Source organism: Euprymna scolopes, chromosome 20, assembly GCF_053919585.1.
Source record: "Euprymna scolopes isolate OS-2025 chromosome 20, ASM5391958v1, whole genome shotgun sequence".
Taxonomy (NCBI): domain Eukaryota; kingdom Metazoa; phylum Mollusca; class Cephalopoda; order Sepiida; family Sepiolidae; genus Euprymna; species Euprymna scolopes.
The window spans coordinates 64794400-64938578 of NC_136501.1; the positions used below are offsets into that span (position 1 = coordinate 64794400).

The 144179-nt window shown below is 34.3% G+C and overlaps 2 protein-coding genes and 1 non-coding gene across 3 annotated transcripts in view; 1 reads left to right on the forward strand and 2 right to left on the reverse strand.

The window, feature by feature from the left end:
- LOC145241452 (mitogen-activated protein kinase kinase kinase 4-like) overlaps nt 1–8776 on the reverse strand; it is a 145847-nt gene extending 137071 nt beyond the window's left edge. The window contains exon 1 of the mRNA XM_080104428.1: nt 8716–8776. Coding sequence (XP_079960554.1) covers nt 8716–8762 — 47 coding nt within the window. The 5' untranslated portion in view covers nt 8763–8776. The remainder of the gene's footprint in view (nt 1–8715) is intronic.
- Nucleotides 8777–31784: 23008 nt separating this feature from the next.
- On the reverse strand, nt 31785–106753 carry LOC145241453 (dnaJ homolog subfamily B member 11-like). Its single transcript, XM_080104430.1, has 10 exons — nt 106628–106753; nt 73731–73887; nt 61905–61996; nt 59862–59976; nt 57892–58034; nt 46102–46184; nt 42948–43005; nt 40008–40119; nt 38683–38842; nt 31785–33095 (listed from the first exon to the last, which is right to left on the reverse strand). Exons 1-10 carry the CDS (start codon nt 106696–106698, stop codon nt 33031–33033), a joined length of 1056 nt encoding a protein of 351 aa, XP_079960556.1. The 5' UTR covers nt 106699–106753; the 3' UTR covers nt 31785–33030.
- Nucleotides 72375–72447, forward strand: Trnar-acg (transfer RNA arginine (anticodon ACG)). Its single transcript has one exon. It is a non-coding gene; the product is annotated as a tRNA-Arg (tRNA).
- Nucleotides 106754–144179: the final 37426 nt, after the last annotated feature.

Genomic DNA, 144179 nt, shown 5'->3' on the forward strand with positions numbered 1-144179 from the left:
AACATCCAAGCACACATTTTTCCATTTAGCAATCTTCAAATGTTCTGGAAGTGTGTCAACAAGGTGATGATTCTCACTGATCCCAGCGAGTTGATAAAGCTAGATTTTGTATACATAATCGACAATGTCAGCTCGCTGTAACTAAGGAATGCTGTTTCTCATAATCCTAGGTCAAGTTCATCACATCTCAGACATCTGATTAGGCACAACAATTCAAGGCTGCTTCCATAATGAATGCAAGCCATTCACAGTTCCAGCGACAGACCCTGTAAAGGTGAGGGCCCACAATCAGTTCAACATCCTGCTTCACTGTCTTGAGCCAGGTTTTCAGTTACAAATGTGATGCCTGGTAGTGGAACTGGATCGGTGACTTCACGGATGAAGTTATCAGGTGCCATTGAAGGGCATGTTTGAACCGATGGCATCTGGTAAGAAGAGATTTTTGGAAGGAATGGATTCTGCAGTGAGTGCGAATTTTACAGTTGGGGGCAAGCTGTTGCCAGCAGACATGGAGGAGGCAATGATGGCTGAATACTTCTAGTTTAGATAGGTCACTTGCCCACACACGTCAAGTCTCACAGTCATAAAGAGAATGGTGCGGATGAGGGCCTGGTAGATTCTGACTTTGGTGTTCAGTCTTATATCTTTTCAAGATCAGAGCCATGATCGAAATTGACAGAAGGCGGTGCGAGCTATGCTGATGCAACTCAGGATATCTTCCTCCCTTTGGCCTGTTGCAGTGATAATAGAACCAAGGTATTTGTACTTTTTTAAGAGTTTCTGTGTTGAGAATGACTGATTGTTCTTCGTTTAGTATTTAACAGAACACAGACATGTGTATGACAACAGCAGCAGCAGCTGTATGCAAATGACCGAGCCATGTGCGAAGAATAAGGAAAGAAAAAGATTATAAAAAAAACTCTGCTGGATAAAGACATAGTACCATGTGTTCAACATGGAAAAGATGCGTTGTAAACATCGCAGGACAAAGAGTACTATGTGTTTGACACGATAGAATCTTGTTAAGCACATTGGAGTACGAGAAGACTTTTGAACAAGAGACAAGGCGTTATTTTGAAAAGTACCTGTAAATAAATGTCTGTTGTTTCACTGAAAAAAAAAAAGAGTTGAATTTTTTCCTTGTCTTTGTTACCTTGCAATTGTTTGCATACAATGTGTGGGTTCTGAATGTTGACATGTAATTACTACATTACAGGAAGAAGGCCTACTCTCAGTAACTTTGTTGACATTTATCTTCATGTTGATCTTTGAGACATACAATTTCATCTTTTGAATGTCAGTGAAACTTTTATCCAATATGGCAATATCATCAGCGTCGAGATGTGATATTTGTTGACCACAATGTACTGTTACATTATGAAAGTTGGTCAGCACATTCGATGTGATCCAGATGATGGTGCAATTGAAGAGCATAGGCAAGAGAATGAATTTTTATCAGACGCTAGAGTGAATGTCAAAGAAGCATGACTCTTGATTATACACTCTGACTTTATCGCAGATGGAGAAATAGTAGGCTTTGATTCTGGTCATAACTAGAAAATAAGTTTGCTATGAGAAAGCATAACTACAATAAACATTTTTCTTTATTCATGTGTATATGTGTAATATTTTTTATAATAAAATAAAATTTATATATATATATATATATATATATATATATATATATATATATATGTAAGTGCTTATATGTGCTGGTCTTTTGTGCACTTTCCACTTCTTTTCATGAAGAAAGTAACACAAGGAGACGTTCGCTGAGAGTTTTCATAAATGGTTTTATTTGGAGAGAGAGGAAGAATAATATTGATACACTGTAAAGCATCTGAGGTAAATGATTGGAAAGTGTGGTACGAGAAATCAAACCTGGCTCGTGGGTTTTAGAATTACTGATACTAATTGGTAAAATAAATAAGAGTTAAACAGAAAAAAATAGAAAAAGTCAAAGTTTTGTAAACAGAAAATCATCACTAAAAATAGATCGGAGAAAACAATAGAAGAGTTGAACGGGTTGACATTTGATAAGTATGAATATAGTATTGAATGTCGGGCGAGCGACCCGATAATTGATCGGTTGAAACACTTGATATGTATGAATGGAAGATTAATATCTAACTCAATGCGTATCAGCCACCTCAGGTCAAAGGTTGTGTTGCGACGGGCTGGCCAAAGATATATAAAACAAGGTTTCATGAGCAAGGAAGTCAAGGGAGAGTCAGCCAGAGAGAGAGAGATAGATCAAACGACTTTGATGTAACAAGGAATTAGTGTTTTATTGTATCTTTTTTGCAATATACTTAGACTTATTATTTATAACAAGTCGTCTGTTTGTTTGTTTTTTCCTTTGTTTTATCTCCCTCGTTCTGTGACGTCATACCTGGTGACTGTGACCTAAGATAGACCCTGTGGTGAAAACGTCATAATGTCATAACTAGTTATTTACTTCTTAAACTTAACTTTCTAACATAAAAAAATGAGTGACATGCACGAACAGAGTCATTGAAGTAACATTCGCGGAGATTATCAGTTTTCTATACCATTGCTAGTAAATTGTTTGCATGGCTTTCAAGGCGAGACTGATATGAAAATCTTACTTTTTTCTTTGCTCAAAAATGTGACGTCATTCATCATCATCTCTGTTTTGTCTACAGTGTTTGACCTCTGCCTCCACTGCCTTAACTTTACGTCACTCATCTTTCATTCAAACCTGGAAACAATTTTGTTTCACAGATCTGAGTTATCATGCAGTCAGTGTGACCCTTGTCCAAATTAACACTAGCTAACTTAATTGTCACCAGCATAAGGTGCCTAATATGTAATATGTATACCAATACAAAGTAAAATTCTTTCATCTGAATAATTGTCCAGGATGTTATCAAACTTATCAAGAATATTGATGCCAACAAGGCAATCCGTCCCAACAACATTCCAGTCATAGTATTCAAGAAACTGCAACCAGAAATAACTCCTATCTTTACAAAGTTGTACAATCATTGCTTCAAGAAGAAATTTTTATTCATCATTTAGAAAACTTTGCTGGTTTGTTCAGTATTTAAAAATATTAGAGTTCAGTCCTCTGTATCTCAGTACAAACTTATCATTCTCGTGTGTGTCATGAGCAAGTTGTTTGAGTCTGTAATAAATCAAGAAACAATCTTAGTGACAAACAATATGGATTTCATCCTACAAGATCAACTGCTGACGTGCTGACTTTGATATCACAGAGAATCAGTGAATCTTTCAATGGAGCCTTCGTTTCTAATATGATATGATATATTTAAAAACCTTCCATATTGATTGGCACAAAGTTTTGCTTCACAAAGTTATTAACTATGAAATATCTGGCAATGTCTTCTCAAACATAAAATCTTTTCTTTCTGATAGGCGTATCAAAGTAGTTGTTGACAGGCAAAAGTTTGAAGCTTATAATATTAAGGCCAACGTACCTCAAGGATCAATTCTGGGTCTAACCTTCTTCCCGATCTTTATAAATGATCTTCCAGATCATATTCTGAGATCATAGACGATGCAACTTTAAAAATATTTTTTATTGCTTTTCCACCCCAAACAAGGCACAGCACCACTTGGATGATAAGGGGCTACTATTTGGGACACAATTTGCAGAGATACTATTTAGGGAGTTGAGCAGCAAGATGTTTGTTCACATAACACTTGAACTTCGGCATGTTAGTATAGTCGGGAAACAGGGACCCAGGAGGCAATTCTAAAGTTTAGCAATTTGAGAGAAGAAACTATTTGAATAGAAAGCTATCCGACACCTAGGGATCTCTACAGTGTAGGGGTGCAACTTTGCTACTTGTCAGGTTAGTCGGGAGTATTTACAAGAGAGTACAAGGGCTTGGAGTTCGTTAAAATACTTGTAAAATAGGCATAGGGATGCAACATTTCTGGGACAGAAGCTGGAGTTTAGCTAAAAGTGAGGGACTTATTAGTTTGGCGACTCTTTTTTGGACCCTATCTAGGAGTGAGAGACTAGTAGCAGATGCACTAACCAAAATGTGGCAACAATATCCCATGCATGGGCAACGATCTATGGCAGCATTTTGAAGAGCACTGATGACTCTCTCTCTCTCTCTCTCTCTCTCTCTCTCTCTCTCTCTCTTCCATCTTGGAGCACATAGTACAATGATGGTAGTGGTGAGAGTGATCTCTAAAACTAAGCTTTTCTTCCTTCACCACCATCACTTGGGCCCTCATTTTTTCCCCCAGTTCAAATGAATGGCTATCTCTTTTTTTTTTTTTTTTTTGGTGTTCTACAAAATCACTCTCCAAAGCTACATCAAAGGATAGGAGAAATGCATAACTCTGGCTAATCTGATATATAAAAGCCTATATTTCTGTCTGTCTGTTGGTTTGTTTGTGTCCATATTTTCAAACTCTATCTTCTCCGAAACTAAAAGTCGCAAAGCAGCATTAGGCGCCTCAAATGATTAGATTTTTTACAGGCTGTTCTTTTATAGGTTTTTAGCCGTTAAAATTGTTTTTTAAGGGATCAAAATGTTCTTTTATAGGTTTTTAGCCGTTAAAATTGTTTTTAAGGGATCAAAAATGTTCTTTTATGGGTTTTTAGCCGTTAAAATTGTTTTTAAGGGATCAAAAATGTTCTTTTATGGGTTTTTAGTCGTTAAAATTGTTTTTAAGGGATCAAAAATGTTCTTTTATGGGTTTTTAGTCGTTAAAATTGTTTTTAAGGGATCAAAAATGTTCTTTTATGGGTTTTTAGCCGTTAAAATTGTTTTTTTAGGGATCAAAAATGTTCTTTTATGGGTTTTTAGTCGTTAAAATTGTTTTTAAGGGATCAAAAATGTTCTTTTATGGGTTTTTAGTCGTTAAAATTGTTTTTAAGGGATCAAAAATGTTCTTTTATGGGTTTTTAGCCGTTAAAATTGTTTTTAAGGGATCAAAAATGTTCTTTTATGGGTTTTTAGCCGTTAAAATTGTTTTTTTAGGGATCAAAAATGTTCTTTTATGGGTTTTTAGCCGTTAAAATTGTTTTTAAGGGATCAAAAATGTTCTTTTATGGGTTTTTAGCCGTTAAAATTGTTTTTTTAGGGATCAAAAATGTTCTTTTATGGGTTTTTAGCCGTTAAAATTGTTTTTAAGGGATCAAAAATGTTCTTTTATGGGTTTTTAGCCGTTAAAATTGTTTTTTTAGGGATCAAAAATGGGTCAAAATTGAAAAAATCGTCATGAATTTTTTCCGTTCATCTTAGTTTATTTATAATTTTTAATCAGTTCATATGTGTGTTACGTTGGTAGAGTAGTAACATCACCAACTTTGAATGCTACAGTTTCAGATTCGATTCTAGTTGACGGCGCTTAAATACTTTTTTTTTTAGTTTTGAAATCACAATTCTATAGTAATATATATGCAATCTGGACAAATTAAAATATCATATTTAAGAGTATTTTATGCCAAGACAAAGCCCCCCTACCCACCCTTGCTAGTATCTAATAGATTACTAACTGTACCAAGTTTAGTTGCTCTATTGCTATAAGAAGTGGGTCAGAAGCAATCATTATTGAACGCCCCTCGTAAATATTTTAAAGTAAATTTCTAATAATTATATTTTAAAATAAGTGATGAAGTTTAAACTTAGTTTTCTTTTGATAGTAAACGACATATTTGATAATTGTTTTGTTTTTTCTTTTTTAATGTGGAGTTTTAAATCGATATTGATATTTCCAATATGAAGATACACTTTATTTTTTAACTTTTCCCTTTTTTAAATATTCTTTTATTTTAACATCCTTGATGCTGTAGATAAAAAGTAAATTGGAAAAGTTAACTGTATGATTTACAGATTTAATATTTGATACGTCAGCAGAATAGTGCCAAATTTGAGACAAATGCTTTCACATAAAACACTTTTACATACTTAAATATTATGTCAAAATTAGTATAAATTCCAAAACATGATCCAGTAGATGTGCTAGATCTAATTTTACAAGAAGAAGAAAAAAAAAAAATCATACATGTGACCGACCAATCCAATATTTTTTTTATTTTGAAATGACAGATTTTAATTGAAAGCAAGGAAAGAAAGGTAGATAAGTCAGTTTGTCCACATTAAAACATACAATGAAACTTTGATTTTGTTTTTCCTGTAATTGTTTTTCTACTGGATCATTTTTCATAATTTTTGGAATTTATACTAATTTCGACCTGACACATAAATATGTAATAGTGTTTTTATCTGAAATGTATTAATTTCAAATCCCACTATTCTGCAGAAGCACCCAATATTTCGGTAAATTTTTAGATTAGGTCCACCTCGGCAATTTTCTTTTAAATGACGACTTTTATAGGTTTTTGACTATGCTGAATACGGAAATCGCATTGAAATTTTGCAGAAATAAGTAGTTATCGATATATAAAAAATTGTTTTATACATTGCATTCTTTGGCAACCATCTTTGCTACGCGCGTACATTTGTGTATGACGCGCGTGCGCGTAAAAAGATGGCCGCCAAAGAAGACAATGCACAATACAACTTTTTATATCTCGATAACTACTTAGTTCTGCAAAATTTCAATGCGATTTCCGTATTCAGCATAGTCGAAAACCTATAAAAGTTGTCATTTAAAAGAAAATTGTGGAGGTGGACCTAATCTAAAAATTTACCAATATTTCTCCAAAACTGCCACCTTACCTTAAAAATGTAAGGTATGACAAAAAATGATAAATTATCTAAATAAAAGCATTTTACAGCAGGTGATAACAAGACGAAAAAAGTTGACAAAAAAAACAAAAAACAAATATATAAGAAATAAAGGCGCTTCTACATTATTGGGACGAAATTTCGGAAATCGTAAAACTGAATTTCGCATGAAATCAATGGTATCTACGTATTCCTTGTATTTTTAAGATGATTATATCCGAAAATTTCGAAAATCGGTAAGATAGAAAATTATTTATTAAAGCCAATAGAATTTGAAGAAAATTATCGTATTTGCTTATGTAAGACACAAAAGGGAGGTAATTTTCTGTTTCGATTTAAAACAAGATGGCCGCAATTTTTCAACTGCTAACATGATTAAAGTTGTTTTTTTTTTTTTGTTTTTTAATATTTCAGTAATATTCAGGTAATTTTGACTGCATAATTTGGAAGCTAACATTGTAATTTATTAGAATTGACAAAAATAAACAAGTAGAAGCCATTGTTTTTTTTATCTGAAAACTCCATTTATCAACTACAAAATTTCGTTTTGATAGTGTAGAAGCGCCGAAATAAATTATACAAAAGGCAAACTAAGTTACTCTTATACCGACCTGGATAGATTTATTATGTCACCGTGACATTTATTGGATAGATTTTGTTAACATGTTTTTTGATTACTTATGATGTATGACTCCAATCATTTTGACGATCGTTTTTATAACCACGGTTATGACAATCAACCAATCAGAAGCCTTCAAATGTTATAAAAAAAATATCGAATTTTGGATTCGATTCAGTTCGCTGTCAACCTTTGTCTCGAAACAACTGAATCATGACTACATTGATTCTTCGCCATCTTTGTTACTAAGAATTACTCAACACTCGAGATCGTGACTACATGGATTCTTCGCCGCTATCTTTGTTACTAAGAATTACTGAACACTTGAGATTGTGACTGCATTGATTCTTCGACGATTTGATTTACTGCTGCCATCTTTGTTCAACATAATGTCTCGGCACTTAACAGATTTCTATCAGTATTTTATTTTATTTTCGCGTTTTGAACGATTATCGAGACTCCAAAGATGACAGCCTCATACATGCCATCTTGTCATTCTAACTTAAGATTTGGCATTACTTGTGTTTCGAACTAAATAAGCGCTTTAAAATAAGTTAAAAGACACAAAAAAAAACTTATCCAGGTAGAAGAGTAACTTATCTTGTCTTTGGTAACGTTTGCTATATATTTGTTTCTTACTACTTTTTCGGTTTGCTGTCTATACTCAAGAATAAAAGTTTAAAAAGCTAATAAAGAGAGTTTTTTTTTTTTTTTTTTTTTTGAAAAATTATTTCCCACGTTTTGTTGGTGTCGTGATATCAAAAGATGCGAATTTTGTTCAATAACAAAATGTACAACAAAATAGAAATGTAAGTAAAAAAAAAAAAGAGGAAGATGGGAGGGGGGGGAAGTAAAATATTCAAATAGGTTCAGTAAGTACATATAAACATATTGACAGAATGTGACTTTCAGAAAAACAGTTGAAAACAAACAAAAATTAAAGCATGTGACCCCCCCTCTCGCCCCTGCGGCGATCACAAGTCAAAAAAAAAAAAAAAACTATAAACAAACTGAGCACACATTATAACAGATTTGAGATAAAAACTAGACATGGCCTTAACTTTAAAAATATATATATATATATTTAAACTCTACTACAAGTTAAAAAAAAAAACAAAAAAAAACTCATAGAATAAAAATAATGTAGTGGTGGTACAGTTTGTGACCCATGCTAAAGCTGACTTTTCATCAGTATTTTCCAGTTTTGTTTATGTAAACAACCGGAAGGTGACGAAGCAAGCACTTCGTCAATCAGATTGCAGGACATAAGGCGACAATGTTCAATTGTTAATTGAGCAAATTTGTAACATTTGTCTGCGTTATACAAAATCTGCAACATTTTGAAAAAAAAAAAAGAAAGAAAGAAAAAAGAAAGAAAGAAAAAAAAACAACCCTTACGCCACTTGTGTATTTAAGTTTTTAAGGTCAATTGGTTTTGTTTTCATTTTTGAAGATTTCCATTTGAAACAGGGGGAGAGAATTACAGAAGTTTTTATAGTTTTTCAAATGATTTATTCTGTTCAAAACTATTTATAAATTTTAATGATTATTTTTAGGTAAATGTGTAGTTTAGCGGCGTAAATTATTTGACAGACAAAAATTATTTAAAAAAAAAAGGCTGAAATAAAACCAGAAAAAAATCATTTTTTATTATTTTTTTCATCATTTTTTATTAGACTAAATAATACACGACATTCGAGGCCGTCATATTGCTTTTAAGATTTGGCCTTTTTAAGGTTTGGCAGTCTGGCCTTTTTAAGGCCAAATTTGGCCTTTTTTTTAACGATGTTTCATGGAACCATGTTTTTGGCCGCCATTTTTTTTTTTTTTTGTAAATGTGCACTTCAAGTGTGTAAATTATTGTTAAGACATTGGCAGCCATTTATTATTATTTTTTTTGGGGGGGAGGGGTTGTAAGCAGTTTAATTGAACCATGATTTTTTGTTCATGTTTTATTTATTTTTATTAGAATTCAATAAATTATTTGTTTTCATATTATTATTTTATTTTATTTATTTTTTTGTCTTTTGAAGTGTAGGGGTGCAGAAGTTTAAGTAAAATTAAATCCCTTTGCACCAAACAAAATAATAAAAAAAAGAATGAAACAAAATGACACCTCCTTCTGATTTAAAATGCACCGCATTTATTTTTTAACAAAAACAACAAGGTGATTAAACAAAGTTGTGATCGGTGAAAGTTCTTTCGAAGTCATTATGATTAAAATGTTAGATGAAAGTTCTTCGTGGAATCAAGGAGTTTAGAAGGTTAAAGTCCTGTGTGAAAATAATGAGATTATTTTAAAGTTTGTGTTTTATCTGGCGAAGTTCGCCTTACTTAAAAGTCCCATGAGGAAAGTAATTTGTGAGGAAAATAATTTGTTGTTATTAATTAGAAAATGTGCGGAATGGATGCGTGTGAGCATAAGTGTGATTTTTGAGTGTCCGCGTGGCATGTGTAATCATGGTGTTGAGGGCTTCGGCAGCGACGATGTTATGAAGATGACAGGCATGTTCTCGTGTGTCGTCGAAGTGAGAAGAAAGGAAAAATACTGAAGTGACTGAATGAACGAAATGAACTCAATTAATTGAATTAATTCTAGAAGACTGTTTGATGCGTTTTTATACATTTTGGGCTCCAAAAACAAAATTGCTACTGCTGATATTTTGTTTTTTTGGAAAAGCGTTAAAAAGACAATCTTCTGAATTTTCTTATTGGTCGCTTGTGTCACGTGATACTGTCGCCAACTACGTCCGCCAGAAATATGTTCATTTTACTTTTGCTGTTGTGAGAAAAGTGTGTGGGCGTATTTGAAATTGTGCCGTTGCTGGAAGAACTTATTTTTGTGCAAAATGCGCAAGGAAATTGAAATGAATAAAGGTTCGTTTATTTGTGCGTGTGTGTGTGTGTGTGTGTGTGTGCATGAGTGACTGCACAGAAGCAGGTTCAGTAGACCATGATTTTTTCCATTTTTTCAACAATCAACAAAAACGATTAAATTCAAATAATGAGATTCATCAATTTCAACGATCACTGGGTCTCCATTGGCATCTAAGCCACCAATTCAATCAGGATGGTCAGCTCTAACCAGGTTTTTCCCGAAGAAAGTGGCACCAGTCAACCAGTGTGTGTCTGCCCTCAATGTTGGTCTTGTACTGTGTCAAATAATTTACGCTGCTAAACTAAATATTTACACATTTTTATTTATTACGAAAGTTTGTGTAAAAGAAAAAAATTCGTTTTTTTTAGTATGCATTTTCAGATACTTATACAGAATAAGGACTGTACTATCATTAGAATTTTCCGGACAGTATACGTAAAACGCCAAAATGTGCTGAAGCACTGAGTCAATGAAATTACAACAACCAACGTCATTTAATAAAACATGTTTGCTATCATTGGTTTATTAAAAAAAAACTAAATATCTATCGTGATTTGGAAAAAAATCATAAAGAAAATTATTTGCTATCAATATTTTCTCATGAAACTTACCTTGCAATGAGTATTTTTTTTTTTTTTCATGATTTGGCATATTTGCTAAGGACAGGCAACAATGATATTTGCTCATAAAACTGCATTGTGGACTGGTTTGATTTTCACAGACCAAATCTTATATAGTTCTAGAACATTCCAGTTTGTCTGATGCATTACTACACGTGAAATGCAACATAGTTCCTGTATTGCGTGTGTACGTATGGGCAAATTATGACATTGTGTCTTTGTGTGTTTTGATATTTGTGGGAGTTGAAACAGAGATTGCTATGAAAATGTCTCTGCTGAAGATTTCTTCCGGCCATCTGTAGTGGATGCTACATGACTCTCCTCCTAGACGAAAAGTCGATCTAAGAAGAAAGAATAGAATTATTGCCTCAGTCTTTAAAAATTTCTCCGTCACGCAGTAACGATTATAATTTTTTTCAAGTTACAATATCAACAATTTCGATGGATAGAATTATTTGTGTTCCTATTTGTTTACTTTGCTTATGCAAAATTATGGTTACTTTTTAACTGTGTCATTAGACTTCAAATCTCTCGGACCCACACGCTGTCCAGCATCGCCACAAAGGAACAAACAGATAAAAAAGGAAAGAAACAAAAATATGACGCAGCTCTTTTTTCTGTTTTAACAAAAGTCATTTATTACCGTTACTTTCCAAACAATGCCTATTTCTTGATTTTTTTTTACTGTTCATTTCATCTTCTATGAGATTAACAAAACCCTGTCATCTCACCACCAGCTTAAAAGTCTCTCGCCGCCACCACGGACCAACACATCTTCTTTCTTCTCCGGCACACTCTTTGGTTTTCTTCTTGACGATGAGGTGTATTTTTCTCTCCTTTTTTTTGTTTTGCTAATATTTTCACAAGCCAGTTAACCTATAGCTGCTGCTGATTTTCTCACATACATTTATACACACGCTGATGCTTAATTTTTACAAAGATTTTCTACTTTTATGTTGTGTTAGAAATTTACAAATTTAAAAGAAAATGTCACTTGTAAGATTTAATTCAAACATTTTTGTATTTTTTTTTAGGCTTAAGATGAAATATCTTTAAAATATCAATATCTTTAGGTATCGACATAAAAAGATATTTGCCAAAATAAACTCTTTGCTGAAAGTTGTTAATAAATTCGTTTTATTTTTTTATTTCCATAATACTGGAAGTAATATTTACACTAATTTATGCTGACAGGCCCTGATCACTTGAAGACAGTTTTGCTCAAAGTTGCTTGAATATTAGCGAATATCAGAAGCAGCAATTAGTCGTACATTAGTTGTGCATAATTTTGTTGTGCATAATTTAGTTGTACATAATTTAGTTGTACATAATTTAGTTGTGCATAATTTAGTTGTACATAATTTAGTTGTGCATAATTTAGTTGTGCATAATTTAGTTGTACATAATTTAGTTGTGCATAATTTAGTTGTACATAATTTAATTGTACATAATTTAGTTGTACATAATTTAGTTGTACATAATTTAGTTGTACATAATTTAGTTGTGCATAACTTAGTTGTGCATAATTTTTAAAACCATTTGTTTGCTTTTACTTTCAGAGAAATTATTATAAAACCTTTAAGAACTTCTGGAATCATCTCCCTCTGTTGAGAATGGAAATTTTCAAAAATTTAAACCAAAAACTTGTTCTCATAAAGTACAAGTGCCACCTTACCCTAAAAAAAAAAAAAATACTCAAAGATTGGTGAAAACATTTTTATATTTTATTTATTTTAAGATATTGATTAAGGGGTCAAAGTTCAACGATTTGACCGTTGAGAATTTTACCAAACTCCTCCGCCAATTTTCGGGCTAAACACTTGAAAATTTAGATATAGATTCATTGGACATGGATCTAACTTAATAACTTGATTTGAGCCCGAAACAATGAATTTTAAGGGGTCATAATAGGGGTCAAAGTTTAAAAAATTTACCACTTTTTTTTTTTTTTTTTTGCTCAACATACCTCTCCAAATACCCAGGCAACGTCGGGCACCCATGCTAGTATATCTATAAAAGTGAAAGTGTCTGTCTGTGTGTGTGTCTGTCTGTGTACATTTTCCTACACAATAACTCTGTCAATTTTAAGTCTACAGACTCGAAATTTGATATACAGGGTACTGAGATTTGGGAAAATCGGTGTGATCGGATTTTGGGCAAAAATTTTGCGATTAAAGGCTTAAAATTCAGCGATTTGACCTTTGAGAACTCTACCAAACTCCTCTGACAATTTGAGGTCTAAACACTTGAAATTTTAGATATAGGTTGCTTGAACATGGATCTAACTTAATAATATGATTTGAGCCCAAAACAATAAATGTTAAGGGGTCATAATAGGGGTTTCATAATTGATTGTTTTTTGGTTTTTTTTGCTCAACATACATCTCCAAATACCCAGGCAACGCCGGGCACCCATGCTAGTGTTATATAAAAGTGAAAAAAAAATCAAATTTCCATTTTATAATTTTTGTTGTTGTTATTGTTAAATCTGACCCATGAGATACCATCAGGTATACTGCAGGAATCTGTGGTCAGCTTTCTGTTTGTTGCATATGTGGCGATTGAGCTGTGAAATGGTTTCTATGAATGTTAAAACACATATGGCTCCAATTGCTACACTCTTTTTCTCTGCTTTGTTGGAATTCGCTGTCTTTCTCACTCCCCAAAGCAAGGAAGTTTTCACAGGAACGTGTAAACTCAAAGTATTTTCAACCAATGAAAATTGTTCAAGCCCAAAAAGTAGCAAATCTATGTGAAAGCTAGTGCAAAATTTGAAAATCCTATAATAATAATATAATAATACCTGATCAAGAAATTTAGTTTTCCCAAGAATTCTCAATTTGGCTGCATCTTGTACAGAACTCCACATCATGACAGTGGTCACCAATATGTGGCATAGTTTTTGGCTTTGTAGGACCGTTTTGGACAACAATAGTATCTTTGAATAGCGCCAAGAACCACACTAACATTTACAGATGATTCATATCCAAAATAGCTTACTAATGGGATTATGTCACATATACTTGTGACCCCACATGGTCCACAAGTAGAAAAATGAAACAAAACACAGCACAATAAAAACACAGACGCCGATGCTTCACGTATATATTGGTTGGAATCTGTGGGTGTGAAACTGCCCTCTACACACTGAGGTTCACATTTTTATCCACTATCGAGGCTGTCTCCGTCAATTCATCTCTGTTCAAGGGCTCTCGATCTGGTCCAAACCATGATCCATCTTCAGTGGCGTTCAAACTTCAACTGTCCACTTTGGAATTCAAGTCTCAATTGACTGTGTCCAACTGACACCCTCGTCAAGTATCGTTTCTATTATTCGATTCTAAGTTCATTGTTCAGTCCTTTTGCTATCGCCATTCGTCATGCCTTAATTTAATCCTACCCTTTATTTCTCTGTTTGCATTAAGAACAAATATCTATCCATTGTGTATTGATAAGTTGTTTTATTACTCACTAAACCTACTTCTTTTCTTTTGTCATCTATCTTTTGTTTTTTTCCTACCTCTCCAGCACTTAATGATCTCAGTCGAATATAGTGTCACATACTAATGACATACATATTAACTAAAAGAATACCACAGTATTGAAAGATACAGATGACATTAAACTGTACCTTGAAATAAAATGGACAGGTCCTGCACCCATAAATTTTTTCTGCAATCAGAACTAAATTTATCCAGCAAAAGATCAGACTGGCAACTGAAGCTAGAAGTAGACAAATGTACGTTTTGGGAGGAAAAAATCCAGTTCCACATCCTTCCTTGACAGCACTACTATCAAGGTATTGTGTGAATGTAATTTGCATTGGGGAAAGCATATCTTTAAAATTGACAAAACTGAAAGTGTTTTGGTATCACCCAACAACTACTGAAAAATATTCATGGAGTTATTTGCTATATGCTCTGTGATTGGACGAAAAACAACCAATCACAAGCCACCTTTTAGAACCTCCACTGAACCTTACGGGAGCATTTCTTTTTTTTCCTTCCTTTTTTTACAAAGCTCCTTTCTCGTTTTTTTTTTTGTGAAATCCTCAAGATGTGCAGTTCAGCAGCTAATATATTCATTGACAACACAGTTATACAGGTAGCAGTATTTATCAACATCTCTAACATGTTAAAACAGTGCCACTTGCTTCTGAAAACGAACGAAATAAACTCACAGAATAAAAAGACTAAAAATTATTAAAAGGACAAATCTCCTGAGATAAATTCCGCAGATACCATTTATTTACTTACTTGTACTTTAATCAGCTATCACCGTGGATTAGTTGAGCCAACTCCACCTATTGTAGCCATGAGCATGAGCCATTCGCAGTTCCAGTGTCATAGACCGTAGAGGTGAGGGTCCAAAATCAAATCGGCCTCTTGTTTCACTGTCTTGATCCAGGACTTCAACTGTCTGCCAGGACATTTCTTCCAGTCCTGTGATGGGGTTGGGTCAATAGCTACATGGATGAAATCGTTTGGTTGTCAGCGAAAGGTGTGGTCAAACCATTAGAGGTGCCTCATGGGGATAAATTGAACACATGAGGATATTTATTTATTTGCAAGACATTTTATTCCCTTTAATTCCTTTCCCTTCCTTCTACAAAATACAGGCCTTTATTATACTTTCATTTGTGTCACGTTCCTTTTTTCACAATATATTTCATAGCACATTGTTAAATTGGGAAAAATCCCAATACGGCATCTTACTCTTCAGCCATTTATTTAAAACTATCATCTAAAGACACTTAGAAACTACATCATCAATCTGGAATCACCACCTTGCTCAGAACATTGACTGCCCTGAAACCGTACAGAAACTTGCAATAAAACAAAGGCATCAAGCATTCGGAACAATTCAACCACCATAAGTCAAATGGATAAAACTTCATAGCATCAAGACAACCTTGTAAGCGTGTAATAGCTACAGCTAAGAGTAGATATACTGAGATGACCAGAAAATGCATTAAATTGTAGAAATTTCTGGAAAATCTATAATAATTTGGTGAATCATGGTCAATCAACAATTTTTACACTATCTAATCAATATAATATCACTTGCAAAGCAACTGATCAGCTTGACTAGCAGTTTGCCTTATACTTCACAAACCACCCATTATCTAATGTTCCACTACAGACAGAGGACACACTTGATGATTTGATCATCATCCGTTTTCATGTCCTGGATATCATAAAAAAGCCTTACCCCCCCCCCCCCCGTAAAGCATATCGATTTGAACTTATCTATATAATAAAGTAGATTTTTCTATTCGTCAGTCATTATAACTATGTAAAAAAAAACAAAAAAACAATCGATATATACAGAATGCGGTTATGGTCACACTTTATGCTAAAGATTGATGTGCATCTTCTGAAAATATGCACCAGTTTTCTTCGATTTCAGTAATTTCTACAGGCTTGCTTAAAATAATACAGGGAGTAAGAGTAATTTTCACTCGCACATTTAAATCTACTTCCACTGCCACCAGTTTAAGACAGGGTGTATTCTTTATAGGATATTATTCCATTGTTATTTCAGTTTTTACTGTTATTACTTTTAGTAACTAAATATAGGTTGCTCCTTCCCATCTAAACTCTCCACTTTTAGGATAATTTGATTGGCTATAAATCCTATTCTATGACTAACCAAGTGGGATTTATTAACAAACATTGAAATTAAAACATGGCAGCTCATACTAATATAGCGTCTGCCTAACACTTACTTATATTTCAAACAACTTTTCCATTCAATAATAGCAATAATTACAACAAACTAAGCTGTTTTTTTGTTCAGCTGGTAATTTTGAATGTGAACATACCAGACCCCCCCCCCCTATTTTAAAAAAATATTTTCCTACATTTATTTTGCTTGCAATGTCTTTTTGCTTTTTTTTTTTTTTTTTTTTTCAGTTTCAGCTTTTTCCCTTTGAGCAGGACGGGGTTGGGGTTGGGTTGGATATACAAAACAAACTACTGTGTACTTTTCTATTCTAGAATAACAGAATGACATTTACAAACAAAAAAAAAGAATAGTTATAATTCAAACATGGCAACAAAGACTTTCTTCTTATTATAAGTAATAGTAATTTTTAAAATCATTTCTTTTATTACATTTTTCCATATCACCCTCTCGTTCTCTAGACATGGCTGCCAGCGATTATATAATTTCCTGACAATTATATCTTATACAGTTTTTGACACCCTAAATTAGAGTTTCATTAAGAAAGCATTTACATTGTGCATTAAACACAAAGCCTTCATCCGAAATATATACAACCCCAAAATTTGTTTTCCATTTCTAGTAGGATCTGTTCATTCTGGACACTTATAAGGAGCAAATAATTCAATATTTCAATGTTGGGCATGGATTTTTTTTTTAGTTAATCTGCTTTTCCAGGTAACACTGAGACATAGGTCAGCTAGTTCCTGCCATAAGAAATTGCTCTTCTGAATTGATCCGTTCTCTCCAATCTATATAACAAATGCCTTGTCAAATCTTGCTTTCCTGATACCTGGAAAATTGCCTCTGCGGTACCACTGCTCACAAAATTACTGTCCCGTAAGTCTCATTTGCTAAAATCGTTGAATGATTAGTAGGGCTATGACAACAGAATATTCTTTTCATCCAACACAGTTAGATACAGTTAATCAACCGAGAACCACATCACTCGATATAAAAGCATATAAGATATCAATGGATACACACATGAGAGTCAACACAATAAAAAGAATATGCTGTTGTCCTAGCCCTAATGATTAGTCAATTTAGTAGTGGTCAACCTGCTTGAATATTAAACTTCTTTCTGACCAAAAGTATGGATCTAGGTGAGCATGTTATACTGCAGATATCCTAACGGTCATCTCTGAACGTATATACCATACACAGGCTAAGATAAGTGAAGTGCGGGCAGTAGCACTTGATATATCTAAAATTTTTAACGATGCCTGGTATCAAAGCCTTACGAAAATTAATTTGTATGGTATTACTGTATGAACATTTAATACTAGCAGGGGAGGGGGTGTTATAAAATGTTTAAATATATTTTAATGCATTTTGTATTTATTATTCTCTATTGAATATTACGTTGTACATAATATATTATAGTGATTTCAAAAGTTTAAAAAAAAAAATGACCGTGGTGCCATCAGCTAGAATCAAAACCAAAATATTTAGCGCTCCATCTGTAAGATAGCACGGGCGGCTATATGCAAATGCATGCAAAATGATGTTACTGGTAAAGAAAAGCACTATGAAAAGGAGAAAGCGGACGATCACAAGAAAGACGTAAATGACACTCGAGAAGATGATCAGACTAGTGATGTCACGGTTATAACAATGAGGAAATAAATGTCGTTGTTATGAAAAGTGATTTGAAGTTCTTTTCTATTCTTTGTCTATTTTGCGATTGAAGCTACAACGTGTTGTGTAACATTACACATCCGTACCTTTGGCCTTCGGGACAAGATCAAAGTGTAGTTCAAAGTGTAGTTCAAAGTGTAGTATCTGTTCTTCAGATGCTGCACTTCTATTTCTTGTTCTCTTTCGGTGGAGGAGAAATCCTTCACGACTGAGACAATTTTTATTTTTGTACCTTTTCTCCACGTTAAAAAACGACCCTGGTGTCTAACTCTGTCCCGTGGGGAGGCATAATAAATAGGCACATCCGTACCTCCTATCAATGTAGCTACCGAGAGATAGGTAAGAAAGATTTAATATTAAATGACTTGGAAGAAATTAACTGAATTTGGAAAAGCATAGAAAGAAGTAAAAATATGTCAGCAAGTTAAAATGAACAGTTTGCATTTCAACTTGCCGATATATGCCAGTACTTGTTATCAATACATCCAAACAAAGATTTTACTCATTATAAACCATCCTTGGTGTATGATTACCATTTCCTGTTAATTTCAGTGTTATGTGACCAGTAATTTAGGAGTTTATCGATTAAACATTTAAAGACAGACAGACATATCTACTATTTTATTTATATAGATAATTGGATCCTTCTTAGCCAAAAGGATACATCTGAACAATATAATGTCAATGGGGGTGTCCCCTAGGAGCCAATCCTTGAACCTTTATTATTCTTGATTTTTAAAAACGACCTCTCTGATGCAATTGTATTAGATGCATATACTTGTCTGATGGCACCACACTTTATTCTTGACATGGATAAACAAACACACACATTGAAAGTAATGGCTGAATCCTTAAAAAATGACCTCCAGTCTGTACTAGAATGAGACCCAGAGATGGATGGTTACATTTAATGCTACTAAGACACAACTGCTTTCTTTTAACAATTATAAGAAACCTATCCAACCACTGATTGCCTGAAAGTTCAACATTCAAACTCCTCGGATAAACTTCTCAGATAACATAAATTGGAACAGATACATAGATGATTCGTCCAAGTTTACTACAAATGTGGAATTCCTTTACGCTGGCGGAGGGGGGGGAGCTAGAAAAATTCTTTCACCTGTGACAGTATCTTACATCTCTCCTCAAAGCCATACTTTGCCATATCTGGGATGATATACCAATTACTAGGCTTTTCTTCTTGGATAGGGTACCCAAAAAAAAAAAAAAAAAAAAAAAAAAAAGAAAGAAAAGTTATCTAATCTAATAAGTCCTCACACTGTCTATCACACTTTAGCTCTGTCTCATCACCGCAATGTTGCATCTTTTTTTTTTTTTTTTTATACGTAGGCTCCACCACATTATCAAGGCCCAGAGGCCACTCAAGGATAAGGGTTAAAGAGTGTACAGTAGAAATTGGACAATATAGTAATCATTAGTAATGAAAATTTGGTAAATTTGATAACTTATATGGAACGGCTCATCAAGAACTTATTTACTTTAGACTTGAACACAACCATATTGTAGTCAGCCGGAAAGCAGGAAAACAGAAGACAATTCCACAGGCGTGCAGTTCTAAGAAAGAAGCTTTGTTCATGGAATCTACGATTAGGTTTAGGCACAGATAAAGAGTGGGGGGAATTATTGATAGTGTTTACAGCTAGACGAGTGTTTCTTGTGAAAGTTTGGCGAGGGTTTTACAAATACTATAATAGAAAAACATAAATACCTCCAACAATCAGCTAAATCCCACTCCGTCACAGTAGAGATCTCCAAATGCTGGAAAGCTGTCTACTTTAATAGCTTCTTCTGTCGAATTGTTTGCCGTTGGAATTCTCTCCTGGCTCCCAACATGTAGAAATGTAAAGTGAACAGACATTTTGCTGCACAACTTCCCACTTAGCATGCCCCTATAAATCTGACCCCCAACTCATAGCAGCCTCTTATGCCTCAGTGGCAATGTGTATTGTTTGCAGTGAATATAAGTAATAAAATAGAGATGTTCTTTTCTCCTTCTCCAATCAAACATCACAGGACTGTAGACACAGGTGCTACACATCATTCCAATATCCAAAGTTTCCAGAAATTATTAATCAATTTCATTCAACTTCCTGATTTCCTACTTTAATTCCGCCTCAACTGACTCTTACAAAAAAGTCATAGTTTGAAAATGCAGCAGTAGATTTCACTATCAAAAAATCTACTGCTATTCTCCCATCGGTCACCAAGAAAGCTGCTTCATTATTTCTTTTTCTTTTCAGAAAAGACCATGGTTTCGTTTACACATTCGTGCTAATATACTTCATCGAATACGCCTATCCTCAATGCATAAATAAATATGCACCTCCCCCTTAGGCTTCCATTCTTATTTTCCGACCCATATGACTGATTGTTCAGAAACCTTTAACAAAAATATATTCGTAGTTGTAGAACATTTATTATACTCTGATTATGGTACAGCTGGAAATGTCTTCTCAATTACTAAATCATTTCTCTCTGATAGGTTCATAAAAGTAGTAGTTGATGCGCAGAAATCAGAAGCTCACAGTATTGATGATGGAGTCCCTTAAAGGTCCATCCTGAGCCCAAACTCTTCCTGATCTATATTAATGATCTTCCAAATCACATCCTTACATCATTCATAGACATTTATGCTGATGACACTACCATCTTTAATAACGCATCTAAGACCGTAAACGACCAAGTTCTCTCTGATTCTCTCTCTTCTGATCTTGAGTATGTAGTACAATGGGTAAAGAAGTGGCTGGTTACTTTTAATGCATCTAAAACCAAGCTTTTATCTTTACATCATCAACGCTCTGATCCCTATCTGGCATCAATTGAAATGAATGGCTCTCATCTCCTGATCTGAAATGGAACACATACATCAAATCCGTTGCCAAGGCTGCTGGAAAAAATTGTGGGATCTTTCTATCGATCCAGTAGATATCTCACTGCTGATGCAATTCTCTATCCATATAAGAGCCAGGTACGTCCAAGGATGGAGTACTGTTGCCACAATGCCACATCTGGGAAGGAGTTGCTAGAAGACTTCGTAGCCTCGTAGATGTCCTTTTCTCTTCCCTACAATCACTTTCTCACAGAAGAGATGTTGCGAGTTTGTTTTTGCTTTATCTTTATTTTCATGGCAAGTGCTTGACTGAGCTTCAATCTATGGTTCCCCCTCGCCAAACTTTCACAAGAAACACTTGTCTAGCTGAAAACACTATCAATAATTTCCCCCAGTCTTTATCTGTGCCTAAATCTGAACGTAGATTCCATGAACAAAGCTTCTTTCTTAAAACTGCACGCCTGTGTAATTGTCTTCGGTTTTCCTCCTTTCCAGCTGACTATATTATGGTTGTCTTTAAGTCCAACGTAAACAAGTTCTTGACGAGCTGTTCCACTTAAGTTAACAAATTTACCAAATTTCCATTACTAACGATTACTATATTGTCCCTTTGAATACTGTACACTCTTTAACCCTTATTCTCGAGTGGTCTCTGGGCCTTGATAAGTGGTGATGCCTATGTAAAAAAAAAAAAAAAAAAAAAAAAAAAAAGAAAAAGAAAAAAAAAAAAAGAATAGTGCCAGTTCATATTTACATGTAATTAATAACTCCTACAACAATAGGCAACTTGCAATTAACATCAAGTCCATGAATTGACAAAAGAATACACGTACTAATACTTTGCATCAATAATCAGGTCGAACAAATATTATTCCTTTATTCTAGGTTTACAACACAATAAAACAATTCTGCACGGTTGTACGAGGCTAAGTTCCCCATCACACCATTACCTGACCTGCAACTTCCTACAACAATACTCAACAGCTAATAAACGGTCACACTTTCTTAGCGACATAACCTTAAAGCATGTGGTCGTGTTTATTTTTGTATCGTTCAGAACTGGTTCTACTTTACCTATTTATCCTCTGTCCACCCATCCTTTTGCTGCTTCTTTTTTAGAAATACAATTATTTATTCCTTCAATAAAAAACATGAGGCAATTCCATGTCTTTTTATCCAGTTACAAGTTAGCTATTCATTTCTACTTATTCTTCCTCTGACTTACTTCATCTTCACCTTAGTATAACTTGTATCAGTAGTATTACTAATAGTATTACTAGTAGTAGTAATAATACTGCTAACTGGTGGACCATACTCAAGACTACTTAGAGTACTGATTTTATTATTATTACTAGTAGTAGTAGTAATATCATTAGGAATATTTGTTTGTTTTATCACTAACCATACAACATAATCATGTTGACACACCGATTATTGTTACTATTAGCATTATTATTAGTAGTAATCTATACAAGTCAAAAATGGCGCACACGTTTTTTGAAGTCCAGCAAAGGCTTTTTTTTGCCGAGGTTCTCGGGGCGGGGGTTACTATTTCTTAGAACTTTTTACATACATCCTAGATTATAATATCTACGATTTGTGAACGCATGCTGTATCTACATTTATTTACATCGATTTTTATAAAATTCACGCTATTCCTTCCTCTCGTGTGTTTGTTCGGCTTTTTCGTATAAAAGCAAAACTAATCGAAAGTGAAGGCAGCTTGATGGCTTTTCGTGCCGGGACATCCAGAAAGCAATTAGCTTTGATCAATGTAGGGGGGGGGAACCGCTCATATCAGACAATTGCTATTCATTTGGACACTCCCTTTTTATGGGGAGCTGGTTTTCTCCAGCATCATGGGGAACAAATGAATGAAACAGCGGAAAGCTGAACTGGCCTTCAGCCAACATTCATTTCTGTACCTGCGTATTCACTTAGCAAGTCAACATTTTGATTGACATCACTAAATTTGAATGCTTTTCACTTCCTATGGCCTCGTAGTGTAGTGGTAAGATGTCACGTTTTCTTTTACGCCTTCGTGTGACGGGTTTGAGCCTGCCTGACTACAAACATTTTTTTTTTTTTTTCACCTCTAAACACCCAGGTAACGCCGGGCACCCCCGCTAGTAATCTATAAAAATGAGAATGTGTGAGGACAACTCAACTTATATACTAAGGGAATTTTTGATCTACAGATTTGAAATTTGGTATATAGGATATTCAGGCATGTGGAAAACTTTTTAATCGGTTTTCATCTGGAAAAAAGGGCTGCTAAGGGGCCAAAATTGAAAAATTGGTACGTGGTGGTGGTGGAGGGGGTCATCGGATTTTTATCTGTTTGTTAACTGTTTCAAGAATGCGCATGCGCAAATCATTCACATGACAGTAGGTTTGAAAACCCTTTTTAAAAAGGTCCATGGCAAACTGGCCTAATGATTATCATGCTTGACTTGTTTTGGTTTCGATCTCAGCTCGAGTATTTTTTTTTTTAACTTACAAGAAGTGAACTGTTTAGAAAAAAAATATAATACTGTCATGCACAGTTTCTTTCTGTTTTGAAAGGAATTTAATGCCGGGACACGGGTCAGCTTGTATTCTTATAATACGTATACAGATGTATCCTTTTTCAGACTCTGGCCATACTTTGAATGCTTTGCTTCCCTGAGCTTTGATTCATTTAAGTTCAAATGTCTAGCAACTGACATAGTAAACACATACAAAAACTATTAATCATATCGTCAACCTTTTTGATCTTATAACACACAGACACGTCTACAAAGTCATAAAACAACATAGATCCCATGACGTCAGTTGTTGATCGCGGAGACATTGCATTCTTTAAAACCTTCATACATCCCCTAAATGACAAATAACACTTTATTTGAGAGCTCAACCTTCAAACTCCTCGGCTTAACATTTACAGGCATATTGAATTGGAACAAATACTTTGAGGACAATGCCAAGGCTGCTGCAAAGAAGGTGAGCTCCCTCTACTGTGCTAGAAAATTACTCACTAAAGAGAGTATCTTACATCTTTACAAAGCTACAAGTCACCCATGCATAGAGCATTGTTGCATCATTTGGGATGGTGCATCTACTACCAGTCTCTCACTTTTAGACAGGGTCCAAAAGTCTCAAATATAACAGGTCCCACACTATGAGCCACTCCAACATGTCCCATTGCTGCACCCCTGTACTTGTTTTACAAGTATATTAATGGAATGTGTTTTAATGACCTATAGCACTTCTGCCTCTTCAACATGCATATTTCCGAATAACCCAACCAGCAGCAAAATCCCATCCCTTCACTGCAGATGTCCCTGGATGCTAAAAAGCCTTCTATTCTTTTGGAATTTCCTCTCTGCTTCCCTGAGTGTAATAACATGCAGAAGTTTAAATGTAAGGTGAACAAACATCTTGTTACTTAACTTCTGTTTGACACAATGCAAAGTAGCACTGTTGCATGTCAGTAACGTGGTTAACATGGTAGTAGTTGAACGCAACTGGTTTGTGTTCTAAGTGCACAGAGATTGAGAGGTTAAGGCTGACAGCCTTCAAACCCATTGGCTATGCATGCTAGCAAGGAATCACAAGGCAGGTCAGTACATTTCGCGTGCAAGCGGGTTAATGGGGGTTACCAACCCACACATACACCTTAAAATAAATAGGGATGCTCATGTGACTTTAAACAGTCCAGTTTAGAGTTTGACAGAGTTCACGAGAGAATCTTAATTCAAAATGAAAAAAATCTGAATCGATTTAACGGTGTGAGGCCTTTTTTTTTTTACATGGAGGTCACCACTTATCAAGGCCCGGAAGCCACTTGGGGATAAGGGTTATTGCGTGTACAGTAATCAATGGGATAGTATCGTAGTAATCGTTAGTATTGGAGATTTGATAAAGTGTCTTACTTAAGGGGGCGGTTCATCAGGAATTTGTTTATGTTGGACTTGAAGACATCCAAGTTGCAGTCAGGTGGGAAACAGGCAAATGGAAGAGAGTTCCACAGTCGTGCACTTCTAGGAAAGAAACTTTGTTCATGGAATCTTTGCTTTGATTTAGGCAGAGATAAAGAGTGGGGAAAATTAATGACAGTGGTTTCAGCTAGACGGGTGTTTATCGTGAAAGATTAGCGAGGGGGGACCAGAGATTCGAGCTCAGACAATCACTTGCCATGGAAATAACGATAAAACTGTCCTGTCAACAGTGAAATCCAAATAAACATTTCTCCTAACAATAAAATCATGTCGTGTTTAGGGGAGCAGGCATGAATTGTTGCGAGGGGGCACCAACCAAGAATGAGAAAAAGGTATGTGTCTTGTGATCTTATATGCAATACACACAAACACACAGACACCCATGATTGCAGACACACACAGAAGACAGACGGTCACGGCCATGTCACAATTACATACACAATATATATACACCTGATGCTGATAATAGCAATACTGGGGTTAAAAATAGTAATAAAATACAAAATAAATAAAACCTACCCAAAGTAGATCTGACATACCTTTTCCATACACACATGTATATCATAATTCATATGCTGCTTATTTCTCTAAATAATATATATATATATATATAGAAAATAAAATAAAAAAATTTTTCTCATTTCTTTACCCTTTTTGTAAAAATCTATATAATTATAAAACTCAAATGACCTTGTAACGATGTATGTAACCCACTTTCCAGTTTACAACATCCGGTTGCGCATGACCTGCGCACTGAAATATTAATATTAATATTATTATTTCGAAATTATTATTTAACATGAGAAAACTGGGGTTTAAAATAACTTAAATGTAATACAGAAATGAATGATGTAAAAAAAAAAAAAAAAAAAGTTTTTTTTTAAAAAGCAGATATATCAAAATTTGAATTTAAGTATTATGGTATCTGTTCAGTGCACATTTACCTCTAAGTATGGCCAACCATTTATAATTCAGTAACTAAATTTTTTTTTCAAAAATAATCAATTATAATAAACAGAACGACTCATAGAAATCTATATTCTTTTTCCATTTTAATATACTTTCATAGAAATGTTTCTGTTATGTCAAAAAAAACCCCCCAAAAAAACCAAAAAAAAAACCTATTTTCTTTACGCCACAAGTGTCACGCTCATACATTAATTCTATAGCTAATATAACATACTGACCCAACAGGTCACGGGTAGCCTAATAAAAAGAGCAGATTTTTTTTTTTTTTTTTCAATTTATTCAAATTGAATGTAATGAAAATAAAATTAATTTTGATTTTGTGCATAAGAGCTGAAATTAGAAAATAAAATAAAAAATAAATAAAACCTGCCCAATGCACATCTGACATATTCCTTCCATACACACATGTATATCATAATTTATACGCTTATTTCTCTAAATAAATATATATATCTCTAATATAAAGCTGAATGTCTGTGTGTGTGTGTGTGTGTCTGGTCACGAATAGGCTCCTATATGGTTGACTATTTTAAAAAACTGATTACATATAATGATAGCAGATGTATCGAGACACAGGAATGGGTATGTTTGATCTGGCAGAACGGTGGTTCATTAAAATTGTGGGGTCTACGTTCGTGCCTGGTTCACAAAGTATGGAAATAAAAAATTAAAAAAAAAAAAACGTTTACAAGTGTTTTTGATATAGATGTACATAAGAATACTTTGATAAGTATGTTTTAACTTAAACAGACCCCACAATTTTATCATAAATTGTGGGGTCTGTGTTCGCGCCTGGTCTCCATAGAATGGAAATAGGTACAAATTTTAATAAAGACTTTTCATATCTATCTGCATAATTTATATCGTCAACCTTTTTGATCTTATAACACACAGACACGTCTACAAAGTCATAAAACAACATAGATCCCATGACGTCAGTTGTTGGTCGCTTTGATAATTATGTTTCAGTTTGAAGAAATATGGTATGATAAAATTATGGGGTGTTCGTTTGAGCCTGACCTCAATAGAATGGAAATATGCCACAAAGTTTAACAAGGTTTTTTAATATAGATCCACAGAATATTGTGATAAGTGTTTCAGTGTGAACAGGTATGGTATAATAAATTATGGGGTTTATCTACTTTATTTTTACTTTCATCATATTTTGCTTTGGTTTTGATACCCCCAAATTCAACCCAAATTTACAACCCTTCCTTTTCATAACCTATCATACTTTCATAAATCAGAGTCCATTTTCTGTAGGCTGTTTTTGAACCCAGTCAACGACGGGTACTTTTGCTAGTATATATATATATTTTATTTTTTTTACTATGTACTTTGGGCAGGTTTTATTTATTTTTTTATTTTATTCATAAGTTGTGATACAATGAAACAGGACTGTATGTCGATGACTACAAATATATATATATATAAAATAAAAAATTTTTTTTAACCATTTCTTTACCCTTTTTGTAAAAATATCTAATAAAAAGAGCAGAATTTTTTTTTTCAATTTATTCAAATTGAATGTAATGAAAATAAAATAAATTCTGATTTTGTGCATAAGAGCTGAAATTAAAAAAAATGATTAGTTTTAAGTTACTACTATAAAAAAAAAAAAACAAAAGATGAGTATCTAAGATGATTTTTTTTGTTATAATTGAATAAATTTATTTTTTTTTTACATAAATTTTAGTCCTTCTCCATTAGAGAAAATCTTTAAATAAATATGATGTATACGTGGTTTTGAATTTCTTATAAAAGGCTCAATAATACCATGTACCTGTTTTTTGTCATACCTACATGAAGAGGAATGAATATAGTTTATATCTTTTCAAAAAATTGCACACCCTACCCCATATCAAATCAAAACACCTCTCCCCTATATCTAACTCGGTCTTCTGCATTTGATGGTTATATTTCATGCAAAATTTTGAAAAATTAATCCATTTTTTTCCTTAAATCAGCAGACAAAACCAGTCTTTTTTGATTTTTACAGAATTGATAACTGAAACAGAAAAGTTTTAAATAATATAAACTAGAAAATTTAATTAAAAAAATGTTATAAGAAAAAAAAAATCTAATTAAAATAAAAGTACAAAAAAATTTTCATGATGTATGTACCTATTACTAAACAATGACATATTCCAAAAATCATAAATTGATCAAGTAGTTTTTTTTAATATAGAAAATCTTTTTTTAAAATTTAGCACTGATTTTGATCTCTGTAGTAGAATGGAGTTATCTCCCTTTATTTAGTAACTATGGCAAAGCAGGGTAAACCATCCTCGTTTTCTGATAAAATTTGATTTTTCTTTTGTAAAAAATACTTGAATTTATATGATTTTTGGAATATGACATTTTCGTTTCATAACATATGTACAAAGATTTTTCTGCATTTTTTTATTCTTAAATTGCATCATTGAATTCTAGACAAAAAAAAGACAGATGCTTAATGATTTGTCTGTTTTACAATAAATCAATTCTTTTGGTATTAAGGCCGAAACAACTATTGAAAATAATTCAGAGACGTATACGTTTCCCAAAAGGTAACAGTGCATAAATAACCACAAATACTTCGATGATGTTGATGGACCAAAACCATGTGATAGATCGCCTAAGATATAGAGGAGATTAGTTTATAACAACCTGATCCTGGCAAGCAGCACAAACGAAATGGCAACAGACGAGTTGGAAGTCACTCATGAAATGTTTAACATCGAGCCTGAGATAAGATGAAAAATTCAAATAGATTTTTGGCCAGGAGCATAGTGTAATATCTGTTCCAATATCACATTTTCTTCTGCGTTTGGTTGAAGAAAAAACGAGTGCCTCTTTTGTAAATAGAGTTGGACTTTCCCAAAATTAAAAATCGACCTTGTGTTTAACTATGCTCATCATGGGAAGAGAGAGACAAATCGGGATCAGAGTAGATCGACCAGGAAATAAAGTTGGTATAACCAATTCCATAGTCTGTGATTTATCAATTGGTATAATCACATGCACGCCCATAGAAAAATGCATATAGCCTGTCTTTAAGAGTAACATTATATACTCATTTTACCAGTGTCATAATTTCTCTCCATGGAACACACAGTCTCAAACTTTAATAACGAAATTTCATTTCCATATATCTTCGTGCTGGCTAAACATGACCGATAGACTTTTCCTTTTATTAACAGTGGTTTGGTTTGAAAAAATAAATTAAAAAAAAAAAAAAAAAAAAAAAAAAAAAAAAAGAAGTAAAATCTTAAATTAAAAAAAAAAAAGAAATCTTAAATTGAAAAAAAAAAAAAAAAAAAGAAATCTTAAATAAAAAAAGACATCTTAAATTGAAAAAGAAAAAAAAACTGAATTAAAAAATAAAAATCTTAATTTGAAAAAAAAAAAGAAAAAGAAAAAAAAGACAACTTTTGATTAAAAAATTCATTCACTGTGTTTTCACTGTACAAATAAATTCAATCTTTTTTTAAATGATGAAAGAAAAACACATGAAAGCATCAGATATACTAATTTCATGGAAAATGGCAGATGTTCAAAAAGTATCGTAAATTTTAAAGCAACATGGACGAATTAAATGCTTTAAGTATGGATCATGATAAGAAAAATCTAGAAATCTGATTTAAACTAAAGATTCATTAAAAAAAAAATGTTCATAGCATATAAACTCAAAGTAGTCAACGATCCTTGTTTTTGTAAATATTAGTATTACAGCATATTTGTTGATAAAAATAAAATGTTATCTAACATATAAAGTTATCCTGTTTGATTTTCAGAGTCAAACCTAAATAACATTTAAGTTGACTATTGTTGTACATGTTATTTGCAATAACGGACTTTGCTACAATTAATTTTAAAAAAAATGTGCCAACAAAAATTAAAAACTAAAAGAACTTCACTGCATCCTGAACAACACTAGTTAGATACAGTTAGTTCATTATGTATTTAATAAGTGGTTAATAAGCAAAAATTTGAGATTGAATTCTATTAATTCAAAACGATCATGGTGGGTTCTGCTAAAGATACAAATCTATTTGTTTCCTGATAGACATCAATCCATTTTCGATTTTTAATTAATACTTAAGTACAATAGCTATTGTAAGCAATTGATGAAAAGTTGTTTTATCCAAAACTATGGGTTAATACCTTTTGTAGCAGTATTAATGCATGAATACGCTTACTGATACACTGTGGGTATCTTTGAAGTGAATCCCACACAAGCCAAATGCGTAGATTCTGTTTTGGTGGAATTAAAATGATTATAGCATACTGCTAAAAATTAATATTCTTTTCCATCTATAGAATTAAACAAAAAAATTTCCAAAGGTCAAACAATAAATTGAAATGAATCTAGCAAATATGTTTAATCAAAATAACATCATTGTGATAGAACTAAGATAGAAACACACACATATATATATATATATGAGAAAGAGAAGGGAGGGGGCAAAAAAGAAAGTGGGAACATGAGAAAGAGATATATAACAAGAGGGAAAGGAAAGAGATTATATATATATATATATATACACACACACACCCACACAGAGGAAGAGGGAGGAAAAGAGACAGACATATAAAGAGAGAAAGGGAGGAAGAGAGACATAAAAAGAGAAAAATATATATAAAAAGAGAAGAAAAGACAAATATAGAGAAGGAAAGATAGATATATAAAAAAGAGAAAAAGAAAGAGGGTATATAAAAAAGAGAAAAAGAAAGAGGGTATATAAAAAAGAGAGGGAAATATGGATATATAAAAAAAAGAGAGGGAAATATGGATATATATAAAAAAAAAGAGAGGGAAATATGCATATATATAAAAAAAAAAAGAGAGGGAAATATGGATATATAAAAAAAAAGAGAGGGAAATATGGATATATAAAAAAAAGAAGGAAATATGGATATATATATAAAAAAAGAGAGGGAAATATGGATGTATAAAAAAAGAGAGGGAAATATGGATATATAAAAAAAAAGAGAGGGAAATATGGATATATAAAAAAAAGGAGGAAATATGGATATATATATAAAAAAAGAGAGGGAAATATGGATGTATAAAAAAAGAGAGGGAAATATGGATGTATAAAAAAAGAGAGGGAAATATGGATATATATAAAAAAAGAGGGAAATATGGATATATATAAAAAAAGAGAGGGAAATATGCATATATATAAAAAAAGAGAGGGAAATATGGATATATAAAAAAAAGAAGGAAATATGGATATATATATAAAAAAAGAGAGGGAAATATGGATGTATAAAAAAAGAGAGGGAAATATGGATATATATAAAAAAAGAGAGGGAAATATGGATATATGAAAAAAAAGAGAGGGAAATATGGATATATAAAAAAAGAGAGAGGGAAAAATGGATATATAAAAAAAGAGAGAGGGAAAAATGGATATATAAAAAAAGAGAGAGGGAAAAATGGATATATATATATATATATATATATATATATATATATATATATATATATATATAAAGAGATAGAAAGATGAATATATAAAAAAGAGTTAAGGAAAGATTGTTATAAAAAAAAAAAAAAGAGTGGAAAGATGATTATATATATAAAAAAAAAAGAAAGGGGAAAGATGGATATATTTAAAAAAGAAAGATGGATATAGAAAATAGTCAGAGAGATGGAAAAAAGTCAAAAAGGGGGGGGGGAGAACTAGAGATAGATACATAAAGAGAGATGTGAAAATAGAGAAATATAATTATCTAGTTGACTAAGACGTCAGAAAATTTTACTTCTTAGGTAGACACATCCCAACACACAAGAAATAAAAACCCAAACAAAGAAAACAATTATAAAAGACAAATGTTTATGAATACAAATATATCATCTTGATGTAGAATTTTGTTTTTCTTTCTGAAAAATGTTTCTCCTTTCCAGGGTGACATTAACATTCTTTGAAATAGTGCAGCGTGATCAACGGAAGTCTTCCAAATATTCACACACTTCAAAGAAGTTAATGCTGTTTCCATTTCTCCTGCTTCTTTACAACCATACAGCCATGAAGACAAAAAAAAAAAAAAACCTCCCATTTTTCGAGTGATTGTACAGAATCTCTTTGCATTTCATTAAAAAGTAATTCAGGATTTTCTAAAATTTTACTTTTTACAGCAGCACAAAACGCTTATGCCTGTGTTTGTCGTCAACCCCATTTTCGATGCTTCGTGAACATAAGCGTCAAATATAAAGAATGTCTTGTGAAGTAGTAGTTCAAGAAAAAAAAAAAAAAAACAAAGCAAAAGAACAAGCAAAAATGGCAATACATGTAATCATATCTCGAATTAATAAAATTTTAAAGGAAATAAAAAAGGGAGGAGGGGGGGGGTCAATATTCCATATTATTTGGATTCTTCAGACTATTGTTCTCATCTTGAGCACTATTTTCACGTTTCAAGACGAGAATAGCAATCCAAAGTATTAAAATAATAAGGGTAATCAATCCTCAACTCAAAAATTCAAAAACGTTAAGAGGCAGCCATAGTTCAATAAAAACACAAACATGGCGATACATAATCATTATAATTTTAAAGGAAAAAAAGAGGGAGGGGGGGATAATTGTCACAAAATGCACAGAGATTCTATAAGGATGTATGATTATCATAATATCCAATACAAACATTAGCCTATTAAAAAAAAAAAAAAAAAATAGTAATAACAGTATGTCAAGGCAGTGTGATTGAAAGAAGTACTAAATTATCAGAAAAATTGAGGAAACAGAAATGATGTCATAGAAGAACACCCTCCCCCATCTCCATTTTTTTTTTTTTTTTTTTTTAAATATTCTCCCATTGTTAGTCTTGAGAAAGCCAGGAATTGGCACATTCCATTTTGCACATAGAAAATATGGAAAAAAAAAAAGAAAAAAAAAAAAAGAAAGATAAATGGAATGTGTTTTTTTTTTTTCTATGTGAAACTGTCCAATCTCTCGGGCCATTTTTTTCTGGTGTCTTTTTAGAGGCGGGCAAACAAGATTCAGTCAGAGTTTTAATATATTCCATCCCTACCCCCACCCAGTTGAAAAAAATACTTAAATTTTAATATCCTTGTAAACCATTATATACTTGTTGTTTTGAATCTTGCTCCAATATCTTTTTGATAACTGAAATAGAAAAAAAAAAAAATCATAAAGTTTTTATAAAAATTAGGCAATATTATATCATACAAACACAATGACTATAAAACTATAACAAAACAAACTGAACATGTATAAGTAATAAAACCATCACATATTTCAGACAGAACCCTCATAACTGAATAGTAAAACACTTGACTACAGACCATGTGGCTGTCGTTTCGAATCCGAACATAGTAAGCAATGCTTATGAGTTGCAGTAATGTCAGAACACATGTCTATGGATGACTTATATATTACAAACAAATGAAACACTTTAAAACTAGTGGTCGATGCTTATAAAAAGATGTTGGATTTTTTTTTTTTTTTTTTTACTAAACAAGGCACATTTTGACACTTGGATATAAAAGGCTACTATTTAAGACCAAAACTACAGGGATACTATGTAGGGAGTAAAGCAGTGAGATGTCTTAATATTACACTTCAACTTTTGTATGTTAGTACAGTCAGGGAAACAGGGACTCTGGAGAAAATTCCAAAATCTAGCAGTTTGAGGGAAGAATATTAGAGTAGAAGGCTTTCTGGCATCTAGGGACCACTAAAGTGAAGGAGTGGGACTTTGCTGCTTGTTGAGTTAGTCAAGGGTATCTACGTCGGGGGAGGGGGTAACAAGAGCTTTCAGTTTGTCAGAACTTTAAAGTACTTGTAAAACAAGAAACATTTTGTGATGGGACAGAGGTTGAAGTTTGACTGAGAGTGCGGGACCTATTAGGATGGAGACTCTTGTTTGGACCTTGACTAGAAGCGAGAGACTCGTGGCAGATGTACCAGCCCAGATGTGGCAACAATACTCCATCCATGGGTGAATAGTTGCTTTGTAGAGATATAGGATACTCTCAGATGCGAGTAGTTTTCTAGGATGGTGTAGAGGGCCCACCTTCTTCTCAGCAGCCTTAGCAATGTCTTCGATGTATTTGTTTCAACTCATGTTGCCTGTTAATGTTAGACCAAGGAGTTTGAACAAAGAACTTTCAGGTAATGTATTATTAGTCATGGTAATGAGTGGTTGAGAAAGTCTCTTGTAATTGTTAAATGAAAGAAACTCAGTCTTGGCAGCATCAAATGTTACCATTCATTTATGTCCCCATTCCACTACAGACTGAGAGCCTTCCTTTAAGGTTTCAGCCATTGCCTTAGATGTTTCTGAATTTTTGAGATGAGGATTGGTTAGTCGTATTATTTGGATTCATAGGACCACTGTTCTCATCTTGAGTATGATTTTCACGTTTCGATTGATGTAACCTCCGACCTTCTTTAGGTGTATCTTGTCGAACTTGGGAATGTTTCTGTCGAACTCTGGAATTTGGATGGTATTTTGAGCAGAACCTTTTATTTACTTCACGGGGGTAGCATGCTCTTGTTCCATCAGCCATGACTGGACAGAGGTCCTAAGTAATTCGCAATTGTATTTTTTGGTTGCTCACACTGAGGATTGAACCACTTTTTACAATTGATTTTTTCAAGTACTTGCAGAAGGACCTGGGGTGCAGTGGGTATTTATTTGCTCCCCCACCGAGCAAATTAGGCACAAGGCCAATTTTTAATGTGAGGAGTGAAGGGAGGGGGAAAGGAAAAAGGGGACCAGCTCCCGAGAGGTGGGAAATGGGAGCTGGTTAAAGGTCAGGTATGTGGGGTTACCCCCACATCTGGTCTTTGCTTGCAGCATCTGCCGGAATAGATACTACACTTTGATCTTGTCGCCCGGGCCCCGGAGGGCACGCGTTGGAAAAATCAAGCGTAAAAAGTGATATTCTCCTGAAGGTTGAAGGTTCAATCCTCAGTATGGGCGACGGAAAAATACAATTGCGAATCACTTAGGACCTCTATCCAGTCATGATGGACACTATTTTTCAAGGTCAAAGGTTAAGGTTGGGACTTTGCTGTACACTCGGGTACTCGCTCCATGGATACTCAAGTGTACAGCAAAGTGTGAGTATTTTTGCTAGTATCATATATATAACATATACATAAATATATATATATATATATATATATTATAAATATATATATATATAACATATATCTTTGAAATAAAGAAATGTTAAAGTTTTTTTTTTCATTCATTACACCTATATTACCATCAAAACAACTCACTGTGATTTAAATCAATAACAATTTTTTGAAATACTGTTAATATATAGCAAAGATACAAACACAGCTATTTGTATATTTAATTTGCGTAACTATATTTTAAACAGTTTATCATTCAAATATGGTAGTGTTTAAATATATGGTTAAGTGGCAGTGTTAGTCATTTAGTCATTTAAAACTGCTTTAAAGCTTCACCGCTCACTCATTTTTTGAACAAATTTCAAACAATTATTACAGTTTATAGATCACCTTCTCAGCTATATTGTGAAAAATATTTTTTTCAATTTTTTTTTCAGTAAAACAAAAGTTATGATGAATTTAGTGGTGTTCAAAATCATAAAAAAACGTAAGGAGGTAAGTGACGTTTTTTATGACTGGTTTCCATAGCAAGAACGTCGCTTCAGTGGCTAGTGTTGCTACTAATTCACAGCTGTTGCGAAAAGAGAAGTAACAAGTAAAACGGACAGAATGAAAGAGAGATAATGGGGGGATTTTACTGAAGCAGACGAGTGCGTACATTGTTATTATATGTTTATGGGGGCAAAAAATAAGACTAAAATTAAACAAAGAACAAGTGAATTTATTAGAAGCCTTACAATAGAAAAATGTGAGCATGAAAAGTAATATGGTTAACTTTAAACATGGAAAAGTAAAGAACTAGTTGTTAAAACTGGAAAAGAAAAGGACAAGATATTCTAGTAAAAAATATAAATTTATAACTTAAAATATTGCATTAAATTTTTTTTTAAAATTCAATTTAACATAATAATCAATTCTTAATGCTGCAAGATTTTAAGTTATAAATTTATATTTTTTACTAGAATATCTTGTCCTTTGCTTTTCCAGTTTTAACTAGTCCTTTACTTTTCCATGTTTAAGCTTAACCATATTACTTTTCATGCTTGCATTTTTCTACTGTAATATATGTATATTGTAATAAGTAAAACTAACATCAGTAATCAAACAAAATTGTCAACATCTCAGAATTTTTAAGTTAAGAATTGATATTTTATATAATGTAGACCACTATTCTCATCTTGGTTTTTATATCCACAATATTTCTGCTGGTGTAATCTGAAATTTTTCTCATTTAGTCATGACAGAGTATTCTTTCTTATAGTGTCTCCAAGTTTAACTTTTACTACAGAACATAATATCTAACGTTTCTACCCAGTCATAGCTGATGGAACAAGAACAAGCCACTTTTATTGATTAAATAGAGGGTTTTGTATTTCACCTACAGGTAATATGTTGACAACTTCGAAAAAAATTGTCACAGAGTTAATTTTATGTAAAAGCTGAAACAAAGAAATCCTTACTCCACATATAAATTATAAAGATAATCTTTTTCTATTATATAAAGGGCAAACGTGTGTGTGTGTGTGTGTGTGTGTTTGTAGGTCTGCTAAAAATTTTGGTCATTCACACCAAAGTGACATGAACGATGTACCGCTAGAAAAAGCGATCTCTCAGACAAAAATTAGAAAAAAAAAAACGTCAATTGTTTCATGTAGAAATGCCGTTTTGTTTGAAAGGGGGGAGAGCAGGTAAAAATCTTGCTTTGGACACTGTTTTTAAACTGCACATGCGCAAATGATCGTTTCATTATTTTGTTTTAAAAAGATAAATTTGCAGCATCAAAACATGTGTCGTTGTGGTCCCATCGATAATGTATTCATTTACGAACTTATGTGGGTTTGTACTCAGCACGCAACATAAAAAAAAAACTTTTGCTTTCAGTTTTGCTTCTGCTTGATGCCACTCGAGTCTTTTTTTTTTTTAAACCATATTTACGACTGGGCAAGGCCAGGTGTCTCTCGCTAGTTGTTCATAAGGAAAGTTTGCTCTGCTCAAAAAAGATACTTTTTGTATTGAATGATTAAACACATCTTTAACACATTTCCATCTCCAACCATCGACTGTGAATAACTGTTCAATGCACATGGTAATTTACAGATTTCATGCCTCCAAGAATTGGTTATTAACCAATGCTTAGCAATCCATAGAATAATTTCAAAATTGACAGAAAACTTCATGACAAGTTGAAATATTGTTATTTCTTCAGTCTGCATGAAATCATTGTCAAACCTCATTTACAAAACTTGTTGGGCACATTCTACGAATTTAGCAGATATTTTTTATTTAGGCTGTTGTGTCTACACATTACCCATCTAGGTAACAGAATTTGGAAAGATGCACTGGAAGAAATGTTATATAAAAGTAACAATCAAAATGAGGACATTAGTCTGACTAATCCAAAATTCAGAATGGTTATAGTTCTGGTTTGCCTATACATTTTCAAAGTGAAAATATTTTCTCTTTTTGATTAAAAAAAACCCCAATTTTTTGATATCTTGAAGTTTAACAAGATTTTAAAGTAAAAACATTTTTTATAGAAAACAAAAACAAAGAAATCTACACGTACATACTTGTGATGGAAAGAAAATATTGAACTTTAAAAATCATGTCAACTGGTCAAATAATTTTATTTCTATAAATAAATTCATATTTAAACAGAATTCAGTTTTTCCAATGCCTCCCCTTCTCATGTTAAAAATTGCTTTCTAAAATCTTGCAAGTTTGAATTATTTGAAGTTATCGCCCTTGTCCATGCAGCCTGTTTTCAATGTGGCGTTGTGAGATAGTTAAAACTGTTAGGCATAAAATTTGATTTCCTTATTTAATAAAACTACTGGATCAATTTATGTGATTTTCCAAATACAATATTTTCTTTTCATCATACACCCATGTCACACATATTTTTTCGTTATTTTTTGTTTTTTTAATATAGGGAGAATTCTGGACAAGCACCGCTAAATGTTTTCATAAATTATATTTACTAACTTGTTTCATCTTTTTTTTTCACCTCAATTTAACGAGGGGCATACCAAAAGTAATGCCTCCTATTTTTTATTCCATCCGAATGGATCAGAGGGAATTGCAAATTGCATTGTTATGATGACTGAACTTACGCATTCATAACCTGAGAGTTTAATCTCTCTGTTGCAGACATTGACAGAGTGAGACTAAGAAACAACTCCTGTCATGGACGTGCATCAGAAGCAGAGATGCGTCACACCTATTGAACGTTTATGAAGCCAATGCAGTTGATGTCAGCAAATTTAGGAGATGGGCTTGCGATTTAAGAGGGAAACAGAGATGCAAGTGACAAAGCGCACTCTCGACTTTTACAACCAAGGTATCAAAAGAGGCAAAAGTACATTGAGAATGGTGGTTATTATGCAGAAAAATAAATTCTGGAGCAGAAAAAGTCGCTTGTTTTAATGGTATTGCTCTCGTCTTTGTAGATTTTCAACGTTTCAGCTTTTGAGTTTAAAAAAATAGGAGGCCTCACTTTTGGAATGGCCCTGTATAATGATTTGTATAAGTTTGTAACTTGATTGAACTATTTTTATAACGTGGAAAAAGTCCTGTTGATAAGAGCTATGAGAAAGGCACTTACTATCTCTTTCTTCATTGGACAATGCCTTCTTTGGAAAGTCCACGTCGAATGTGATGTATAAAGCTCCTTGCTTGTGATTATTTTCATAATTTGGCATTCCCTCATTATTCTTTCGCATGCGTGCGCCAGGACGTGTAATTTTGTCTCGTTTAATATGAACCTGCGTAAAAGAAATTCACAAATTCAGGAAACATTTTAGAACAAAAGCTAAAAAAAAAAAAAAAAAAAAAACAATATAGATTTTTAATCTCTGTACTAGTGTTGGGTCATTCAATCAGAAATCGAGAATTAGACAAATCGGAACTTTTTGGGGGCTATTGGAAAACTTTAAGTCTTATTTCAGATTCCATAAATGATTCTTTTAATTTTTTTCTTGACCAAAAAAAAAAGATGAAACACACACAATGTATTTATTGTTTATTTAAATGATGTTCGCCCATCGATTGCAAAGATGACCGTGATCATGCAAGTGTTCTGTGGGTTCGAAGATGGCTTGTTAGACTGATTCGAGCTCTGAAGTATTTCTCGCATGTTGGACATCCGTGGGATAATTCTGTATCAGGTGTTAACTGCACTGTATTTTGTATTGTTACGTTTTCTCGTGTTCTTCATTGCGTGCGGATTCAGCAACTGTAGCCTCTTTGTGAGTTGTGGCATGCCAGGAACATCTGTCTTGGGTTAATTTTTCCCAGGAGTTAGAACACAAACCAAACTGTTTGAGGGAAACCTTCAGATTGTCCTTGAACCGTTTCTGCTGTTCTCCTTCGGTTTTTTTTTTTTTTAACTTCGGACAGTTCCCAGTAAAGGAGCTGATTTTTTTTTTACAATACAAGACTAATGGCTACACAGTTTAAGAATCCCATCTCCAGATTTAACATTAGACTCTCTGAGTCTAATTTAATTTTTTTTTCTATTGGTGGGTTATGGTAAACGAGGTAAATATTCTAGAATTCACTTCTACCTATTTTCTTATTAAACTTTTTGAAATGCTAAAGATTTTTTTTTACACCTATTTATTAAAAGCATCTACATTATCACATTGTGATACATGACAAAAAGAACTAATCTTACCTTGTATTGTTTTGATTGGACTATTGTTCTCATCTCGAGTTATTTGTGCAACATTTCGGTCAGTGTAGCCTTCGACCTTCATCAGGCATGTTGGTCGCTATGTTGTTTTCCAAGATGGTGACCAACATGCCTGAAGAAGATCGGACGCTACACCATTCAAAACGTTGCACAAATAACACTCAAGATGAGAACAATAGTCCAATCCAAGCAATACAATCAGCCCTCATCTAAAAAATTCAGAACTTCAATCTTACCTTATGTCCATCCAAATGTGTTATGTCCATTTCAAAACCTATTAAAGCATCTGTCAAACTAATAGTGACATTTGTGTAAAGATCATCACCTCGTCTTTCAAATACAGGATGTCTGAAAAGAAAACAGAACATCTTTAATTTCTACAGAAAATATAAAGTTTAACTAGTATATTGATTGATTAATTGAAATATTATGATTGAACTTGAAAGATATTAAAAAAAACAAAAAACTTTTTTTTTTTATATAAACAGCTAAATATTCTCCAAATAAATAAAAACAAATGGATTTATTCTTTATTTAAAACTAGCAAGCTGCCTGGCATTGCCCAGTCATAAAATATGCATAAATATTATATTTTAATTCATACAGAAATTGAGACCTGTGCATGCGAGTATAGTTTTTTCTAAACAATTCATTTCTTGTAAGAAAAAAATTAAGAAAAATACTCTAGCTGAGATCGAAACCAAAAGACAGTGAGTCAAGTACCATAACCATTAAGTCAGCTTGACACAATCTTTAATGTGTGTTTTCAAACATACTTATTCTTAACATAAGGAATCTGTCATATGAACTAGTCACACATGCACATTCGTGAAACAGTTGACAAACAGATAAAAATCCGATTTTTCAAGGGGCCCAAATTGAAAAATTGGTAAATATTTATAAATAAAATTATCATTAAAACTGAAAATAGAAATAGTTAATTAATAAAATGTTCTTTTGCAAAAAGAAGTAGATTAAATCTTGTGTATATTGATTATAAAGGAGATCTTTACAGTCAGCATCAAATTATTCCACCCCCCAAAAAGTTTTTTCTTTCCAGACAATGTCTTCAAATATTTATTCATGTCTTTTGTTTGTTTTGTAGAGAAAAAATTTTGTTTTTATTTTTGGCTTTGCAAAACACGGCCGAGTTTTGCAAAGGGAAAGGGAGGAAAAAACAATAGCATCAACGTTTAGTGCATTTTAGATCAGAACGCTAGTATTTTCAACAGCCGCTTGATATAAGAAATTTGATTAAGTTATATAACAACAAAAAAGAAGACCGAATCACCTTAAAACAAAGTTATCTTAACTGACAGTGATAAATTCAGAGGCAAAATAATTTAATCTGAAGCCAAAATATTTGCATGGTAGTGACAAACCCAATCATCCATGCTAGAAATATGTCATGTGACACACATCAATGCACAATATGGCACTTGAGAAGACCCTGATATTTGCGGAGTGCTGATAGAGAAGCTTCTAGGAGTTATCCCTGAATTTAGTCTTCTGTACTATCAACTATGGTAGTGCTAGCCATAAAAGTACTATAACCTCATTCTCTACCTAACTGCTAGCACTGAGATGATTAATCGGAATCAAAAAATCAGATCCTTTTGTGATATTGGAAAAATGTACCTATTTACTATGACTCCCCACGGGACAGAGTTAGACACCAGGGTCGTTTTTTAACGTGGAGAAAAGGTACAAAAATAAAAAATTGTCTCAGTCGTGAAGGACTGATCCTCCACCGAAAGAGAACAAGAAATGGAAGTGCAGCATCTGAAGAACAGATACTACACTTTGATCTTGACCAAAAGGCCAAGTAAAAGTAAAATTTGTGATATTGGAAAAATGTATGCCTATTTTCAGATGCCAATAACGATTCTTTTTATTGTGTTTATTTCTTTTTGTTTAAAACTTAATTTTCCATGATTTGTATTAGTGATAAAATGATTAATATTTATTGATTTTAAGCTACCAGTAAAACCAAAATCTGTAAGTCACACCCATAAGTCTATTTATTAAATTTACAAAAAAAAAAATATGCACCTCCCCCTCTTCAAAAAACCCCTCTATATTTTGAATTTTAAAAAAAAAAGAATCAGAATCTGTAATTGTATCGGAATCAGGAAAAATATTGAAATCATCCCTCTACCTTAATTATCCTTCAGCTATCAAACAATCTAAGCTTGAAAGAAACCAAGCCATCAGTGTTCAATCCCCTGTAATCGAAACAGACTAACCAAAAGGGAAACCAAATATAGAAGGAAGAGCATGCAAAACTGGTCAACAACAAAGTGCATCCAAAGAAAGCATAAAAATTTCCTTTAGATAACGGATGTGACCGCCATAAAAAGTGAAATCTTTCTCTTTTCAGCTGAAAATTCAAGCAAACTGACACAAAACATGGTCACTCCCTGAAAAGTCTCAGGGAGAGTGAAGGCAATCGCATACAATATAGGTATAAAAAAAAGAATGTGTATCTACTACTGAAAGACAGCCCATACTTGATCAAGTCCAGAGATCCCCCACATCATGTACGTTTGAAGTTGTCTGTATTAATATACTTGCAATATTTTTGCCACAATGGTACTGCTATGATCACAAAGATTTGGACGATTATATTTATAGCCAGGGGTGATAAGAATGAACTAATCAGTTACCAGAATTGCTGTATAAAATTATGGAATCTCTTTATACAGTCATAATTTTCTGTCTTGACACTAGAAGAGGGTTACTGCTGATTCTGACTGGATTAATTCTACCATTCTTTATTTGAAATTCTTTACAATTTTAAGCTTCTGACTGGATTGCTGCTGCCATTTTTGTTTATGACGACTACATTTAACATTAGCAATTGGATAACTTTCCTTTCTCTACAATAGTAATTTCTTTTGCTATCCCTTTTTGGATTACTTTTGTATCATAAGAATGGTTCTACACTCAAGAATAAACGTCTTATAAAAACTAAACATTTCTGTCTCAATTTCTGTATACATAGATTATCAAGAACCTGAGTTCCCAACAACAATGGATATATAATGGTTTATATAAGTCATGGACAACCAAAACTGCTATATAAAGAAAAATTAATTTAAAACGAGTGTCAAATTTTTAAAATTCTTTTTATATTTGATTTGGTTTTTACTTACTTTGATTTGAGTTTTACTTACTTTGCAAGTTTTATTTTGAATTTAAGATCACCGGGATCACCGTCAATATGCGGCTCACCTGTAAATAAAAAAAAAAATAAAAATAATTTGAATACATAAATTACAAGTGTGTGTATGTGTGTGTCTATAGATCACTTGAGCTGACCTTACATGAGATTAATAAGAAATTTCATTATTATGCTAATACAAGCAACTGATAACATTATTAAAAAGAACAGTCAGTTGAGAGACTGTATACTTTCATTGGACAATGAAAGGATGAACTGCAGTTTTATCCACGCCTTACTCATTCATATTGTTGGAAGTATTCCCGAAGTTATGTCATATAAATGTTGAAAACTCAAAAGCTATTTATCTGATCAAGCTAAAATTTTGTGTTTACTGTTATCAAAAAGCATCAAATTCATGCAATAAATTTGAAAAAAAATCAAAAGTCAAAATTTCATCAAGCAGTTCTTGTCCACAATTCTCAATATATTAAAAGACAAAAATAAAGATTTGTATAATGACAAAACGAAAATATAATATTCCAAAAAATCACATAAATTGATCAAATAGTTTTATTTTTAAATAAGAAAATCAAATTTTATGAACATCAAATTTATCTTTAGTTGACCTTTGACAACAAAATATTTTTGTTTACCAGCCAAATAGAAAAGTTACTAGCCAAATCCACATGAATTTTGGAATATGATTTCTTCGTTGCATGACGAGCATGTACCTCATGAAGATTTTTCTGCATTTTTTTTTTTAAATAAGTTTGAATGTTTACACTTGAAGGTATAAACATTTAAATTTATTCAGATATTTTTAAACAACCTCCTGAAAAAAAAAAAAAAAAAAAAAAAAAAAAAGAGTATTTTAAACTTTTTTTTTTTTTTTTTTTTTTTTTAAATAATTTCACTTTGCTAATTTTATTTAAACAAACAAATAAAAAAAAGGTTGGAAAGACATTTTTCATTCAGTAATGAGCTTTGGAAGATTGTCAGTGTAAAAAACACAGTTGCCAAAAGAAGCATTTTATTATTTTCAGTTGCCATATGAAAAAAAAAATTTTTTTGCAAATGCAACTGTTTGTCTCACAACGTAAAGCTCTGCTTGAAAAAGTGCAAAGTAATAATCAGTGACAGTCTTCTGAAGGTTAAATGTTCAATCCTCAGCACAGACGATACTAAGAATACAATTACGAATTAAGATTTCTACCTGGTCATGGTTAATGAAGCAAGAGTAAGCTACCCCTGTGGATTAAATAAAAGATTCCGTTTGAAATTCAGTACAAATGAGAGTTTGACAAGATGCACTTGAAAATCTGAGGTTACAGCAATCAAAATGTCGTAAGAATAACATTCAAGATGATGATGATGATGATGGCAACTTTTGGTCTCGTGAGACAATGGCTTTCTGCATCTGATGCATTGCAGCGTCTGCTGTAGCTATACAATTGAAGCCAGAGTTACTTCTTCAGATGCAGACCTGGGCAGGCGATAAGGAGACCTAGGTTCGCCCAGTTACCAGGATCCCCCTCTTGGCATAGCAGGTGAAGTCTGACAGAAAGGCAAGCCAATATGGTCCGAACCAGGAGAGCTGTCGGAAAGGTGTTGCAGTGCATCACCATCCGCCTATTGGAACTCTAAACGAGATTTTTGTCAGGGTTTACTCCCTTAGCCTTTGCCAATGCATTCACAAGGCAGTGGAGCTATTTACTCATAGATGAGAATGGAAGGCTGCATAATCGAAATCATACTTGTCTAGAAAAAAGAAAAGCTATAGAAAAAAACTGTTGTAATGCTTCCCCAATTATCAGCTAAAGTCAACACTAAGTGTCGCACAGCTGTCTTCAACAAAGATTGTCACAGCTAAACAAATAAGTGAAACAATTCACTTGGATTTCGAAATTCATCTTTTTTGTTGCACTTAAATCTGAGGCTTTTGTATTTTCGACTAGCAAGTTACATGGGGAAACTACACAAGGCATAGAAGTGTGCCACAAATCTGCTTTATTATTTTCTTTTGAGCCATAATGATATTATAGTTCTTTTTTTTTTATGTTGTAAACCATTTTTTCCTGTTGGTAATTCTCTCAGGCACCTTGAAATACCTTATCCCTTTTTATTAAGTTTAAACCAACTCAAAGCACTTAAAGCTTTTTAACTGCTGCTTTGCTGAGTCATGATGTAAAAACGAACAAACATGTTATAATCACTTAGCAAACAGACCCACAGTATTGTGTTCCACAGATGGGCAGTCCTAGGAAAATAACTGCTCATGGAATTTATGTATAGTTTTAGGCAAAGATAGGAGAAATTGTTGATAGTGGTTGTAGCTAGACGAGTTTGTTCTGAATGTTTTACAGAGAGAAAGGATCATGGATTGAAGATTAGCTGAGCAGACATAGACACACAACGTCTCTTCTGTGAGAAAGAGGTTGTAAAGAGAAGAAAAGGACATCATCCACTAGATTTCAAAGTTGATTTTCGACCCTGTCAAAGCAGGAAAGAATGCTTTGAGCAGCACCTTCCCAAATGTGGCAGCTGTAATCCATCTTAGGATGTATTTGACTCTTATACAGGCAGAGGATTGCATTAGGAGTGGTAGAATGATCCAACAATTTTTCAAGCAACTTTTTCAACAGAATTTCAAGAGGATAAATTTAAGCAGATATAAAGGGCAGTCTAAAAAATGGCATATACAAATGTCAAACAGAGCATTATCTTGAATTGCATCAAGAGATGATTAACAGTCCAATTCTAACTTTGTCCATCTATAGATAAGCCATTACAAAAGCAGTTCATATAAATTTCATCAATCCACAGAGCATTAAGCATCATAACATTAGTCCATTCTAATTCCATCAACAGAGCATTAACCAAACCAGCTTATCTTAAATTGCATTCATCTATATAGATCATTAGCAATTTCCAAAGATTGCTTCATTCTAATTTTATCCATAAAGCATTATCTACCCCAAAATGGGCCAATTCTAAGTTCATCCATAGAATATTAGCCATTTCAAAATGGGCTCATTCTAATTTCATCTAAAGAGTGTAAGCAATCCCAAATCATCCAATTTAGTGTCAGCTGCAGAAAATTTGCAATTCCAAAACTGGAGGTTTATCAAAACCAAATGAAATCAATAAAGAAATCTGTCGATTACCTTCTGCAACAAATGGATACTCATGGCCATCTCGCATACCAGCTTCAATTTCTACTTCAAGAATTTTCTCCTCAGGAACAAATCTAAAAAAAAACAAAAATTAATAAGTTTGTTTTAGTGAAATTGTAATCATCATATTAAGATGATTTGCACACCATGCATACAAGACAAAGAATTACAGAAAATGTTTTGGCATTGTAAATTAAACATCCTCTACTAAATCACCCAAGACTCTACGAACGAGACTAGTTTCTTTTAGGCGGTGATGTGCAAGCACCATAAAAAACTTGGCAAGAAAATAAAAAAATAGAATTTAGATAGGGGGAACAGTTTTGCATATAAATTTTAAAGCAAAATAATCTCCCCATTTTCAAGCCATTTTAGTGGTTTTAGAGCTGTTAATAAAATTTGTTTTATTTTTTTCTATCTTTCTTTTAGATTTTATAACTTTGCCACTCATTTAGGATAAGCAGTATAAAAGATAATCTAAAAAGATAAATATTAAAAAATTATATATATATAAATAATATAATAAATATTAAAAAAATAATATAAAAAAAAAAAGATAGAAATATTCTAACGAGATAGAATGGTCTGAAAATGGTGGATCATTTCACATTTAATCTATATAAAAGTTAATACCCCCCCTTCTCTCTTGTCAAATTTTACACACTATCACTTGAAAAAGTAAAATGTCATTTGTAGAGGTAATTCAGAACCTATAGATTTACAAAAGTTTTAGCCGTTGCAGAAAAAAAAAAAAAAAAAAAATTGGATGATGAACAGAATGAAATATAGAATAGTCTCATGTTTATGTTTGTGCGTGCGGGCATCAAATTGATATACAACTTTTGGGCCTGCAATCAATGCAGTGTTATATGAATTCTAGTTATTTTAAGACCAGGTAAAAATCTGTACTTTATTTCGATCATTGGGACTGTTGTTCTCACAAGGTTCTGGCTGATGTAACCTCCGACCTTCAGTAGTGTCTTGTCAAATTTAGGGAATTTCTATTTGTACCTGTGGATTAAATAAAAGGTCCTGTTCAAAATTTCGTACAGATTCCAGAATTTGACAAAATGTACTTGAGGATGGTTGATGATTATATTGGCTGAAACGTTGTGAGAACAACATCCAAGATGAAAACAGTAGTCCAAATAATACAAATTACCATTCCTTATCTCAAAAAATCTGAAACTGGTAAAAAAATATCTTTGCAAAATTCATGGAAATCTTAATCTTCAATACAAAACTGCTGAGTTTGTTTTCTGTAACAAACAAATTTATAACGTAATATGCTCGACTATAAATTATTTCTCATCCAATGTTTATGTTAATAACACTTGAAAGAAAAAAAAAAAGACTTTCAGATTATTTTTTTCTACTTTCATTCTATCCGAAACAAAGCATGTTGCTCTGAAGTGTAAGAGGTTACTGTATTAGGGGCCAGATTTATGAAGTATCAACATGGATAGGGAGTGGGTCAGCAAGATCTTTGCTTGCGTTGTATTTACATTTCTGCATGTTTGTCTGTTGGGGAAAAAGAAAACAGGAAAGGAATTCCAAAAGCAAACAGTCAGAGGAATTAAGCTATCAGAGTAGAAAGTCTTCTGGCATCTACGGACTTCTCCAGTGAAGTGGTAGGATTTAGTAGCTAATCGGGTGGGTTGGGATATTTTTGTTTAGAGGGTATAAGCGTATTGAGTTCATCTGAGCACATTTTGTGGAAGTATTTATAAAACAAGTATAGGGGTGCAAATTTGCAACAGGGGTTGAAACTTGGGAAACGATGCGGAACCTATGAGGTTAAAAATTCTTTTTTTTTTTTTTGCACTTTGTTCAAAATTGAACTGCTAGTGGTTGATGCACCAACCCAGAAGTCTCAACAGTAGTCCATGCATCGGTATATTGTGACTTTAGAGATGTAGAATACTGGCTGGTATGAAAAGTTTTCTAACCTGGTATTGAACTCACGAAAAGCCAGGACAATCTGTGGCTGGGAAAGTTTTCAATTGTTTTTAATTTTTGTACGAACTTATTGAAGGATATTTTACGAGTTAAAGTTGATTTTGCAGCATTTTGTCTTTTTCTCAAATCCCGTATTATGTTCTTTTGCAAAAGCAACATTTTTGATAGTGTTGGGACGATTAATTGGAATTGGAAATCAGAAAAATCGGAAGATTTGGGGATATCGGAATCGTAAAAATCGAAGCCTATTTTCCGATGGCAAAATGATTCTTTTAATTGTCTTTTTTTATTTTATTTTGTTTAAACCAAAATCTTCCATTCCTGGTAATAATGATAAAATATTAATATTTATTGATTTTAAAATACTAGTAAAGGTAAAATCGATAGATCATCCTCCACAAGTGTAATTTGATATTTAGGAAAATATCTGCATTTTTAACATGTTTTTAAGAAAATAGGAGGAAATAACAATCTTATAGCTAAATAATTAGAGATTTATAAAGAATCGGAATCGGAAATTTAGCACAGAATCGGTAATTGTATCAGCATCGGGAAAAATATTGGAATCGTCCCATCACTGATTTTTAATCATCATGAATATTCACGAGAATCAACAACCAATCAGAAGACAGATTGGCATTGAAATTGTTTTTTTTTTTTTATATTTTGATCCATAGAAATTATTGCTGGGACAATTAACTACATTCGGAAAAATCAAAACTTTTTGAGGTACCAGAATCAGTATAGGAAAAATTTGTGCCAAATTTCCAATTCAAAAAACGATTCTTATAATTTTGCTGTTGTTTTAAAGTTAATTTTCCATTGATAAAATGATAAATATTTATTGTTTTTAAAATACAAGGTAAACTAAAATAGTTTAGGCAAAAATAGCACTGGTGGCTAAGTGGTTAACGTCAGAGTGATAACCTGGGCGTTCCAAGTTCAAATTCAGTGTGTTCCAGAGAAACACTTATCAAACTCACACCTCACCTTGTGTTTCACCACCTGGGGAGGAAGTAAATAAAATAGAAAAAATTGGCACATGAACAATAAAAATGAATTACGAGGAAACTATAAAAAAATAGAAGGATCTAATTGTGTAATGCATGCACTTCTCCCACGAATGTACTTATACATTTGTGAAAATACATGCATAAATTACACAGGATTTTACACTCATCTCCAAAGCTAAAAAACAAAAAATAACTATAATTAAATATTTGGAAATTTAAAAAGAATTAGAATCGGAAATTTAGAATATAACTATCAGATCTGGGGAAAATTACTGGAATCGTCCCATCACTAATAGTAGTAAAAAAAAAAAAAAAAAAAAATGTCAGAGCCAAGTTGACAATAGTTTTGAAATGCATTAGTTAAAAGAAAATACCTCCAGTATGACAGAAAATAGTTTCAGAATCATTTCGATGTATAATACAGTAGTATGTCGGCTCGTGAACTTAATTTGTTCTTTAACTACGCTCGTGAACCAAAATATTTACGAATCAAAATAATCTTCCCCATTAACATAAATCCAATTAATCTCTCCACATGAAACGTTTTCATTAATCTATGACTAATTACTTCTAACAATTGACATCTATACTTTTTGGTAATCTTTTAGACACATCAACACGGCCTTCCATGCATCTTCTTTAAGATAGTTCATCATCATATTCGCTTTAATGTCCGTTTTACATGCTGACATACATTGGATGGCTTCGCACCAAAGTCAATGTTATTTTTGGAATGGGCTTCCTTGTTAACTGCGGTATGTTGCTGGTACAGTTCAGTTCTAGAAAGTATACCCTCCCAGGCTTTGCCATCTCTCTTTGAGAAGATGTAAGCTTATTACTAGTTGTCAGAGTCACCCTTACTAGGGAATGCTGAAAAGGCTGCCCAGGTATATTTTTGCAAGCCAGAGCGCTCTTCCTCTAAGGTACTGGTTCTTCAATTCCATTTTTTAACTCCTGTCAGATTTTCCCAACATGAGAAGGAGAGAATTAACTTCCAAACTAACCTATCTCTGGTCAAGTAATTACTGAAACTACATAATTTTATTTGGAAATAATTTCCTTAGTCAAGGCACCCAATGCAGTGATGAAGTGCAGTGCTTTATCAAGACATCATTTCTAGGTGACTGCCTATCAAGGCTAAAGAGTGCTTCATCTGTCTTAATTCAATCCAATAGTAGATTGTTCTTGTTCCATCAGTTACTACCAAATTCAATACTTGTCTAAGTAATCTAGTTAATGTAGTGTAGCAGTCATATGACTGAAATTTATTTCTGGTAAATACATGTAATCTATCGTGCAGTTTCACTGTTATGCCTAAACTTAGGTAATGGTGTGGAAATTCTTCCTAATTTCTGCTCACACCAGTTTGCATGCAAATTGATTCGGTTGATCATAAGATGTCAAATTCCTGACTCAACATCATTTAGATGGGAGGTGAGCCCCAAAACTAACTCAATTTAACACATGCCTGCTGAACCAAAACTAACTCAATTTAACACATGCCTGCTGAACCAAAACTAACTCAATTCAACACATGCCTGCTGAACCAAAACTAACTCAATTCAACACATGCCTGCTGAACCAAAACTAACTCAATTTAACACATGCCTGCTGAACCAAAACTAACTCAATTCAACACATGCCTGCTGAACCAAAACTAACTCAATTCAACACATGCCTGCTGAACCAAAACTAACTCAATTCAACACATGCCTGCTGAACCAAAACTAACTCAATTTAACACATGCCTGCTGAACCAAAACTAACTCAATTTAACACATGCCTGCTGAACCAAAACTAACTCAATTCAACACATGCCTGCTGAACCAAAACTAACTCAATTCAACACATGCCTGCTGAACCAAAACTAACTCAATTTAACACATGCCTGCTGAACCAAAACTAACTCAATTCAACACATGCCTGCTGAACCAAAACTAACTCAATTCAACACATGCCTGCTGAACCAAAACTAACTCAATTCAACACATGCCTGCTGAACCAAAACTAACTCAATTCAACACATGCCTGCTGAACCAAAACTAACTCAATTCAACACATGCTTGCTGAACCAAAACTAACTCAATTCAACACATGCCTGCTGAACCAAAACTAACTCAATTCAACACATGCCTGCTGAACCAAAACTAACTCAATTCAACACATGCCTGCTGAACCAAAACTAACTCAATTTAACACATGCCTGCTGAACCAAAACTAACTCAATTCAACACATGCCTGCTGAACCAAAACTAACTCAATTCAACACATGCCTGCTGAACCAAAACTAACTCAATTCAACACATGCCTGCTGAACCAAAACTAACTCAATTTAACACATGCCTGCTGAACCAAAACTAACTCAATTTAACACATGCCTGCTGAACCAAAACTAACTCAATTCAACACATGCCTGCTGAACCAAAACTAACTCAATTCAACACATGCCTGCTGAACCAAAACTAACTCAATTCAACACATGCCTGCTGAACCAAAACTAACTCAATTTAACACATGCCTGCTGAACCAAAACTAACTCAATTCAACACATGCCTGCTGAACCAAAACTAACTCAATTCAACACATGCCTGCTGAACCAAAACTAACTCAATTCAACACATGCCTGCTGAACCAAAACTAACTCAATTCAACACATGCCTGCTGAACCAAAACTAACTCAATTTAACACATGCCTGCTGAACCAAAACTAACTCAATTCAACACATGCCTGCTGAACCAAAACTAACTCAATTCAACACATGCCTGCTGAACCAAAACTAACTCAATTCAACACATGCCTGCTGAACCAAAACTAACTCAATTTAACACATGCCTGCTGAACCAAAACTAACTCAATTCAACACATGCCTGCTGAACCAAAACTAACTCAATTCAACACATGCCTGCTGAACCAAAACTAACTCAATTCAACACATGCCTGCTGAACCAAAACTAACTCAATTCAACACATGCCTGCTGAACCAAAACTAACTCAATTCAACACATGCCTGCTGAACCAAAACTAACTCAATTCAACACATGCCTGCTGAACCAAAACTAACTCAATTCAACACATGCCTGCTGAACCAAAACTAACTCAATTCAACACATGCCTGCTGAACCAAAACTAACTCAATTCAACACATGCCTGCTGAACCAAAACTAACTCAATTCAACACATGCCTGCTGAACCAAAACTAACTCAATTCAACACATGCCTGCTGAACCAAAACTAACTCAATTTAACACATGCCTGCTGAACCAAAACTAACTCAATTCAACACATGCCTGCTGAACCAAAACTAACTCAATTTAACACATGCCTGCTGAACCAAAACTAACTCAATTCAACACATGCCTGCTGAACCAAAACTAACTCAATTTAACACATGCCTGCTGAACCAAAACTAACTCAATTCAACACATGCCTGCTGAACCAAAACTAACTCAATTCAACACATGCCTGCTGAACCAAAACTAACTCAATTCAACACATGCCTGCTGAACCAAAACTAACTCAATTCAACACATGCCTGCTGAACCAAAACTAACTCAATTCAACACATGCCTGCTGAACCAAAACTAACTCAATTCAACACATGCCTGCTGAACCAAAACTAACTCAATTCAACACATGCCTGCTGAACCAAAACTAACTCAATTTAACACATGCCTGCTGAACCAAAACTAACTCAATTCAACACATGCCTGCTGAACCAAAACTAACTCAATTCAACACATGCCTGCTGAACCAAAACTAACTCAATTCAACACATGCCTGCTGAACCAAAACTAACTCAATTCAACACATGCCTGCTGAACCAAAACTAACTCAATTTAACACATGCCTGCTGAACCAAAATGCCTTGCTGTCTGGTATTTTTGTATTCCTGTTCTGTTTCACAACACTTAAGTTTGTATCTAATTGTGGAGAAGATGTTTGCATTTCAATTGGAACCTTGTGACTATTTTCTCTTTCATTTCAAACCAGCAAAATTAGATAAATAGAGACACGTCTGACTCACAAACTGGCTATCTCCTACATTCAACAAATATCTCCCATCTGGACATTCAATTCACATCAATGCCCCACTACAGATTGGCAACCTCAGACGTAATGAAGGCATGCCAAAATGTTTAAAATGGACACATACTAATCAATCTCTGGTCATATATTTATCTCCACTTTCTCTGAAGTTCATTTTTATCATATCTTCCACTGCCAATTGACCCTACTACCTCAACTCTTTCTACATCTATTAATCCAAGAACTTTTAATGTGGTCATACTGTCCAAGCCTCACGTTTTGCACACATCTCTATGTACTGTCCAGACTCATATGATCTAAGTCCGTCTAAGATTAACCCATTCATTGTATCATTCTCATATCATTTCGCTTCATGCAATGCATACATTCAACCCTTGCTGGTCAAGTTTCAATTCCAAATAGCATTACACAACGCACACACGTCTAATAGACACTTCTCTTGGTCAACAGTGGTAATGCTCTGCTGGTTAGGAATGGTAGAAGTTCCCTGAACTAACTCCATTCACTCCTAACTAACACCAGCTCCACCCTGTGCTCCAATGGTATTACCACGGTAACAAAACTTGTAAACAATCTCAAAAGCTTTGCTATTCAGATAGGCTTTCTCCAAAACAGAGTTCTCATCCATCTCCACCAGGTTACACTTCTGGTACACAAGATGATTAGCTCCTCCCATCATACCAATAATTCCACTGCATTTCTTGTGTACCTAATGCGCCTGACTTTCCACAAGCTTAGGGAAACTTTCCTCTTTCTTGGCACTTTCTAGTAACACAAATACCATTCTTATGTTTACCAACATATCATGAACAAGAACAAACATTCATAATATGCAAATACGAGTATAACGGATGCTCATGGATCAGCTAACATAAACCAGTAGAAGCTTGTGAGTGTGTGTGTTAATAGGCTAAACCTAGTGTTCATGGTTAGAAGTGTTCGTGAACTGAGGTATCATTGCATATGGAATTTGGATGATTTTTATCATTGTGTAAGATTTAACAAAGTTTCCATTTCTGAAATAAGAAAATGGACAATTACAAGCTATGTCTACACTCGAGACGTTCAGCCATAACAGTGTAAAAGAGCTACATTTACATGATTTTCTCTTTTTACATAAATATCAAGAACCATTTTATGCTAACAATAATTTTTTTACCAGATGTTGCCAGAGTGGTGGTCTCAGAAAAAAAAAAAAAAAAAAAAAAAATTATAAATATAGTCACCTTTAAATTTGGAGAACAAAAAAAAAAAAAAAATCAATATAATTTTAAAAAATTTGTTTCAGTTTTTCTTTATTTTCAAATGAACATTAATCATTCGATATCTATTTATTAAAGTTATGTGCAGGCAGGAAATACAAACATACACAAGCGTTGCAGAGAAAGAAGGTCCAACTCCTAGTATTCCAAACCATCTAATTCAGTTTTCCTGTTTTAAAGTCTTCCAATATTCAAATTATTGCCCTAAGATTGGATCCAGAGAGAATTGCAAAGCAAGTGTTCCGATGGACTCTTGATGGAAAAAGAGGAAGACTAAAAATGAACTGGAAGCAAACAATCAGAGATTTGTGAAAGGAGTTGTGTTTGAAGGCTATCTCAATGCAGTTTGTGGGAAACACCATGTTATAGTTATACAGTAGTGTATAGCTAGTGTTTAAAAGAATTATAATATTAGGAATTTTAATAATTTTCAGTTATATCACGTTTATTTACCAACATAATGTGTTGTACAGGACGGTAGATGTTGATATCCTTATCAGGGGAGAAAAGAAACATCTGCCACTGTTAGGCAAGGCTTTCCTTTGTTTTATTTTTTCTTTCTTTCTTTTTTTTGTATCGGCGTACAGAAGTCAGTGCTGCAGTCGAGCTGTCAAATCATACGAGTTGTGATGAATATTAAGTATTAAGAATTATTATAGCTTTTTTTTTTATTACTTTTTTATGTATATAAATGATTAGTTATATTATGTGTTATGCTTATAAGTGTGTGCACTTATGAGTGTTAGTGCCTACAGTGTTAGTGCGATGTTTATATCAGTCTTGAATAATGAGAATGGTCTAAGGAAGACAACTGTGAATATACTGAATTTATTTCATCATTTTAATATTTAGTCCTGAATATCATTTAATTTTTTTTATTAGTGATAAAGAAAAGATAGAGGAACTTTCACTCCCACAGTCAAAATTGTTACTTAAATTATGAAGTATTAATTTTATATTTGGACATTCCAGGGAATTTTTCTTTGGCAATAAACCCAACAGAGTCTACGCCATTTTTGAAATTACTTTTTTCCTGTTGTTGCTAGTCCTGTGCAGTTCTAGGAAATCTACCCGCCCAAGCTTTGCCTTCTCTCTTTGGTTTTGTTGTTTTGTTTTACAGTATATCGACCCTTTTTAGAGTATTTAATGCTGAATCCAGTTATTTTGGAAATAGTATTCATGTTGCAACCAGTTATTTTGTAGAAGGTTTTTATTCTTCAAGTCCTTTGTATCTTCAATTGCTAGTTTGTAGTGTTTGGTTTGGTTTGGTTGTTTTATAGTAGATTTTATCGTTTTTGTTCTCTGCTCTACAGAGCATGAATGAGTTTTGTTATGGGAGAGAGGAAAGTGTTCCAGTATTAATGTTTGGTACATTTTAAGTTAGAAAACCAGTCAGGAAGTGGGGGGGGGGGTAGAAAGAGAAAGGAGAAATGGGAAGGGGGAAAGGTGGATTGTTGTTTTTATTTTTCGTTTTTGCAGAACATAAGTTTTGCAAAAGGAAATAGAAAAACAAAAAGCATCAATGTTAGGCGCATTTCATCTCAGGAAGCCAATATCTTCAGACAGCCTGATCTGGTAGCACCAGCTTTCTCTCTCTTTGGGAAAGGGGTTAGTTTATGAACAATTGTAAGACGTGCCCCTGGGAATGCCATCAAGGCTGCCTAGGCAGTTTTTGCAGGCCAGAGCACGTTTCTTCTAAGGCACTGGCTCCTCAGTTTCACTTTCTTTTTTTTCTTTGTTTCATTTTACTTTAGTCAAAGTTCTCAGAGGTCAAGAGACCCTTTTCCTGGGCTAAGCCTTGATCTTTATATAGATAGATATTTGAATTTTCCATTATTCTCGTTATCTGTCAAATATTAAATCAATAAAGTTGTTAAGAATATTAATTTTCATTTTCTCTAATTCACCAATAAACTGTTATATCTTTCTTGTGGTCTATTAGTTTTACCACGTTCCAGGACAAGAATTCACCTAGTTTGGAGGAGTATCCAGCTAAGTATTCTTACCTGTTTTAACATTACTGAGAGAATGATATATACATACACACGTGTACGCAAACACACTTTGTATTATTCAATAGTCGTGTGTAAATAAATAATCCTATATAATAATATGTAAATACGTAACTGTTTTGGGGAGTTTATTTTAATGCTTCTTTAAATGTATTTTGGTTGTAATTATAATACCAGCATATTTCGTATACTCATTTCTTGTCCGGAGGAGCATATGACTATCACCTTTTTATTCCTTTATTTAACAAAACCGAGCACTATTCGCCTGCTACAAGGATGGTTAACATGCTCCATTCTTTTTGTGACACTTGAACATATTGAGTCCGCAAGAAACAGTGAAATTATTGGTAGGTTGAGAGTGGATAACAAGTTTTTGTGCAAGATGTGTAAAAACAATAGAGACGGATGAAAACTCAGATGTGGAGAAAATATATTTGGATTGTTGAAATGATTGAGGATGTTTACATGTTTTGTTACTTTGGTGATAACACTGCAATACACAAATGTAGAAGAATCTGGTGCTATTGTTATTGCAATTATAGTAGTGAGCAGAACAAATTCATGGAACTTCTGTCATTACTAACCAGCAGAGCATTATCAATGTCAAACAAGAGAAGAGTCTATCAAGCATGTGGATACAGTGTGATCATGTACAGAAGTGAAGCCTGGTCAGTGAGGGTTGATGACATGCAAGGAAAGAAATGATATGAGAATGATTCAATGAATATGTAATGTGTATATTAAAGACAGGTTTAGATCTCATGATCTCAGAGGAAAATTAAATCTGGACAGTATAGGGAGATGTGTACAAAACGAGAAACTCTGTTGCTAGGATCATGTTCAAAGAATAATTCTTGGGTTAGCAGATGTAGAATAACCAAGGTAGCAGTGTCAGTTGACAGGATAAAGCCAAGGAGGAAAATGATAAAGATGTATTTCAGAGAAAGAATGATTAAGTCAAGACCTGGTCAAAGATGGGTTAGTTCAGAATTTCTAAAAACTGGCAAACATATGTTGAAGTGTAAAATGATCAGTAAACCAAATACGATGATTGCCCCTAAGAAAAAAAGAATTTAATGAACAAGCATCTATTACCCCCGCCTTCGAAAGGAGTAGGTAATGCCTGGAAAGATGACATCATGACACTGCTCCTTGAATCGAAGTTAAAGTATAGCTTTAACCTCGAACAGATACCAAATCTCTATTATTAACAGAAGTAATAGTATTGTTTCGGCTTCAGATATCAAACTTCTGTTACTACTAGATTGATCAATTCTAATATGTAAATTTTCAAAGTAAAAATCATTGATCCTGTTTACATTAATTTTTTTTTAAAGAGAGTTGAGCGCATAATTGGTCTTGGGTTTTGGTAGAAAAGGTATGCAATCTGGACAGACAGTAATTTACATTGAGAGCAATTTGACTTTGGACCCTACGTGACTTAAAAGGTAATTGAAACTGAGGCAAGAAACTGCTGTTGTACTTACATAATGTTCGGACATTCATCACAGACATGTTGCTGAACCATCTGGAAACGACCAGGGCCTAACTGAGTGGTAACCATTTCCATTCGACAATTGCATTTCCGTTTTCCTTTCGCAGGTTTTGCAACTGGTTTATATCGAATAATCTGAAAACCATAAATATTATTTATAAAGATTTTGCTTTTTTTTTTTTTTTTTAGAAGTATGGTTAAATTTGAAAATATCAAAGCATAGACAATGCAATTTTTTTTGCTTTTTTTAAAAACATTTTTTTTATTCAAGTTTAATCAAATTTATAATGAGTAAAAATCCCATCTTCAGAGATATTAAGAATTGTTGCATTTTTTTTTTTTTTCTTTAATGATACTATTATTGCAGGCCGTAAAATCTTTTAAATTAAATCAGTCCTTAAGTTTGTCACTAAGGTGTCATGACATTGGAAAAATAAAGATTTTGTTATTTTTTATGAGCATTAATTTGAAAATTAAGCATAGAATACATTACAATTGAATCAGCACCCACAAAAGAAATAAAAAAAAAATCTTGCAATCTGCAGCAGTTTTTCAAATAAAAAAATAGGCTTCTATGAATATGCCATTCTATATATATATATATATATATATTTAAAATATAATTATCCACTGACACGTGTTTTGCCGTCTACGACTCAGAGTGGCTGAATCTAGCGAGATTCGAATATATATATATATATATATATATATATATGTTAGTGATGGGACGATTCTAATATTTTTCCCAATTCCGATACAATTCCCCAATTCCGATACAATTCCCCAATTCCGATTATTTATAAATCTCTAAATATTTAACAATAAAGTTGTTATTTTTCTCCGATTACCGTAAAAACACATGTTAAGTGTGCACATATTTTCTCAAACGTGAAAATACGGTTGCATGGTGGGGTTATCTGTATATTTCATTTTGACTGGTAGTTTAAAATAAATATTTAGTATTAAATAATTACTACCAGCTGCAGAAGATTTTGTTTTAAATAAAATCAAATAAAAAAGAGATAATTAAAGGAATCGTTTTGACATCGGAAAATAAGTACAAATTTTTCAGATTCTGATACCCCAAAAAGTTCCGCATTTTCCGAATCCCGATTAATCGTCCCAAAACTAATATATATTACTTTTTATTATACAGTGGATTTCCACAATTTTTGTGAATATTTACTTTGAAAATACAAACTATTTGATATCTAAATTAAATTATAAACAAGCCAAATACAAATGCTTATAAAAAATATAAATAAACAGTTGCAAACAGTTCATTTGAACTGCAGTGAATAAGTGTTTATTCTTTTTTTAATGCGTTTAATTTTTGTTTAATTTAAATTTAATTTAGATACTAATTATTCAAATAAAGAGACTTTTTTTTTTTTTTTTTTTTTTTTTTTACACAGTATTAATTAAATACTGATTTTCTTAAAAATACTTGGAAAAAATACCTCCTTTGCGAATACTTTTATTCCATCAAATATTATCTTCCTTCTAGTGTTTGAGTATAGACATAATCCCCCCCCCAAAAAAAAATCCCTTGCCCCTATGAAAATTTGTTGCTGCAAGAGTTCTCGTTTGTAGTTATAAAATAATACAAACATTTAAATATTTGCATTCTTTGAATTCTTTGAACTATTATCATCATCTTGAATATCATTTTCACAGTGTTTCGGTCAATGTAAACTAAGTTCCTTCAGGTGTATCCTGTTGAACTTGGGAATATGCATAAAAATTTTAAATGGAACATTTTATTTAATCCACAGACAGTAATTTAAATGTTCATTATTAATTATAAATGGGGTTCAAAGTTGAGAGCATGAGTTTCTTGGGTTCTTCAATTTTCCTGAACAATGCCTGCGCAGTACAGGTCCTGCTAGTAAAACATATACAAGTAGTATGTTACAAATAAAACCATCAAAACAAAATGCTTCCAAGTGGTCAATAAGTTACCTCAACAAAGTTTCCAGAATAAAGTTCTTCTAATGATACTTCTAAATCCATAACCACATCACCGCCTCGTGCAGCATCAGGAGTTTGCTCTTTGAAGTTAAATCCTCCAAAAAAGCTGGAAAATAGAATTTAAATGACATTTAAAAAAAAAAAAAGTTAACAAAAAAATAAAAAAATCGTTAATAAAAAAGAAAGAAACCAGTTTCTGAAATTTTGTGATGAGGATTGATAATTCATATTATTTGGATTCTTTGGACTACTGTTCTCATCTTGAGTGTTCTTTTCACAATATTTCAGCCAATGTAACCACAATGATCCGTGAAGTAGCGAAGAAAAGTATTTGGTAAAATTCAGTTGTAAGTAATACTCTTTTGGAGGTTGAAGGTTCAAGTCTCAGTGAGGTGACACTCAGAATACCATTGTAAATTACTTAGTACTTCTACCCAGTCATGGCTGATGGAATAAGAACATGCTGCCCCCCTGGATTAAATAAAGGGTTTTGTTCAAACTCCTGTGCAGATCTGAGTGAGTTATTTCAGAGTTTAGCAAGATACATCTGAAGAAGGCTGGAGGTTACATTGGCTAAAACATTGTGAAAATAACACTAAAAATGAGAACAGTAGTTCGAATAATCCAAATAACCAGATAAAGCCATTTAAAAATTCAAATTTACCATCAAATGCAGCTATAACCATATATTACATACTTATGTTAACTTATTTCTCAGATTTAATTGCAGAAATTGCAAAGAAGCACAAAATATTAGCCATTTTCAGTTACTATTTATCATCAAAGTTTTTGAATCCATTCTGGAGGAGGAACATCTCTCTGGTTTCCTTTCACCAGTTGGCTGTTCAGATCATCTCCCTACTACGTTTTTGACCATCCTCTTGGTATTTTCCATTACCTCAGAGTCCATTCGGTTGCTCTGGGTGTCCACATATCGAAATGATCTGTCTGCTTATGTTAAGTTGTTCTTATGAGAATGACGTCATTTACTCCAGTTTGCTGTCTGATCCAGGTGTTTATTTTTTTTTATCACGTAAACTGATGCTGAACATAATGTTTCCCATTTTGTATTACACCGTTCTTAGCCGTTTCTTTTGCTGCATCATTAAGTTCACATATTTTGCTATCATATGTCATCACAAGCAGGACGTATTCATTAAACATCTTATTAATGTTCATCTTCTACTCTTCGGAAAAGGCTGTCCATCCAAGCGGAATTAGCTATTTTATTTCAGGCATGATATCAGTGTTACTGCTGACAGAATCAGTAAACTAAAATACACAGACCAATAATGACTGATTTTCATACAAGCTTTAAAGAAAACACTGTAAAATCAAGGTGTTTTTTCACAGCCAAAAACATGATAATGGCTAAAACAGTTTATGCAATTATTACTGATGAACATTAAAAGTAAAAAATATTTTTTAAAAAGAAATTTTATTAATGATAAAAAAAGGAGGGTGTTTGTGAAGCCACATTTGACACTACATATTCATAAAAGATCCAGGTACTTGTACAGTTTAATCAAGACATTAAAAAATGAAAATATCGAAAAAGTTATATTGTACGTATCCGTTTTGACATGAAGATTTCCGAAAAAAATTTCACTTAATTTGATCAAGTAGTTTTTTTTTTTTACAGCGGAAAAAACACGTTTTTATGAGAGCGCGTTGAAAGCAGATATCTTGGATTTGTTTCAAATTTTTGTTTGAATTTTAGAAACGACATGGGAGATAACTCCATGTAAAGCGTCGACACTCTCTCCCCATCTTTAATAACTAGCTTTTCTTCCTAAAAATCAGACCTTTTGCGCGGGATCATAACAAATTGTTTTTTTTCGCTGTAAAATAAAAACTACTTGATGAAATTAAGTGAAATTTTTTTTTCCGGAGAACTTCATTACATAACAGATACGTAAAATTAAAACTTTTCTTTTTCGAAATTTTCATTTTTTAATGTCTTGACTAAACTGTACAAGTACCAAGATCCAATATACTTTGAAGTGTATTTTGTGTTATATGTTGTGCTCCTACCTGGAAAAGGGATCTCCACTCATGTCACCTTGATTTAATCCTTCTTCTCCCCTACGATCATAAATTTTCCTTTTTTCAGAATCTGAAAGAACCTGGGCGGAAAAGAAAAACAAAATGTTAATTTTAATTGTTAAAAAATGAACAATGCTGCATTTGTGTTGCCATACAATAAAACGATAACCATACAGTTTAAATATAATGGAGATTTGGTGATGGTAATGCAGTGTGTAAAAGTTATTAGGTCTGACCTCTACAATTAAAAAAATTCTGACTCCACTTCCTTATTTTAAAATCTTCCAAAATTTAACAATTGTTATGGAGTTAAGGCATGAAAGAGTGTTGTGCACAGCCCTCCCAGATGTGGCCACAGAACTCCATCTTCTATTATGTAAATCTCACCTGTCTGTTTAAATGTATGTATGTATGTATGTATGTACATCTGCCTAAAACTTTTGACAGAGGCGATGGATTTTCACAAGATTGGTATCATTTTAAAGCTCGACCCTTCGGATGACAAAATTGAAAAATTGGCTAAAAACATTAATTCCTTCACCCTCAACTGGGCACTTTTCTACAGGGAGGGGTTGCATTTTTCGCTGATATTTTCAAAAGCCGTCCCCTCTTTTCGACTGTTTAGTGTTAATTTAAACTTACGCCACTTCCGGTTTAGCGATGAGCGCAATAGCAAAGACGTTACATTTTTTTTTCATGCTCTTTTCCTCCTTCACGGTATGGGTACTACCTGCCTACTACCACTTTTTTATTTTGCTCAATCCACACCTCCAAACACCTGGGCAACGCCATGCACCCAGGCTAGTCTAAGAATATATCTGACCCTTTTACAGGTAGATATCTCCACTGGACCATCTGTAAAAAGTTGAATATTGAATGTAGCAGCAATTCCTGGAAATATATACTGAAAAGAACAGTTGGAAAGAAGTCATACATCATTCACTATGACTATGCAATCCCTACAGCTTCATACCTAGAAACTGGAGCTATTGAACCTAACGGTAATATAGGACAAGAAGAAGAAGAAAGAAGCAACCTTAGAAGTTAGTGTCCCAAATGATGTTGGGTTAAAGAGAGCTGAAAAGGAAAAGATAACGAAACACAAATGTCTTCTGTATACCATGAAAGGATGAAAAGAAAATGGAATCTTAGGAAGATCTCCATTCCAGTAATTATAGGAGCAACTGGATTCAAGTATTTAAAAACTACAGGGCAAATATACCCTGTAAACTAAGTGCAAGAGAAATACAAACAACTGCACTTAAAGGGATGGTTAGAATCTTAACATTTCTCGATAGGATGTCTCAAATTGATAAAAGTAAAAGATTGCTGCTCGGCACGACCTATCCTGCCATGACAAAGTTAAAAACCATCTTCGAAACTTAGGTGATGCCCTTTTCTCTTCCCTGTAACCTCTTTCCCACAGAAGAGAAATTGCGAGCCTGCCTCTGCTCTATCATTACTTTCATGCCAAGCACTCATCTGAGCTTCAATATTTTGTCTCCCCCTTGTCAAACTTAAAAAAAAAAAAACACTTGTCTAGCTCTAACCACTATCAACAATCAATTTCACTCACTCTCTACCTGTGCCTAAATCTAAACCCAGATTCCATGAACAAAGCTTCTTTCCTAGAACTACTCACCTTTAGAACTCTGTTCCATTGGCCTGTTTTCCAACTACAATATGGTTGTCTTCAAGTCAAAGGTAAACAAGTTCTTGTTGAACTGTCTTCTTAAATAATGAAATTATACACAATTTCCACCACAAACGATTACTATTCCCAGTGACCACTGTACCGCTCATTAACCCTTATCTTCAAGTGGTCTTCAGGCCTTGATAAGTGGTGATTCCCATGTAAAAAAAAAAAAAAAAAAAAAAAAAAACCCAAACATTGCTACTTACATAGATTTTATTTAAAATACAGTTTTTTGCCATTACTGAATATATTTACCTCCTCTCAAGGAGGTTAAATACAAAGGTCAAGTGAAGTTTTGAAAAAAAAAAAAACACAAAAAAAACCCCAGCTTACTAAGATAATCATATTCTGGCCTAAAAAACATCCCTGTTGATATTCCCTGGTAGGGGCGTCTCAGGCTATTAGCAAAAAAACTAACCCCTTCTTAGAGAGAAGGTAAAGCCTGGGAGGATGGACCTCCTAGAACTGAAAAGAACCATATGTCAGCCCGAAAGGCACAAAGCCACTGTTGGAATTGTCTGGTTGATATTTTTTATTTTCTTATAATTTTGTTCTAGCTGAAAATGGAGCATTCTACTGGCTGCCAGGTATTCACTCGCTACCTCATACATTCCAACCGAGAGTATAAATAACATGTAATGTTCACTGTATATTCTGAAAAAAATGTTTGCAAACGTAATTGAAATGTTTGATTTATGTAGTGATTTAGAACAAATTAAAAAGGAAAAAAGGTTTCATAAATGATTGCCCACAGTTATCGATTTCCATTGTTAGATTCACGCATACATTTAGACAACAGATGTGTACATACACATGAAGAGAGAAAAATCATTGAATATTTTTGTACGCATTCATAAAACTTAAATATTTGCATCTGAAGGACACATATTTGCCAGTTATACTAACAAGTTTTTAAACATTTATCTTTAAATGTGTATTTTATTAACTAGTCCATTTGGCGTAACAGTGGTATTCAATGCTCGTTAAATACTCAGCATTATAAGGTGAGAATTAAGGGTAAGTGGAGTAATCCTAGAAAAAGAATCCCCTCCACCTACACACTTACATGACAATGAAAAGAGAGCCTTTGGGTAGTCATCAACTATAGTAGATGTTATGTGCAAGATAATGTCTAGGGGTAGACACAATATATATTGAAAAAAAAAAACTAAAAGGAGTTTAAGAGAAAAAAAAAAAATTTATTGACCAGATAAACAACAAAACCACAAAAAAAGGAGTAAGTCAGGGTTTTATTAAGCTAGCTTTTTTCGTGGTGCCTTAACTGAGTTTGAGAAAATATATTTTACTTGTCTCAGAATATAAGATCAGAAAATCAATATTTACCAAGAGTCCAGTTCTTTGTGAGAGTGTTTGCAATAGGTTTGTTTCAGGAAATTCCTTACAACCGGATTTTATCCCAGGAAATTGGTTGGAGTCATAAATAGTTGAAAGGTCACCCCCAACTTAACTTTCCTTCTCAGAGTCGATTTGATAACTGAAGTTATGACGCTATTAGCATCTATTTATAGACATGTGGATTTGGAAGCTTCTGGAATCTTCCAAAATGGAACACCTTAACTTTGGAACCATCTAGAGCCCTTGAGAAAAAAAAAAAAAAAAAAAAAAAAAAAACACCTTTTGTTCTATTTTTAGATCTCTCCAGAAATGCTTAAAAATAATTTTTATTTTCTAATTGTAATGTATTTTAAAAGTAAAAGCTTTATATTATATATTTTATATTATGATAGATTATAATATTAATTTTATATTATTATATATATTTTTTTTATTTTATATTATTATGTATGTAAGAAATGGTAATTTCTTCATTTTTTAAAGAGGAAAAATGTCCTCTCATGACATAGACAACTTTACTTTTTAAGTATGCATTTTCTGTTAAGATTGATTGCGCACATTTGATTTATGTTTGCAAAAACCCACAGCAATCGGTGGAGTTTCGGGTAACAGCCATTTAAACGTTGCAGTTTCAGTAGTAAATCATTCCTTACGAAGATGATAATCTTATATCCAAACTAAACTATCAGTATTTTATATGGCAGATGTTTTGTTAGGTTCTTGTGTTTTACAATATATCATCTCTTTTCAGGTAATAAAATCGTAAAAGTTTCTGTGCTTCAAATATTTTCCCTACTATTACATAAAAGAAACTGTGTGTATGTGAGTTTGTTCCCTGTGGACTCTGAAACGGCTGGACTGATTCTTATGAAATTTCATACAAATCTACTTTATGTATCTGGCAGTGTTCTTAGATAGATTTTGTATCAGAATGCCTTTGATAAGTATCAATAATCAAAAAAAAAAAAAATCTGATGAAAGAATGAACAGGCGATTTTGACCAAAGTTAACACTTTATACAGCCTAACATCACAAGTGCACTTGAGAAGTTTTATTACCACACAAGCAGAAAGGTTCAGCACATAAAACCAACAGCAGGTTCTTTGATATGACAGGGGCGCAGTCAAAATAAATATTTCTGTTTGAAGCACGCTCGAAACCTTTTGCATTTTAAACTTTAATTCAAGCCATTATATATAAAAATTTTATAAAATCAACAGTAGATTCTATACAGTGAAATGTAAACCACAATGTATTGTGGACTAAGTCATTTCGAGGAGACATGTGAAGCTCCCTCCAAGTGCACCATGGTGGGTCCCCAACTAGAGCAGGTAATCAATTAATTTGATTGAAAAATGAGCGATTTCATTGATTTTGATGACTATAAAAAATATGGGAGTGTGAAACATTTGTTGATCGTCATTCAATCCCAATGTCGGGTCTCGCTGCTAGTTCTTTATATCTCCAAATATTTATTCATGGTGTTTGGTTTGGTTGTTTTGTAGAGGAAAATTGTTTTTGGCTTTGCAAAGGAAAATAAAAAATAAAAAAAAAACAATACCAATGTTTGATGCATTTTAGGCCAGGAAGCCGGTATCTTCAGACAGCCTTATCTGATAGCACCAGGTTGTATATGGTAGATGCTCGACTGAGCTTCAATCTCTGACTCTTCCTTGTAAGGCATTTACAGTAAGAACACGTCTCACTACCAAAATTGCAAAGAACTTTCATTACTAGGTCTGTGACAACAGAATACTCTTTTAATTCTTTTGACTCTTGGGTATATATTCAACACAGTTAAACACACTTAATGAACCAAGAACCATATCCATCTATATAAAAACATAAGATACTAACGGATATATACTCAAGAGTCAAAACAATGGAAAGAATATGCTGTTGTCACAGCCTTAATCATTAGTTACGTCTGCTTGACGGGTCTTGTGTCAAGTACTCAGTTTCTGGTAGAATTCATCAGCTGAAAAATTGCATACCGTATAAAATGAGCGACAAACACATTTTCTAATAATAATAGAAACTTATATTGAAGAAGCATTTTAAAAACTAGAGAGTTGAGGCACGCAACTCGCTGCCTTCGGGATCCAGATTTCAACTGAATTACAAATCTTCCCTCGTTCTGAAACTAGAGGGAAAGATAGATAGAAAGAGGGAACGGAGGGAAAGGAGTACATATTTTGTTATTAAATTTCAATATATTGTTTTGATAGTAAACCCCTTTAGTGAAACCATGTCAACCTTGATTGCATAAACAATCTGGCCTGCTGATGTGTGCTGATATTTCAAGATGAAATCAACACCGACTTGATTTTATGTGAACCCCCACCCCCCCGATAAGGAAATATGGGTAGAAGGTTTTTAAGTATGCTCCCCAGCAGAAAAGGGTTCTTATTATACCAGACAGATTTGACTCCATATCTCAATTGCAAACATCCCAAAAGACATTTCACTATTACTCACCCAGATATCTCTTATCTTCTATAAATATAAAAGCGAAAATGTGTGTATGTATGTTCGCTTTTTGTGTAGTATGCCTATAAAAGGCTTTTTTCCGATAAGCGGTCGGTTGGCTCACAACTTCTTAAAACTTTTTATATCACATATAAATCATAATATCTACGAGTTAATGAGGGTCACCTGTTTATTTAATTTACTAGACTTTGAAAAGATACATATTCAACATTTTTCACTCGCCACATGTGGATTAGGCTTTTTCATATGATAAAAGCAGCACTAATTCTGGTGGTATTTTTTTGGTCGCGATCGCCGGAAATGTCAGAAAGCAATCAGCTTTGATCAATGTGGAAATTTTCCTTGTATCAGACAATTGCTATTCAATTTGGACAATCCCCTTTTCATGGGGAGCTGGTCCCACCCCCCAATATCTTGGAAAATAAAAATAAAAAAAGCGTTCCCGCAGTAAATAAAATACTGTCCCACAGTCAAAGTTGACTCCATTAAGTCATTAAAATGTGCACCTGCCAGTTCTAAATAGTTAAATAAATTTAAATGTGTTTCTGTTAGTATTGAAACAATCACGAGGTTCTTTGCTCAGCAACCGAGAAGGCTAACATGCTTGCCAGTTGGTTTGCCTCAAACTCCACACTGGACCCTCTAAACCACCCCCTACCTCAATTTCCTATGCGGACAGACGCCACGCTAGATGATCTGATAATCACCCCTGCTCAGGTGCATGCTATCATAAAAAAACCTTGATACTTCCAAAGCATGTGGACCCGACCTCATCCCAGCTGTGCTATTAAAAAAGTGCTCAGCCGAAGTAGCTCCAGTTCTCTCCAAACTCTACCACAAATGCCTTAATGAATCTTGCTTTCTGGTTGTTGGAAAACTGCTTCTGTGGTATCAGTATTCAAGAATTCTGGCGAAAGAACTGACCCATTAAATTATCGCCCTATTAGCCTCCTCACACTTTTTGCCAAAATATTTGAGACCTTAATTAACCATGCTCTAGTCCAGCACCTTACAGATGCTAAACTTCTGACCGACCATCAATATGGATTTAGACAAGCCCGTTCCACGGCAGACATCCTCACTGTAATCTCTGAACGCATATACCATTCACTGGACAAAGCGGCAGAGGGCAGAGCGGTAGCTCTAGATATATCTAAGGCTTTTGACAGGGCATGGCATGAGGGTCTCCTCAGGAAGATTAGATCTTACGGTATCACTGGTAGAATACTTAACATAATTAAATCCTTCTTAGATAAGAGAAAAATCCAAGTTGTCCTCGACGATCGTACATCTAAACAATATGATATAAATGCGGGAGTGCCCCAGGGATCTATCCTTGGACCTCTGCTGTTCCTGATATTCATAAATGACCTCCCCGACAAAATTGCCTCTGAGATGGGTATATATGCTGATGACACCACACTCTATAGCAGGCACGACAGGAAGACAAATGAACATATATCTAAAGTAATGGCAGAAACACTAGAGGATGACCTCCAATCAGTAGTGGAATGGGGACAAAAATGGATGGTCACGTTCAATGCCACCAAGACAAAACTGGTTTCGTTCAATAATTACAAGAAACCTTCTCTACCACCTATAGCAATGGCCAACGACTCTTTATCTGAGAGTACGTCTCTCAAGCTCCTTGGCCTAACGTTCACAGGAAACATGAATTGGAACAATTACATCGAGGGCATTGCCAGGGCCGCTGCAAGGAAGGTGGGCTCTCTCTACCCTGCTAGAAAACTTTTAACACCCGAAAGTATCCTGTACCTCTATAAGGCCACTATTCGCCCATGTATGGAGTATTGCTGTCATATTTGGGCTGGTGCATCGGCTGCTAGTCTCTCGCTCCTTGACAGGGTTCAAAAGAGAGTCGCAAATCTGATAGGCCCTAAACTGGCATCTAAGCTTTAGCCTCTGTCCCATCGTCGAAACGTTGCATCCTTCTGCCTGTTCTACAAGTATTATAATGGGGAATGCTCTGAAGAACTGCAAGCACTTGTGCCCCCACGACAAGCTGCAAAATCCCACCCCCACACTGTAGAGATCCCTAGATGTAAAAGATCTTTCTACTCCAGTAGTTTCTTCCCCAGAACTGCTAGACTTTGGAATTCCATTCCAGGGCACTGCTTCCCCAACTGTACTGACATGCATAAGTTCAAGTGCAACGTGAACCAACATCTCGCTGCCCTAATCCCTACATAGTACCCCAGTAGATGTTTCCCCTGATAGTAGCCCCCTACACCAAAGTGGCAATGTGCCTTGTTTGGGGTGAAAATGTAAAAAAAATTTTGCGGTGTCCCAATGGTTAACGTCGCACGTTTTTTTTCACACTTTAATTTTCAACTTTGCCTCAAGGGTTCGGGTTTGATCCTCAAACTTACCTACCAAAACTTTTCTTTTTTATTTTAACCCCCCCCCCTCCCCCCACAAACACCCGGGTGTTTTGATTTACCCAAAACCACACACACTTCCAAACACCCGGGCAACCCCCCCCCCCACTAGTCTATTATATATAAATCTCACCCGTCTGTCTGTCTGCCTAAAACTTTCGACAGAGGCGACGGATTTTCACGAAATTGGTATCGTTTTGAAGCTTGACCCTTCGGACGACAAATATTGAAAAATTGGCTAAAATCATTAATTCCTTCGCCCTGAACTGGGCACTTTTCTACAAGGAGGGGGAGGGAGAGTCGCTTTTTTTCACTGATATTTCCGAAAGTCATCCACTCTTTAATTGACTAGCCTTATTTTAAACCTTTGCCACTTCCAGTTTGGTGATAGATGCAACGGCAAAGACATCACATTTTTTTTTCACATTCTTTTCATCCTTCGTGGTATGGGTTCAAGCCTGCCTACCCACTACCACTGTTTTTTTTTTCTCTCAACACACACCTCCAAACACCTGGGCTAGTACTAAACAAGAGTTAATCAACAAGACATTTTTCCGAGCTACTTTAATCACATATTTAAATTCTTCTAATTAGCCGTAATTTGTAATTAATTAAATAAGTCACCCATCTCTCTTTCTCTGAGATATCTTTGTATTTTTCTTGATCTCCTCTTACTGTTGATTCAGCCACTAATATTTCTTAGCCTCAGAGAGCATTTAGAAAAAGAGTGACTGTTTTCCAGTATCACCATCTAATTAACATATGTGTACCTGTACATATTACAAACGCATATGCAAATTAGATGCAAAAATAATGTCTCTTTACTTCTACTTATAAACGGATAATAAAACTTCATAACAATATAGAAGTAAAGTGACTTATAGTTATGCAAGAAGAACATTTGGTTCTTGTCCAGAACCCCCCCCCATATAAAATAAAAATAAAGAAAAATCTGTATGATGTACATACCCATGACCAGACGAAAATATCATATTCTAAAAATCACGTAAATTGATCAAGTACTTTTATTTATATGAAGAAAATCATTATAAAGCGATTAATGAGAATTTGTATGTATTACAACAAAAAATCCTGCAATTTGATTTATTGTTGAGTTATCTTCCTAGTTTGAGATTATTTTCAAGACAATGGCGAGAGACAGTCGCTCTTCTCTTACTAATAAAATTTTATTTCCTTAGTTAAAAATAAACTACTTGACCAAGTTACGTGATTTTTGGAATATGATATTTTTGTTCTGTCATAGGTACAAACATCAGACAGGTTTTTCTTTATTTTTGTTTTATAATATAGAGGAATTTTGGAAAAGAATGGAATATTTTAACAAATGTTACAGTTTAGAAATTCCTGAATGAAATCAAAGTAGAATAAATAGTGGCATTTGGTATGATCTCACGAGTCATGGGTATGTCTAGTAGTATTTGATATGTTTTGTTGAACAGCTGGGATAATTCTTGTTTGTTTCTTTTGTGATCCATATTTTCCATTGGGTGGCCAATGTTCGAACAATCTGTTTGAGTGTAAAAAAAAAAAAAAAAAAAAATTCACCATAGCCGCAAACATTTTCACCTGAAATTAGTTGTTTTCAGGTGCATGATAAATTAAAAAACTGCATTTAGTGAATTTATAAAAAGTTGCTTAAAGTCATTTAAAAGCAGTTAAGCGTATGTTCTCCCTCATATTGAGCTTCTAAGCATATGTTCTCCCTCATTGGTCAGTTTGTTTATGCAAATGAGTAGGGCTTCTATGATGGGGAGGTGCAGGTTACAATGTGAGACAGCGAACAAGGCGGTATTTTTTTATAATAAAAATATATATTTTAGAATTCATTTTTGGGGGTGTTGTGTGCTACTTACTAGATGTTGGTAGATAGAGCTGTTAGGGGAAGACAGGTCACATGTAAGCCGGCAAGAAATACTAATCCTAGTCATGCTGATATATGAACTGGTTTTGGTGACACACATATCCCTATAGGACATTTGAAAACATACACAGCGTTGCTAGTTTTTAGCACATTGTTGTCCGGTGTCAGATTATTGCATATTAGTAAGTTAGTCATTTTGGATTTTTTGTAATAAATGATATTTAATATGTAAAATAATCTACCTTTCATTAATAAGGATTATTGATTTACATGTTTATATGATTCCAGATTCAGAGGTCACATTAATAGAGATCGGATAGTAGGATTATACAGCATATCTATACTATTAATAAAATTCTAAATGTTTATATATTTATGTGTGTGTATATATACCAATAAAACTTTCGAATGGATGCACCGAATTGAAAAATTCTTTTTTCCCTCTGAAAGGTGTGAGTCCCTAAATTGTCCTTATCTATATATGGTTCGTAACTAACAATGCCGAGTCACACAAAAAGCCAGAAATAAGGGTTTTGGGGCCATTTCGTGCAATTATTGAAAAAATTACCTGCCCATGTCAACGGAATTTAACACTGTATACAGTCACGGTAACATCTTTCGGCATATTATGGACAGGACTTGTGGCGCAATGGATAACGCGTCTGACTACGGATCAGAAGATTCAAGGTTCGAATCCTGGCAAGTTCGTAATAACCATCATTTTATCCAACGTTTACTCATTATCCTTACCCTTAATTGGGGTATTTTTTTTCAGTGATTTTGTTTTGTGCATATGGGAATTTTCCATACTTCGAGTTCACAAGGTAAGTGTTGATGGTAAGATGATGTTGAGTGTACTCGATTTTGTTTGAGTCAGCATTGTGAGTGCGATGTGGCACAGCTGCTAGTATCAAATAAAATTTATTAAGAGAAAAAAAAATGCAAAGTGCAACAAGCCATGTAAAAGGACAGTTAGAAGATATATATATCATCTGAATGTTTTGTCTGAGGCAACTTTAATACTGGATATGATAGATATTGTCACTACCTGGTCACTGGTAGGCTGTTTCACAAAGTAAAATCATGGACAGTGAATGATGCTATTTTTTTCTAAGAAGATAAAAGTGACTATGGTACATGCATTGCTAGATTCCGTTGTGGCCATCACTTGGTGCTGTAGTGGAGCAGGTTATCAATATTCCATAAGAATCTTTCACTTAGTGATACAAGCACCAAATGACATTCAAAGCATACATTTTAAGAAAAGAACGTTAGCTATCAGAAAATTCAAGATGGCTGCCAGTTTTCAAGATGGCTGCAAAAGCAAACCTGACAAATTTGAATTTTGGTGCTTGTATCACCAAGTGAAAGATTGTTTCAGCACTCTGCCCCACTACTGGAGTGGAAAACTTCTTGAAAAGCAGATTTAAATTCTAGTTAATATTTTACATCAGAAACACATTAAAAAATTCAAATTTATTCCAAATTATTCATATGTTACCTGTTAAATTTTTTAAAATATTTTTATTTAGAAAGATTTGCTGATTGATTGATTGTTTTTGTCTAATGGTATATCAACTCTTTTCGGGTTATTTAATGCTGAATTCAGTAATTTTAGAAGTTTTGTGTGTGAAGTTCTGTTTTTATTTTCAAATATTCATGGAGTTTAGTCTGATTTATAAAAGAAAATTGCTTTTATTTTTGACTTTGTAGAAAATGATTGAGTTTTGCAAAAGGAAAGGGAAAAAACCGTAATAACATCAATGTTTGGTGCATTTTAGGTCAGGAAATCAGTATTTTCAGAAAGCCTTATCTGATAGCACCAGATGCCACAACAGGGATTAACACTTTGGACCAAAATTGACCTAAGAGCAATGTTAACTAAGGAGCATCTCCACCTTCCCAAAATGGGGCCTCAGCACTGGATGACTTAAGGACATACCTATGACTAAGAAAAAGTTTTGTTTAGTTCATAAAAAAACAGATCTTACCTCATATGCAGCACCGAGGTCTTGAAATAATTCTGCAGCTTTTGGATTATCTGGATTCTTATCTGGATGCATCTCTTTGGCTTTCTTTCGATAAGCTTTCTTTATTTCATGAATTGTTGCCGATTTATGTATCCCAAGGATTTTATAAAAATCTCGACTAAAAAAAAAAAAAAAAAAAAGAGAGAAAATTGTCACTAGAGAAGCAAACTTAGTTATAGAAAATTTTAAAATGTTACTGTTTTTTTGATTTGTAATTGGGGAGGGGTTGTGTAATATTAGCTATGGGAAAAAGGTGTCTACCATACAACTAAACTTTTATTTCTTTTTCTGTATAAATTAAAAAATGTACAAATAAAAATTACTTTATTGTAATGCAGGTAACGCAAAGTAAGTACAGCTCGTACATACTAAAGCATTAGTATCATGCATGTCCAAAATGTCAAAGACAAAGTAATTTTGTTTTACAGAGTTCAAATCCGATTAGATCCACTATAATCATTAGGAATGAGTAGCCAATGTAAAAAAAAAAGAAAAAAGAAAAAAATGAAATCAATATGATTTTTCCAACCTCCATATTTGTGTGTGTGGAGCAGGCAGCACAAATAAAAATACTTTTTAAACTACACCAACTAAGAAAATTCAAATTAAAAGACACTGAATGTGTATATGGTGGTGGTGGTGGTGAAGTATGGGTAGAAAATCATTCTTTGATAAAACAGGTCATATACCTCCCTTACTCTACCATCATATACCATTTGAAGTCTTGACCTTAGCAGCAAAATAAACATTTTTATTTTTCAAAGAGAACTATTATAAAAGGGAAAAAGACAAGATGGAAAGAGAAAGAAATAAAACAGGAAAAGAGAGGAAAGCGAGAAATAAAATTATCACCAAAATAAATAAAAATAAGCAGGTAAGGCTCTAGCGATTTTAGAAAAATTAGCTTTTTCAACAACAAAAAAAAATAAATAAATAAAAGGGAATAAATTTTAACTAAAAAGTAGGAAACCCGAATCCATGGTAATTTAAACTGGAATCTGTTTTTTTTTTCTGGATTAAATTAAAAATGGTGGAAATTTGTTAAAAACCGGAAGAATTCACATCCCTGGTGTCTGCACTAATACTGTTGACAAAGATATGAACTCACAATTACCCTCGCTACCTACATATAAAATAACGTGTGTTTAACAAATCATTTTCAATGGGCTTGATTTAAGTATTTAAAAAAATGTAGATTCGCTGTAAAAATGGACAGGCCAAACATAAATGTTAAAAAGGATTAAAACAAAGACGCAGTCTAGAGAGAAAACAAAAATTTACACTTTCTAAAGTTGGCTGACCTGGATTTATCAGGCAACTCCCAGGGGTGAAGTAGAAATGGATTTGATTAGCTGAACAGGAAAGATAGCAAATGTATATATCCAATGATAACAATGTTATCAATAAGAAATGACAACCATTTTGATAAATCCTTAATTGAAATTAAATGCAATATCAAAGCAAAGGAAGAACAACAAGATAAAAAAAAAATAAAAATAAAAATGGCAGGAGGGGACAGTTTTGTAACAGTTGGCGACAAATCACTTTTCAAACAGGGATAGCAACAGGTGATACATGCAAACACAGAAAAATACATCAAAAGTCAATATTACCAACCAAATGTTCTGGAATTCTCTAGATAAGGATCAATAATTTGTATTATTTGGTTGCTTGTTTTACGGCATATCAACCCTTTTTGGTTATTAACTGCCAAATGTAATAATTTAGGAAAAAAGTTTTTCTGCTTAAAACATTCACGGTAAACACTTGCCTAGCTACAACCACTATAAACTATTTCCCTTACTTTCTATATCTGTGCCTAAAACTAAACAAAAAGTCCCCGAGCAAAGATTTTTTTCCCAGAACTGCTCATCTGTGGAACAATACTGTGAAGCTGCTTCCCAAGTGACTATAACATGATCGTTTTAAAGTCCAACATAAGTTCTCCTTGAGCCGTCCTCTTAAATTTCCATCACCGATCATTAGTCTTGTCTCACCCAACACTTAACCTATCCTTGAGTGTCTCTAGACCTTGATAAGTGATGACTGACTGTCTCTCTCTCTCTCATATATATATATATATATATATATATAAATATAAATAAAGCTTTTTTATATCTTCAAATATGCTTTGGTTGTTTTGTCTTACAGTATATCTATCTTTCCAGGTTATTTAATGCCAAATCTAGTAATTTCGGAAAAATTTTTAAGTTCTTTATATCTTCGAATATTTATTTATGATGCTTAGTTTTTTTTTTCTTTTTGTATAGGAAAATTGTTGCTTTTGTTTTTGACTTTGCAGAACATGATTGAGTTTCGCAAAACGAAAGAAAAGAAAAACAATAATATTAATGTTTAGTGCATTTTAGACCCGAAAGCCAGTATCTCCAGATCGCCTGATCTGGTAGTACTATTTAGACGACTATTCTATCTGGTGTGTAACCATGTCTTCAGTTGGCCTCCTGGGCATCTGCGCTAATCTTGGAGTGGTTCCGGAGCTATTGCTTTGTGGATGAACTTTCCCGTGTTACGACATGCGTAGCATGGTCGAACCAACAAAGTCAACTTTTTAAAAGCGTTTGGTTAAGGTGGATGATTCTGCATTGCATCCAGATTTGTGTATTGGAAACAAAAATGGTACCAGTGAAATATTCTTAGTATTGCCTATAGTGAGGATTGAACCATCAACCCCCCGAAGATCACTTAGAATTAACTGTTACATAACAGCTATCTGTTAGGTCACATGTCCGATCTGATGTACCTAAAAAGGTGCAAGGTTACATGGGTCAATTGTGAGACTAACAGCGAAGATAAGTCAAATAATCAAAACTAATCCAAACTACAAATCAATTTCAAATTTATTGCAGACGAACATCCTCATCTTTCTTAGTTGTTTCATGACGTTTCGGCCAACTATTCCTCTGGCCTTCGTCATCAGGATCTGTGGCGCAGTGGATAGAGATGTTGAATCTCTATGGTTCCAGGTGAGAACTGTCTGAATTCTACCCAAAGCCGGCCAGAGACTTACTTAGCCAACGTGGTCAGACAACAACAACTATGGATAGCAGTAATTGCTGACATTGCAGTAAGGAGATTTGGAAGTCCTATCCCGTCGCGGATACCACCTGACGAAGGCTAGAGGAATAGTTAACCGAAATTTTGTGAAACAGCAACTAAGAAAGATGAGGATAATAGTCCGCAATAGATTAATGAAAATAATACTCATTTCAATAATGAATTCCAATTAAATAATATAATTTTATCAAAGATAGAACAAAAAGAAAAGATGCTTGAATAGAGAAATCTAACACAAATGCAAAACAAAAAATAAAGCAATATGAGAATGATCTTTTAAACAAGATAGAGACATAGAAGCTGTGCAAGAATTTAAAAAAGTCAAATGATGAGAGTCCTGGGACGTGAATAAAAAAAACAAACTAGCCTCCTTTTTGACAATACAGAATAAATTAGAAACAAATAGATGGTTCCACTTAGCTTAAACAAAATCAATGAAGATAAACTTAGTGATGCTAAAAATCAATAACTAAAAATAAGAACTCATTTTCATAATCACAAAGTTGGAAAAGTTAAGAATATTAATTAGCAAAACAAGATTTGCTGATTATTTTTTTTTTTAAGTCATTGGCTAGCCAACCTGGTGTCTCTAAAGTTTCACCTTTTCCAGTTATTAAGGAAGATTTTGTTCCAGGATTTTTCATATAATTTTAAACTGACCTCATCCAAATGTATTGTTATCTAGTACGTTTTACTACACTTATGAAATATCACATACACACTAAGTTGTGTGTGTGTGTGTATTCATCTAAAAGTAAAAAACTACACAAGGCACCCGGAGTTGTTAATATTTCCAACAGACAAAATATAAATATTTTTTTTGGAGGAAAGGGATAGGGTTCAGCAGTAACAGAATTAGTCAAGATAAGAGTGGGAGGTTGACAATTTAAAGAGAGTGATTTTTTTTAAATGGGTTTTTTTTTTTCAGAAAGAGAGAGAGAGCAAATTTAGGAGAAAGATGTTATGCTAACTCTTATTTTGTTGTTTATGTCTTTGGGTACCACTAGGTAACCATGCTATCATATGCTCGGGATGGAATGATGATCATATATTAGGTTGGTGCAAAAATGTTTTATCTGATGAAGAACGTTATTTTTGCACCAACTCAATATATCTCTATCTCTCTCTTTCTCTCTCTCTCTCTATATATAAGTGAAAGTGTCTGTCTTACTGTGTACATTTCCCTATACAATAACTGTCAATTTTCAGTCTATAGACTAGATATTTGATATACAGGGTATTGAGATTTGGGAAAATCTTTGTAATCTGTTTTCGGCCAGAAATTTGGTTGTTAAGGGGTCAAATGTCGGGTTTCCCTGATTTTATATATATATATATATATATATATATATATATATATATATTCCTTTTTAACACTACTATACATCCAAATAAACATTAAAATGAAGACTTAACATTAATAATAAAATCAAAATGCCCAATTATAGTTTTTTTTTTATTAACTATTATTTGCTTTATTTTAATTTAACAATTGTATATTAAAATAAATAACAATTGTTTCTGAATTTCCAACCTAGAAAAACATTTAGCATATTTTCAAAGGCTCCTTTCTTTAGAGGAACAGACTTGATATGCAATAAATTTCAATCTATTTCTAAATTGTAAGTGAAAAGGCAAATTAATTCTTTCTTTTCTTTACTATTACTTTTAAAACATAAATTTTTATCAAAATTACCAAAATGTAAATGCCGGTCTTAATAATTATAAAACACTGTGGACCGCTGCAGTGCTGCGCTTGCTTGCTTGAAGTTTGTCTTTGATGATCAGAGGATTCAATCTTTAAAAAGGGATGACAGTCAAATTATATATATATATATATATATATATATATATACTCGCGTATGTCGAGGTGGTGTAGTAAGGAACCTCAAGAAAAAAAAAAGAAAAAAAAAAGTGGTAGTAGCGGGGGGGGGGGGGGGGCTCAAAATAACAGTAGGAAGTTTGGGTGGAGAGAGGTGTAAAAAAAAAATAAAAAAATAAATGTGGTAGTAGGCAAGCAGGCTTGAATCCATAACATAAAGGAGAAAAAAAAAATTAAAAGAAAAAAAAAAAACGTAACGTCTTAGCCAATGCCTCCATGGCAAAACCGGAAGTTGCAAACGTTAAAATTAAGGCTAGTCAATCAAAAGGAGATGATAACTTGCGAAAACCTCGGCAAAATAAGCGACCCCTCCTTGTAGAAAACTGGTCAGTTGAGGCTGAAGGAATTAATGTTTTTGACCAATTTTTCGATATTTGTTGTCCAAAAGATCGAGGTTTAAAACGATACCAGTTTTGTCACGTTCCAACGCGTCTGTCGGAAATTTTTGCGAGATATACAAACACACAGTTTGCCCCTTCATATAAATTTATATATGTGTGTATGGGAATGGTTCAGAGGCTAAAAAATGAGAGTAAAGAGTTTTATGTTTTGGTTTCGTTTCTAACTGACGGTACTTAAAATCGTTATTTTTTTGCTTTGATCTCACTAGTATATATTAGGTTCAATATAATAATCGATAGAGAATTGTCTCTATAATAATAAATATGGAATCTGCATGAATTAAAATATATTTAAGCGTATCTTATGACTGGGCAACGCAGGGCAGCCTGCTAGTATGTATATAAAAGAGTTTACAAAGTTATGAATAAAATATGCATTATTTAAAATTAATGTTTCAAACAGCAAACATTGAGAAGTAGTAATGAGCCGAGCAAGCCACTTAGTACATATGAATATATCTGCATCGTACACGTATTGTTGTTTGGCATTTTATTGATTTTCTTTGAACTTTAAATACAAACTTTACTTTTGTAATCCATTCCTTTATTTGTTGCAGTTCACATTCACCTATGACATATTCTAGACTTTCAGACAAATAAAATGAAGAGAAATTAACTTATTGTATATGCTAAGTTTTCAGATAAATAAAATAAATAGAAGTTAATTTCTCATTGTATATCCTAGGTTTTCAGATAAATAAAATGTATAAAGATTAATTTCTCATGGCATATCCCAGATTTTAACACAAATAAAATGAATTGTTATTAATTTCTTGTTAGGATTTAAAAATTCTACCATTTCTCATCATAATTACTCTTATGTATCATTCCATACTATGATAACAATGCTGATCTAGGTGTATCAGAAACTGACCTTACGAATGCGTGAAAAAATATTGAATAATTCGACCCCCTGTCTTTCCAAACTTATAACTACTCGAAATCTATATAAAAGTATGTCCAAGGATGGAATACTGCTGCCATATCTGGGCAGGAGCTGCTAAAAACAGCCTATCCTGCCTTGACAGAGTACAAGATAGACTTCGTGGCTTAGTGGGGGATGCCCTTTTCTCTACCCTGCAACCTCTCTCCCACAGAAGAGACGTTGTGAGCCTATCCTTGTTTTATCGTTATTCCCATGGCAGGTGCTCGTCTGAACTCAAATCTCTGGTCCTCTCTCGCCAATCTTTCACGAAAAACACCCGTCTAGCTGAATCCACTGTGAAAAATTTCCCCCACTCTTTATCTGTGCTTAAATCAAAACGTGGATTCCATGAACAAAGCTTCTTTCTTAGAACTACACGCCTGTGGAACTGTTCCATCTGCCTGCTTCCCACCTGACTACAACTTGGATGTCTTCAAGTCCAACGTTAACAAATTCCTAATGAATCGCCCCCTTAAGTAAACACTTCATCAAATCTCCACACTAACATACTGTACTTGCAATAACCCTTATCTTCCGGGCCTTGATAAGTGGTGACCACCATGTAAAAAAAAAAAAATAAATAAATAAATAAATGAATAAATAAAAAATAAAAAAAAAAATTAAAAAATAAACAACCCACTTTTAAAAGAGAAATTATGAGTTTTTTTTATATTTTATTCGCAGTTTCGTGTTCCCCAAAATTCTGATAGACCTAATGCTGATCATAAAATGGACAGTCATGCTATTTAAGTGGATTTTAACAATCACTAGAAACCCAACCTATTTTACAGGTTCACATTTAAAATAATTTTAACTTTTCTGGATGAAGATAACAGTAAATAAATAATAAATGTAATAATAAGATAAAAAATACTCGTCCTTTCACTAATATTCAAAGACTTTTTCAAAATGATTTCAAGAAACACAGAAGTTAAAATTTGAAAATATACAGTGCATCTATGGCATAGAAAAATGTTTTTTTCTTTTAATATCAAGGTTATGCACAAAGTTTTGGTGGAATGTGGGGTTAATGTAGCTAGCCTAAACATGTTTGTTTTCTAAGTAAACATTTTTTTACACATCATAAATGCACCATTTATCTTCAAATCTGTTTTTTTTTTTTTTTAAATCAATCATCTTGAGAAAGTCATAGAATAAAGATGAAACATTGAACATAAATGATTGCCAGTCTTTGTTTATGGCATTAAATTATTAATTGCATACTTATTACTAGCAGTTCCGCCCAGCTTTGCTTAGGCCCTTATATACTGTTCATAACTTTATGTGCATATATTAAAAAGTGTGAATATGTACGGTAATGCCTCTCTATATAATAGGCTTCCTTAAATACCATAGAGAAAAGTTGATAGAGACTGCAGATGTCAAATCTTTTAAAACTTTGACCCCAATTTTGACCCCATAACATTTGTTTTGGGCTCAAATTAAATTAAAATATTTGACCCATGTCCAAGTAACCTACATCTAAAGTTTCAAGTGTTTAGACCCAAAATTGACAGAGGAGTTTGGTAGAGTCTGCAAAGGTGAACTATGTAAACTTTGACCTTTTGTCATCCAAATTTTCGATCAAAAACTGATTAAAAAGCTTGCTGCATGTGTGAATACCCCTTATGTAAAATTTCAAATGTTTAGACCCCAAATTGGCTGAATAGTTTGCTAGAAACCGCAAAGGTAAAATCTTTTGAACTTTGACCCCTTAGAAGTCAAATTTTCAGAAAAAAAAAATTTAAAAAGCTTGCCCTATATCTGAATACTCTTTATGTAAAATTTCAAATGTTTAGACCAGAAATTGGCTGAGTAATTAATTTATTATATATGGTAAGTTTTCAGATAAATAAAATAAATAGAAGTTAATTTTTCATTGTATATCCTAGATCAGGGGTGGGCAAACTTTTCAGTGCAAGGGCCGCATTAAAAAATTCTAAATTTTACTGGGCCGCATAGTATATTTTCCAATATAATTGATATTAAAAATAGACAAAATAAAAGGATTTCAGAGAAAAAAATATAATTAATTTTCATTTATTAGCACTTTAAAGTACTATAGAAGATTCCCATAAAACACATTTATTTGAAAGATACAGTAACTTTAAACTTTAAAAAACAATTTTATTAATATGTATTTTTAAGTATGATCTTCACATGAAACACATTTGAAAAACAAATAATCTTGTTTGAAGAATAAAAGCAATTCTTAAGTAACTGTTTAAAGCTTGCTTGTTTGTTTTACGGCATATCAACCCTTTTCAAGTTATTTAATGCCGAATCCAAAGATTTTGAAGAAAAATTTTTTTAATAGAATATATTTGTTGTTTTCAAGTCAGTTTCCATTTAACCCATAATTGGGAGCCTAACAGGTACTATCACTCCGGGTCAGAGTGGACCTGGGAGCAATGGCAATTAAAGGGTGGCTCCACACTCCCCAAGCCCACAAGCTGGGGCCTCACCACTGGATATAGTTTAAGGTCATATCCAGGACCAACTGTTTAAAGAGATTAAAAAAATATCTTATTAATTAATGTTTTGGAATAAAATCTTTAAAAGATACACATATAAAGTAACTCAAAGGACAAAAATGAATTTATATATTAAAGAAACGTCACACGAAGCATATTTATTTAAAAATAAAGCAACTCTACTTAGGAAAACATTTGTATTGATATTTTAAAGCCGTAATTTCATATGAAATATATTTATTTGAAAAACAAAATAACTCAGCAACCGAGCAACAAAAGGATCAAAATGACTCAGTGAGAATGATGCAACTGACTGCAATCATTTACCAGTTTGTTGAAATTAGGTGTCAAGTTGCTTGTACTGATTCTTAACACTGACTGAAGATTTAAGTGTGAGAAGTGATCTGTTCTTTGACTTGTTAATTTTCAATATGGAAAAAGTCTGCTCACATATGTAAGTTGAAGCAAATAACACAAACATCTTCCTTGTAAGATTTTTCAGATTTTTAAACTTTTCTGGGTGCAGAGATGCATAAAATTCGACGAGTGGTTTATTTTCAAAGAGCCTTTTTAAAGAGCTGTCGGCTTGCAAATCAATAAAATCTACCTGTGGTTCTTCGGCAGCTGTTTCAACGTCACATGCAAAAGGTGAGCTGAGCAAATCAAACTGTCCTTCAATTGCCTTGAAATCAGCAAATCTTCTGATAAATTCCTCTTTTAGAGCCATCAAGTGGGAATTGTACTTGTCTGATAATGCTTGTGTAACAGCTCGTGTTTTCAACAGAGGAAAATGAACAAAGTTTTGCTCTTTAATCTGCTTGGCAAAAAGTTTAAGTTTCAATTGAAACGCTTTCACTTCAACATGCAATTGATGAGCAAATACACTTTTACGTTGTAGTTTTGTATTTAACTCACTCAGATTTTGCAATATGTCTACAGCAAATGTAAAATCACAAACCCATTCGTCACACTTCATTTCTTTTAAAAAGTCACAAGGAATTTCTTTCATATTAAAAAACATGACAACCTCTGCTTTAACGTCCCACATTCTCTTCAGTACTTCCCCCATACTTAACCATCGGATATTTGTGTGATACAGCACATCAGTAAAATCTGCCTCGATATCTTACAAGAAACATAGGAACTGCCTGTGTTTCAGTCCCTGTGCTCTTAAGTTCACTGCACGCACTACTGGATCCATAAGAGTTTCAAAGATGATTTACAGAGGCTTTCTTGATGTATGATGCAGTAAAAAGACAACACACTGTGCGATGGAAAATCTTCTTTGATTTTTTTATTCATCAAGGTCACAAGGCCACAGTCTTTGCCTCTGAGTGAAGGAGCGCCATCAGTTGTAATATTTGCCAGTTTATCCAGGCTTAACCTAGACCTGATTAGACTGCTAATGATACTGTTGTATAAATCGTTTCCAGTGGCTGTGTCTTTGAGAGACTCTATGTATAGCAATTCTTCTGTAATTTCAAAGTTTTTGTCAATTCAAAAATGGATAAGCATCGAAAATTTCACGAAAATCTGACCATTAGTTGATTTTTGCTAGATTTGTTAAACGGATATGTTTTCAATGTTTACTACGGGGAACGTTATTTTAAAGCACCAATTATGTAAACACGATTTTCGTCTCTTTTATATTTTTTTTCGATAAATTATTCTTTTGCTGAATTTGTTTTTTCTATTAAAATTGATTTATTTCACGCATTCGTAGTTTTTAACAAAAAATCAGTAAACCAGAACGAAATTAGAAGTTCCGTTCCATTTTTGTGACAACCGAAAAACATAGCGTGCTTATCCATATTTACGATAATGTTGATACAATTTACGAAAATATTAAAAAAAAGAAGTAAAATAAGTACTTGAAAATATATCGAAAACATAACAAAAAAATTAGAAACCGCATGAAACAAATCGAAGATTAGATTGGTATTCACACATTTTTGCAATTTTTTTAAAAACCCACAAAATTTTACCTTTTATATAAACTTTTTGCATATATTGAATTAATTTTTGGTCATTTATAGAAAAATGGAAAACAAGATTAAAAGTTTTTTTTTAATAAATATTTTATAAATCAGTTTATTTTAATCAGTAATGTACAAAATTGACTAATATATATATATATATATATATATAGTAATTTATAAATTTATAAATTACTAACTAGCTCTACTTACGTATTGAGCACTTTTGAAGTAAATACTTAAACTTTACGCATAAATCTATACTTTCGTATATTAAATTTATGTGAATAAATGAAGTAGTTATATATATATATAATGTAGGCGTCCTGTAAAATTTTAAATTTTAGATATTATTTCAATCAAGATATTTTGAACAAGTAAATACTAAACAAAATATTTGACAAAACGGGTTAATATTGATTACGTTTTTAAAAAATATTTTGCTTGAATTTGCATAAAACCCTCTTATTGATATTCTAAAAAGTTTGACTTACGAAATTACATAATGGGAATTTAAATTTACTAAATTTTTGTAACAAATTACCATAATTACAAGATGTAAACAAAATAATTAGTCAATATTTTAGCTTACTAAATAAAATGCTTGGCAATGAATTTATAAGATGTCCTTTCAGTTGGAAATTCTAAATATCATAAAAAGTGTCTTTTAGGAGTAATGGAGATGGGAGAGAGAGTTTGCTAAGACTTGACCGGTCGGTCGGCTGTACCCCAGACAAAAAGCGCCAGATTTATGGTCCCCACAATATTTTTAGTACATCAAAATAATTTATTGCCTGTTTTCGGCCAAGCAAAAGTTTTGGGCACGGCAAATCAAAAACGATCCAATAAAGCTCTGGCAGTCTAGCTGGGAACCAAGTGTAAACTTACCAGTCCCCATAAAACAGTCATTTTTTAATGTGTAATTCGTAAGGTTTCTTTGTTTTCTTTTACTTTATTTGTTTTTCTTTCTTCAGAAATTTAGTTAGATTGTTAACGAAGGTATTTTTCATCTCCAAATTTGCATTTTTTGCAAGGATCTGCCCGTACTTGTGTTCAGCAGTCCGCACAGCTATGAGAAAACCACAATTCAATATTCAGTACTTGGAGGGCCGCATGAATTCCTTTGGCGGGCCGCAGTTTGCCCACCCTTATCCTAGGTTTCCAGATAAATAAAATGTATAAAGATTAATTTCTCATGGCATATCCCAGATTTTAACACAAATAAAATGAATTGGAATTTCTTGTTAGGATTTAAAAATTCTACCATTTCTCATCATAATCACTCCTATGTATCATTCCATACTATGATAACAATGCTGATCTAGGTGTGTCAGAAACTGACCTTACGAATGCATGAAAAAATATTGAATAATTCGACCTCCTGTCTTTCCAAGCTTATAACTACTCGGAAAATGTAATTCAAACCCTAATTTTTTTTTCAATTAAAGGAGCAAGGGCCAAGGTTTCATTTAAAAAAAAAAAAAAGGTGTTAAACTTTGGACTTTACAGGTAAATTTCATAAAAAACACTTTTTTGTTTTAAATTTGAATATATTATTTATTGATCTTTTATCTTCACTTTGTGATATATAAAATTTTGGTGAGAAAATTAATTATTTACTTTTTAATAGACATTTCAAAATGGGGGTGGTGAATTAAAAAAAGTAAAAAACGTTTGTCTAAAATATTATATTCGGTTTATTGGAAAGAGCATAAAATTTCACATTGACCCTGAAAATATCGTAAAAATTGAATCAATAAAAAAATTTTGATAGATTTTTAAAGTTTAAAAATTGAAAAATATTTAACTCGTAAAATTCAATTGATTTCATTATGTAATGTTTTTTAAAAAATAAAAAATAATATTTCTATTATTATTGTATTGTTTTAGATAAATAAAATAAATAGAAGTTAATTTCTCATTGTATATCCTAGGTTTTCAGATAAATAAAATGAATAAAGATTAATTTCTCATGGCATATCCCAGATTTTAACACAAATAAAATGAATTGTTATTAATTTCTTGTTAGGATTTAAAAATTCTACCATTTCTCATCATAATTACTCTTATGTATCATTCCATACTATGATAACAATGCTGATCATAAAATGGACAGTCATGCTATTTAAGTGGATTTTAACAATCACTAGAAACCCAACCTATTTTACAGGTTCATACTTAAAATAATTTTAACTTTCTGGATGAAGATAACCGTGAATAAATAATAAATGTAATAAGATAAAAAATACTGGAATCGTCCTATCACTAATATTCAAAGACTTTTTCACAATGACTGATTTCAAGAAACACAGAAGTTAAAATTTGAAAATATACAGTGCATCTATGGCATATAAAAAAATATTTTTTCTTTTAATATCAAGGTTATGTACAAAGTTTTGGAGGCATGTGGGGTTAATGTAGCTAGCCTAAACATGTTTGTTTTCTAAGTAAACATTTTTTTACACATCATAGATGCACCATTTATCTTCAAATCTGTTTTTTTTTTTTTTTTTTTAAATCAATCATCTTGAGAAAGTCATAGAATAAAGATGAAACATTGATGAACAGAAATAATTGTCAGTCTTTGTTCATGGCATTGAATTATTAATTGCATACTTATTACTAGCAGTTCCGCCCAGCTTTGCTCAGGCCCTATGTACTGTTCATAACTTTATGTGCATATATTAAAAAGTGTGAATATGTATGGAATGCCTTTCTATTAATAGGCTTCCTTAACTACCATAGAGAAAAGTTGATAGAGACCGCAGACGTCAAATTTTTTTGTAACTTTGACCCCAATTTTGACCCCTTAACATTTGTGTTGGGCTCAAATTAAATTAAAATGTTTGACCCATGTCCAAGTAACCTACATCTAAAGTTTCAAGTGTTTAGACCCAAAATTGGCGGAGGAGTTTAGTAGAGTCTGCAAAGGTCAACTATGTAAACTTTGACCCTTTTGTCAGCCAAATTTTCGATCAAAAACTGATTAAAAAGCTTGCTGCATGTGTAAATACCCTTTATGTAAAATTTCAAATGTTTAGACCAAAAATTGGCTGAATAGTTTGCTAGAAACCGCAAAGGTAAAATCTTTTGAACTTTGACCCCTTAGAAGCCAAATTAGAGATCGCAGAGGTAAATTTCTTTTTTAACTTTGGCCCCAATTATGACCCCCTTAACATTTGTTTTAGGCTTAAATCAAATTATAAAGTTAGATCCATATCCAAGTAAGCTAAATCTAAAATTTCAAATTGGTGGAGGAGTTTGGTAGAGTTCTCAAAGGTCAAATCATTGAACTTTGACTCCTTAACAGCCAAACTTCTGGCTGAAAACCGATTAAAAAGATTTTCCCAACTCTCAATACCCCTTATGTCAAATCTCGAGTCTGTAGACTGAAAATTGACAGAGTTGTTTGGTAGGGAAGAGTACACACAGACATTTTCACTTATATAATAAAAAAAAAATAGATAGAGACAATATATAAAAGAACAACAAAGAAATATGCCAGGTTGTAAAAAGAAATGTCGAAAATAAGATGCAATTGTTTCTGGTTTTAATTTAATTTTTTTTTAAATATTGTTTGCATCCAGTTTTCACTTCTTCACTATGAAGTAAAAATACATATTTTAAGGCAATATCCCTTCTCTCAAAGTGTTTCTATTTCCATTTATTTTGAGTTACTTTCAAATTTAACCCTTTATTTGTTGTTAATTTACCCATTTATAATTTGAAAAACAAAGAGAGGGGGATAAAAAACAAAAACATTTCTCATCAAAAAATAAAATAAAAACACTATGGAGATTTAACAAAGACAGATTTTTCTATAGGAAAAAATAACAAAAAAAAACAAAACATTACAATAAAACCAGTTTCGAAAACCTTCAACATGAAACATATGCATAAAAAAAGAAGCTTCTTAAAATAAATCATTTAACAGGTTGACAAAAATACCTTTATCTTGTCGAGGGAGGTAGATATTTATTTCAGTCAATTCAACAAGAAACTAAAAATCAATGAATGGTAAGACGAAAGAAGAAGTAAAAAGTTCTGAAGAATAAAAAAATTCTACCTGTTAACTTTATTTCACATTAAAAAGAACTTATTTTTCTTACAGACTAGCATGGGTACCCGGAGTTGTCTGGATGTGGAGAGGTGGTATAAGTAAGGCTATTGAGCAACCAATCCCCTACAAAAATTGAAAATAGCAGCAAGTACCCATGTGAGCGCAAAAAAAAAAAAAAAAAAAAAAAAAAAAAAAAAAAAAAAACACAATAGCCAGGCTCGAACCTGTAATGCGAAAGAGATAAAGGAGGTGAAAAAAAGCAAACATGTTAGCTGTCTAACTGACGCGACTTGTGACATCACAGGCCTTCAAAATAGCAAGTTTTATACGTACGTCGAGATCACGAGGCGTAAATCACTTTGAAAAAATGCTGACGCAAAAACTAACCCCTCCTTGCAAAAAAAAAAAAAAAAAAAAAACCCGACCCAAATTGACAATCAAAGTACTGAGGTTTTTTAGCAAGAGATCGATCTTTCTAACGATACCAATTTTGTCAGTGTTGGTCACGCATGTTGAAAGTTTTTGCAAGAAACACAAACACACACATTTTGCCTTTTATATAATAGATTAACAGAAGGTATCGACTGAATGTTTTTGAAAAGCATTTCAACATTCGTATGATTAAAGTTTCAAAGATCTGCTCAAATTAAAGTGTCAAGACGTTAAAATTAGAAGATATATCTTTTTTTTTAGATGATGATTGACAGTTTATATTTGGATCACTAGTTACATCTTGAATGTTATTCTCACAATGTTTAAGCATGCATCTTGCTGGGATTCAAAAATGTATATGGAATTTCAAACTGAACACTTTATTCAGTCTATACAGATTACGTATTACATGTTGCGTGTCCTGAGCTACCAAATTCCTCATGAATAACATTTGTTAACTAGGCTTTACAAGGCAATGATTCATCCCCACTTGGAATATGGGTTCCTAGTGTTTGCCAGAGTGTTCAGAGTTGGCAAGGTGTTCTTATTCTCTTGAGCATCTATAGTATTGTGCCATTACATATACACTATATATTCCCTGTTGTGACCCTGTTCCCTCTGGAGTATATAATCTGCATGGATTAGATCTGCTGTCTACTTGCCGGAATGTAATAGTTGCTTCTCTTGCCTACAGATTATTTCATGGTTCTTGTCTCACTGCAATGTTTAAATACCACCCTGTGCTGCAGCCGAACAAACCAAACCAGTGGCAATATACATCCACATTAGACTTATTGCATAATCACACTGGTGTTAGCTCAGAGATATATTAGTGATCTCCTTTTACATTGTGTTCTGCAGTCCTGAACGTGCTGCCTCAAAATTGTGTGAATGAACATGTATCGCTGTCACATTTTCGGAACTCTGTATTATCTAACAATCGTGATGTTCCTTAGTTCTATGTATTCCCTAATTAGCTAAGAAGCCTCTGTCTATTGCTAACGATTTTATGACCATGGCTTAAAGGGGGAAAAAAATGGTTGTTCTACTTGCATCAGTTAGGATTGAATAGGAGCCATATATATATATATATATATATATATATATATAAAGCATATATGAATAGAGTGGGGGTGTGCATTCATAGTGGATATCCATAAACAGAAGTCTTCTTTTTTTTAATTAGAAAATAAAGATAAAAATGATATGAGGTTTGGAATTGAGAGCAGAAGCACACAGGATTCTCATTATTTCCTGGGTAGTGTCAGGGTGAAAGCTTGTACATCATAAAATAGCAAAATTAAGCTGCCTTGCTAGTCGAAGTTATTTATCTCTCTCCCGCTATGGGATCATGTGACAAGGGTCAGAAAGTGGTAGTGAAGAGCCAGCGCCCTAGAGGGAGCGTACTTGACCTGAAAAAAAAAAAAAAAAAAAAAAAAAAAAAAGAAAAAGAAAATTGTCTCAGTAGCTCTGTTGGCATTCTCTGGTAGGGATGTGGGCTCAGGCGATTAACAATAGACCGTCTCCTTCTCAAAGAGAGAAGGAAAAGCCTGGGAGAGTGGACTCCATAAAAGTGTACAGGATCAACATCGTGCCTCAGTCAATAAGGGAAAAATAAAAAAAAACATCTAAAAAAAAAAAAAAAAAAAATGGGACTCCACTCTGTTATCTTTGGTGTCAAAGGAAAAATATGATCCTGCCTAAATTATGATCACTTCTGATCTCAATACATTTCCTATAAAATCCTCATTTCTATTGTATGTGTATGCTAGTGAAGAGAGAAAATGCCCTCATATTTGTTTCATTTAAAAATATCTAAGACTAGTTGAGCCAGAATGATTTCTTATATTATTTAAACTGATTGTAAACTTGTCTTTATTTGTTGTTTTTTTGTTTGATACACTGAGTGACAGAATCAGGTTTTATCAAAAATAATGGGTGGGAAGTTGTGGGAAGGTAAAACAATAAGAAAAAGAAAACCTGGTCAATTAGTATGACTGCTTTATTGGCTAAATTGTATTTACAAGTTAGCAGCATCATCAGTTAAGGGGAGAAGGAATAGTGCCACATCACTAATGCCAAACATACAACTGCCGCACAGATTTTCATCTTCTCCTCCCCCCCCCCCGCCTCCTCTCCAATCAGCGATAAACACGTTGAAACAAGATTCTATATTTGCACTTTAATTTCTCTTCCATTGCTATTAGTGGTTATCACAAATCAGCCTAGTTTAGAAGTGTAAATATGGGGGAATTATGATGAAATTTCCTTCAATTTGAACTGGCAAAATCATGTTTATTTAGTTTTTTTTGTTATTTTGATAAAATTGAGATATAAACAAAATTTAATCTTTTCATTTCTATATAAATAAAACAGTATGTATGTGTGTGTGTGTGTGCCTTTGTGAAAATATTTAAATGATAAATTCTTAAAGTACTGGTCACAAAAGTTAACAGAAAATAGTAATCATACACCAAGGACGATTTATAATGAGTAAAATTTTTGTTTGGATATCTGAATAACGTGTACAAACATATGTCGCAAAGTTGAAATGCAAAATGTTCATTTCAATTTGCCAACATATTTCTATTACTTTTGTGTATGCGCAAATTCATTTATAGCTTGAAGTGGTTTAATTAAAAATTTCTTATCTCTTTGTCAATAGCTCAAACAGTAGGGAATGCAGCTGTAGCGATAAATGTTTTACTTTCGATTATAGCTGATGGCATGCAAATCATTTTTTTTTAATTTTTAAAATCAGTACTATATATTAGGTATAATATAATATTTAATAGAGAATTGGCTCTGTAATAATAATAAATATGGAATTTTCATGAATTAAAATATTTTTAAGTGTATTTTATGACCGATTGATTGATTGTTTTTGTTTTACGGCATATCAACCCTTTTCGAGTTATTTAATGCTGAATCCAAAGATTTGGAAGAAAAATATTTTAATAGAATATATTTGTTTTCAAGTTAGTTTCTATTTAACCTATAGTTAGGACCCTAATAGGTGCTACCACTCCGGCTCAGAGTGGACCTGGGAGCAATGGTAATTACAGAGTGGCTCCACACTCCCCAAAGCCCCGCAAGCTGGGGCCTCACCACTGGATATAGTTTAAGGTCATATCCAGGACCTTTTACGACCGAGCAAGCCCCACCTCCCAATAGTTATAAATATATTCACAAATATATGCTCTCTTCAGTGGCATATTACTTAGGAAGATTATCCTCACCTCTAGAAATCCCTATGAGAACGATCTTATGTCAGCAAAACAGATACTACCCTACCCGCCACTATTAAAGCATAATAGATTACATTTTTGTTTTTCATTTAAAAATGCCCAGTCATAAAAAACACTATTTTCATGGTTCTTTAGTCTTTTGGCTAAGATCAATGTGCTGTTTATGTTCTCAATATCTCGGTGGCAGATGTTTTACTATTGGTGAAACTATTGCATATATGAGAAATTATGATACTTCAAATTACAAATATAACAGAATATCAATTTCTTAGAGATTATTTAAAATGTAAACATGTAAATTAGGATTACCTAAAATTGCATAAGTTTGCAGATTACTATATATACATTATTTAAAATCATATTTACTGTCCAGCATTACCAGGTTAAGTGGCACAGGATCGCTCAACATTGTTTCTCCAGTAATCCATGGTTCATAATGGAACCCCATTTGACTTATTCCACACATTCCAAGGTGAGCAACTAAAGACATTGTTCTTGGTTTCGTAAGTAAAATTGGCTATTAAACTGAAAAGCATTTGCTGTACCTAGATCCGTTGGGATTCCCCGGTAGGAGTGTTACATAAATCACCAGTCGGTAATGCCTGGGAGGATGGCTTTTTAGGACAGAATAAAAACCATACCCAACTCCAATGATTTGTTTTTGTTTCATAACAATGTAGACAGTCACTGAGCTGGTGGCTGACCCTTGCATTTTTGGTGATTGGAACCAAGACGGGATGAAGTAAGTATGTCAAGAGCTCTGTTGCTGTTCTCATTTGGATCTAGCTCAACACATCCTGAATGAATGCCATTATATTTACAATCCCTCTTGTACATCCATCTGACAATATGGATAAAATCAACAACCCTTCAAGCAATAACACGGTGACAACACAACAATTGTCCATACAACCTTGATTGAACAAAGATTTTCTAACAGACACCCCCTCCTCTCTCACAAAACTTGAGATTCATAATTTCTGAGAAATATGACATTACTTCAGCACTAATAGGGTCTTAGCATTAGTATAAGCAAGAGAATTGTAACACCCCAATCTGAGAAAATGCTACACTGTTTGCATTCAGCTGCCCAAGGCATAGTTGGCATAAAAGCTTGTGTTATACGCAACTTTGGAATCAATTGCTTGGTGTTCTCAAACATTGCCTGCATTTGTAGCATTTTCAATAACAAAAACAAAAAACGTACTTTGTATATACATGTATAGGGTGTTTATGCATGGTTGCTTTTTTTCCACTTCTGTCATAGTTGCTTCTTTTTGTCTAGTGGTTGGTTTCATGAAGAAAGAGGACACAAGGAGATGTTCGCTGAGTTTTTTTTAAGGTTTTGTTTGGAGAGAATGGACCTAGGTAAGAGAGACTAATGCTATCTTAGCTAATTATTTATTTCTGAGCTTTTTAACTGAAATGAGTGACACACACAAACAGACATTGAGGCAACATTCCACTTAGATAATTTCTACGTTATTGGTGGTGTTTCATTTGCACAACTTCCATGGAGAGACAGATTTGAAAACCTTTATTCCTTTCAGCTCAAAAATGTGGTGTCATTCATCATTGTTTGACTGTTTCGTCTACAGCATTTGACCTCTGCCTCAACTCTGGGAAAGATTTTTTTTGCAGATCAAGGTTATCCGAACATGCACTAAATGTGACTTCACACTACCGACGTAGGGTCACTAATATGTAACTCTGCAAGGCAATCATCTCAGCTGATAGTGATAAACTTTTTCTACATCGGACAAATTACATCCCTTGTCTTCGGAGATACACTTACTGGCTTGCTTATTCTGTACTACATAAAATCAGACCATGCTAGTTTTCAAATCTATATCAATTGGTTTAGGATTATTCCGCATATACACACTGTCCATTCCTGGTATCTGCCCCATCTCAGCAGTTTCTTAAAACTTGGTACATGGACTACTGAATGTCATATCTACAATCCAATAGCTAGATAAAGCTGGCTATTAAATTAAAAAGAATAGATAGCAACACCAATAATGACAGGGTGGACATAGCTACCCTGTAATACAACAACATTCAGACTTCTGATACAACTTGTTTCATTCCTTACAAGTCAAACTCCAAATGGATATGTACAGTACAAAGTCATGAAGACAACCTTCATCAACGCAACACTCAAATGATGAAGAGATGCAACAAATATGAATATAATCTCTTATCTCATTTGGATAAAGTAGCCATAAATAAGGTTAGTTTTTGGAGTTAATGAAGGGAATGTTTTCATTGTGAAGCACTTTTTAGTAGGGTATTCTTTAAAGTTCTTGATTAGAACAATTTTGTTTTAAGTTTAATTTTTGTTATGCCCATTTCTACAGTGTTATATTATTTTTTTTTTACCTAAAAAACAGAAATGAAAGTTTTTTTTGGTACTCATGCACTTATTGATCTGTGCTGAAATAATAACATTATTATTTAGAAGCCATTCTTAACATGGGGATGGTAGGGTGTTGTGTACCTATTCTGTACTTTCACCCAACAATTTAATAAAAACAATATCGTAAAACTTTAATTAAACTTGAAAATACTATTTAAAAAAAAGCGCAGATCAATAAGTTCACTGGCACCATTTTTTTTTTTTTATATATATATATTTGTAGATTAACACTTCCCACTGCCCCCCTCCCAATAAGATTCTACATTTAGGCGATTACATGTAAACAGCCTGGAAAACTTGGCAGTAATATTTTAGAAATTAGAGTATGTGATCATTTTTGTACATAATGTATTTAAAATGATCCCATTTCCTAACCTTTCTAGTACTTAAGGGCAATTGAACCTATTTTACTACTAAGCCTAAGTCCAAGTGGCTGTCAGTTAAGGTTAGAAGGCTAATGAATGTTTTGAAAAGTAATTTATTGGAGAATGTTATCGTGAACGAAAATTCGGACGATAATGTAATTTTGTATGGATTAATTCTAATTTATTATGTTTTTTAAAAAGGGAAAAGAAAATCAACCTTTGTTGTAATATTACGAAAGATGAAACTTTTTATTAGTACTTTTTCCAAACTTATGTCGACTAAAACAAATTTATAATTTTAAAAATCTACACATCCTCTATTAAATGAAATATTTGTAAATCTAGTCAGTGACTAGACTAGTCACATTTTCAAACTTTTCTCAGAGTTCTTATTGAACCGTCACCCTAGGTAATCTAAGTTACAAAATTCCCACTGATGTTTACTACACTAAAATCACAATGACTAATGTATACCTATTAACCCTTATCCTCGAGTGGCCTCTATGCCTTGATAAGTGGTGACCCACATGTTTTAAAAAGAAAAACTGATGGGAAAATATAGTTATGCCACTTCAAATTTGATCAAAAATATTTGCATCTCTATAAAATAAATAATATTGGATACAAAGATGACTTAACATTCGTAAGAGGAGATAATATAAAATAAAGTATAAAAACAAAATTGCTTCAGTTAAGAAAGTTCAATAGCAACTTTAATTGGTTCTTCATTTTCCTGGGAAATCATTCAAACATCACGGAGATGATGGTGGCTAAGTAGTTAACACAAATTGACAACATGTGCGTGTCATGTCCAAATCTAGTTCATTCCACAGGAACACTTTTATTAAAAGGTATGTTGGCAACCTTCATGTGGTTCCTTTCATAAGTGTCTGATGTCTTTATAAAAAAAATTCTAACTAGAAAGGTAATATCAGGTCAACGAATGCCCACAATAATGATCAGATTTATACAAAATGAATGATGTTCAACAACAACTCCAACAGCAATTGTCCATATATTCAAACTTAATACGCTTTTCAGGTTACCTGTCGTCTGCTTATAATTCACGATGGGGTTGTCAACACCATTCTCACTGACTGTAATTTTATTAGTCAATTATTGATTTATAGACTTACAAGTTTAACTTACAAATCAACACTTCAAAATGAAATTCGATCATGAAATATATCTTACAAAAAAAAAAAAAGTAAATAAAGTCGGTAGACATTTTAAGGAGTCCAATTATACCAATTGAATAGAAATTCAAATTTCAAAGTTGACATTAACAGTGAATAAACGACAAGGGAGTTAAAATATCATTTCTTAAACTAAAACATGTTTTTTTTAATAAATGCTGGGCATTTTGTTTTTTGTTTTTTTACAATAGTCAACAAAACAAAAGCAGAGTAAAACAAATGAATGTTACCAAAGGCAAGATAAATTATTCTACTTGAGTTTAGATTCACCCAGGATAGGTTGAGAAAAACTGATGGGAAAATATAGTTGAGCCACTTCAAATTTGATCAAAAATATTTGCATCTCTATAAAAGAAATAATATTGGATACAAAGATGACTTAACATTCGTAAGAGGAGATAATATAAAATAAAGAATAACAAAAACAAAATTGCTTCAGTTAAGAAAGTTCAATAGCAACTTTAATTGGTTCTTCATTTTCCTGGGAAATCATTCAAACATCACGGAGATAATGGTGGCTAAGGATGGAATACTGTTGCCATATCTGGGCAGGAGCTGCTAAAAACAGCCTATCCTACCTTGACAGAGTACAAAATAGACTTTGTGGCTTAGTGGGGGATGCCTTTTTCTCTACCCTGCAACCTCTCTCCCACAGAAGAGATGTTGCGAGCCTATCCTTGTTTTATCGTTATTTCCATGGCAGGTGCTCGTCTGAACTCCAATCTCTGGTCCCCCCTCGCCAATCTTTCACGAAAAACACCCGTCTAGCTGAATCCACTGTCAAAAGTTTCCCCCACTCTTTATCTGTGCCTAAATCAAAACGCGGATTCCATGAACAAAGCTTCTTTCTTAGAACTGCACGCCTGTGGAACTCTGTTCCGTCTGCCTGCTTCCCACCGGACTACAACTTGGATGTGTTCAAGTCCAACGTTAACAAATTCCTAATGAACCGCCCCCTTAAGTAAACACTTCATCAAATCTCCACACTAACGTAATGTACTTGCAATAACCCTTATCCCTGAGTGGCTTCCGGGCCTTGATAAGTGGTGATCACTGTGTTCATCTCCTTCCATACAACACATAGCATCCTGGATGAATGCAGATCACGCATAATGGTCCGCAGTGGTCAAGATAATTATGGGCAGTTATAACTTCTACATACCTGGATATTTTAAAGCGTTTATTTACTTTCAAACAAAAAGTGTCAAGTTAGTGGTTTAATTGTAGTCATTTGGATCCCCAATAATCGCTCAAAAATCAAAAAAATACCCGTAGGACATCACATTTTCATACAATCAAATGGGTTCCACAGGAGAAGTTTTCTTCGGTCTGAGCAAAAACCTTTTTAAAACAGAAAAAGAATGTAACTGGAATATGATTAATCTGGCAACATCAACCACTCCCCCATGCTTCTCTTGCAGTGGAGTGGGAGTGACCTTTTTTCGATTCATTTTTTTAAAAGATTTTGTCCAAATGTATACAAAGGCAGCCCCTCCTACCCAATAATCTAATAAACTCCGACCTTCAGTCGAACTTCGGAATCAACACAATTTCTAACCGAAACATTGCGAAAACAATCCAAGATGAGAACAGTAATCTAAATAATTCAAACAATCAATACACATCTGAAAAAATTCCAAGTTATCGCAAGTTTCATCGTATACGTGAAATGCAAAAATGACTGAAAGTGACTGTGACTTTGTCTGATGCTGACGAGGTTACCCCAGGTCCATTGATGATAGTTGGGATAGAGCACACGCAGGATTCTGTTTGCAATTTGCCAAAACTGGTGGGAACCAAGCCGCTGCTCAGCTACTTTGGACTTGATGGATTGAGCATACAACTCTCTTGTGTTCTTTATTACTTTCTTACAATGGTTGCTGGCAGTCCTGAAAGCGGCTTTAGTTTCCATACATCTATTACGTTGGAAGCAATGGAAAAAGTGATTTCTATGCGCAATGGCAGCAGCACATTCTGGAGAGAACCATGGCTGGCTCTTAGGTGTTTGTTGGAACATTTTCGAGGGTATGAAACGGTCTATACCTACAATAATAAACATTCCGTCAGGTCTGATACTATAGATGGCACATCCTTTTTAAACATGGAACACAGAGGTAGATCTGATATAAATGTACGGAAGCTATTCCAGTCAGCCATAGAGTATTGATATACTGTACAATGGAGAGGTACGTCTGGGGACTTATTACATTTCATTTTTCTCTTAATTGATACAACAAAGTGGTCGGAAGATCCAAGAGGAGACAGAATAGAAACTGAACATAGTTCAGGGCAAGTTGTGAGAAAAAGGTCTAGGAGACTCAAATACTGGCCATCAGTGTCGGACACATGGGTGAGTTTGTGAACAATCTGAGTGAGGTCATAAGCAATGGAGAAATCATGACGGAACCTCCCCTCATCATCGGTTTTGTTTGAGTGGGTTAACCAGTCTACATTGTGAACATTGAAGTCTCCACAAACGTGAATGTTAGCTGAAGGGTAAGCAGATAGGACGTGGTCAATTTTCTCAGATATGCTTTTAAAGATAGTAACTCCGCTGTTGTAGGGGCAATAGAGAATAAATATAAATGCAGTAGTGTGAGCAAGTACAGCCCAGAAGCACATATAGGGTAAGTTAGGATCTTTTCTGGAGATGTCCCTACCACATGGAAAGCCATCTTTAATATAGGCACATATTCCATGCCCATGGCGATCTTGGAGGTAAGATTTGGAAGTTAGAGTATCCTTTAATTACGAACTCCTCTAGGGAAATCGTCTGTCTAATGCCAGTTTCGCTTAGAAATAATAGGTCTGGTTTAGTCTCTTGTAATTGGCTTTCAACCTCTGGAAGGTTAGAACGTAGACCCCTGATGTTGGAGAAGGAGACATGGTAGTGGGGGTCTATGTTGGAAGTTGGAGATTCGGGTTTAATAGTGTATTTTTTCTTGAAACTTGTCATGATGGAGTTTTGGAATTTGTGGACTAGATTGTCAGACTTGCTTAGAGCAGGACGGAGAGGGAATCTAAGAGAGAAAAAGAAACAAAAAAATTTATTTTTTTGTAGCACATAAGGTAAAGCTGTAACAATTACCCACTAATATGGCATCGAGAGGCCTCACTAAAGCTACTGCATGGTCTAGAATCCATTCACAAAATGGCAATACAGCAGCCCCAGTACTTTGCACCTGTTGATAGGACAGCCTCCTTAGTGGTTAATCCAAGGTTCGGGTCCTTGACTATCAGGCGGATAACGTCAGCCCAGATAAAACGTTTACCTCCAGCACCCTTACTGGTGACATGGCTACAAGGATAGACATAGAAAATGCATTGTTTTGGCTTCAATATATACTATTTTATTTTATTTAAACTCAACCAGCGCTTCTAAGGAACAAAAATCTTAACGTGAATCCCGTATGACCAAACGCATCATTCAGAGATTTAAAAATCTACTGTAAAAACAACAAACGGACTTCTACTTGCTGATTCTCTGCTCCAACACAACATGGCAAAAAAAAAAAAAAGAAAGACATACTGAAGGTGAAGGTTTCCTTCAAAATATATTTATGAATTTCAATATAAATTTCTAATAAAATAAATATCTGCTTATTTTGTAATAATGCGTTGTTTTGGCTTCAAACGTAATACATATTTTATTTTATTCAAACTCAACCAGCGCCTCTAATCTTAATATCTCTGGTGACTGTTTGCACAAAATACTGCCAACCTAGAATACAGCTTTTTCTTCTCCCTTTGTCAGAAAAATCACTCATTAAAAAAATGAGGACTGAAGGACAAATAAAGAAAAGCGAGAGTAATGTGAGCTGTCGATAACGCATCCACAATGCGTTCTCTACTCTCCATATATAAGATAATGCAGATCTTTCTTTACTTTTTTACATTTTTTCCTACCCGAGGAATTCTGTACAAGCCCTGAAATTTCTTAAATTCACACAAAAAGGAAGAATAAAAAAAGCTATAAATTAATATTTATAAATACCGAATTGTTGAGAGAAACACACAAATAAATTTAAAATAGGCAATAAGATTTTAAGGCACCACCACAGCTAGAGGACTACTATTCATTTTGCTTGATATGCACGTCTGTGCCATGTAAATAACACTCTTTTGTATTTCCTTCAGATATCCAATAAACCCTTGGTCATTGCGACACTCTAAAAAGTAAATTGTACTTATCTAACAGCCGTGCGGAAAACGTCAGCATTTTACACAATAACAGCAACATCATTTTGTGTGCTTACTATTTTCCGAGTCAATTTCTATGGATGGGCATTGGCTCTACAAGTATTAATGGAAGTAACGTTTTTTGTTCTTTTTGCTATCGGGTTTTCATATTTACATTGTAAAACAAATAGTTCTTTTTTTTAACAAACTACACAGACAAAAGTTAATAAAAATAAATTTAATTTTAACGCCTTCTGTTGACACTTATGTATCTAAAGATAATGTTGCTTACAGGCCTCCATACTTTTTTGGTAAAAAAAATGCCAGAAAATAAAGATCACCTATCATTTCAAAGAATAAAATCAAAACGAGTTTTTTTAGAGCGATTTTGGATTTACAATTTTTATTATCTCAAAAGTCATATTCTATTATATGAATATATATTTTTTTATATTAGAAACTGTTTAAACTTCATATATATCGCAGAATATTTGAATTTAATATCATTTAAAGCTTTTTAAAAATAATTATTTTTTAGAATTATATTTTTTTGTTGTAATTCAAATAATTATATGACTGAGAAAAAAAAAAATTATCAAGTTTTTTTTTAAACATAATATTGATTTTATGTCCAATTTATTTACAACTTTAAGTGAAATAAATAACAGGATTTTATATATATATATATATATATATAAAATTACTATTTTTTAATTATTTGATCTTTTCAACTTTAAAAAAATGTTGAAATTTTTATCGACCTACGTAAAATAAACGTAGGTCGATAAAAATTTCAACATTTTTTTAAAGTTGAAAAGATCAAATAATAATCAAATAATAAAAGTTTAGTTTTTGTAACATGAAAATGGGGGAGGGGTAGAACACCTAAAAAAAAAATTTCCTCTAATATATTTAACGAAACCTACTTATTATGTAAGTTTACTTAATAATGAATAAATATCGAAAATTTCAGGAAAACATGACTATTTGATTTTTGCTAGATTTTTAAAATATGGGCGTCTACAGCTTCAAAAAGGTCACTACATAGGAACGCTTTAAAACTTGATAATGTAAAGACGATTTTTATCTTGCATTTTCATTATTTTTGTATGATGTAAAAAGTTTTTTAAAAAATATTAGCAGTCTATTTGAAGCTTCTTTTAAATGGTAAAAAGTTAGGATGACAATATTAAATTAAATTACAGTTACATCGTGTTACATACGGTAAGAAATTCTGCAGAAATAAGCAGGCTCCTCATTGGTCTGTTTGTCCGCCCACAATTTTGTTTGAACCATTCAGATTGCTTGTTATTACTAATTTCTGAGAGTACTCTTGGCACCAAATGTATCCTTCCAGATCACCAGTTTCGACAAAGACACGGGTTGAAGATGGATGCTCGAAATTCACTCGAGGCTTGCAGCCTTAAAATTACTTTGTCTTTTTGAGATGTATTGATGCCCTAATGTGGGCGAAATGTTATTTTCATTTGCAAACACCAATGCCCTTATGTTGGGTGAATTATTATATTATTGCATGCTGTTGTGCTTTGTGAATCAATTGACTTTCACCATTATAATATAATGTCTGCCAGAGACGAAATTAAGGTCTACAGTTTGACCTGTTATTTGTCCGCCATTTGGGCAGTTATCTCCAGTGGACTCCTCGAGGCTACCGGATTTGCAGTATACATCTTGGAAGATATCACTCAACTCTTCAACCTGTTGCAGCGTTCTTTGTCAGCGGAGTTTTGTACCCAGCATTTCTCAAAGACAAACTATTATCCTTTTGAGGTGTCACCGATCCATTACGGCAGATGGCTGACGATGACGCATCTTTTGCAACTTGGATCTTTTTGCTTTAATAAAACTTACGACGTTGAAGTTGAAAAGATGAGCCTGTTGTCATTTCTGATTGGTTTTCTTTCATTCTGCCAGAGGCGAAACCATTCTCACAGTACAGCAGGGGGGAGGGGATTAAAACTATGGCACGCATAGGAGGTACCTAAAGATTTTATTTGAAAATATATATTTAATGAAATTTTACCCTTTGCTCCACGTTGCCAAAATAGGTTTTATGTTAATTTTATAAAATCACTTTTTTTTTTTTTTTTTTTGTTAAGTTTATAAAATTACTCCAGTTTTCAATGTTTTTTTTCTCTTTGAGTTTACAAATCGTTCTCAGAACACTCGTAAAACAATCAAAAACCATATTTTACTCCAATTAGTTTCAAGGGACCAAGAGCATCCTTCTGGGACTAACACATTAAATTTCTATCAGAGGGCTAGGGCTGGATCTTTTTTGTTTAGAGACAGAAGTGATTCTATAAAATTCCTCTATTTTGTGTGTGTGATTATATGGCAATGCTCACGAAAATAGCTAAAAACAGAAGGTACTAGTGCAGAGAGTGATCCGGACGTAAATAATAACGTTATTATTTAAAAAGCCATTCTTAACATGGGGAGAGGAGGGTGTTTTGTACCCATTCTATACTTCAACCTTACAATTGAATAAAAAAAAACATAAAACTTTAATTAAACTTGGAAATATGATTTAAAAAATAGCGCGGATCACTCTCTGCACTAGCACCAAACAGAATTACAAATAAATTTGTCTTAAGATCCTTTGTACTTGAATCTATTAACAAAAGACCCCAAAGTAAATATTTTTTTTCCTACGGTATTTCAAGAATGTTGACGTATAAATGCACCAAATTAAAAAAAAAAAAAAATCTAATTTTTTTTTTTTTTGTAATCGGCGTGGGGGCAAAAGGTAAAATTAACCGCAAGTTAGAGATGAGGTTAATCTATAGGGAGAGAATCCAGAACATTGGGTGTTAGGTGTAGCACTGTAGCATCAGCATTCCCCGGTAGGAGCGCTGCTGATAAACCTCCAAGAGGTAATGCATGGGAGGATGGCTTTTTAGGACAGAATAGGAACCCTTGTCCCCAATGATGCGGGGTTAAACAGAACTAAGAGGGAAAAGATAACGAAATATCAAGGTTTTATATACAATATGAAAAGAAACTGGAATCTTAGTAAGATCGCCATCACTCCAGAGTATAAGAGTAACTGGACTTATGAAAAAGAATGTCAAGACTATCTGACAAATATATCCGGTGAGCCAAGTGCAAGAGAGATACAAACATTTGCACTTAAAGGGACAGTTAGAATCTTTAAAAAAAGAAAAGAAAAATATCTCTCAGTTGTAATGTCTGGGATAGTGGGTGAAGAAGGTCTGGCATCCAGTAGAATGCCCCATCTCCAGCTAGAACAAAACAGAACTGAAAAGGGGGAAGGTGAGGGAATTTCAAGGACGCCCTCTTCCGGTACCAAGAAGTTAAAAACTATTTAACCTGCCTTTCTAAGAAGGCGAAGTTATATACAAAAACGATTTTTAATGTGGGGAAAATCCAGTCCCCAAAATGAGGCACTCAGGACTGTGACAAAAAAAAAAAAAAAAAAAAGAAAAAGAAAATTGCTTTATCTAGAAATAAAAGTGTCAATTTAGTAAATCTCTTACGCAAGATGAAAAAAAAAAGGTGAGATTGTGATGAAATGAAAGAAATAAGAAGGAATAGCCAATGACATTCGAACACGATGGCCAGAAGGAGGAGAGAAAGAGGGAGTTCTGTCTGCTACACACACGAAATAGAAAATCGGCAAAGATTTAGTTTTTATTGCAATATAAAAGTTCAAATTTCTATTAATAGTACTTCTGCAGTTTAAGGACCGTACCCCCCTTTTTTTTTAAGATAGTATTTTCAAGCAGAAAATTAATTTTACGGTGTCTTTTGTTTATTAAATCGTTAGATAAAAACACAGAATAGTTAACAAACCTACTTCCCATATTAACGTTATTTTAGCCCAGTCTATAAACTGCAGAAGTACCTTAACAACAAATAAAATGATAGGGCAACATTCGAATGTTGTTTAAAAAAAAAAAAAAATACCCGGAACATTATCTTCTCTCCCTAGTTACGCATGTGGAGACAACGAATTGGGCGGGGTGGTGCCGGGGGGGGGAGTAGCGGTGATATGAATGAATAAAAAAACAAAAACAAACAAAAAACAGTATAATTTTCGTAGAATAATAAAAATAATTTTTAAAACACGTGGAATCTTATTGATCGTGTAAAAAAAAAAGTCTCGGATAAAACCGATTTGTGTTTCTTTTCTCACATGTTTTTTGTTTTGTTTTTGTTTTTTCATTTTATTTCAAAGTTCTAAAAAAATAAAAAAATAAAAAAAAATCAAGCCCACCCCCCTTCCTGGAGCTAAAACCTGATCCCGAAATACATTCGCCCCCTTTACATTTCAAATATTGAGTTTGTAAAGAAATGAAAAATATTAATTTTCCTCTCCCCGATTGATCATTTAAAATATGAAATGCTGAAATAATAATTATTTAGAAACCAATTCTTAACATGGGGAGGAGGTTTTGTGACTATGTTGTACTTTCACCCAACAATTAAACAAAAATATCATAAAATTGAATTTGACTTGAAAATACAGTGCTTGTGCATCTATGTTACCGCGTTATTTTATTTTATTTTTTTTTAAATAGTATTTTCAAGTTAAATTCAATTTTTACAGTATGTTCGTTTATTAAATTGTTAGGTGAAAGTACAGAATAGTTACAAAACACTCTTCCCTCCTATGTTAAGAATGGCTTTCTAAATAACATTATTTCAGCGCGGTAACAGATGCAATGCATAAACAGTAAAAATACCCATCTTTCTTGTGATCTCTTGGATCCTCCAGGATAAGATTTTATCTAGTCTAGTGGAGTATCCAGCTAAGTATTGTAACTATAGGCAACATCACTTATAGGTAATAGTATGCTCATGCTAAGTTTTCCTGAAAACAAAACAAAAAAAAAAAAACAACAAAAACGTACCGAAAGATCTAAGACACCGAAGGACAATATTGACGTATGTAAAAGCAAAGAAGGTAATTTTACGGATGTTTTGTCAATCAAATAATCAATTTATCCCTTATATTTAGTAAAAGGTTTTTAAGTATTTCTTAAAATGATTTGTGTGGAGAAAGAGGAAACACGAGAAGGAATCGCTTCGACGCTTCACAGGTTTCACGACTAAATTAACAAATAAACTACAAATTAAGCTAACTTCCTTGCTTAGTTATTTATTAATAATATAGAACCATATTGTGTATAATTACCGGAAAATAAATAAATAAATAACTATAATAAAATAAAAGGTACTTATGTCACCGTGCTGAAATATTTAGAAAGACATATGTATGGGAAGGGAGGGTGTTTTGTAATTATTCTGTACTTTCACCTAACAATTTAATAATAAAAAAGGTATTTTTTTACGACATGCCTCAGCGAAGTATAAATACCCCTAACCTCCCCATGTTAAGAACAGCTTTAGGAATAAACACTCCCAACTTTTAAAACCGTTTCTAATATGGGAGGTTGGGGAGGGGGTTATTCGAAAACCGTTCTTAACATGGGGGGGGGATTGAAGAGGTGTTTATACTACGCTGGGGGGGGGTCGTAAAAACATATTATAAAACTTGAATTTAACTTGAAAATACTATTTAAAAAAATAAAATAAAATAAAATAAAACAGCACGATAACAAGTGCAGAAGCACCAAATAAAAGTACCGTAATTTTGATTCTGTGTAGATTTTTTATTTACATAAATTACGGATTTTTTTTTTTTTTTTTTTTTTTCTAATCAATCCTGTTTCTAAACCAATTAATGGGATTAGGATTAGCGCTAGTTAAGAGATTTTTTTTTTTCAAGTTCTTTTTCAGGGTGATCACATGTGATCGTTTATAAGTAATAAAAATAACCGATTTGAGACGGGAATGGTTTTATAAAAATACTAAAATTATGTGTGTGTGTGTGTGTGTGTGTGTGGTCTGGTGGGGGTATACAAAAAAAAAATCACTACAAAATGAAGAAAAGCTGATTCAAGTTTTTAGAGTTAATTACATAATTTATCAAAAAACTTAAGTTCTCCTTAAGAGATTTTAATTTGATAATAAAAGCTAAAATATATAAATGAAAACAGAAAATTTAAATGCATAAATATTTATATATTTTTTTTATATAACTATAATTGTCAGTTGGTAACGCTGGAATGGTTACGACCTGTGTGTCATAATTCATTTTTCGGAAAAAAGAAATAATATCGGCAAATAAAATGCGAACGATTGAAAGATGGATTGGAACAATCGTGAAATGTCTTACCCGGCTGTAGCAACCAGGAACATGAGGAGCAGATTGAAAAAGAGTACGACCATGTTAGTATAGGACGACATCCTCGCCGGTTCCGTAAAATAATAATGAAAGCCTTCGTCAATTAATACGAAACTAACAAATAAACTTTAAACATTCTTTTAAAAATAAAACACGCAAGAATCTATTTGAATCTAAATTACAAAAAAAAAAAAAAAAAATTATTATTTTTTTTTTAAATTTAGATCGTTAATTTAAGTTTTACATTTTTTTTTATTACGAAACTAACTTTCGCAAAAAAGTGGACAAATCAGAGCTTGCCATAAAAGAAATTTTTTTAAATCAATCAATTTCATAAAAAAATAAATAAAAATATAAAAAAAATAGAATAATTACTTTATTATTTAATTTCAAACGTTTTGATTTGAATTAAAAAAAATTTATTTGCGTTTTTATGTTTTCTTTTCTACTTATTTGAAATTAATTATAAAAGTTTGAATAAAACTGGAACTGATTTTACAAAAAAAAAAAAAATGATACTAAAAGAAATGTTTTATGGGTGAACTAGAAAAGGATAATTTTGATTATTCTTTACAAGGCTCAATGTTAGCATAAATACTAATACTTATTTACTTGTTAGAAGCAGCAGCAGCAGCAGTGAATGTTGTTTTTACGAATGAACAAATGCTCAAATCAATCAACCAATCAAAACGCAAGGAATACTTAGTCTAAAATTTCAATACATCCTATGTGTAAGCCTGTTCTAGTCTCACATAAAACACGCGTTCACATCTCAAGCCACTTTTCTTGTCATACACATACGCGTGCACGTACACACACGTACATATATTCACGTTCACGTACATACATTCACATTCACGTGCTAACGTACACACATGTATGCACACATACGCGCACACGTATGCACACATAGGCAACGTCACTTCCCTTTAAAGAAAATCCACACATGCGCAAAAGACGGAAACAACTACAAAAGCAAGAGACCTGAGCTGTTTCCTCCTTTTCGATTCGGCTCCTAACCCGAGCGGTCGACGGACCAACTGCTTCCTCCAGGGCGCGCGCCCGCGTGCTCCACGTCCCCTGCTACTATATGTGGTGCAAGAGCCAACAGACTGTACGTGCACCTTACACACTTTCTCTCTCCACGGCCTGGATTGACTTTCTCTCTCTCTCTCTCTTTCTTTCTCTCTCTCTCTCTCTCTCTACAACAATAGACTTTTCTTCTCACCAGCTAACAGCGAGAGACGCACGCCTAACTAAACACTAGCGGTACCCTTTTCTTTCATTTGTTTCTTCATGAAATAAATTCTAGTTCATTTATTTCAATAAACGTGTTGTTTGTTTCTTTCTCAATTCAATTAATTTTTCCTATTTTGTATGACTATTTTGTATATAATATATCCACCAGTCCGCTACACCTATAAAAACCCAAGCACAGTTTTCTTTATCTTTCCTTTTTATTATTTATTTTTTTTATAAACACAAAGATGTATCTAACACTATCCTGCCCAGAAGGTATGCAGAAGATTATTCACTATGTCTAACAACGGTTATCCATGGGTCATACTTACCAAGATACTTTAAAAAATGCAGCAATAAAAATAAGAAAGAAACAAGAAACGACCGTCTAGAAGATAAAATCATTTATTGGGAAAAAAAGGTAGAAAAACGTTTTAAAAAATAAGATGTAAAATATTCAATTGCGTTTTCAACTGCCAAATTTATCCCTTTAGCAAGGGCTAACAGACCTTAAGTAACTATATAAAAAAAATAGAGAGAGAGTGGAGAATAGAAGGAGGAAAGAAAGAAAGAGAGAGAGAGAGAGAAAGAGAGAGATCTGTAGCAGTCGAAACTTGCTACAATCACAGGCAGGAGCTAATTCTTGCGGCACAAGATTTGAAATCCGTTTTCTCCCTGGCTTATCAATTCACAAGTCAGCTCTCAATCACGTGACCAAGTACATAAAAGGCGGAATCACAAACCCTCTTTCTCTTTCTCCCTGCTCTGCCCAGCAGCACATATCACCGGAAGGGGGGGGGGGCTTTGGCCCCCAAGTAAAGTGAGTATAGAAGTCAACATGCCTCTCTTCAAACTCCTATTTATTTCCATGCATGGTACCCATATGAACTTTCTTTATTATGCTACAGAACTGCTCTCATCGATACACCAACACACACATGCCCACTAGAACACGTAAATACACTAAAAACTTTGCTCTTTCTTTTTCCTTTAGCTGGCCTCCTTCGTCCCAATGACTACTGCCTACAAACATGTGTAAACTTAACTATTCTCTCCTCAACAAGCCGGCAATATATTAAATCTATCTTTACACAAAAATACTTCCACCTACTAACAGTAACATGCTCCTGACGAGGACAACAAATAAAGTTGTTTATCTGTTTTTGTTAAAATGAGACTTCTTTTTGTTGTCTTCATTTTTAACTAAAAATAGAAAGTAAACATTTACTGAGATACTTCTTATAACGGTCGACCATTTATATCTTTTTTATTTGTGCAAGGAAATAAGTCAACAGAGTTACTTCCCTAAACTCTCTTAGATATCTTTTTTTTTTATCAGGGTAAAAATCCTTGAAAGTGTGGGAGCCTTTCCTAGTCTCACACAAAAACATGCGTTCACATCTCAAGCCATATTTCTTGTCATATACATACGCGCACACAAACATACGCACACATGTACACACAAGTAGATATATTCACGTTCATGTACATACACTCACATTCACATGTATCCACACACACGCTAATGTACACACATGTATGCACACATACACACACATGTATGCACACATGGACAACGTCACTTCCCTTTCAAAGGAAATCAACACATGTGCAAAAGACCACCGGAAACAACTATAAAAGCAAGAGCAATAAGCTGCTTCCTTTTTTTTCGACTTAGCTCTTGAGCTGAGCGGTCATCGGACCATTCGCCCCCCCCCCTTTGGGGCACCCGCACACGTCACATCCCATGCTACTGTATGTGTGGGGGCAAGAGTTAACAGACAGTACGTACACCTTACACGTTTTCTATCTTCATGGCCTGGATTGACTTTTTCTCATTTTCTCTCTATACTACAATAGACTTTTCTTCTCACCAGCTAACAGCGAGAGATGCACACCAAACTGGATTGACTTTCTCTCTTTCTCTCTCTACGACAATAGACTATCCTTCTAACAAGTAAACAGCGAGAGACGCACGCCCAACTAAACGCATGCGGTACCCTTTTCTTTCATGTGTTTCTTCACGAAATTAATACTAGTTCGTTTAATTCAATTTAACACATACTTCGTCTCTTTCTCAATTCAATTCATTTTCCCTATTTTGTACCACCACTACAAAAGTTCTTGTAGATGATGAAAAATAACCACAACTGTTCGTTCAAAGTTCTTTTGGTTGTTCCTGTAGAGTTGTGTCTTTGACAGCTGGTTCCTCTCCACTTAGCTCGGTGAAATTTTCTTCCTTACTCGTTCACACCGCAAGTGATTCTCCATTGCAATCTGGCCACTTAGCCATTCAGAATTTTGACCTCATGTTAAGGCCATAAACCATTTTCTCTATTCCTAGAAGAAATGTACTGTAGTTATGTTCAATACAGGAATATTTTTATGCCTTTACTGACATTTCTTTTTCTTCAGCATGTTCATAGTCTAGACACACCATCAGGATAAACATAACTGTCACTTGGTTAGCTTCTCTAAACTTCTAGATTTCCAACTGGTTTTAAGTCCATTTTTATATCTTTATTCACGGAGACACAGTTTACACATCTGTATCATCGAACCGCAAATCTCTAACGAAAATGTCACAAATCTTCAAACAAAACAGGTGGAAATTTTCCAAACCAATCAGTGAGTACAATTCAGTCACGTGATACAAAAATCATCATCATCATCATCATCATCATCATCATCATCATCATCATCATCATCATCATCATCATCATCAGAAATAGAAAAAAACGGGTAAAAAGGAAGGAGAAGAGAAAAAGAAAGAAAGAAAGAAAGGTTAAGCAAGGATACAATTCCAACACTATCCTAATTAAAAAGGAAATAAGAGAAAAAAAGAAATTCCACAACAACCAAATTCGATACCAAATATATTCAGACTTTTGTGATCTCACAGGTCGAGACATTTTCACAAAGAAAATCACCATCTTCATTAGACGAAGGCACTTGAAATGAATGAGTAATTGTAAGCTCTAACAGAAATAAATGCTTCAAAGAGTGTTCTTGTAAAACATCACAACTATTTATCAAGACTGAGCGAACAAATCCATCAGTTCCATGGGTAAGTTTCATTACTCTATCCAAATTCTGATAAGGTCTCGGCCTTGTAAAATTTTTGATCAAACCAAATCTCCTACTTTGATCTTATTATCAAAATCAGCCTGATATAGATCTCGAGCTAATTCTCTCACGCCCAACAAATAATGTTTATACCACAACAGTTTAAACTTGTGCAAAAGAGAGTCTCTGTGCTTCAAACTTTTGACTAGATCCAATCTATTAGGAGGACTATCCAAAAAAGGAATCTTCATCTAGATTCAAAAATACCGCATTTCCATGGAAGGGGTGACTCATCGGACAACAATAAGTTAACGGTCTATCATTGATTGACTTCTGCGAGTTGTAGTCAGGTGGGAAGCAGGCAGACGGAACAGAGTTCCAAAGGCGTGCAGTTCTGGCACAGATAAAGAGTGGGGGAAATTTTTGACAGTGGATTCAGCTAGACGGGTGTTTTTCGTGAAAGATTGGCGAGGGGGGACCAGAGATTGGAGTTCAGACGAGCACCTGCCATGGAAATAATGATAAAACAAGGATAGGCTTGCAACGTCTCTTCTGTGGGAGAGAGGTTGCAGGGTAGAGAAAAGGGCATCCCCCACTAAGCCACTCTGTCAAGGCAGGATAGGCTGTTTTTAGCAGCTCCTGCCCAGATATGGCAGCAGTATTCCATCCTTGGACATACTTGGCTTTTATATAGATAGAGAATTGCATCAGTAGTGAGATATCTTCTGGAGCGGTAGAAGGATCCCACCATCTTTCCAGTGACCTTGGCAACAGACTTGATGTACGTGTTCCATTTCAGATCAGGAGTAAAGGTCAAACCCAGAAGCTTGTCAAAACATGGGGCCTCTCCCAGACGAGAGCCATCCATCCCAATTGATGCCAGATGGGGATCAGAGCGTTGATGATGTAAGGATAGGAGTTTGGTCTTAGATGCATTAAAGGTAACCAGCCACGTCTTCCCCCACTGAACCACGCACTCGAGATCAGAGGAGAGAGAATCAGAGAGAACTTTGTCATTAACAGCCTTTGATGTGTTGCCATAGATGGTTGTGTCATCAGCATAGATGTCAACGAATGATTTAAGCATGTGTTTAGGGAGGTCATTGATGTAGATCAGGAAGAGAGTTGAGCCCAGGATTGACCCCTGAGGGACTCCAGCATTAATACTGCAGGCCTCTGATTTTTGTCCATCGACCACTACTCTTATGAGCCTATCAGAGAGAAATGATTTAATGATTGAGAAAACATTTCCAGTTATACCGTAGCTGGAAATCTTGTGAAGTAGACCCTGATGCCATACCTTGTCGAAGGCCTTTGATATGTCAAGAGCAATTGCCCTAGAAAGGAAGCCTTTGTCAAGAAATTCACTAATCCTGTGAGATATAACCATCAGCACATCTGCGGTAGATCTTGCAGAGCGGAAACTATATTGTGTGTCACTAAGAAGGGTGTTTCTGCTGAGGTGGTTGACTATTTCTCTATTTAATATGGATTCCAGCAACTTACTCATAACACACAGGAGACTTATTGGTCTGTACTGAGAGGGAGATGACTTATCACCTGAATTCTTAAATATAGGGCAAACTGATGAGGTCTTCCAGGGAATCGGAAAGCACTTCTTAAGGCAGCCCTTAAACAGTTTCGTAAGTATGGGAGCAAGTTCTGGTTGAAGCTTTTTTAACACTATAATTGGGATGTCGTTAGGGCCAGTTGCTTTACTGGAATCTAGGTTCTTGATTAGCTTGGCGACCTCATGCATGGATATTTGACCTTAAATAAACAATTCTTAAATGTTTTAATCTACGTGCCTCATACCACTCCAAACCATGTGAAGTACACAGGTATAGTATGGTGTTTAATATTAGAAGTATCAAGACTTCCTCTGAGCTCATCTGACAAACATACTTTCCTTACCAAGTGACAACCTGAGACAAAGGACAAAGTGTTACCAGAGTAAATGTGTGTAGGTTAAAAAATCTTAGGAAAGCCCAAACTCCAGAATGAATAGACATATTGGGCAAGAGTTCCAAATGAATAGCTCTAACGTTGAAGCACGTAAAGATCAAAACATACATTTTCTTAATTTCACTATCATCACTAACCCCCAGGTGACCCGTGAAATCAATGCCTGTATGTAAAAAAGGGTCTAGCAAGGTTTTCCCTATTTCTAGGTAAGTTAGTTACCTCGAGATACTTGAAGGATAAGGAATTATATCTTTTACAAACAGCACAAACAGAGATGACAGTTTTTACAGCTTGTTTGGCTTTAAGTAACCAAAATCCCGCAGTGCACAACCTTCCAAGTGTAGCAGCAATCCCTAAATGTTTGCATTTAGCATGACAATTCATAACAAACAAACTCGTAATATGACACGATTTAGGTAACAAAATAGGATGAAGTACATCACTAGAAAAATAGTCAGAATTGTCTATTTGTCCATGACTGTGAATTAATTTTTCACTATCCAAGAATAAATTGTACCTAGATACCAACGGAGGTACCTCGCCAAGATCTGGATGTTCCAAAAAATTGTTCTTCCTGTCGAAGAATTGACTTTGAGCTAATTTAAACACAACTTAATACTAGCATCATCGTTCATACCCTTCAATTTGGTAATGAACTTAAACACAACAATTAATATTCTTATTAATTTATTTAAAGAAAAGAACCTGTCCAACTTAATTATAGAAACAGGACTTAATTCTTCTCCGCAACTGGTGTAAGAATTAGTCAACCCTTACATTTCACACTGAGACACTCCAAGTCATAATCAGGCCAGATTAAATTGCCCCCCCCCCCAACCAAACCGGACCCTTTAATCAAAAATTTTTTCTTTAATGAATTTATTCAGTGAAATTCCCCTTGTTAGAAAATCAACAGGATTTTCGACTGTATTCACGTACTTTAACTTCAGAATAAAACCTTTATCACATAAGTTACTAACCATCGCCTTTATATCCTTCAGATGATTCCTGGTGAATTGGCAGTTTGTGTTAACTGTTTTCGACAGTAGCCATGACAACACCACCTGAGCGTCGATTGCTACTATAATTTCATTCAACATGATAGGAAACATCTTAACCAATACTGTGACATGTTTAATGCCCACATACACAGACAACAGCTATAATGTAGGTAACGTTCTCTTGAGAGAAGAAACATTCTTAGCCTTAGCAAACAACAAATTAGCTTGGCCATGTTGATACAAATATTCAACAATGCCCTAGGCTTGATTAGAAGCATCACAAAACATAATTAAAATAGCTGCAGAGTCGGTATCAACTGTTGAAACCGATATCTCCCACACTGACAAGACTCCCATAAAACTAATTCCAGGAGGTCAATATCTCATGTGGAACCTGCTGATCTCAGAAAACACCTAGTTTCCACAACTTACTTAGTATTACTACAACAAGTCTTAAGTTCAAATCCATCTTCCTGCATGATAGTTACGGCTACAACATACAACTGTAGCCGGTCTGAAAGTAACTGGTGTGTTCTAGAAGTGTAAGCCATTTTGAGTTTCAGAACAGTTTCAGATGGTTCGCTGTTACACACAAGTCCTGGGAGCTGACTTGTTTGTAGTAGACAGTTCCACAGAACAAAACATTCTTACCGTGTCGAAACCCGGGAAAAGAACATGTGAAATTGTTCCAGAAAAGGTTTAATATTTATGAAGCAATTCTGGTTTCTGATTGGTTGATAGCAGAACGTGAATTAATTTGATTCATCAGTTCTTAGCAGCATCGTTTATAAATAGAATCGTCCGACTGTGTGGGATCATACCCCATTAATCCTCTGGGATGATGGAATGTTTATCCTAGCGGCTTCGGCTGCAAGGAGACAGGGTAGTACACGTCAAGGATTCGTCACTTGACACTCAGCCCAACAGGTAAAGGGCCGGGAACCGGCCCAGCACCTGTTGGACTGAGGTACACTGCCTGGGTAATACCTAGGAGGTCCACCCTCCCTGGCCTTGCCACTGAGCTTTCCGGTGGGGCAAGTTTATTGCTTGCTGCCTGAGGCGCCCCGACTGGGGAATGCCGACGGGATTACTCAGGCAATTTTTCAAATTGCAGGAGTGCCCCTCCTTTAGGGGAGCCTGCGGGGTTCCCACTTTCCAGGCCTTGTGCCAAATATTGCCGATGTGGGCGGCAATTAAATAACTACCCCATTAATACAACCAAAATATTGCAACAAAAATACTTAATCAATTTACTGGTGTACAATATTTATTTTCCGTCAAGGGTACGTAGATTTTTTTTTTTTTTTTTTTTTTTACATAGGGATCACCACTTATCAAGGCTCAGAGACCACTCGAGGATAAGGGTACAGTAGTCAATTGGACAATATAGTAATCGTTAGTAATGGAAATTCGGTAAATTTGTTAACTTAAGTGGAACGACTCATCAAGAACTTGTTTACGTTGGACAAGTTCATTGTGATGGGATGTGTCTCCTCGCGGCTTCGGCTGCAGGAAGACAGGGTAGTACACGTCAAGGATTCGCCACTTGACACTCAGCCCAACAGGTGAGGGGCCGGTTCCCGGCCCTTCACCTGTTGTACTGAGGTACGCCGCCTGGGTAATACCTAGGAGGTCCACCCTCCCAGGCCTTGCCACCGGGCTTTCTGGTGAGGCAAGTTTATTGCTTACTGCCTGAGGCGCCCCGACCGGGGAATGCCGACGGGGTTACTCAGGCAATTTTTAAAATTGCAGGAGTGCCCCTCCTTTAGGGGAGCCTGTGGGGTTCCCACTTTCCAGCCTTGTGCCACATAATGCTGATGTGGGCAGCATTTAAATATATACCCCATTAATCCCAAAATATTGCAACATCCTCCCTATATTTTATAATGGGGAAGTCCCTTGTGTTTGTTCTGCTCAAAAATAAATATATATTTTTATATTCACTTAGACATAACAAAAATTAGAAATCATTTGGATCTTAGAATTTTAGCATTTAAAAAGACGCCATTTTTAATTGTGTTCAAATGTCAAAAAGGATAATTACAAAGATTTTTTTTTTTAAGCAAAAGTATTAGTTACGCATTAGTAGGTTAATGTGTTAATACAAATAAAATGGATACAGTTTAACGTCTTGTCCAGGACTATTTTTTTTTTTTTTTTTTTTTTTTTGATATATAGAAATCTATATACTCTGAGCATTACCCCTAGGGTTTTCCACTGATATTCATGCAAAAAAGTAAGAGCCTTCTCATAAGTGGAACTTCGCTGGTCTGTATTTTTAATATATAGAAATCTATATACATACAAGGCAGTGAAAGAAAAAAAAAATTATTCAGTCGAATTCACCAACAAGTTTTGAAAAAAAAACGTTGTAGCTTTATCCTTGTCATCGGTTTCGTAAATACATCAGCGATATTTTGTTGTAACTCAAAATAATGGATTTCTTTTTTATCTCGTTTTTTATGAAATAGTATTTTATATCTATATGCTTTGGTTGATTATCGTGTTGATTGATTGTTGAGTGTTGATTATCGTGTTCTGTGCTAAGACTATACTGGCTTGATTATCACAATTAATTACCACGGGGCTTGTAATCAATTCTGGCTCTAAAATAGTCTTCAGGATATTTTTAAGGTAGAGTGCTTCCTGGGTCGTGTGTGTGATCGCGATAAATTCTGCTTCACATGTAGAGAGAGATACAATCTGTTGCTTTTTAGATTTCCATGAAATAATAGGCCCATTTTCTCAGAATCTGAAACAATATCCAAATACACTCTTGCAATCTTCGTTGTTTGCCCAGTCTGAATCCGAAAAACCTTCTAATTTTAGGGGATTTCTTGATTTTCTAAATACTAACTTCTGTTCTTTAGTTCCTTTTAAATAACGTAGGACTTGTTTAGCTCTGTTTAAATCCTTCATTGTCGGTCGTGATAATTTTTGTGACAGTTTTGTTACTGGATAGCATATGTCGGGCCTGGTTGCAGTCATTAAATATATAAGACTACCTATAATTTCGCGATATTGTGTGTCATTTATTATTTCAGATTCTGTGTGTATATTTTTATTAATATCATTTTCGACCGGTGTAGAGCGTTTCTTGCACTCTCCCATTCCAAATTTTAATAGTATTTTGTCGATGTATCTCGATTGATTCATCGTAACAAGTCCTTTGCTTTGAGTAAATTCTATCCCCAGAAACCAGGATATTTTGCCAAGATCGGTCATTTTGAATCTTTTACTTAATTTGTTCTTAACATCAGTTAACATTATGTCACAATTTGATGCGATTAAAATATCGCCGACCCACAAAACCAAAATCAGTAGTTTATCGTCTTTGTGTTGGGTATATAAACAGGGGTCTACAGCGCATTGTCTAAATTGTTGTTTAATAATATAATCATGGAATACTGTGTTCCAACACTGAGCACTCTGCTTTAGACCATATAATGACTTGTTAAGTCGCCACACGCTATTTTTATTTTTCATTATAAATTCCTCTGGAGGGGTAATATAAATTTCACAGTCTATTGGGGCATTCAAATAAGCATTTTTTACGTCCATTTGATGGATGTTTAGGTCATATTGTGATGCGACTTGCAGTAAAATTCTGATTGTCGTTAGGTTTGTGGTCCGTGAAAACGTAGAAAAGTATTCTTTACTGTAAATCTGAGAGCACCCCTTAGCAACAAATCTTGCTTCGTACTGTTCTACGCCTGATGCTGTACTCTTTTTTGTAAAGACCCATCTGGTAGAAATAAACATGTTTATCTCTTGGGAGAGGCACTACCGTATAGGTATCATTTTCGGTTAAGGCATCTATTTCTTTTTTCATGGCAATTTTCCATTCATCACAATGTTCTGAATTAATTGCTTCGTTGAAGCTTTTTGGCGCATTTTCCATTGAATAGCAATAGTCGATTTGATAATCATTTATATTGTCGACCACAAAAAAATCGGGTCGTCTTCTATTTCTTTTGGAATATCTTTCGACTTTATCATCATCATCATCATCATCATCATCATCATCATGGATACTCTCGTCTCCGTCATTTTTATTGTTTTCGTTTGTTCTAATTATTTGAGGTAATATAATTTCATCTTCTTCATATGACGGGTTTTCGTCTGTAAAATTAAACGTGTCTGTGAATTTTACACACTGGATTCTTTTTATTTTATTTTTTTCAGGAAAAAATATTAAATTGGCTGGACTGTTTTTATCGTATCCAAGAAATATACCTCTGTCAGCTTTAATATTCAATTTACTCTTTTTCTCTCTATATGCGAAGCAAGTTGAACCAAATATATGCATTCTGCTTAAATTTGTTTTTTTACCGCAAAAAGATTCATATGGAGTTTTAGATAGTGTTTTGTTAAAGCACCTGTTGCGTATATAGGCTGCCGCCATAAGTGCATACGTCCAGAGGTTTTTAGGGAGTTTTGATTCAATGAGTAGGCATCTTGCCATTTCAAAAAGTGTCCGCCACGCACGTTCAGCAGTCCCGTTTTGGTGTGGCGATCTAGGAGCTGATGTTTCATGCCTGATATGATGGTTAATTAGTAAAAGTTCAAAGTCTTTATTGGTGAATTCCGTACCGTTGTCAGAGCGAATACACTTGATTTCACCATAGGGGGCCATGTCAGCTAGATATTTCTTAGTTGCTAGCAGGGTATCAGATTTGTTCTTTAAAAAGTAAACCATTATTAAACCTGAATGGTCATCTACGAAATTCAACACATATCTATAATGTTCTCTGACCATCGGTTCTACGGGACCGATCAAGTCACAATGCACCATTGATAGGATTTTTTTGGCCTTTTTGTCTGGTATCTTGTTTTGATAGTTTGTCATTTTCCCTTGCATGCAGTTGAAGGTTTTTGATGTTTGTATTTGCATTCCATCAACTACAGTCGGCAACTTTTTGATATCAGGAATATTGCAGTGTCCAAGAATTTTATGCCATGTCTGTAGATCATGGCAGGCGGTTTTTGATGGGACTACGCTATTTAAATAATATAGTCTTCCATTTTCTTTAATGTCGAATACAGTTCCATTCGGGTATACCAGTTTTGATTTATTGGGGCTAAAGTTTATATTTGCACCTTGTTTTGTGGCAGCTTGTACAGAAAATATATTTTGTTTAAATTTTAGGATTAGAAGAGCGTTTTCTAGAATACAGAAACACAGTTCACCTTTATTGTTCTTTAGCGAGATTTTCGCATTGCCTCTTTTCAAAATGATATCATTGACTCGAATCCCGTCAGCTAGTTCTACAAAATGATTTTGTGGCTTAAAGTTGGGATCAAAATTGATAAAATCAGATTCCTTTGTAATCACATGTGCCGTGGCCCCACAATCGACAAGAAAATTATTATTGTTTGTTGAAGCATCAAATGTACACGAAAATAAAAATGTATGTTCGCTAACAGAGCTCTCTACATTTTTAATGTAGTCGCCATTTTGAGTCCTGTATCTACATTGGAAACTCTTGTGATTAGGTCGTCCACAATTATAGCAAATAATTTTTGTACTTTTCTTAGAAAAAAAGCCTGCTTTTGGCAAAGTTGCGTTTTTTATTCCTGGCATGGGTATAATTCGATTTTGGTGTTTTTATGTGTGTATTTTTAAATTTCATGATATTTGTGGATTCGTTTTTTTCTGTGATCATTTTTTCAGTTTCTTCGTAACTTCTGAGTGCTACCTTGAATTGGCTAAAAGTCATGGGTTTTTCTTTCTGTGGTAAATGGCTTGAAATCACTCGGTAATCCCTTAAGGACCATGGAAATTAACAGACTGTCACTTATAACTTCACCAGACATTTTTAAAGAATTTGCAGTTGTCTCGGCTCTTATAATATAATCAGTAATAGTTTCGGCTTCCATTCGTTTGAGAGAGGTCAGTTCAGTGTATAAAGAAATGATTTTGGGTTTTCCTTTCGATAAATAATGCTCTCTCAATATGTTTAATGCTTTGCAGCCGTCGTCCAGGGCTTCTCTCATTACCAGTGATAGACTTCGGGCATCTAAACACTGTATTAATTCCGCAAAGACAGTTGCGTTCTTTTCAATGAAGTCGGGGTCGTTTCTGTTTTCAGGTTGTGTTTGTAGTACTTTGTGTATCTTTTGGATTCATAGATATCCCAGAAATTTAACTTGCCACAATTCGAATTTTGATTCGGATCCATCGAAATAAAGACGCACGCTGGGCGCATAACCTCTAGAAGTGTAAGCCATTTTGAGTTTCAGAACAGTTTCAGATGGTTCGCTGTTACACACAAGTCCTGGGAGCTGACTTGTTTGTAGTAAACAGTTCCACAGAACAAAACATTCTTACCATGTCGAAACCCGGGAAAAGAACATGTGAAATTGCTCCAGAAAAGGTTTAATATTTATGAAGCAATTCTGGTTTCTGATTGGTTGATAGCAGAACGTGAATTAATTTGATTCATCAGTTCTTAGCAGCATCGTTTATAAATAGAATCGTCCGACTGTGTGGGATCATACCCCATTAATCCCAAAATATTGCAACAAATAATCTACATTAAAAAGGCTGTTCTAATATCCACCAGAATAATGTAACTGTTTGTTTTAAACCTAAGTATAAATTCCAGCATATCTGTATATAAATTCATACCGGAATAAGCACAATCGTTCAGAGAGGGTTTACCACCCATTCTCAACAAACAATTGAATACTGCACGAATCTTCGTGTAGTAGTTTGTAATTCCTGCTTAAACACTGGATGATGAGGGATCCGTATGTATTTTTCAAAGTCAGAAGGTTCAACATGGATTCTTTCTATGATCCCTTTCCTGTTGATCCAGAAATACCTGGCAGTAATCTAAGTACAAGCTTTTTTTAGACAACTTACACATAACTTTATCCAAAACGGATAATAACACCTGATAATTTGAAGGCACTGTTGTAGTAATGCACTAAACCAATTACCTCCCTTTGTATAGGCCCGGATGTAACCTTACTGGCCTAGCTTTAGCTCAATAACGTCAATTTAATCACTCCTCTGTTTGGCTCTATTTCCTATAAATATCACCCCAATAAGTAACACTTCATGGCCATGAATAAATATATACAGAAAGAACAGCACTACGACGGCAACAAAGAAAAGAAAATAACAGACAAAAAAAAAACTTGGGCACATACAGTTGGCCAGTGACCACATGGGGATACGAATGACGGCATATTGAAAAAAAAAGCATGAGTACATATTATTTACACCTCTTAGAGTCCCGCTCTTAATAAAAAAAAAAAATAAATAAATACATAAATAAAAATAATAAAGAATAAAAAATTTTTTTAAAAACACAAACAATAATAATAATAATAATAATAATAATAATAATATTATTTGCCATCAAAAGAACATCAACAAACAATAAATTATGGCACACCTTCTACCGACTATGAACTGGTCAGACCCAGACCTCAGCGAAGCTATGTCCCTGTTCAAACAGAAAATGAACCTTTATATAGAGAATGAAGAAATTACTGAACGCACAAAGCAAGCTAGGAAAATATGCCACGGTATAGGCGACCAAGGCCTAAGACGCCTAAATGCCAGTGGACTCACTGATGAGGAAAAGAAGTCTGGAACACCTGTGGAATTTCTTCGAAAGTCAACTCCAGGTGAATGTAAACTTCCGAATCTACAGACTCCACCTCATGCAGTACTGTCAGAAACAAAACGAGACGCTGGACGACTTCGTTACACAAGCCAGAACCTTAGCACGTAAATGTGATTTTACAGACGAGGAGCTGAGCGAGAGATTAATAGAGCTCATTATTTTCTCAACACCATACGAAGCCTTCAGAAATGAGCTCTATAGCAATCCAAAGGGGTATAGCATAGCCAATGCGCTAACCGAGGGTTGGAAGTACAAAGCCCTCACCGCTGGGAACGAGTAATTAAACCAGTTCAGAAAGCCGAAAACTGAAAGAATCGACAATGTCAACTGAAGCAGGACGTGTGGGAACTGCAATACCAGCCACAAGCCCAGGCAATGCCCAGCATATAGTGTTCTGCATGTAGAAGCAAGGGATACTAGGCGAGATGCTGCAGAAAGGCAAAAACCAAAGACCACAGAAAAAAAGGCAAGCACTGCAGCAATTCTCGCAGACACCAAAACCAAATCCCAAAAAGAACCGAAGGCAGAACATATGGGAAAAGTTTTTATCATATAGATACCGGCAGTGATGAGGACGCTTACCTGCAGCACTTCCACTCCATCAGCATCAGTGCAAAATGCATGGACAGCATTACTAAGAGACCTAGGGATGAGGCCTACACAACCCTGAACATCTGGACACCCCATCTAAAGTATAGAACGCACCACAATATACAAATGAAAATCGACTCTGGGGCATCAGGCAACACTCTGCCACTGCGAACTTTCCAGCAAATGTATGGCAAATCTCAAGAAGCCCTGTCCATCTTAAAACCCTGTCCACACGTTAAACTGACCTCATACGGAGGTGAGCACATTCGATGCCCGGGAACTATTAGCTTCCCATGTCAACACAAGGACTCGGAGTGGACGAACACATTATTCTACGTTGTAGAAGTACCAGGACCTACAGTTGTGGGGCACCCAACATGTGAAAGGCTGAGGCTTATCACAATTCATGTTGACACCCTCAAAAGATGCCCAGCTGCATCCATCATGTCCATCACCCAACTGATGTCTGATTTCCCAAATCAGTTTGACAGGATAGGAAAGACCCTCCATGGAAATGCAGCATCCACCTCAAGGATAAAATAAAGGAGAAAATCAATAGGCTCATTGAGGAAGATGTGCTCATGAAGGTTGAAGAACACACAGATTGGTGCTCCAGCCTCGTGTACAGCACAAAGAAAGATGGGTCGCTCTGAATATGCATGGATCCACAGAAGCTTAACGCAAGTCTCAAGAGGTGCTCACACAAAATACCCACCGTGGAGGAACTGAACCCAGCTTTTGCAAAAGACAAAGTATTCAGCAAACTCAATTCCAAGGCTGGATACTGGTTGATACATCTGGATGAAGAGTCACAGCTCTTGACAACCTGCAGGACACCTTTCGGACGGGTATGCTGGAAACGCTTACCATTTGGCCTTAACGTCTCCCAGGATATTTTCCAAGCAAAAATGGACCAAATCCTAGAAGGCCTAGATGGTGTGGCCAGTATTGCTGATGATGTGGCAGTATTTGGCCAGAACGACAAAGACCACATCATCAATCAACGCAAGCTCATGACCCCAGCAGCCGAAACGGGTCTCATTTTTAACAGCCCACCATATCTTTTTTTGGGAACGTCTACACCCCTGGTGGAATAAAGTCAGACCCAGACAAGGTACGTGATATAAAGAAGATGCCAAACCCACAAAACAAGAGGGAACTGCAATGCTTCTTGGGTATGTCCCCATACATTCCCAACTATGCTGAGAAGGTACACCAACTACACGGCCTTCTTAAATCCCAAGCACCATGGGTTTGGGACCTTGGACACCAAAGATGCTACGACCAGCTTAAAGAGATGATCTCCCAGGACACATGCCTGTTGTACTACGATCAGGCCAAGCCTATAATACTCGAGGTGGATTCTTCACAGAAGTGCCTAGGAGTAGCCCAGATCCAGAATGGCAAACTGATTGCATTTGGATCAAAGACACTTACCGATGCCCAAACCCGGTGCAGCAACATTGAATGGGAAATGTTGGCCGTGGTGCATGCTATTCAACGGAAATACATACCTTCACGGAAAAGCCTTTTCTGTCATCACGGACCATAAGCCACTGGTAACAATCTGCGTCAAGCCATTACATTCAGTGCCACACCGGTTACAGTGCATGCTGCTAAAGATCCAGGGTCACAGCTACAACATCATGTATAGACCGGGCAGTGAAGTGATCCTCGCTGACACCCTAAGCCGGCTACCTAACCCTGACAACAAATCAATTGAGCTGGATGAGATGGTTGACAACCTAAACGCAGAGGTCAACAAAGATCAAACCAGCTCCATCATCAACTTCTCACAGGAAAAGCAGAAGATGCTACGGATGGAAACTATCAGAGACCCAACCATGAATCTCCTCAAGGAGGTCATACACCAAGGATGACCTGACATCTGTGATTTACCTACAGGGATCCGCTACTACCACTATATCCAGGCCAATGTGTGCGGATACTCAACAGGACGGATCACACATGGCATCCGGAGACCATCCTCAAAAATGATGAGGGACCCAGTAGTTATATAGTCAAAACGTCTAATGGCGCAAGACTCCGTCGCAGCCGCACCCACTTGCGGGCCATACCTTTCACAGCAACTAAGAAAGTACATTTTAAAAATCCTGAACCTGATATCCCACATGATATAACCAAGCCAGGAGAAACGGAGACTGAGGACAAAACCAATGAAACCAACAGCAACACACCTCCATGGGGCAAAAGCAGGTATGGCCCACTCCAAACCAAATCTGGCAGAACTATAAGAACACTCTCACGATACAAAGACTGACCCCACTCCACAAACCAATGACATGAACTGTCACAAAAGCAAAACAAAACACACACACACACACACACACACACACACACACACACACGCACACACACACACACACAATGAACTAAATGAACTATGTTGTAGTAATGCACTAAACCAATTACCTCCCTTTGTATAGGCCCGGATGTAACCTTACCGGCCTAGCTTTCATGCTCAATAAACGTCAATTTAATCGCTCCTCTGTTCGGCTCTATTTCCTATAAATAGCACCCCAATAAGTAACACTTCAGGCACCAAATCCAGTTTATGCAAATTCCATGACAAGATCACGATAGCTACTTTCTACATATACTTGATGAACGAAAGGATTCGATTTTCATTTTATTGCAATCACTATACTCTTCATTGACAATGCCTGAAGTTTCCAAACTAAACATCTTATCGACATTTCTGTTGACTGAAGCCTCATCAAAACAATTCGATGGGTTGAAATATTCAGATTTCGTGTCCATAACAAAATAAATCCATGTAATATGATATGAAGAATATTCCTTAACTATATGACTGTAATTTAAATCTAACTGCACCGACTGGCAAGGCTTAAAATTATAAAAGTCACCAAAAATATAATGCCTTTGGACAACTCCAAAACGAGTTCATCTTTAAACTTATTCAATTGCATAGGTCCTATCTATTTTCAAAAAACCATACATAGAAAGAGTGCCATTTCTCATTCCAGTGAAATCTGTGTCCAACTTAACCTCATGTTTTTCCAAATCTTCGACTACTGAACTCAATCCTTCAATGCAAAAGGACAAGTCTAATTTTTCATCATTTAAGAAAGGCACTGATCTTGATCCATCAGAAAAATTCACACGGAGATCAATCTCTTTAAAATCTCTGATCTTATTCTCCAAAAGGAAAGAAACTTACGATCTCTTGAGGGTAATGGCAAGTGAGCGAACTTGTTCAATAATTCTTTACATAAATATGATCTCTCGCTGTCTGTATCTAGCAGACAATTAAATGAAATATCTTCACCACTACTTAAACTGACAGAAATATTAACTACTAGCAACAAAGATGTACTATTAGGCATCTAACATGCATTGGATGCTGTCATGGGATCAACTGGATGCTGTCATAGGATCAACTGGATGTTGTCATAGGATCAACTGGATGCTCTCATAGGATCAACTGGATGCTCTCATAGGATCAACTGGATGCTGTCATAGGATCAACTGGATGCTCTCATAGGATCAACTGGATGCTCTCATGTGATCAACTGGATGCTCTCATAGGATCAACTGGATGCTGTCATAGGATCAACTGGATGCTCTCATAGGATCAACTGGATGTTGTCATACGATCAACTGGATGCTGTCATAGGATCAACTGGATGTTGTCATAGGATCAACTGGATGCTGTCATAGGATCAACTGGATGCTCTCATAGGATCAACTGGATGTTGTCATAGGATCAACTGGATGCTGTCATAGGATCAACTGGATGCTCTCATAGGATCAACTGGATGCTGTCATAGGATCAACTGGATGCTGTCATAGGATCAACTGGATTTTGTCATAGGATCAACTGGATGCTGTCATAGGATCAACTGGATGCTCTCATAGGATCAACTGGATGCTCTCATAGGATCAACTGGATGCTCTCATAGGATCAACTGGAGGCTGTCATAGGATCAACTGGATGCTGTCATAGGATCAACTTGATGCTGTCATAGGATCAACTGGATGCTCTCATAGGATCAACTGGATGCTGTCATAGGATCAACTGGATGCTCTCATAGGATCAACTGGATGCTGTCATAGGATCAACTGGATGCTCTCATAGGATCAACTGGATGCTGTCATAGGATCAACTGGATGTTGTCATAGGATCAACTGGATGTTGTCATAGGATCAACTGGATGCTGTCATAGAGTCAACTGGATGCTCTCATAGGATCAACTGGATGCTGTCATAGGATCAACTGGGTGCTCTCATAGGATCAACTGGATGCGGTCATAGGATCAACTGGATTCTGTCATAGGATCAACTGGATGCTGTCATAGGATCAACTGGATGCTCTCATAGGATCAACTGGATGCTCTCATAGGATCAACTGGATGCGGTCATAGGATCAACTGGATGCTGTCATAGGATCAACTGGATGCTGTCATAGGATCAACTGGATGCTCTCATAGGATCAACTGGATGCTGTCATAGGATCAACTGGATGCTGTCATAGGATCAACTGGATGCTCTCATAGGATCAACTGGATGCTGTCATAGGATCAACTGGATGCTGTCATAGGATCAACTGGATGTTGTCATAGGGACATAAAGCACAGTGGTGTTTCTGTTTGTTGCAAGACTAACAAGAATAGGAATCCCTCTTATTCAGAAAAAAATCCTTATCTTCATAGTGCAGACTCGCACACTTAACATAAATTAATTTAACTTTCAAGATCTCTTTATCTCAGCAGTATGAGCAGGGTATATCCTACATGCGCGTCCTCAATAGTCATTAGACTTGCAAAAATTACAACTGTAATGAAGCTTAGAAGCTTTGATGCAAAACATTTCCAAAGTAGATGGCTTCATAGCTTCTGATAAGTATTTAAACTGAAGAGTGAACTTTTTCTTAGCAAAATCCACTGCCTTATGATGTTGAGCATCATGCTTACAGAATTCAAGAGTACGAGCAATATCCACACAATTTTCTAGAATTTGCTCAAGTGAAGGAAAATTACTACCAGTCATATACACCAATTCAGATTTAAATAACGCTGGCAGCTTACTAAAACTATATAACTAAGTAAACGATTTCCCGGGGGATCCACATTCCAGAAAATTAATTCCAAAAGAATTCCTTAACTCACAAACCTGCATTTTTAACTGTATTTAGAAATTTTCTGACAGTTGCATGTCTACACCCAATATGGTGAAAAATATAGAATCTACTATGCTATTCTTGCCCAAAAATTCCTTGGAGAGGAGTTGCAAAGCCACCCCATAATTTTCTTCAGAAACAGACAAATGCCTAATCAACTGAAAGGCATATCCTGTAAGATGATTTTTTAATACTATTAATCTTAATGTATCAAGATTAGCAATGCAATTGAGAAATTCTCTATGAAAATTTAAATATGACAATTTGTCTGCCTCTAAGTCTATCATTAAACCTAGGCCATTCTACCCTAGGAACTAAATAAACTCCTTTAATCTACCCTGACGACCTTAAACAAGAGTCATTATTTGCAACCTTGACAGGCTGTAATCCAGATAATTTTTCTAGTACTTGTATCTTAAATAAGGTACCATCTTTATTAAAAAATCAATGATGCTTTCATCAGCATCTTTAGCTAGATCAATATCCATGATCTGATCCTCCAACAGGCCAACAGATGCTAAGTAATTATCCACTTGACTTTTATACAAAGCATATTTAATTTTTTTTTACCTCAACCGAAGATTGCAGAGACTAAAATACGACTAAAATTTTATCTCTAGTCAACTTTAATTTTTTCAACAAGGAATCTACTGAAATAGTAGCCATTTTACTTATTAGTCTCCAACCACCCTACACCTACAACCGATCCAAGCCAACTGTAAGGAAAGGTAGACAAATACAGGAAGAAGGTATAACTGTTATATCGCATATCCATATTTACATGAATAAACCAGAAACCAACAGCGACAGCGACAATAATGGTGACGCTAAGACACATCCATTCGTCGATACAATGCAAATGAACTCACTAAATACACACGACAACTTCAAAGCCCATTTTTTTCATGTACACACATCAATAGAATAGCTCGCACATCACTTCAACAAAGAAAACCGCCATAGAAGGCCGCACATCAAAAGAAAAACCAAAATACAAAACACAAACATCACAGTAAATGCAACTCCTGCAGCATATAAACACGAATATCTATTTCACGAAACACTGCAACAGTACAACACCGACTAGATTACATTCACAACTTTCTTAGCTTTAAATCGATATAACACATGCATACATACACCAAACAGACGATTCTCTACAACACATTAAAGCACAAAAAACAAACACAATTACAAAGCAAAACACAAGCCAGTGATCAAAATCTCTCTTTGCCTTCACCTACGTCCGCACCATGACTATAAAAGCGTCAGCCTTCTCGACAAACAGGCAGTTAGGCCAATGTGAGCCGCGCTGTGAACTTCGCTCCGTCAGCAACCAGTAGCCACCGCCGCCATCGCTAAAACTAATGTGAGCCATACTGTGAACTTCACTCCATCAGCAACCAGCAGCCGCCGCCATCGCCAAAACTATCCTGACATGCCAACAGTTTCGTTTCACGATCGTTTTAAACTTTAAATAAACGTTTGAACTTAACCCTATTCGTTTGTTAATTTCTTGCTTTCCATATGCTCAGTTTTGTTTATAACATAACCGACAATGATGTAATTCAATTTTGGCGCTCAAAAGACCCGCCAAGACCAAACTTAGCAAGAAGGCAAAATAGCGATGCAAAAAAAAAAAAAAATAAAAAAAATAAAATAAAATAAAGTAAGGAAAGAAAGCCTAGAGAGACAAAGAGGAGACAGCAGTTACAGAGTGAACACAAATACACATTCCATCCAGAATGCCGGAGCAGAATATTTCCTCAAATTTTATTCAAACAGAGAACAATTCTATTGACCAAGTTCTTAAGCGTCGGTCATAGAGGAATGATTTCACCCAAATTCTTTATTCAAGACAGGATTTCAACCATTCAGGTTAGAATTCCATCAGTTCAATGACATCTAGCAGCAATTCATAACCAAATTCAGCAGAGTGTCTCATAAACTAGCAGAACTTTCACTAAATTTGGCAGAGTATGCAGAAAATTTGCTGCTACGTCTAACGACGATTATCCGTGGGTCATAATTACCAAAGTACTTAAAAAATTGCAACAACAAAAACAAGAAAGAAGCAAGAAATGACCGTCTAGAAGATAAAATAATTTATTGGAAAAAAAAAAAAGGTTTAAAAAAATAAGAAGATATAAAATGTTCCATTGCATCTGCAACTGCCAAATTTGTCCCTTTAGCTAGGTCTAACAGACCTTAAGTAATGATATGAAAAAAAAAAAAACAGAGAAAAAGTAGAGACTAGAAGGAGGAAAGAGTGAGATAGATAGAAAGAAAACACTTACTGAGATACTTCTTATAATGGTTAACCATTTTTATCTTTTTTATTTGTGTAAGGAAATAAGTCAACAGAGTTACTTCCCCTCAACTGTCTAGATATTTTTTTTTTTATCATGGTAAAAATTCTTGAAAGTTCTTGTAGATGATGAAAAATAACCATGATTCAAAGTTCTTTTGGTTGTTTCCATAGAATTGTCTCTTTGACAGCTGGTTCCTCTTCACTTGGCTCATAAAATTTTCTTCCTTACTCGTTCACACTGCAAGTGATTCTCCATTGCAATCCGGCCACTTAGCCATTCAGAATTTTGACCTCATGTTAAGGCCATAAACCATTTTCTCTATTCCTAGAAGAAATGTACTGTAGTTATGTTCCAATACAGGAATATTTCGAATTTTTATGTCTTTACTGATATTTCTTCTTCTTCTTCAGCATATTCATAGTCTAGACACGCCATCAGGATAAACATAACTGTCACTTGGTTAGCTTCTCCAAACTTCTAGATTTCCAACTGCAAGTTGTTCAAAATGGTTTTCTATGTTTTTTATGGTGTAAGTAAGGGACTAAAAATGCCGTGGAAATCTGGAAGTTTTTTTATGTCTTTATTGACAGAGACAATGTTTTCACATCCGTAGCATCGGACTGCAACTCTCTAACGAAACTGTTGCAAATCTTCAAACAAAACAAGTGGGAACTTTCCAAACCAATCAGTGAGTAGAATTCAGTCACGTGATACAACAATCATCATCATCATCAGAAATAGACAAAAAAGGGGTAAGAAGGAAGGAGAAGAGGAAAAAGAAAGGAAGAAAGAATAAAATTCCAATGATGGCTTTGGATTAAGGGCTCCCAATTACCACAAGAAGCACACATAAACTCCTGTACATGAAGCACACACACACACACACACACACACACACACACACACACACACACAGCTCACCAAACTCATACTGACAGTTTATATATATACTCTCTCACTAACAAAACAATTCTTCTTTCACCAGAACGTTCTTGGGTTTCTTTCAACATTCATATTCTATACTTTTCATTGTATTAAGTTGTTAATAAAAATGAATTAATCTGTAGACTTTGTCATTCTTCCTTTTGGTATTGCCTTTCCCTCTACATACTTACCTGGCACAGGAGCCATCATCTTTGCATTAGAATGAAGTACAGTTCTATAGTGGGAAGGAGGGTTGGTTTTAAAATTGCTTGCCAGAGGCAGGAGATAGCCATTTTGTTTAGTGAGGTCAAGTTTGTATTTATCTGACTGAACTGGCTTGAAATAAAGAAGAAAATAGGGTTGTAAGAGTGCTATTACATACAAGACAGATCCCGGTTAATGATTTTGAATCTATGTTTAATCGCTAAACTTGACACTGATTGGTGCAAGCATTTAACTTTCTTTCTGGCTTTCCCAATCAGAGGCTATCTTTGAGCAAGTGATGGAAGATTATGAAAGGATTATCCCATTGCTTGTGAAAATTTTATTGCCACCATTTTCTTCTTCTTTCTCTTCTTCTTCTTTCTTCTTTTCCCTCCCTCTCTGATTTATTATGTTTCCTCCTCTTTAACAACACGTGATCCTGCTCAGCTTGCTGATTGGACAAGCTGCTTATTTTCTCACTCAACAGTAGAAAATTCAAAGTAAAAGACAGTTGTTGAAAAGGACATCTTAGAATAAAAACGAGTTTAAATATATCTAAGCTACCTGGCATATTTGTTGAGGTCTCTGGCAAGGAAGAAGAGAGCAGAAATCTCATTGTGGATACTCAACAACTCGGTCTTAACTAAGACATAAAAATTAGTCGTAAATTTGAGTAATGACAGAGAGAAATGAATGTTTTAATTATCTCAAAATGAAGAATTGAAAATTCGTCTCAAGAAGTTTTTCTAAGTTATCTGAAAAAAAAAAAAAGACTGAAATTCTGTCGAACCCTGGAAATTTATCCTTTTTAATCCATTTGAAGACCATTGGAAATATGTGAAGGATGTTGTTCGCACTATAAGTGCAAGAATGTTTGGTTAAGTCGGTTAATTTTCTTCTCTAGTAGAGGAAAAAGGAATTGCTCACTTTGGTGAATGTATTATTCTTAAGCACAAGAGAATTTATGCAAAGATGTTAAAAAAAATAAATAAATAAACGCATGAGGCGCTAAGACATATTTTAAAAAAGAAAAGTTGGATTCCCTTAAAAAAGAATACGCTGAAAAAGCCATTCAAAGGAAAGATACTTTTATGAACACAAAGAACATTTCTAAAAAAAAAGAAGAGATTTAATTTGAACTCTGAATATTTTGCCATCTAGTAAGTGAACTTTCTCTCTCTTTCTATTTCTATCCTTTCGAAAACTGTTACTCTATATATTATTTAAAAAGCAATGAGAAAAAAATGGCAGCTTGTTAGTTGTATGACCCATGTAAGTTGTTCAAAATGGTGTTTTTTCTAAGGTTTTTTTTTGTGGTGAACAGCTGATAAGTAAGTGATTAAAAATGCAGTGAAGACATAATTTATCTGACCTGTTAGTTGTGAACGAAGCAATATTAGAATGGTTAACTTTTGAAAAGCAATAAATTACCAATTGAGAAAATTTGATATTTAGAACTTGGAGAACTATTACACACACACACACACACACACACACACACACACACACACACACACACACACACACACACACATTAGATGACATTTTTTCCTAATGTCTAAGAATTTATTAATGTTAAATGTTAATAACTATGCTAGACACTTAAAAAATTTATTTGGACTAGTTTTATAATTAACATTATTGATTGTGAGATATCTGGCTTTTATGTAGCACTAGCTTGGGTGCCCGGCGTTGCCTGGGTGTTTGGAGATGTGTGTTGATCAAAAAAAAAAAGTGGTTGTAGGCAGGCAGGCTCAAACCCGTACTGTGAAGGAGCAAAAGAACATAAAAAATTAAAACGTAACATCTTTGCTGTTGCGTCCATTGCCAAACTGGAAGTGGTGATGGTTTAAATTAAGGCTAGTCAATCAAAAAGACGGGATAACTTTTCTTGTAGAAAAGTGCTCGGTTGTTGAAGGTGAAGGAATTAATGTTTTGGGCCAATTTTTCGATATTTGTCGTGGGAAGTCGAGTTTCAAAACGATACCAATTTCATGAAAATCCGTCTGCTCTGTCGAAAGTTTTAGGCATACATACATACATACATACATACATACATACATACATAAATTTAAACAAATAGGCGAGATTTATATTATAGATGCTTTAAGAACTTTTTTACCGTGTAACGTTGGAATCATGGTGTATTGTTTTTGTATTATTAACTAAGGTGTAATCTATATTGAAAAAGAGGCAAAATCATGTTTTTATAGGTGTTGGGAAATTGAGCTAGTGTTGGAGGGATGTATAGTGAACTTTCAGGAAAATCTTGTAGTAGTAAAACTGATGTAACAATTAGTTTTCTTATTATTTTTGGAGATACATGTTAAGACACTTGTAGTCTGTCTAAACTGTACGAACGAACTGACTAAACCAAGATGGCCGACTCCTATTTATATCACCACAAGCAAGGGAGGTAACCATGTAACTGAAGCAAGGGAGGTAACCAATGTCTACATTAACATTGCTGCTGTCCTCAAGTGAATAATTTATTTCTGATTTAACAAGTCCCTTAGAAGCTCAGATGAAGCTCCTGCCTTGGTCAAACAATCAGAGACCTGATCACAACCCTTGATCCATTCTATCTGTATCTCCCCTCTACTCTTCATTTCCTTCAGCCTTGCTACATCTATTCTCAATCGTCGATCGCTTACCAGATTGTTGGAATTCAATGTCTCCACAAGTGATGCATTATCTGTCTTGCAGAGAACGTCTGGCAATTTAGATAACTGAAATACCTCTTGTATCATAACCGCAGTCAAAACACCAGCATCAGCTCCCTCATTCAGAGCAAGAGTCTCTGAGGCCAATGGGCTTTTTGTCACTCTGTCCAATTTCTTTGACGCCCAACACATGGGGGCCATTTTGTCAGTACTTCCTCCAATAAAGACAACAAAACCACCCTGTGAAGATCCATCTTCCAGACTGGCATAAGAGGCATCAGTATAACACAAAATGTGTAAATCTGAGGGCTTTCCCAATTTTGGAAATGTTATAGAACCCTTCTTGGATTTCAATTTTGATAAGGCTTTATTCGCCTCAAATAAGGCTTTTACTTTGGGATGCTTTCCAGTGTTGCTCATTTTACACACATCAAAAGCTATATCAGGGCGTGTTTGAGTTGAAACCCACATCATCTGACCTGCAAGTCTCTTCAACTCATGCTTTTCTTCTTCATTCAGTTCATCATTTTTCCTCAGTATCCTCCCTTTGCTTATTTCTATTGGAGATATGGAAGATACATATAGATCTTGTTCTACAGTGATCCCATTTTCCTGTTGATTAACATTCAGTCCAACATATTTGAATGTTCCACTTTCATGAGATCCCACCTTAAATTTTTCTTTCAATGTTGCAATCACATCCCTTTCAAACTCTGTGTTTCCACAGAAAACAAAATCATCCACGTGCATAGCAAGAATTCCAGTCAAATTTCCTTTAATATCATGCCACAAAAACAATGCATTATCATAAGCACTTGCTACTCCTTTTAATTTAATCAAAGCCTGAGTAACTCTCTTGTACCATGCCCGTGGAGCATCATTCAATCCATAGATGCATCTTTTTAATTTCCACACTTGAGATTTAGGACAAACATCAGATGGTGGCCTCAGGTACACATCTCTCTCTAAAATACCACCTTGCAAAAAGGCTGAGGTAAAATCTATGGTCTGCAGCATCCAATTCTTTATTGATGCGGTTAGCATGACCATTCGCATAGCTTCACGGCTACATGTTGGGGAGTCCGTTTTCAGATTACTATTTTCTTCATAGCCTCGTGCTACAAGGCGAGCTTTCATTGTTTTCTGATTATCCTTGAATTTTTCAGTAATCACCCATCTTGTGGATATTGTTTTTTGACCTGTGTATGGCACACATTCAAATACTTCATAGGTGTTCATGTTTTTTATTTCTTTATGCTTGGCATCCATTACAGCTTTCGACTGCTCTTGTTCAGCGGTGAGCAGGACTACATTTTCCTGTTCAGTATATTGGGGCACTTCTCTCCAATGATCAATATGATTCCAGTTGATACAAACTTGATCCTCGTTTTCATCCTCAGGTTCTATATTGATCCAATGACTATATTTGCCAGTTGATTTAGGCTGTACTGACATAACCTTTCCTTTCTTCCACTCCTCACTTCCATTTATTTTATAAGTTATGGTCTTATTTCGGCCAGGTTTTTCAGTCTTATCTCTTAAACTGGTAGAACTATCAACAACTTCTTCTCTGTCTATATCTTCACTTTCTACCACTTGATTCTGCAACTCCTCCTCCTCAACTGAAAGGTATTCATTCTTCCCTTCTGTAGTGTTTCCCAGCATTTCAGCTTTTTTTGTTCTTTTTTCGTTGTTTTTATTCACTTTCATCAATTGGCACGGATGCATCCTATAAAATGCTCCGCCATGTCTGATTAAGACAAACTGGCCTTCTCTGCCTAACACTTTTGCTGGACCACGCCATCCTTTAAAACCCTGCCTCCGATAATAGATTTGGTCTCCGGTAGCATAATCTTCATCAGCATAAGTTCTGACATTAGACCTGAGAGCTCTCCTAATTCTCTCACTGGACTCAGCTTCCAAAAAGTTTCTCCTTGCACTATGGAGAGCATTTAAATTTTTTCTCACCATGTCACTTGTAGTAGAGGACTCCATAGCAGGTAACTGGTCTGTCAGAATTGAGGGTGTATTTACATTGAAACCGAATACAAGTTCATTTGGACTGTGTCCAGAGTAATTGAGGAGGGCATTTTTTGCACAAATAGCCCATGCCAAGGCAATTTCAGGTTCACACTTCTCATCGTCAATTGTTTTTTTCATTGCCTCAGCAACTATCAAATTATGACGTTCTACAGTACCGTTGCTGAATGGACTTTCTGCGGCAGTAGTACAGGTCTCTATGTTGAGTTTTTCATTCATCTGTCTATAGTGTTCGTTGTTGAATTCACCCCCATTATCACTCAGAAAACGAACAGGAGATCCGAAATAGGTAATCCACATCATAAAGATGTTTTTGATGATCTCCTCCTTCTTCTTTGTTTTGATCAATGTTGCCGCTGAATACCTGGTAGCGGCATCAATGAGATGTAGTATCCACACCTCATTGTGGATGAACTCTTTCAAATCCATGCAAACTGTGTGATTAAATCTATTGCCAAGAGGCAATCCCACAACCGGTCGCAGTGGAGCTTTTTTAAATCTAAGGCAAATTTGACAGTTTTCACAAACCTCCTCAATCGCCTTTATAAATTCCTTGTCATTGAATTTGCCACTTTTTTTAACCAAGGAAACAAGTTTTTCCTTCGAGGCATGAGCAAACTGTCGATGAAGTTTTTCTGCTTTTTTTTTTTTTTCCTGTGAAAGAACACTGACCAAAATTCTGAACATGTAATACAATGTTCTTAGTACCACTATGATCCAACAACTTATTTGTTAAGGGGAGACAATAGTGCCCTGAAGTTGTGGTCTTTAGTTCAATACATTTATCAAAAATCCAGCACATATCTTTCCGGAAATCTAGCACTATTCCTGCTGTCTTCATTGATTTGTGACTTAATAGAAGAGGCAAGTCGTTTTTCACAATATCTGCTTCGATATAAACTCTTATACCTCCGAGTGTAACCGGAAATTTAGCAACTTTAATTGCTGTGACAGCCACTCCATCACCAAAACAAAAACTCCGGTCTGAGTTCGTATACTTCACTAGTTGCAGGTCACTTTCATTTAAAGTATCCAAATAAACATCAAGCCACACTTCGCCAGCCAGTGTGCGAGTATAAGCAGAATCCAAGACTGCCATTCCAAATGTTTCCTTTACAAGATTTGAAATTTTTTCATTTGTACTGTTCAAATAAATATTTTCTTGACTGAACAACGTAATGTGTATTTGTTCTGTCGCTTCCGTAAACCTGGGCGTATTTCTAGGACACTCTCTAATTAGATGGTTCGGAGACTGACATTTGTAACACAACAACACGTTTCCACTTCGGTCACATGGATTAGATTGTCCTCGACGAAAACGCCTTTTGTTGTTACCCGGTTTAGAATAATTATAGTTGACGATATCGGGCTGTGATTTCACTGCCGGTACATTTTCATCACGATAAATGTCACCAAATACTTTCTTTATCGATTCCTTCATGTTTTGATACGTCAAAACAGAACACGTTGTCCGCGCTAATTTTTCGTTCTCTTCCGATATGTTAACCGCGTTCAAAACAAGAAAAGCTTGCACTCCTTCCGGTAGAATAATGTGGAATTTTTTTAATCTTTGGTACAAAAACTCATAACGAACAAGAAAGTCATTTATACTGGTACCTGACGATCTTTTATAAGTGTAAAATTCCTTAAAAGTCATGTAAGCGCGCGTGTGTTCATCCTTTAAATATATGTCATCCAGTTTCTTTATTAAGATCTTCAAGCCATCTCGTCCGCCGATGTCACTTGTTGGCAATTCACGAACACATTCTCTAATATTCGGTGGTAGCGTCAAAAACACTGCTGGCCCTTTTTTTTCCTCAGAAAGATCCGTGAACAACGACCACATTTCAACGTCTTGTTTCCAGTTCTCGTAAACATCCTCCCCCTCCAACAATGGAGGTTGTTTGTTCGAAGTTGCCATATCCGATATCCGATCTGTCTAGTGCTACAGACAAGCTGTACAAAAAAAAAAAAAATTTTTTTTTTTTTTTTTTTTTTTTTTTTTCGTTTTGTCGCACACAGAGGGATATCTCTGCTACCATTTGTTAAGACACTTGTAGTCTGTCTAAACTGTACGAACGAACTGACTAAACCAAGATGGCCGACTCCTATTTATATCACCACAAGCAAGGGAGGTAACCATGTAACTGAAGCAAGGGAGGTAACCAATGTCTACATTAACAATACATTCTGCCATAGGTCATTGAAACTGATGTATTACATTGTTTTATTGTTCCTTCCGTGTTTTGTTCTTGAGAATATTTATCTATATAAATGTTTCAATTATCTGCTGCTACTACGATCTCATTAGCTAAGCATATTGGCAACTTCTGGTGGTTTACATAATCTACTCAGAATATGCTGATGATAGTGCAGTCCGTATTCTGCATAAATACCAATATTTGTTCATATGTGTTTTGCTGTGGTTTATTTGTTTATATTGTATGTTATTGACTTCTTTGTAAATATTGATTTTCTTATGTAATTAATAGATATGATCCAGGTGTGTTCAGTTTTTTTTCACTAGTTTTCCTTTCCCTTTCCAGTCAATGACATATTATATATATAGATAGTGTGTCATTTGTGGTTTAAGTGTATTTAGTTCACTTGATCTGTTGTTGATTAATGGTTTTATAAAGATTGATTGTTTTCTTTTTTATTGTTTGGTATTTGGTGGCATAGGATTTATTATTTATGTCTTCCAATAAAATACATAAGCCACGCCTTAAAAACAAAGTCTAAAAACAAAAAAGAATCACATAAAGAATAACATATAAATAGAGGCTCTAGATGAGAAATTGACAAAATTGCTAAAATATGGTCATGCGAACCTGAAGCCAGGCTCTGAATCAAAGTCCGGGGCCAGAACTGAAAAAAAAAGGTTAAAAAAGACAAACAGCAAGCAAAGGGAGATGATGGTGACTGAATGCCAAATTCAAATTCAGTTCGTTCCACAAAAACATTTTCACTTAGGGATGCTGGCAACCTTCATGTGGTCCCTCCTGTAAATGTAAAATTGGCCATGTTGGTACACACATTGTGTGCAATTTCAGTTGCAAAGGAGACCAAGACAAAGAATAGGAAATAACTCCAACTTGCTTGTACTTTGTAACAACAACATTTATTTCCTCATTGGTACAGCGGTGACGTCATCCACATGATCTAAAACGTTCTCCACGTCTCTCACGAGATCTCAAATATTATCTTGTCTCCTTCATGATTGTTCTCTTTTTCTTTTTTATAGTCCCTTTTCTCCCACCAGTGATGTAATTTCGCATGTATTAACATCTACGCAGCCGTGCTGTTACATAAGTATCTAATGTATTTCTAGAAAGAATTCTAACTAGAGAGATATCAGGGGAAATTAATGCCAACACGAATCCGAGTAAATTGGGATGTGAGAAATATATACAGTGATGATCATATTTATTGGCACGGTAAAATAAAAGTTAAATTTTGTCTAATAAATTCTAAAAAAGGGATTAAATTAAAGAAAATAACAAAGTATATTATGTATTTTTAACTGGCCTTTCCGATGCAGCAATCGGATTTTAGAAAAAATAAATAACAAAGGAACAACAAACATAATTGCAAAAAACCCTTGTTCAAAATTATTGGCACGGCTTTGTTTTTCTTTTAGTATCAGTATAATATCAATCAATTTCCGGTTTACGTGCTTTCTGAACTTTTTTATAGCCATATTATGCTTGTTTAACGCTAATTCAGTGAATAATTTTTTTCAGATAATTTTTAGATAGCGATTTATTTAAACTATTATAAGTGACTAAATTATAATTTTCAATCGCCATGGTTAAAACTAAGGAACACAGCGAAGACGTCAGGAAGCTTGTTGTAGCATGCCATACCAATGGGGAGGGCTATGATAAGATTTCAAAGAAGCTAAACCTTCCCAAATCCACTGTTAGAGCCATAATAAACAAGTTCAAATCGCAAGGCCACGTTATGAGTTTAGAGGGTAGAGGGAGAAAAAGGATTCTTTCCCCAAGAGATGAACGGAAAATTGTTCGACAAGTAAAACAAAACCCAAGGATCTCTGTTGGGGAGATTGTTGATGAACAGAGCACCTCTGGAGTGAATGTATCTCGACATACAGTTGGTAGAGTTTTGAAGAGAGCTGGTTTAAAAGCATGTCGTCCGAGAAAGACTCCCTTATTGAAGCCTATGCGCCTGAAAGCAAGGCTAGCCTTTGCAAAACGTCATATTGATAAAGATGTTGCATTCTGGAAACGTGTTCTATGGACTGACGAAACGAAAATAGAGTTATTTGGCCATAATAAAGTGTCTTATATTTACAGAAAATCTGGCGAAGCTTTCCTGCCTAAGAACACCATACCCACAGTGAAGCATGGTGGAGGCAGTTTGATGTTTTGGGGATCCTTTGCTGCCTCTGGACCAGGGCGACTTTTTAAGGTCACAGGTAGCATAAAAAAGGAAGATTATGTTAAAATATTGGATGAAAACCTGAAAGACTCTGCTAAAGAGCTCTCACTTGGTCGTCGTTGGTGGTTCATGCAAGATAATGACCCAAAGCATTCGGCTAAACTGACTAAGAAATGGCTTGAGGACAATCATATTAATGTTTTGGAGTGGCCATCACAAAGCCCAGACCTTAATCCAATTGAAAATTTATGGAGAACATTAAAATTGAGGGTAATGCAAAGGAAGCCTAAGAATCTTATTCAATTGGAGGATTATTGTCAGGAAGAGTGGGCTAAAATTACTACTGAAGAGTGCAACAACTTGGTTGTAAACTATGAAAAGCGACTGAGGAAGGTAATCAAGGCCAAAGGCTATACAATTGATTATTAAATAAATCGTGCCAATAATTTTGAACAAGGGTTTTTTGCAATTATGTTTGTTGTTCCTTTGTTATTTATTTTTTCTAAAATCCGATTGCTGCATCGGAAAGGCCAGTTAAAAATACATAATATACTTTGTTATTTTCTTTAATTTAATCCCTTTTTTAGAATTTATTAGACAAAATTTAACTTTTATTTTACCGTGCCAATAAATATGATCATCACTGTATATATATATATATATATATATATATATATATATATATATATATATATATATATATGCACACATGTTTTATTCATTTGGAGTAGATTCAAATAAAAATATTTCAGGGTCCTGAATATGACCTTAAACTATATCCAGCGGTGAGGCCCCTGCTTGCGGGCTTTGGGGAGTGTGGAGCCACCCTTTAATTGCTATTGCTCCTAGGTCCCCTCTGACCCGGAGTGGTAGTACCTGTTAGGGTCCCAACTATGGGTTAAATAGAAACCGACTTGAAAACAACAAATATATTCTATTAAAAATTTTTCTTCAAAATCTTTGGATTCGGCATTAAATAACCTGAAAAGGGTTGATATGCCGTAAAACAAAAACCAACACCCCAAAAAATATCTCAAAGTTAGTCTTTAAGCTTATGTTATATTGTACGAGCCTTTTTCAAGTCTCACACAAAAAACACATTCATATTTCAAGCTGTCATATACATACGCGCACACAAACATACGCACCCACGTCCACACATGTACACATATTCACGTTCGCGTACATACACTAACATTCACGTATATATACACACACGCTTACGTATACACATGTACTCACACACGCGAACACGAACACACACAGGGACGACGTCACTTCCGCTTTCTAAGGAAATACACATGCGCAAAAGACACTCCAGAAGCGAGTATAAAACATGGAGACAAGCTGTTTCTAATCCTCTTTTTAGGACCAACTCTCAACTAGAGAGGTTGGGCGAACAAGCCGCCGCCGTTTCGGCGCGCGCGCACCTCACGCCCACTTCCTACTATGTATGGGGCACGAGCTAATGACTGTATGTATACATTCTCCCTCTTTCTCTCTCCATCTACTACTGGCCACTAAGAACACCTTCGCGTAGCTGACTACTAACTGATGACAACTCTAATATCCTCTTCCTTGCCTATACGCTGGATTCTCATTTCCACTACGACACTCACTTCAATTCCCACGCGCGAACAAACAATAATGACCCAAACTTGAGATGAAAACACATTTCCTTTTCTTGCTACAACACCAGTCCTGCAACGGACATTGGTTACATACGCGCGGACATGTTATAACTAAAATGTTCATTTCTTTCAACAGCAAATAAACAACGTTTATCTTATCCATTACTTGAGTCTTTGTTTCCTTCAATTCCCATTCGTTTCATTATTCTTTTGTAACGGGATTGGGGTATTTATATATCCTAGTCCCCTACAATATAACGGTGCATATTCATTACTGTTTAGATTTATAATGTACTTCGTGGTTGGTTGCGAGAGGTTGAAACTAGTTAGAGTTTAGAGTTGGCGATTTAAAAGTTATGGTTAATTTTGTTTTAATAAAATATGTTTGTTTATTAAAAAAAAATTCTGCACTTGTTTGATCTTTAAACCGTTAAACTTTAAATTTCATATCAACAGTGCTTTTAACACAGTAGACTGTTATCATTTACAACACACGCCAGACCAGCGTCCTTACCCTCAACAAAACATCTGAGAGAAACGTGCCAAGCATTACCACCAGCATAAAACATAAAAAAAAAAAAGAAAAAAAAAATTTATATTCCTTGATGAAGATTCTGTTATGGATCGAAATATCGAATTTAATTTTAATAAAATAAGATGTTTGTTTAAAAAAAACAAAAAAAAAAAACTGCACTTGTTTGATTTTTAAACAGTTAAACTTTAAATTTCATATCAACAGTGCTTTTAACACAGTAAACTTTTAGTATTTAAAAATTTTTTTTGTTTACGTCAAAAAAGGTAAACATTTTTAATTCTATATTAATTTATTTATTGCGGACTATTATTCTTATCTTTATTAATTGCTGTTTCACAACGTTTCGGCCAACTATTCTTCTGGCCTTCGTCAAGTGTTTCAATAATGAATTCCAATTAAAATAATATATATACCATTCGGTACGGACCCGACCATGGAAGATCAGATAATAAATAAACATGGATTCATAAGATCAAAAAATCCAACCTTGATTGCATTTTGGGGCCCGTGGTGCAGTTGATAGAGACGTTGAATTTTCTACGGTTTCAGATGAGCATTATCTGAAGATAGTGGTTTCAATTCTACCCAAAGCTGGCCAGAGGCTTACTTGGCCAAAACATGGTGAGACGACAACAAATACAGATGGCAGTGATTGCTGAGAATGCAGTTAGGAGATTCGAAGTTCCTATCCATCGCGGTTACCACCAGACGAAGGCCAGAGGAATAGTTGGCTGAAACGTTGTGAAACAACAATAAAGATGAGAATAATAGTCCACAATAAATAAATTAATAAATAATATTCATCTCAATAATGAATTCCAATTAAAATAATATATTTTTCATTCTTACAAGAAAAAATTTTTTACACTTTTTATTCCATAAATCTTTCCAAATTTAGAATATTTTTAATTAAAAAAATTTTGCATATTATCCGTTTCCATCTACAAAAAAATTAAATGGTAAAGTTAAAAGTGTGCATATTTGCAGAAAAAAACAAACATTTTTATTGACAAGCACTTTTTGTATAATGAATAAGCACATTTTTAATCAAAAATACTTTTTGCCAATAAAACTATCAATAAAACCTCCATTTCAATAGTAAAATGTTAAAAAATTTTTTTTTATTTCTTTAGACATGACCATCGTCTATATTTCATTCATGCCAGAATCCACACTACAATAGCCTAGTATTATATGGATTCGTCCGACTACTGTTATATTTTTATACTACTATATTAATATATATATATATATATATATATATATATATATATTTATCTAATAATATAAGCACTCTGGATGTGAGCACTACGGGCTGCAAAAAATACCTGGGTAGCCCTGTCAGAATTCCTTGGTAGGAGCGTTTCAGAGTGGCCTCTACCACAGCCAGGGACTATGTCCCAGAACCATGTCTGTGATCGTGCCAAATGGAGGTAAAAATCTATTGCTGGGGACACCACGTTAACATGAGACTAACACAAAGAAGAAGAAGAAGAAAAAGAAGCAGAAGAAGAAGAAGAAGAAGAAGAAGAAGAAGAAGAAGAAGAAGAACTCTGTATTTAGAATATGTTGAGACATTTTTATTGTAAGAATTTTTAGATTAGTCATTCAAATGTTAGGAGATACGTCTGATTGTGCACTTGTTGAAAGTCAGCATTCTTTGACTTTGAAGTATGGAAACGAAAAGATATATTCAAGGGGAGAAAACTCATGCAGGTAACATTATGACTTGCTCCCACTTCAAAATCTTTTATTTACCTAGATGTTACAATTTTGATAAATTATGCAGTAAACCATCGACAGTATGGGTAGGTGGGTCGATCGATTGGTTGTCTCTATTGAATGTTAGCCAATCAAAAAGAGTCTCTACAGTTATATTTAATTAGTATAAGCTTGCTGATTAAAGGAGATAAATTGTAGAATTGTACATTGTTTAATTAGGTAAGAATTTATAATTAGTGCAGATTCCAGAAGTATTTGGCGAGATTTATTTGACATGAATTTAATAAGTTCAGTTTGTTTAAAATTAAAAGATTAATCATGTAATGTATGGAGAATAGTGCATTTAGGAGGTTGGTATTTTATATCTCTTTTATGCTCAACGTGTTTTTTTAGATGGTACATCTTAATGGAAATAATATAGAAGTACAGTATTTGAAAATCTTTTTTC

What these genes read in the sequence shown, in the direction of transcription:
- LOC145241453 (XM_080104430.1), bottom strand. Translation starts at nt 106,698, where the DNA reads ATGTCGTCCTATACTAACATGGTCGTACTCTTTTTCAATCTGCTCCTC. An exon ending in ACCTCGGTGCTGCATATGAG is followed by an intron (nt 61,997 to 73,730) that starts GTAAGATCTGTT and finishes TTTTCCGCCCAG; the next exon opens with GTTCTTTCAGATTCTGAAAA. An exon ending in GATGAATGTCCGAACATTAT is followed by an intron (nt 46,185 to 57,891) that starts GTAAGTACAACA and finishes GTTTTTTTTTAG; the next exon opens with ATTTGTTCCTGAGGAGAAAA.